Source organism: Calonectris borealis, chromosome 6 (genome assembly GCF_964195595.1).
Source record: "Calonectris borealis chromosome 6, bCalBor7.hap1.2, whole genome shotgun sequence".
Lineage (NCBI taxonomy): Eukaryota > Metazoa > Chordata > Aves > Procellariiformes > Procellariidae > Calonectris > Calonectris borealis.
The window spans coordinates 24,041,617-24,185,413 of NC_134317.1; the positions used below are offsets into that span (position 1 = coordinate 24,041,617).

At 42.8% G+C, this 143,797-nt stretch overlaps 3 protein-coding genes across 4 annotated transcripts in view; all 3 read left to right on the plus strand.

The window, feature by feature from the left end:
- RAPGEF4 (Rap guanine nucleotide exchange factor 4) overlaps positions 1–8,300 on the plus strand; it is a 159,389-nt gene extending 151,089 nt beyond the window's left edge. The window contains exons 29-30 of the mRNA XM_075153951.1: positions 5,231–5,285; positions 7,054–8,300. Coding sequence (XP_075010052.1) covers positions 5,231–5,285; positions 7,054–7,181 — 183 coding nt within the window. The 3' untranslated portion in view covers positions 7,182–8,300. The remainder of the gene's footprint in view (positions 1–5,230; positions 5,286–7,053) is intronic.
- Positions 8,301–19,027: 10,727 nt separating this feature from the next.
- On the plus strand, positions 19,028–113,145 carry MAP3K20 (mitogen-activated protein kinase kinase kinase 20). Of its 2 annotated transcripts, XM_075153257.1 has the most exons (20): positions 19,028–19,202; positions 25,718–25,907; positions 50,826–50,913; positions 55,260–55,361; positions 56,241–56,306; positions 57,294–57,322; positions 57,437–57,574; positions 63,701–63,787; positions 67,391–67,465; positions 72,923–73,029; positions 78,823–78,958; positions 90,388–90,432; positions 91,373–91,403; positions 91,524–91,663; positions 92,851–92,913; positions 93,918–94,010; positions 105,047–105,163; positions 106,639–106,713; positions 107,765–107,915; positions 112,182–113,145. In XM_075153257.1, the coding sequence occupies exons 2-20, from the start codon at positions 25,749–25,751 to the stop codon at positions 112,859–112,861; spliced, it is 2,382 nt and encodes a 793-aa protein (XP_075009358.1). In that variant the 5' UTR covers positions 19,028–19,202; positions 25,718–25,748; the 3' UTR covers positions 112,862–113,145. The 2 variants fall into 2 exon arrangements, with proteins under 2 accessions (XP_075009358.1, XP_075009359.1); XM_075153258.1 differs by lacking the exons at positions 90,388–90,432; positions 91,373–91,403; positions 91,524–91,663; ... (4 more) ...; positions 107,765–107,915; positions 112,182–113,145 and adding an exon at positions 83,279–88,356 and having other exon boundaries at positions 19,034–19,202.
- A 10,160-nt stretch (positions 113,146–123,305) lies between these two features.
- On the plus strand, positions 123,306–132,429 carry CDCA7 (cell division cycle associated 7). Its single transcript, XM_075153259.1, has 10 exons — positions 123,306–123,380; positions 125,118–125,243; positions 125,645–125,755; positions 127,291–127,542; positions 127,990–128,067; positions 128,821–129,009; positions 129,455–129,595; positions 130,036–130,185; positions 130,747–130,883; positions 131,201–132,429. The coding sequence occupies exons 1-10, from the start codon at positions 123,360–123,362 to the stop codon at positions 131,229–131,231; spliced, it is 1,236 nt and encodes a 411-aa protein (XP_075009360.1). The 5' UTR covers positions 123,306–123,359; the 3' UTR covers positions 131,232–132,429.
- Positions 132,430–143,797: the final 11,368 nt, after the last annotated feature.

The following is a 143,797-nucleotide window of genomic DNA, read 5'->3' on the forward strand; positions in this document are numbered from 1 at the left end:
CTTGTACACAGCCATCTATTTTCACAGAAAATTGGTAGGCGCTTTCTTATGTTTGAAAACTCTGGGTTCTTTTTTCAAATTTGACAAAATTATCTAAAGAAGGGAAAAACAGACAGATGGTGTTAAACCACATTAGCCTAGGTTTTTTTAGCAAGTCAAGCTAAAAAGGAAAGGAACTGAGTCAATTTTTTCCTGCTACACTTTCCTATAAACCGGTCTTTTCAGAGGTGTAGTGACAGAACTGTGCTGCTGCCTTTGTAACTGACTGCTGCTTCTTCCCCTTCCGCATCTCCTGATCCCCATGGATGCCTCTTATTTGGAGGAGGCTGTGAGGAGTGGGAGGGCAGGGACAGGTAGCCAAGGAGGAGAATACCATGTGTGTTAGAGCCACAGCTATGTGTAAAGAGGGAAGTTTGTAAGCGGACCCATTTAGTTTGTACAAGATGTGGGCAAACAATATTGAATGTGTCAGAAATAGGTATACTCTTTGTATTTGCACTGTACTTGTGCTCTTTACTATGCCATTTATTGCATGAAGCAAGCGGGGGGATGGAGGAAACAAGCATTTGGCCTTAAAATCCAGCCTGGAACATGTTATTTATACTTTTGTCAGTAAGTAGACAGAATAATTAAATTACTGGTATTAGTAGTATCAGTATTTAGTAAAAGGCTTTGTCTTCAGTACCAAACAAGACATGGTTTTAGAGAAGTATTGAAGGTTTTTTACTTATCTCACTGTAAGAAGCTGATGGAGACAAGGTACAAGCTGTTTCCACCATGGTGTTGCTCAGATGTACCTTCTAGGTTGGCATATACTCCATGACCTTGTGTGGTAAAAGACTATCTGCATCTTTTCTCCAGTAGTGAGTTGACAGTAGATGTTAGTTGTAAGTGTTGCTTTAGAAGACCCATCTATGTAAAAACTGAAGACGTACTTGTCATAGAGGAACAAGGAATGAATAGGCTTGTAAAGTTTTTAAAATGCTGTAGTTGTAGTTTGGCAGGTGGAGGACATTTTGAGAGCTGCAAGTAGGTGAAAGATAAAAAGATGGCAGTAGACAGCAAACACGATTAGTTTGTGATCTAGAATTCACATTTGTCTTTTAGGTCCGTTAAGGACCCTCTTTTCAGGTGAAGGAGAGCCCCCAAAGCTGTCATTAGTATTAGTTCCTATAAACTCTGTATGATTTAGCAGATACAGGCAACCTACAACGTGCAACACAGTACATGGCAATATCTAACATTCAAGTGACACTGCTTTTATAGCTATATACTTAGAAAAAAATTTAAAAGCTCTTTCCTAGAATTATGTCTTGCCAGGGAAAGAAGAGAGAGGAAAGTGAGGAAAGTACTGAGCATGACTCTCCTTAAGGACAGGCAATATTTCATACTCTTGACCACTTACCCATTTCTGCTTTTTTCAAACCCCAGCTGCATAATCCTGCCCTCTGACTGCCAGTACAGAATTTTGTATTCATAGGCAGAGGGAAGATGCAATTATTTGGGAACTTTATCAGTGCCATTTCTCAAATCATCAGACAGCCTGAACAAAGATCACTTTCCATGCACCATCTCCATGTCGCACTACCCAGCATGTCTCAGAAATCGCACCTGTAGAGGGAGCAGAAGCCACAGAAGAGCTCTGAAAATCCTGACCTGCCAAGGCAGCACAAGGCAGTGCCATGATTCTGGCCACTGATGCCTCTTTTTGTCAAGCCTCTTCACCCTTCAGGTGTGAAATGAGGATTAGAGAATCTGCGCATATTGGTTTTCGGGTTTTGTGGAGATGAACAAAAGGGAATTCACACTCTGATCCTTATGGAAAAAAAGGCAAACATTCTTTCATTTTTGGAACATGAAGATTATGCAAAAAGTGTGTGACTAAAGCCTTTAGTAGTTTTCTATGGCATATATGAATATTTATAACATTTAGAAACCTGGGTTTGGAATGGATTAGAAGATAATGTGCTGGCCTGCTGCCACTATTCCAGACTGCATAAAACTTGAAAGGGTATTGTTGTGTATATATAGCATGCTGGTAGTGGTGGTTGCTTGTTATATTATGCAGTTGGTTCTATTTCAGAAAGATCCAAATGTAGGTTTGTATGGCTTTCTTAGCACAGTGAGTAAACAGAGGTTAACTAGAGGTAATCCTCTATTTGAAGAAAAATTCTAAGGAGCTGGCAATTAAACTTCCATCTGAACATTTTCTCTGTACATGTTTCTAGTTTTCTTAAATCAGAAGAAGACAATCCAACTTATCTACAAGATTCAGGAAGGGAAATTCACTTTCGCTTCATATGCTGTCTTTCTGTTCGATTTGCACCTTCCAGAGAGGAGCTCTTTTGAGTTTATATTAGACAATACAACAGCACTTGGAAAAAAGCAATGTGAAAGGAGTGCTTCAAGGATACATAATGCTCCAGAATCTCCCCATTGGGTTGCGATGCTGTCTTCTGGCCACAGTTTCTCCATTTATTCTGCCTTAACCCACTTCCTCATTCCTTTGTGTTTCATCATTGCCAGGATACTTCTGAATGCACAAATTGAATGAGATTATCCTCAGGAATAGGCAAAGTAACTCCTTAAAATGAAGCCTTTTAGCCAATTGAAGGAAGCCAGGCAGTTCAGCCTTTAACCAGAAGTCAGACGAATTCATTGCCACTTTGGTTTTCCTTGCCTGGAATAGCCCAAACAATGAGAAATTAGGAAATAGTGAAAACTTTTTGAAAACCTTCGCTACACACATATTTGTCTTTCAGTACAATACAGCATTACAGTACTTATTCTGAATGCTATGCTTTTTTTCCAGAACAAATTCCCCACAGAAAGAAAAAAAAAAGAGTAAAATGATTCCACAGAACACACTTCTTTTGATAAATCTAAGTTTTCACCTAGAAGCTTAATACTAAACTAATCAAACACTGAGCCTACAGTCTAGCTCCAAAGATCATTATGAAATGAGGCTTCAAAACCTAAACATTTACAGGTACGAAAAATTAGGGTGTGTGTTAACAATCCATCTAGAAAGCACATCAAGCAACACTAGCTATCTTCGTAAAAATGAAGTGTCCTTAGCAAAGCTTCCCTTGAAGTTAGACGCTCTTGAAACTTCATCAGGTTGGCTGGTGCAGTTCAACTTCGTGGTCTCTTTGAAGTAGTTATTTTAGGGGAGGACTTTTTGAAATGGTATAAATCAAAATAGTAACATCATATAACAGAGCCAAATATGAATCCATAGAGTTACGAGACAGTCATGTTTACATGTTCATGTTGTTTTGATTTTCATTTGATTGGGTTAGACTTGAAGAACCAACACTGTAATATGCAGTGCGTTCTGTCTCAATCCAGTATTATAATGGGTGCTTATCTTTGAGTATTTAAGCGGTTCCACTGAAGTCAATGGGGCTTATTCACTGATTAATGCTAAGCACATATGAGAATGTTTGTAAGGTAAGTGCCTTAGAAAATCTGCTTGAAGAGGTATGAAAATTAACATAGGATAAAAATGATTCTTACTTGAAATCTACTTATTTTCCACATGTAAATACATATGACTATAGGAACAATATAAGCAGACCCATATCCAAATTCACTAGATCTTTTGGGAACTTGTATTTTAGAATTAAAATATTTTAGATCACTTTCAGAATAGCTACATTTAATTTGATTATACAATGTGTAATCCACAAAAATGTAGTACATGATATATCTCAATAGTGTTTCTAATGCTGACCACCAGCCATACCGATTTTTAATGTGCATTAAAATGTCTAAGATTATTCAGTATGTGTGTAAGGAATGTTTTACATTGGTGCTTCCCACGTCTGGAATGACAGATTTCACAAAGGTATTTTATTTATAACATCATTTTCATGTAAGAATACAATTGTGTATTAATTTCGAGGCGCGTATGCCCTAGGTTTTACTGTTTACTGGCAAGAAATACATCATTCCATTGTGTGAGGGCTTATGACTAGCTTGTTAATCTCACACAAAATTTCAAGAAGGTATGAAGCAGCCTGGTGAGAGTATGCTGTGTTAAAACTTGTAGCTGTGTTGTAATTGTTGGACCATGTTAAAGTGCTGGAACAAACATTAGACTCTGATTAGGAATAGCCTTTCCCTCCTCTGCTTTTTCTTAATCCAAGCAAAAGAAACTGAAACAAACATTGTCCTTAAAACAGTGATTGAATCAAACTATCTAGCTAAGGAAGTCAGTTTTACTGCTGAAGTTTCAGTTTATTTGATGTTATGCAGAACAACTAACTTTGCCCCCGCACTGGTGGGTGTATTACCTGTGTCGTGCTAATCACACAAGCCAGTTAAAATTTTGCAGTCCAGAACTAAATCTGAAATGTTTTGCTTTATGACTTACCTTCATTTCTGTTCTTAAAAACTATTGTAAAACAGCGTCTGATTTATCAGAGCAAAATGTATTGATTAATATTTTCTTACCTAAGTGAGTGAAGTGATGGCCTATTTACTGACGAGCAAGTGCAGCCAAGAAGGACTGAAGTGACTTCTGCTTTTTTTGTGAATTGCCAGTAGAAGTGTCCAGCAAAAGTGAATCCACTTTTCATGTCGGGTTAGATACACTTGTGCAAGCTAACACTGTCTAACAGGTCTGCTTGATGAAACTTGCCAACAGGGCCACAGTTCTAATGGTGGCCTTCTCACCTGTGAATCGAGCGTACTTCCAGAGGGCATCAGTAAACATACACCCTCACACGCTCATTTGACGCTGTCATTTTCCAGGAGGGCTGCATTTTAAACTCAAACTCATATGAAAGGTGAAAGCTCTTTAATTGCTGAGTATGTTCTAGAAATGACCTTGCTGTTAGGAACTGATGGTCTTGAAATTAACATGTGTACATACTCCAAGGTGTTCTACATGATATTCCTTTTACTTTTTAATGTGGGAAGATGTTATTAAAGACATGCACATTGAAGGGGCTGATTGTCATTCTTAGTTAAGGCCTTTTACAGCATCCAAGCAAGGGAAAGGGTTCTCTGAGCACATATAAATTACACTCATGCTCACTTAAAGCCTGTGTAAATGCAAATCACACCCTACATATGAGGGTATCAGCATTAAAATTATATTTTCATTCATATGACTGCTTTTATTGGCATACGTCTTCACACTCAGGCACAGTTAGGTGCTTTGTTTAAATGATGATGAAATACAGTGCTTGTTCCCTGATTGCATCCCATCTTTTCTTTCCAGCGCATGATTGCCAACACTGTCAGGACGGTGAAATTCTGCCGAAGCCAATCTTTCAGTAAGTGTATTACAGCATCTGCACAGTCAGCATTATCATCAGTAGCTACAGTAATTACAGCTAATTCTGTGTGTACCAGAATTGAAAAGCCTGGTTTCCAGTGCTTCTTCTATGTTTGGATCCTCCGATGTTTCACAGGGTGAAATATCCTTCAGGAAGCTCTAATAAGCCCCTTCTCCTCCATCTCTTTTCCAAGCATGTGAAGGAGCTAAATATCTGTGAGGTCTCTACACATCTGTCAAATTAGAATTGGTTCTTATTAGCCAGTGTGTTCAGAAGTGGTTGAAATAAGGCTAGCAGACAGCAGCACACAGATACATGCAAGATACTTACTTGGATAAACCCTGTTTTTATAGAAAACCAGTCTGGAAACATGACGTTTATAAATGACATAACTGCATAAGGTGATGAACTTAAAACCTGTTTGTCTGTATAATTACCAGAACTTACTTGAGGCCATGTAAGATGACAGAGCTGTGTGGTCAAACAGGCTTGCTCTGTGGGTCTCATCCCATCTAGGTGCACGGTCAGTACCAGTCACGCTGGCATTTCCTCAGCGCTTCATTCGTTTTGCGCCAAGTTGCAACTCAAGATGCACCGGGGAGGTTTAGATTGGACATTAGGAAAAATTTCTCTACTGGAGGAGTGGTTAAACATTGGAACAGGCTGCCCAGGGAAGCGATTGAGTCACCATCCCTGGAGGTATTTAAAAGACGTGTAGATGAGGCGCTTAGGGACACGGTTTAGTGGGCATGGTGGGGTTGGGTTGACGGTTGGACTCGATGATCTTAGAGGTCTTTTCCAACCTTAATGATTCTATGATTCTATGAACAGAATAAATAATATAACACAATACATTTTTATAAAAATAGTTTCTTTCCATCTGGGTCAAAGCTTAACTTGAGAAGATCAAGTTAAGGGAGCTTTTTTTTCCTCTCCCACCATCAAGGTTTTTCTGCCTATGTATCTTTTAATTTTAATGTATTAAGCACTAGTGAAACCTCCACATATTTAGAAATGAAAGTGGATTTTCACTATACATGATATAACAAAATGTCAGTATATAGATGTATCATATCTAAGTCCCATGCTTTTTGTGTGTGTCTATGTGTATTTATATACAGTAGATGCTTCAGTATCTTTCTTTTAGAGAAGTCTAAGTTACCTAACACATATTTCTTTAAATTGCGAGCTGTTCACTGTCAGGCTGAAGATGCTCAGATTTTAACTCAGTGGTATTTCATCATTGTTGTTGGAGTAGGTATAATGCGGTTAAAAGTAAAGTAATGTAAACAGATAGTGAATTTTGAGGCTTGAATGGAGCAGCCACTAAGCACTAGTGTTATAAATATTTAATACTGAGCTAGAAATGGGAATATTTCATGAAAGGAGGCTTAAATCAATTACACTGTTTTAAATCTGTGTGAAAGCTGCTGGTTCAAAAGCAGATGGGCAGCTTTAAATCATACTAGTTAGCTATATAATTTATAGCTATTGACTGGTAAGGTGATGTATAAAACTGTAACCAAGGGCCATCAATTTGAGTAAATGTAGCCAAGGATATCTAAGAGAAAAAGTTAATTTGTGGGGGTAGTAACCAGAAAGACTATCAGATATAGAGGAAAGATTTCAAAGAGAGTGATTTCTAAATATTTTTTAACTCACCAGGATCTGGCATTTGCTGTGACAGCTTGTGAAGAGTTACGCATTCTGTTCAGGCATTTGTTAGTTTAAGGGTATCAATCCTACATCATTTCTCTTTCACCAGATCCCGACGCAGCCCTAACTAATAAGAACCATCAGGATGTTCGGAGCTATGTGCGGCAATTAAATGTGATTGACAACCAGAGAACTTTATCACACATGTCTCACCGACTAGAACCGCGTCGAGCATAAACATTTGAAGCAATGATGAGAAATTATCTTTTATCCTGTCAAGGTCACTTGTTAAGAACTTCACTTTCTCTGCTACCACACTGCCACTACAAAAATAAGCAAAAACATATTCTAAGGTCTTACGCAACGCACAATGTACCGGCCTGTCAGAGAACTTTGGCTGAGGAAGAATTCATGCACTGTAGCTGTACGGGTGGCCATGTTGTGAACTGCTAATTCACCTTAAAGTGCAGTAAATGATTTCTCATATGGATAAAAAAAGGCAAAAGATAGAATAGTTAGCTTCTAACAATTCTAAGGGAGGTAGTGTTTTTCTCCCTAATTAAAAATCTGTATTTTATGATTTATTCTCTAGATCAGGACCAAAACTGATCATCAGTTTAGCTTGCCCAGCTCCTGGTGACCTCAGTAGAAAATGTATGTAAGCACCTGATGAAAGGATGTAGGTTCAAGAGAGGTCCAAGGTATAGTTCCATTCAGAGGAGACTTACAAATATTTCCATTTGAAATACAACAGATACTAAGAAAAACTTCTAATCTTAATCGTACTGCCTACTACAGCAAGCAGTGTAGCCATTTCAGAAAACTGACGTGACTGAAAATATTTTGAATGATAAATAGATTAATCTGTGTTTACATTTTACTTCTTTTTTTAAACTACCGATCAGGTTTTTACAAAATTCCATTGTGACAGTAAGGTTGTCGAAATCAATAGCATAAAGGTAGCAAAGGACTTGTTCAAAAAGAGCACAATATGCACAAACGGATTTCAAGAGAATAATTTCCTGGACATTAAAACCTTAAACTTCAGCTATAATTAATTGTGGCTGGTTAACACATATTTTCTGGTCTTAAGCATTTACAAATATCTTCATTTTCAGCCAATTGTTTTGCACTTTCAATAGACTGTAAATAAATGTTAATTCATTATGTTCTAGAATATTTATTTATGTAATAGCTATTGTGCCAAAATAATCCAGTTTTATTTATTTTGTTTAGCATGTTACGGGAGTGCAGCTTTTCTCTTTATACTTTGTGTACACTTTATGTGTAGGAATTGTGTGATGTGTGTTTTCTGTAAATAACACGCAGTACCTTATTAAATGTAATTGCTGGAAAGGTTTAGTCGCTGGCCTTATTTGCACTTTCAGCTTCATTCCTGCATAAATATCGATGCTATTAATTGGCTGATATAGCAAACTTTGCTTGTCATTTGCTGGGCCTCGAAACCACAGTTAGCCTGCATCCATTGTGATATGGATGACCAACGTAAAGCCAGTCAGATCCATCCCTGCCACAGGGGATGACAGTCTTGCAGTGATGTAACACTGTGCTTTTATTAGCTGGTTTGTTTAGAGTTCCTAAGGAACTGCCCTCCCGTGTAAAGACAGAAAACATTTAAATTGGAAAGGTTTAAATGAAGAAGGGATGTATTCTTAACTTCAGCTGTCTGACTAATTTGCCCTGCTCGGTCACTAATGTGAGCACTGCAAGTTACCTGATCTTGGACAGGATTTTACCTCGGGTTGGCTAACTCAAGTTGAGACCTCGGCTAATGTGGCACTCAGGAGGCCTCTGGCTTCGGTCACCCCAGGGAGGTCCATCAGGTCCTGCAGCCATGAGGGAAGAGGTGATATGGCACGTACCCTTTCCCCTCCAAGATGATTTGTGCTGGCCTGAACACTCCACGGAATGGCTGTACTACTGCTGGGCAAGCACGGATGGTGGCCAAGTGTGTGCCAAGGGAATGATGATGTTCAAAAGGCAAAAGGCCTTCCTATTGCATTCACACTGGCTCTTCTGCAAAGCTGGATGTCATAAAACTGATTAAGCCTGAAATTACAAGTTGCAACTATCATCTCATAATTAGGCTTCAGAGATGACCTCATTGATATAGTCTACATTTCTCCTCAGACGCAGAGTATACTTTTCTTGGCGTTGACCATAACTGTGTGGAGTCATTATACACATAAAGATTATTTTTTTTTATCTATAAAAATAATTACAACCTTTTAGTCAAAACATAAATTCTGCAAAAGCTGAGAGTCACCAGGGAAATGCTGACACATAGAACCACTATCTGCTCAGTACCTGCATTCTGCAAAGGAAAGAATTACACAGTTAAGAAATATTCTGCAGCATGATGAAATAATTTATTTTAACTTTGCTGTCTGACTAGGAAGTTCAAGATGATTCAGAGGAAAACCAGCTAATAACATAGAGACAAATTTGTGTCTTATTATTTCAAGTGAGAAATATTTCTTATTTCCGTTTGTACTGCTCTATGAATATACTTCATATGGCTTTTTCAGATACAGAATCTTCCCAGAAGCAAAGTATGCAGAAGAATAAACTACAGGGACACAATTAGTTCAAAAGACGTTTTTATCTTTACAATCAATTTATAACATTTGTGAGTTCATGATTTTATTTGTTCCAGATTTGTTCCTATTGTTTGGACTTTCATTTATTTCTGTGTTAACTGGTTTATAAAGCTGCCAAGTTTCAGCTTGGCTCTGCACATAGACCGATTCTTCATCCGTTTAGTATGTTTTTATCCCCTGGGTTTATTCTTTTATTCCTTAGAACCTCTAACTGTTTTATTTAATTGTTGCCAAACGGTCTCTATCATGTAGATATATCCCAGTGATACAACTAGAGGTTTTATGGCACCTCCAGATCACCAAACGAATGGAGTTTACCTACTCAATGAAACTGGTATCTGGCATTTTTTAATTTTCCAATAAAGGGTGCTGCATAAATAACAAATATTGCTATCTCTGTATCTAACTCATTCAAGTGGCTCAGATAGTTGCTGTGGTGCTGATCACAGTCTACATACCTAGAGATTAAATGAATAAAACTACCTTCTGGCTCGGGGATCCATACTGGGCTTCTCTCGCTCCCTGTGTTGACTTTCCAGCAGGAAGGCAGCTGTAGATATATTGCTCTTGCTGCGTAAAGTCTAAGTGACTGTTGCAATAGTGTGAAGAATGAATAGGAACTCAGGAAACATTTAAATATCAAAACACCCATACTGTGTCACCCTGTGCCTGCAGCTGCGAGTCACAACTTGATCCTGCTTCAAGGGAGAGACACCCCTTCTCTGCTGGCTCTCGGGGCCGGTCTGTAAGCCCTGGCGCAGATGCTGTGCCAACACAGCCAAGAAAAGGAGGGCCGGGCAATCCCCAGACCTGCGCTGCTGATGGTCCCTACTGCTTGAGTTGTAGCACACTGCTTGGCCTGATTTTGGCCCCTGCCAGCTAGCACCGCATGAGTGTCCAGCCATTATTTGTTGGGGAGCATGCACCAGGGACCACTGCCAGTGGGAAATACGGACAAGCCTGTCCGGCCTGTCTCCGACCCCTCCCCGCAGTCCTCCAGCGGGTCCCAAGAGCCTTCGCACCTCCATCACACCCGCTTGCACGAACCGCATAAGCGCTGCAGCACAGCCCCCTCCTTATTTCAACACTTCAGACTGAAAAAATATAAATCTGTTCAAGATTAATGATGTCTGAGGGTCGCAGGTGGTACAGTGCCGATATGGCTGGTCCATGCTACTTGGCCTCAGGCCCCAGAGCCCCTGACCCTGTTTTATTTACTGGCAGAGTCATAGCTATAGTTTTTAGATGTGAGGTGATGGGAGGCAGCGTCCATGACAAACATCTGCTGCCGGGGACCAGTGAGGCTGCAGACCCCACGGAGCCGGGATGGTGACACCTTGGGCACTTTGGAAAACGTTCAGCATGACAGGGTTCCACCGCGGATGCGGGTTTTTGCTCAAGCAGCGGTACAGAGCACAAACACCTCTATTTAGGGCTGCAGAGCCTAAAGAGTCCCAGGGTACAGCTCCCCCCTCCGCTGGCACATTTGGCTTCTGTTGCTTTGTTAGGACTTGCTGTTTTTCTCAATGGCCAGGCCCAGTGCTGGCCATCGCTAGACAGAGCCAGGGAACAAAGGTTAAATCCAGGGGGGCTGAATCCAACATACCAGGAGGCTCCTACTGTTCGGTAAAGGCAGGATCCAACATACTTTCCCCAGACATCTTGTTCAAACCCGATCAGCCACAAAGACATCTCAGTGGCAGATAAAAGAGTTCAAATGTATTTGCAGGACTCTGCAGATGGAGGGTTTGGGTTTTTTCCTCCTAAGGAAAACGCTGTGAAGGCACACAGCCTCTGCAGACCAGGTACAGAGAGACAGACAAAAAGTCCCTCGTTTCAAAGAGACACTGGCAAAACAACCCTTTAAGTACAAGAAGTTTAAATACAATTTAGAAATCTTACAAAATAAGTTAGAGAGAAATCAAAAGGTTTAACCTGCAGGGGTACCAAAAGAGATAATGAATTTTGCTTAAAAAAAAAAAAAAAAAAAGAAATATTTTAACAAATGTAATAGCAGAAAATTATAAGTCTAAATTGTTAACATAGCTTCTTAGTAAGGTCAACTGCATAATATACAGTACCTTAACCTCTTCCAGCGATTTTTAAACACCATGCAGCTTAAATAGACTACTTCTGAATTCAGCGGTATTTCTTCTGGGAGCTCTGAATGCAAATCAAGAGGTAATAGTGGAAGAAAATTAAAAGATGTGCTATTCTCCTTTCATTTTTTGTACTGATAATAAGGAAAGCAGCATAGAGAGTGATATGGCAAAGTGAACCTCTAACTTGAATAGCTTTTCTTTCACTGTTAATCTGAAATGCATTACACCCTGCCTTTTCAAATAACCATAATGTTCTTTACTGTAGCCTGCATTAAAGTTTAGCAGGCACAAGCAGCAGCTGTCACCAGAGGTCAAGGTATTAGCAATCAAAGAAAATAATGACCAGATTAAAAAGTTATCATTAAAATTACTAAACCAGAAACTTTTACAGCAGCTTATCTTCACCTCAAGCACAAACAGCCAGCGGAGGCCTGCCTCCAGGGCTGTAGCTGTGCCCAGGGAACCCCCGGCCATCCTCCGACGTCTCCCCGCGGCCGTGCCATGGAGCTGGCCAGCCCTCGGCCAGGGTGACGGCATGGCCGGCCTCAGCGGCCGGAGGGGACCCTCACCCCTCTGCCTCTCTTGGGAACAGGCACTGCCGCCCCAAACCAGCTCCCCGACACGGGGATCTCCAGCTTCTCACTGTGGTGAAAGGCTGTGGTCAGTGTGCCATAGGAGCACCCAGGGTACATCCTCCGTGCATTTACCTGCATGGCATCTAATAACGTGTAAGACTGGCTCTTACTTCATCTGCCCCGTGCACTCCTTTAGCAATAAAATACAGGTCTCATACAGCACCTAACTAAGGAAGTAACTTGTAAATTCACAAAGGAAAGTAACCCAATGGTGTTGGTGTTTTATGACTCAGGTGATGGGAGGACTACTGTAAAAAGGAAGATTCTTATCGTTAAAAGGGCAAAAAAGAGAGCATGTACAGCTACAAAATCTACCATTTACATCTAACTGCTGAAGGATATTTCACAAAGGGTTCACTTTTAATAGGTTTGGCACTCAAAGGTGATTTCTGAATTCAAAATAAACTCAGAAAAGAGAATAAAGAATGCATAATTACTGATGCAAATTGGAATATTTTTCTTGGAAACTCCATGTAATAAAAATGTGACACACAGGGGTACTGGTAAGAGACTGACCTTTATTTCCTGGCCCTAATCCATTTGGGTCAGAGTGACAAAAAGCAAAGCCTTTGTCACATGGCAGGGGTCAGCCAGTTGTGTTTAATTTTTTTCCTCTTTTTGCTTTTAAATGCAAATAAAGCACATTACCAATGAAAATAATGATTGTAAATGAATACCTCAATTAAAGGAAATTTACATAAAGATACGTAGGATAGAGGTGACAGTAGATACTCCAACATCCTAACGGACAATAATCCATTTCTTAATCAACTTCTGTCAATAATCATAAGCTTTCTGCTCTCCATGGTTTCCTCATTATAACACCACCTCTTGTGTTTTTAAATAGTTCTTTCTTCAGATGCTGTCCGAGCCAGCAAGTGAATCCGCTAGCTGCATTTGCCGACTCTTTGTGGTTTTTCGCAGGTGTACATTATTTCTGCGCAGAAGTACCGTCGGCAGCATTGTGGATGTTCTCAGATAACAGAGAGCCAGTGTTGCCTTGGGTTTTCTTTAGAAGTCCTCATTCTCAGTAGGACTGACCCTTGAGGGCTGCGGTATTGGCAGGTTGCTGCCTAGTGTCTGTTTGAAATCTAACATTTCCTTCCATTTGTAATTCCTGCCCTAATGTTTCTCCTGTTCCAGTTGTCTGGCATGTAACTCCTTTGTGATGCTCCTGATCAGTTAGTGCTGTTGCCAGAAACTATTTAGAGGTTTGCACAGATTTTTTTTTTCTTCCTGTCACAACTAGCCCTTGTTAATAGTGTGCTAGTGTTTGGGGGGGTTGATCACCTTTTTCTGGAAACACAGGCAAAGGGACCGAGATGATGCAGCTAAACAGACTTATCTAGAATAAGGGCTTTTCTGAGGCAGTCTAATATTATGGACATTTTCTAGTCTTATTTAATCTCTAAATCCAAAGAGAAAAAGATGTGATCTTCAACAGACAGATTTGTTTCTAATTAATGTACTCTGGATTAAACAAGCAGCAAAAAATGTAAGCTACTAATACTACAGTACATCATTAAAAGGAGCTAATATTTTCTTTTTAGTTCAAACTGACTCCCTGTCAACCATGGCCAAAGTTTTCATGATTCCAGTGGCTGCCTTTACTTTCCAAGAAAGCTAAAGGTACTGAATAGTTAGATATTAATTAGTTTTAATAAAGAAAATAGCATACGATGCTTTAAACCAGCTGTTGAATGTTCTGTGTTGTCATCTTCCTTTGGTGGTCCTCAGAGGTGGAATTGTGCTTGCCTCTCCCCAGAATCCCTATGACCGAGCAACCTACTGGAAAAAAATTACAAGGGAAATGAAGGGACTGTTGCTTCAGTGGAGCTCGCAGTAGTGTGGATTAGAAAACACAAATGGGCACAGCAACAATAAATTCAGTACAGCTTTAAAACAAAGAAAACACTGTTAAGCCGTATTACATTTCAGAAAAAAAATACGCCAAAATTAGAACAACAAATTAAGTCTACTGGACCACAAAATTTAATATAAGAGGGAGTATGAGCTATATATATATAATTATAAGTATGTAATGAAATGGTAACTGAGCAGAGTACTACTGAATGGATTACAGCCGAGTATAATGATCGGCTAAAAATTGTGGTGCCAGTAAAAGATAAGAAAACCATTCTTGTAAAACAATCAGGAAATTTATTTCTTGTTAATATTTTGCCATCTCATTGCTATCTCTTTGGTAATTATATTGACATTTTTGTAGAAGTTATATGTGCTTTTATACTGCACACATGCCAGATCAAAAGACAAATACCGTACAAGCTGTAGCCTGCCAGTTCTGAAAACCATTATGCACAAAGCAGGTATTTGATCCACATGTAAAATACCCATCGCACACAGGCCTTCTCTGCCACACGAATGCCTGTATTTTATCATTCTAGTCTGTATTTAATAATCCTGTGCTCAATAATTTTACAATTAATTCATAATAAATATTTATAACAAGGTACAATTTTATGTTATATATACAATATAGGCACTTTCACAAATTCCTTATTTTTCTCTCTAATACAAAAAACAGATGAGAAAACAACAGCAGAAAAAAATACCAGTTGTGTGGGTCTAAGAGACATACGATGGTTAGTGCGGGCTCTATCTTTCTTCATTCCCCAAGAAAGTCGAGAATTAGCTGTTAACCACAGCACACCAAAGACTGAGCTGCTGAAGCAAACAGGAATCGGCCCCGGCTGTGTGGGCATGGGGGCTGCATGTAGCATCAGGTCGGTGTTTGTGGGCGCACACTCACCAAGTCATTTGCAGCAGGAAAGGCAGGATTGCCTCTGAGACAAATCCAAAGGCAATTCCTTAGATTTTCCACTTGCTAGAGCTCGCTGACTCCATCTCTCAGAAAGACTAAATGCAGCTGGTTTTGGCTAGCAGTACCACACAAGTTCTCTTTTAGTCATGAAACAAACTGTGCTAGTTATGTTTTGGGGTGTAACTGCAGAAGTGTGTGGTTGCAGCGTACCTGGACATACCAGCATGAACTTCAGTCTGGACAGCGCAAGCCAAAATAATGATGCAGAGAGGGTTTTCAGGCGAGCCGCTCGTGAACCTCTTCCAGGTCGCAAACCTGATGGTACAAATGGCATAAAATTAATGCTACCATATTGTTACTGCTACTGTTGCTCAAACTACTTAGATTAACACTGGCGTACGCTAGTGCTACATCTTCTACAGCAATGTGTGTACAATCTTTCGTCCCAGTATACCCCAGGCATGACCCCCACCATGTTTTCTGGCCAATTTTTTAAGCTAGAAATGGAGGCAAGCCGTATCAGCCAGAGAAGAAGTGCTTCAAAGAAACCTCCGTACTAAGCCTGAGCTGAACTCTGAGCCAGTCTTGAAGGAGAATTGAAAAATATGGAGCAGGTGTCCATCTCCAAATTATCTGTGTCTAAAGTTTCATGTACAGTTTAAGCTGGCATAAACTTTCGCTACTGCTAAAAAAGCACTTCCACGCTCCGTCCCCTCTCAGCTGCTCGTATCAGCCCTTGCTCTTCTCCTCCCTTTGCACTGGCACGAGTCTTCGTGCAATTGCCCGATGACCTGCATTCAGATCTGGGTGAAAACTGGTTGCTTTTCCCTGCAGTAGCTCTGCCTCGGCAGCCCAGTTCACCCTGCAGCCGTGCAAAAACGGCGCTGGCAGAAGGCGAGGTGGGCAGCGCAGCGGCAGGAACAGGGCTCGCCGGGCAGGGGAGGGGTGTGACTGCTGCTTTTGGCAGGCAGGATGATTTAAACTGCCTGGACGTAATGCATGAAACTATATTTTCCATGTTGAAAGGCGGTGAGACGTCATTGCACACCCAGTGTGGCAATGAGATGTAAAGAGACAATTCATATGAATCCTTTCAACTTAAAAATTGAGTTAAAAGTTGCCAGAGCTGCCTTTATCTCTTGCCAATTGTTGTGGCTTTACAATAACTTTTGTTAGCTTTTAAGTATTTTCTTTTTCTGCCTGTTCCTTCTAAATTAAAGAAGCGTGAGATTAGGATCGAGTTCTCCAGAGCTAACTTGGGAGTTTCTCAGTTTGAATTTGCTGCTCAAAAAGGCAGGGAAAACCATACCGCCATGTGTTGCCCGATTATTTTAGACGGTATTATGACCACCCAAGAAACTCCGATTACTCCGGTTTCTGATCTTTTCTAGCTAATTTTTTAGTTCTCATGATAATGGAAAAAAAACATGAAAACACCTGAAGACTCACTCGCCAGAGGGCAGAAAGAATACAAACCCAAAAGTGCACACTTAAAACCTTGTTGTAATAATTCACGATAGTCTACCACTGGGGTTGGAGAGTCCTCGCACAGGCTCCTTCGCTTTCGCTCTCTTGTCCTCTAATAGAGCAAGTGCAATTACGTGTTTTAAACAGTGGCATGTTAACACAGTGCCTGATGCAGACTCTGCACTCCTACTCTTGGAGTAGGAAATATTAACCACCCCCTCGTTTCTCATGCGCTACTGGAATAGTTTATTTCTTTCTGCAGCCAGGGCCTAAAGTCAGACATGATAAATCCCAGCTCTGCAGATACACAGCCTTAGACAAAATGCCTGGACAAAGCACTCTAGGGAAGAGACCTCTGAATGCAAGTGCTCTGCTCTCTGAAGCAAATGCCAGTGAATAGACTGATTTAACATTTAAATAGATTTAAAAATCATTTGACTAATTGGCAATTGCCTCAGACAGGAAGGATAAACACGTTAGTCACAGCATTTAAGAGACAAAGTATGTGGCACCTCTCCTCCTCCAGAGCATGAGTTTCATGTGATTTGCATTTGATATTTGTGCTCTCTTTTAAAACGTGGCACCTTTGACTTTGTCTGGAGACTTCTCCAGGCTAACCAGCAGACCAGTTCATAATAAAGCACAAGCACTCTCAGATCAGACAAAAAGTGTCTGAAAGTGCCATATCCAGGGGAAGCCAGAGCCTGCCAACCTCCTTCACTGCTTGTCCTGGCGATGCTGAGCCTGCCCCTGGGCGGAAGGGGGTCATCAGCGCCTGCTTTTTGACTTTCTTAGCATCTTTGTGTACTTACTGCACCGAGCGCTTAAGAGCTTGCTGAACTTTACTCCGGTTAGTTATTATGGCACAGTGAAATAATATGTTTTATTTTATGCCCAGAAACATATACTTCTGCTCCACTGTTTGGGTTTTTTTGCCTCTCCCATGCCAAAATATCACACCTTGGGGAAAAACCTCTGATGTTCATGAAACAATTGTATTTGATTCATCAGTAACGCGTTCTTCCATGATTCATCTCGATGCCATACATCTTTGTGATGTACAATTAACGTATATGATTCAGTGTGATGCTGCACACCTCTGTGATTCATTGTGCTACACAGCTGATTTTTATATGGCACATACATATAACAATAGTCAAATATGAGAGATAACGAGGAGCTGAGATTCTCCAGTGAATGCAAAACCACAGTATACAGACACGGGCAGATGTGCTGAGGAGTGCGGTGTAAAGCAGTGATGGGCATTGAATCTTGCACGATACTGATATAAAAAACATACTGTCACAGCCATGTGATGTGTTTGCCTCAGCATAAAAATTGTTTGCCCCTGAGTCTTTTGAGTCACTTCCTTTAAGCGTGACAGCTTATTTTCAATTTGCAAAACATTTTCCGCAACAGCAGAGTACCTCAATACCATTAAAACGCTTGGATAAGGAAGGGTCCATGTGGCTTCAGAGGGTGGAGGTGGGTTGTCTCTCTGTTTTCTTCCTGACCTGGGGTAATCATCCTGAGAGCAGCTGGGGAATATGGACCGGGAACCAGGGGGTTGCACTTGCCAGTCAAGTCCTCTTCTTCCACATTCGTCGCAAGAGGACGGGCTATAGCAGCACAACCTTCTCCCTTCCTCCTCCTGAGGACCTCCAGGCCCTCTCTCTCACCGACCTGCGCCCACACGGCTCGGCAATCCCAGGCGACATCCAGGACTTAAAAGATGCTGCTGCTTGTGGTAACACCATCCCAGCTCCAGTGGCACAAGAACAACGAAGCAGATTTTTTTAAAAATTACCATCCCCTGCTTGTTTTGGTAATAATTTTAGATAAATTTAGCTATATTGCCTGTCACTGAAGCAGCAACCCTGGAAGGAAGGAAGCCAGTTGTGCTTTCCAAAGCTGCGGCCATGGCTGCGCAACACCATGCCAGGACCCCCTCCACCTGCAACGGCAGGCCCGCGCTTGCGACCTGAAAACACCCGAGCTGCTAGGCCCTGCTCGGTCCAGAAGGCTCTTCCTAAATTTGGCGCGGTTAACTGACAAGCAGGCTCCCTGCCTCAGTCGAAGGCCATCCTCCCTGCTCAGCCCAAGCCGTCCACGGAGCCAGCGCTCCATCCAGCCCGCCTCATGCCAGCCCCACTGCGGCAGCCGAGGCGGCGGGCGAGGGGTGCGCAGGCCGTCAGGGGCTGAGCGCCCCATTACTCATCAACGCATCGGGGCCGAGCTCCGTGGGCATGCGGCCCTCCTCGCCCGCCGCCTCGTGCACCCTCGGCCGGGGCGGAGGCGCTGCTGCGGGGCCACAGCCCCGGCGGCACCGGCGGCCGGCAGGCCTGACGCCTCGCCGCCCCACACGCCGCCCGCCCAGCCCCGGTACCTCGCCCCCTATAGGCGGGGCGGCCGCGCTGCCCGCACCCCTGAGGCGGCGGGGGCGGCCTCGCCTCCCCCGCGGGGCTCGGCGCAGAGCGCGGGGTGGCGCCGCTGCGAGGCGGCGCGGGGGCGGCGGCGGCTCCGGCTCCCCGGCACCAACCGGAAGCGCGGGGGACGGAGCGGGAGACGCGGTCGCGCCGGTTCCAGCCTCCCTCGGCGGCTCCGGGATCGGCGCCGCTCGGGTCCCGCCAGCCCGGAGTCCCTCGGGGAAGGTGAGGAGGGCGAGGCGCCCCCCGCCACGCCCGGGCCGGGGGGGCAGCGCTGGGGGCGGCGGGGCGGCCGGTGCCTGCTTCGCGGGGCGGTGGGAGGCGGCGGGCAGCCGGCGGGGCGCAGCGCGGCCGGAGCGCGGGGCCGGGCCGTGGGTGTCCCCGCCGGGTTTGACGTTTCCCACCCGCTGAAGCAACTTTGAAAGTCCTTGGAGGGGAGGCGCTCGGCCGTCCCGGCGCACGGCCTGACCTTGCGTCGCCCCGGGCAGCGGCCGCCGGCCAACCCCCCCCGGCAAGCAGCGGCGCCCACGCGTGGCCGCGCGGTGGGGCGGGGGTCCCGCGGACGCCTATCGGGGCCGGGCGACGGGCCGTGCCTCGACGGGCCGGGCAGGGCAGGGCACGGTGGTGCCCGCCGAGGGGCACCCGGGAGGGCGGGGAGCAGCGGCTGTGCGGGACGGCCCCACGCGGGAAAGGTGCTGCCAGCTGTTGTCTTCCGAGGGGGTTGGGCGCGGGACGTGGGCAGCCGGCGTCTGGCCGGGGGCCGCTACCCTCGCCCAGCCCTCCGCTCCTCAGACGGTGTTTCAGACATGTTCACCTTATGTGCACCTGCTGCACTTTTCTGTTGTTTTGGGCATAAAATCCCTCAGGTTGGGCTTTGAGGTGTGACCTTCCTTCCCCTCCGTTTTTTCCTTTCCCCCCTCATTTTTTAAGTGAACTGGCATTCTTTTTTTTTTTTGCTACGTTCGCTCAAGTTAGTTACTTTGCACCAGCATGCCTTTCTTTTTAGCTCGTGAGTGTGTGAGCCATCCACTACCCCTGGATGCAGCACGCTTTGCTGTGAGTTTTAGCGACAGAGCCATCGGGAAAGCCGTGGATCATTACTTTTTCTAAATTCCAGAAGCAGAAATAATTTGAAAGCACTGGATTAACTGGGTCGCTGCCTGAAAACATCACAGCTTTCCGCTGGAGGCATGCGGATAGATGTTTTCAGGACTTTGCCCTGAAATTGTAAGTCCTCAGAAGCCTACTTGTTTTATCTATCAGTAATGTGCTTTGCATACTGGTGGCGTTGTGCGAATAATGGTGACGCTGGGGAGCCTGGCTCACGGGCAGAGGAGAAGGCAGGAACGCTGACAAAACCAAGGCCCGGATCCTGCAGTTGTGCCTGTGCAAGGACCGAGCAGCTCTACGGCCCGGGGTGCAGGTTTAGCTGCCTTGTCTTTCTTGCGTGTTGTTGCGTGCGTACTCCTGGCAGACATCACTGATGAGGTATAATGTAAGCGAAGTGAGCAGTTCAGGGTTTCTCCGAGAGAAAATGTTTTCTATTTAAAGTGAAGCCTTTAAACTCTTCAGTCTCTGCCATTGACACAGCTCGGGTCAAAAATAGTTCTTTTCCTGAAGTATTCAAACTGTTTAGGCTGAGTTGAACTCCTTTTCCGTAGCACTGATGGTTATATAAATTCAAATAAAATTAGAAATGTTATTAATGGAAGTTATGCAGAATTCTTAGGTTCTGACAAAGGACAGGCTCAACTGTTGTTGCTTCTGTAACTGAGGTCGGCAGAGCCGTTCCTCCAGTCTCACCATCTGCAGGGCTGCTGCTCAGTCTGCTTAAGAAAGTTTAGGAATTGTAGGCATTGTTGACTTTATTTTAACTGGGAGGTTAGAAGATTAGGATATATATAATTTGGAGTTGTGCTTGGAGTTTGCACCTTATCCATCAGCAATTCGTGATATGATTAAAGGATCTTTTATTTATAAAAACTTATTTCTGCAGTATCTCTTGTAGCTTGATATCACTGTAACTCCTTCTTTGTTTTCTGTTTAGACAAGGCAGTGGTTAACCATGTTTTGGCATTTGAGGTTTTTTTTTTGTTGGGCTTTTTTTGTTTGGTTGGTTGGTTGGTTTTTTAAAAGGCTAAATAAATATGCTGCTGCAAAAATCCAGGTTGATATGCTCAAGGACTGTAGGCCATGTTGGATACAAAGGATGATGTGGGTCTAAAAATGGATGGTCAAAGATCCTGAAAGCAAATAGCCTGTTTTGCCAAATAAGGAAACTTGGCACATTCTGCTGTGTATTTTAAGATAGCACAAGTGTAGTGTGCTACTACTTTATTGGCAATATGTTGGCAGCGTGCCTTCCTGAAAGAAGCACTGAATCCTGCTTTGTGGAACCACACAGTGAAGTGAGGGCAGCGAGTTGCGTGGTTGTTCCCTGTAATAAATTACAAAGGGTTTTCCTGAAGTAATCGAATATTTGAGCAGCGTCAGGTGCACGTGCAAGATGAGGGAAGCAATTTTCAGTTCTGCAGCCACGCACTGCAAAATAGGAGTTGCAGTTACTGTGCAATTTGTGCTAAATTCTTTCCAGCCTCCTGTCTCTAACTTGCAAGTCCCTCACTGGAAGCTCTCTATACTCTGGGAGCAGTAGCTGAATGACAAATGGTAGGGTCTTCTGGCTTGTACATGGAATAAAGCAGAGAGTTGGGCTTGGCGGCACCTCCCCTACTGCGCAGGCTGTTTTTGGGGAGCTGGGAGGTACCAGTGAACATGTCGGATTCTTCCAGTGTTGCTGTGCTGGGATGCAGGGCTGGGCAGCCTGCAGTGCTGTCGCTTTGCAACCCGTCTGCCTGGGTGCTTGGGGGTTCTAGGGGGAGCAGCAGGCGTGGGACCCCAGCAGGGTCCTGGGGAGGGACCCTCATGCTGGTTACTCCCCCAAAATGCTGTAGTCACAACAAGCCAGTGATGACAGAGGGTTTCCTACACTGAGCACTTATTACTGTACTGAACAGAGCTTGTTGCAAAGCTTAATAGCTTGTTGCAAAGTGACGCTGCGTCCTGACATGTTAAATACTGATGTTAAATAATGTTAAATAATAACCCGACATGTTAAATACTGTCAGCTGTGGCTCAGATCTGTTTTTTTGGTGTGAAATGAACAGCTTCTAACAGCATGCTTAAATAAGTTATTATGAGAAAAAAAAACACACAGGAGAAGATGGAGATGTTCTTGCATGATTACAAGCTCATGTTAACCATTAGAAATAAAACAGAAGAAGAAGAAAGTTCCAACCCCCCTCCAAGATCCCATAGGAATAATTGAAATAACCAGCAATTGAATTATTTCTTCAAATACCTGTCATTCACCGATTCTGAACTGTCACATTTTCATTTCATCGACAACAAGCAACAAAGTCAGTTGATGTAGCGTTACCCACTCCTACGTGACGATAGTGGTTAAACACTCAGAACCGTGTTAGTGGGGAAGGACGGTGCTGACGCCAAACCTCTGTTACGCTGCGTGCCTGCGTGCGGGGGAGTTGCCGTAATGCCCCTGGCCCCAAGCCTGCAGACCCAGTTGCAGAGGGCTGCTCTCCTGGCTGCGGAGGTGTAAGATGCGAAGAAGTGCCACTGGTTGTTGGAGTGATGCACTTGTTTCGACTGCATGTGTAAGACTATGGAGTTTAATGAAATACCTGATTTTTTTTTTTTCCTTAACCGATGGTGTAAACTCAGATTGTTAAGTATCTTTTAAAACAGGATGACAAGTTAATAACTGTGTGTGGATTTGTCACATGCAGTTGTTACTCTAAACAGTTGTTTTCTCAAATATAACAAAGGGATTGAGCTGTCTAATTGAGGATTAACTACCTTGCATCTGAAAACATGGAGTAATATTTAAACAGGTCTGTTCTTTCATCTAGAAGGAGAAAACTGTATACCTAACTCAGGCTGTCATTAATTACAGATCTCTAAATAAAGAGTGTCCCATGTAAATCTCCTCTACTTTCTCTGGAAAAAGCATCTGCAAGAACCTGGTACAAACCAATGAATCATTCTTTAAATTTTATTACTTTATTGTATGCTGGTGCCTATAGCATCTGCAGCTGATTGACTGCTGTAGATAAATTTGAAATTGGGAAAGTGTTGAAAGAATGAACAGCAGCTTCTGCAAATGCTTGTGTGCCGGGCACTACATTGCGATTGCATAAATGTTCAGGTAAAGTTTTAAGCATCAAGGAGGACACATCAGAAAAGTACTCACTTGTATTTATCAAGTGTTTGGTGTGCAGGTTTTACTTGAGGTCTGTTTTCTGTGAAATCTTGGAATAACATCTTGTTCTATGTTAGCGTAACTTTCAGAAGTCAAATGATTTACTTGTTTATACAGACGATTTGGTTCTTCTGGGTGAGCAATAATTTAAAATAATTTGACAGCTCTTCAGAACTATTGAATTCAGATAGTGAAGGCCAGAAATATTTGTTTCCTGTGATGTATTTTTCTTTTAGCTTGGTTTTCTGTTCCTTCTGCCATCCCAAATGCAACCATCTGTTATCAGCTGTTCACACTTTCCTGTTAAATTTATGGTCCAGTCAGTGCATATGCTTTTGCCTGTGAGTAACATTACTCTTCTGAATAATTCTGTTGTCAGTAAGGAGATTATTCACTGGAGCATAATTACCCATGTGCATAAACGTGTGCAGGGCTGTGGCCTTAATTGTGAGGTCTCTGGGTTGGGAAGCTGACATGTTTTATTTGTCTACGAAGTGTCACATATGCTTGAGACACCAAGTGCACAGCGTTAACTTGGAGCAACTACTGAAGGAAGCGAGGCAAATGAGCTTTTGTTTCTGAAGACCTGCTAATGAAACAGCACTGGCAAAGAAGCAAAAAGTTAAAACTGGCTTCGCTACCCTCCTGATTTGCAGGAGTGACCGATTTCCTTTCCCGTGAGTTTTCTCTAAAGAAAATGCATGCAGGGCAGTGCAAAAGATGACTGAGATGGCGGGAAATCTAACGACAACGGCGACAAGGTTAAAACAAGAACAAAAGGTCAGGAGAAGAGTTCAGGCACTTGTATTGGGGAAGGAGCCAGCAGCATACTAGATGAATGGACTTTATTTCACATCCCACGGGTAACCCCTGCTCCGACTGGCAGAGCTGGGGAAAGAGTGTTCGTGTTCCCTCACCGAGAGCTTTGCAGGTTGGCTGTCAGCGAAAGGCGTGCTTGAAGCCTGCTCCCTCCTAAACGTGATGCCTTCTGTAAACATAGTCAAGTTGTCGCGGTCTGGTCAGCGCTTGCCTTTACCCTTACGAGTGGTGAAGAGATGTAAAACAAAGCAGGCAGTTTCACAAAAGGTTGTGTGTTGTCTGATGCAATATGTAGAAAAAATGTTGGTATCTTCATCTCTCATTTGGAGAATAGCTGCAACCAAATAGTGCCAGAAATTTCTGGTCGAGTGATATCTCAAAATTTTAATCAGAGTAGCTGCACAATCAGGAGAGCCAGGGGGGAAATTATGTCTTCGTGTTTGTTACAGAAGGGACTGGGATGAAGGGGTTTTGGCAGTCGGCAGTGCTAGGTGTATTACACGTGCATTTCCCAGCCACAGACCACACATATTGTGTGGATTCTATCTCAGAAAAACCCTATGGATTGGAGGCTTCCAGAAGACACAGTATGTTTTGGTACCATAGTTAGACCAGTATAATTGGAGGTATAATTTTCACCAGCAACCCAAAATCTCTGTGTCTTTTTTTGGCTTGTTTTATTCAAACCCGTCTCTTTCATTTTATGCTGGTAAGTTTACTGTCATTAATTGCAAGTATAGTAACTTTTGCTGGTAATTAGAACTACTTTGTCTAAACTGGCGCATCTGAAACTATCCTGCAGCAGGCTTGCAGAGGATGCCGTGTCCTGCAGTCCCACTAAGGACCTGAGGCTTCCTGATCTTACATCATTAAAAAAAGAACCTAAAATTAGTCATTGTTCATGCATTTAGGTGATACCGTTTCTTGAAATTCGCTACGGGCATCAGCTTTATTGCCGTGAAATCTCCGAGAAGGACGTTCTGTTCCCCTGGCAGCAGACACATGGGATCATCTCTTGAAACTGCCGACACCAACATTGGCACAGGCTGCAGAATTTCACGTACTGTAACCCAGATGAATTACCATGTACTTGCGCTTTGTTATAACATGTGAACAGAACTGAGTCACTCGGGAAGAGACGTTTACCCTGGCCAGGTCTTTCCACATCCTTGCGCGAAGCACTCCTGCCTCGCCCCGAGCGCCGGCAGCGCGCCTGGTGCGTGCCGGGGCGGCGCGCGCCTGGTGCGCGGCCATCGCGGCGGGAGAGCCGGCGTGCCCGGCGTGCCTGGGCTCCTAGGCAAGCTCGCAGCAGAGCGCGCGCTTCCCTCGCGTCGGGGAAGGCAGCGATGCGCCTGCCTTTCGCAGAGCCGCTTCCAAGGTGTTCGGGGAAACGTCAGCATTGCTCTAAGGAATATTTTTAGTCATTTCTGTCTCCCAGCTGCTCCTAATAGCTCGTGCAAATTACGCAAACGTTTGCACAGCCTGTTGGAGTGCGAGTTCCCAGGCTCTTTTCCTCCTGTGCCCCGCGGATTTTACTGTAGCGTGTTTACGGTGACTGGTTCTGGTTTTGGGGTGTCTGAGCATGGCTAAGAAAGTCCATAAATCCGCAGAGCCTATGTGTTAATGAAAGCTTTTCTCTTCACAGGTTTTGCTGTGGTATATTTTGTCATTATGAGATGTCGTCTACCAGTGCTTCATTTGTGCAAATTAGATTTGATGACTTGCAGTTTTTTGAGAACTGCGGTGGAGGCAGTTTCGGGAGTGTCTACCGAGCCCGATGGATTTCTCAGGACAAGGAGGTGGCTGTAAAGAAGCTGCTCAAAATAGAAAAAGAGGTAAGAGTTTAATTTTTATTCACTTTGTCTGCTGTGGAAACAAGGACAGAAATTCTCTTCCAGTGTCTTCCATCCTCGAGCTAATTGAGGCAAACTACCTTGGGCTTTTTGTTTGTTTAATTACAAAACCCCATAACTGGATGATGTTACAACAAAGACACACTGAGGGGGCCTCAGCCGAGGGTGTCTCTGATTTAAAGCATTATTGTTTTACTGTTTGCTGTCCTCCCCCACTTTTCTTGTTTAGCCGCTCCTCCCTGCCCCGGCCCTGAGGAGGAGAGCTAGCTGCACCCGTGGAGCTAGTAATTTCCCTTCGATACCGCTGGGCGTGTTGCTAGATAGGGAGAGGTAGTGTTCGCTGTCTTTGCCTGCTTCTGTTTTCTCCTCTTTACATCTGGTCTTTTAAGCGCTGTGGTTCGCGTCTGTAGGTTCACTATAGGCTTAGCGTGTGTTGCTCGGCGTTGTCTCTTCCCTGCCTGCTGCAGGTTTTGATCTGGGGCTCCACTAGCTCTGAGTTAGTCATAGCCGCACTTCAGCACGTTCTCATCTTGCAGCGAGGTTTAAGCCCCAGTCCCCTGCCCTCGCGGCGTCCTGTGCACCTGGAAAGGCGGACAGGTCCTTGGCAATCCTCTGGGAAAAGGCAGAATTAACTTACTGCACCTTTACCAACTAAGGTTGGTTTGAGTTTGGTTTGGTTTTTTTTTTTAAAGATAAACTTTTTTTAAAAGTAAACCTAAAAATCCTCTTGAACCTCAGCTTTGTACGGTCCCAGCAGAGAGACAGTGTATGTGGTCGTCACAGCGCTCCAGCCTGCCTGCTGGTCACCACCGCTGGTGCAGCAGTGAGGACGCACGAGCGTAGTGATGGACAGCACGGTTATTGGACCGCTGTTCCAGGGTGACTATATCTAACTTGTATACAATATCCTCAAAGTATTTTAGGAAGACAGTTAAAAGCTGGAGGACGGCAGAGCAGTGCTAGGGATAATATGCTTAGTAAATAATCAGACACCAAAGTTCATCCACTGCTGCAGCAACTGAGTTAGCGTGATTACGTCATGCTTAGTGATGTGATAAGCATGTTGGATCATGATTAAGGAAGTTGCTGTCTAAAATAATGTGGAAGGATCTCATGATTTTTCCAGGATGGTGGGAGATGTACGCCTTCTGTCCAATGTCAGTTTGTACTGTTCTCTTTATTTCTACTATTTGTTAATATCAAAAGATACACAAAGACAAGTAAAATCAGTGCTATGCAGTGTCAGTAATGCACTCCTTAAATATCAATTGGCTGGCAGATCTCAGAAGTGGTCAGTGAAGTATCTTTATTGAATAGGTGTGTTTCTGGTGGGATTACACAGGAGACTGTGCTAGACCTGTTGCTAGGTACTTGAGGCATTTTTGAAAGAAAATTTAAAAACAGTATTACTACATCTTGCGATGGCATAAACCTTAGTGGAATGGGAAATGATGGAGAAAGTAGGACAGTCATATGTATTGTTTGACACAGTTGGACCATTCAACAAAAATATTTTTTTAAAACAACCAAATGTTCAGCTTGTAGTAACAAAGAACACAGGTTGCACACTAGGAAAAGGAAACCGAGTGCTGGAAAGAATTTAGTATAATTTAAGGGTTTGTTTAGGGATTAAGGAAGACTTGCAGCTCATTAAGAGCTCACATCACGGTGCTGTTAGGCAAATTAGGTTAATGCCCTTGCATATCCAAATGAGGATCAAGCCATTTGTAAGAACTAGGTGTGCTTTATCTTGGTATGTGGCACTGGGGAAATGGGTGTTAGGCAGTAGGTGCAGGCCAGGTTCTATTGTGTTTAAAAGAATGTAAATGAACTGGAGGGGCGTCCCAAGGGGGACTGCAAAACACACTCAAAGAGTGGAAAGTAGGGTGGCTGTGGGGGTGTGTGTGTTGGAAGGGGGTGATGGACAGCATCCATCAGGATGAGTTGGCAGAAGAGGAGCAAGTGCCTTCCAGCACAAAATTGTTTATTTTCCTTCAGACTGGTCATCATTTGCAGCTTAAACTAACAAAACAGGTTATAGTTGGGAGCAGCTTGGCATGGGCACCTTCTCTTGAAAGTTTTCTGGGGAGGCAGCAGAGAGGCAAGTGGTGATGCCTTAAATAAGTCTAGCAAGTTTTGCCAGAACTTGTCTGTCAAAAACCCTAGAGAATTAAAAAATAAGAGCTTGTTTACAAAAATTACATTTTCATATGGAGAAAATGCTGGGCTCATTTAATCTAGTGCAGAAAGTTATTACAAGAACTAATGGTTGCCATCTGAAGCCAGACAAATTAGAATGGGAAATAAATTATAAGGAGCGAGGATGAGTAACTCTTGGAGCAGGCTACAAAGGGAAGGAGCGAAGATGGAGAATCCTTTCCATCTCTTCATGTCTCCACATTGAGATGTCTTTTTGGACAATTGTTTTTGTCAAGTTGTTGAGCTCAACACAAGAGCAACTTGCTGAAGTGTCGTGGCCTGTGACGTACCGGAGGGCAACCCCAGTGGCCTAAAGGTCTCTTCTGACCCCAGTGGCTGTCAGTCTGTTTACATACATAGCATGCGGTATGTTTATCTGTAGTGATGACGATAATGAACATCTGTGACTGAACTGTGCTGAAAGTCATGGCGGGTCAATGGCTTTTCTGATAGCAATAGAAAAGTAACTTGCCGTAACTGTAATGTATCTGTGTTTAGTAGATACTTGGATGGTTTGCATTTAGTCCAGAAAATGAATTGTTACCCTTTCTGGTTTATTTGAAAGGAAGTGTCCTTTTAACTTCATGACTGATTGTCTTGTATTTCTGTTAACTGCTGCCAATAATCCATAACAACTGATTAAAGAGAAAACAGAGGAGAGTTGGGAAAAGCTTGCTCAGAGGAATTTCATGCTAGCTGAGTCCAAGGGCACAAGCCAAGTCAATAGAGCTGTGGTATCATTCTGCAAATATGTTGTTTCTGTGTTTCATTTTATTAAACAAGCCAATCAAAACCAGAAAAGATCTTGAAGGCTTTATATTAGCCAAGTGGCTAACAAGTTCTAACATGTGAAACAAAGCAATTTTTGTTCAGTATATAGCAGGATATCATACTAAAATATGTGCTCAGAAAAACATAAATACTTGGAAGGGTGTTGCTCAGGCAGATTTCTTCAAAACTCTTCAAAATTTGAGAAATGGGAAGACCTCTGCAAGGCATTCACTTTTTATAGACAGGCAGTAAAATGTCACTGTATGGGAAGAGGTGTGTGTTTGTGTGAATAAAATACAGCTAAATACAGCTAAATAGGTGTGCTGAGAAAAACATATGCTGCAAGGCCTTGATTAGAGTATCAGATCTGAAACTCTGGGCAAGACTTTTGCTGATTAAGTAATCCATAGGAGTGTGTCTTGAGTGATTAAATAACAGCAAAAACAAAATTAAGTTGCCATTTTACTATCTAGTCCAAGGACTTTAGCAGTTTTAGGGTTTAAGCAAGGAACAGGAGTTCCTTGTGAATTGTTTTATGGAAAATCGAACTATCAGCGTGATGTTTATAATGCACGAGAGGGGAGTAGAAATGCCTCCTGTAGTAGGATGTGCACTTGCTCCCTTTGCCCTAAGTGATAATTATGTGCACTCATTGAAGAAAATTGCACACCTACTACTCAGGAAGTTCCTTGGTATTTTTGTGAACAATTTATACGAATTATTGGATAAGCCCCTAATTTGGCTCCCACTGAAATGGATGGGAGAGATTGGGCCCAAAGGCCTTATTCTGCAAATTGCTAGCAGTTCCTTTGACTCCATTATCTTGAGCAGATAACTGCTGGAGCGAAATGTTACAACCCGTTGTTTTATGCCTCTCACGTTAGCTTTTCACCGAGTAGCACTCGCCTCCTCCGATTGTCTGTACAGCTCTGAAGTTCACCTGTTATTTGTCGCTGCTTTTGAAGGCTGTGCTTTTGGTGGCTGTTTTTTGGCAGCTGGCATCTGATCTGGAGTGTGGTTCTTCACCCCGAGATTTGTTACTGCTGGAATTTTACCTGAAATTTGAATTTAATTTTAATGTCACTGCTCCTTGGAAGTACTCCATGATCCATGAACTGTCTCTGTGCTATCAATGGACAGCAGTATTGCATCTGATTTGCTTGCTTCGGCTGTTACCATGGTACTTAGGTACAAGATCGTTTGGTTTCATGCAGTACAGCTGTTCCTGAATTCCTTCAAAATGCTGGCGGTGGTCTGTGCAAACTGCAGGAGAGTGGCGGAAAAAAAACGGTAAAATGTAACTGTAATCTTACTGGGAAATACTTCTGGTGAACTAACAGAACTAACTTGTGGATAAAAGATGTTAAATTGAGTAGAATTAACTGTGCATACATTGTTCAGTCATGTGTGTGCAATGCATTTGAGTTTTATGAGACTCAAAAATAAAAACATGTTTTTAATAGTTTTGATGCTGTATTGCTGGAATTCTGACTACCATGGAAATCAATTTTATATTGTCAGGTTTTCTTGTATGTAATACATGTGCAATAAGCTTTAGGGGATCTTCTAATGCTTCATAAAACTTTTCATATGGAATATAATGCAGCTTGTTCACTTTTTTGATTTTTATGACGCACTGCTGGAAGGGACTGTCCAGAAAACATGGATTGTGCCTGTACCTTCCGAAGGGGATGAGTTAAGTATAACCACATGCATGTCACTGGACATACCTCACTCACGTTTGTAGTCCTAAAACAGAGCATGTGATAATTTTAATGTGGGTCATGAGAGTAAGGACTGGGAATGACTTGCAAGAGCAACAAGAGAAAAACAACAGAGTAAAATAGAGCAAACCAAACCAAACCCAACTGAAATTGATACTCAGCCCTGACAGGACTAAAAATAGCCGATGTTCTTTTTGCTTGCGGTTTATAGCTGGTATGGGTGCTTGGGTGCCAGCCTTGAATGACTCTCCACGCTGGGACTTGGCTGTGATGAAGGGCAATTTTGATGCTTTTTTATTATTTTATTAGCTCTTTCTAGGAGCTTCTACTCCCTTACCCCTCTCATGTCTGATTCAGCAAGTATTGAGAGTGATTCAAGGTAACATCTGCCAGGAAATGTCTGGATTTACCTGGTTCCACCTCGGAGCTGGGGAACAACAAACCCCGTGTTTCCAACCATGGTCCTTTGGTCCAGGTGCTATTGCTAATGAATGGTGAGAGAGGGCTTAGAGTATGTGCTATATAAAGGTACATAAGGTGTAGGAGTCAAATACATGAACTTTCCAGAGATACATGGACCTATATTGGAAAATTACAAGAGTTCGCAAAAAAAGAACGGTTGTATATCCCTAGGATAAGTGATCTCATGGGAACCCTTCCAGCCCCATATTCATTTAAAGAAATACTGCTGTATCTTGTTAACAGCTAAAAGGAAATAAAACTGTATTTATTATACCAGAGGGGTGTCTTAAAATGTCTTTGTTTCTGTTTTACAGTGTGGTTATTTTGCAGGGTTTTCTGTTTCTTTTTTATATTTTGGTGAAGGAAATGGCTTAGAGCACTCCTCTTGGTGCTGACTAGGGTATTCCCAAAGGATATCAAGAGGATACTCGGTACCTTTTCTGGACTGTGGAGGTTGTCAAATGGGTTCAGATGCTCCAGCTGTTGTATATTCTGTATCTTGCAGAAAAAATCGTGCTGGATAGGACAGACTTCTGCAATAAGTCTCTGACTGCTTTTGAGTTTGTCCTACTCTTGGCTTTCATTCAAGGGATATTTTCTGGAGGACTTTATTTTGTAAATGAATGTCATGTTTTCAGGTGTCAAGAAAGTCACTGCATTAGATTTTCTTGGTGGGTGCTTTGGATAAGACTGTATTTTAACTGTGGAGTGGCATATGTGTTGCAACCAAAATGATACCAAAACCCCATTGGTATTTGGGAGATACCAGTATAATGAAAGATGACGTAGCATTGCCAGAATACAATTATTCTTGGGAATAACAGGTTTTAGTTTCATTTTGTCTGTTTTAAGAAGAAACTTCATTCCTCTGCATCTCTGCTCCCCAAAACAATCCCAGAAACATAGCAATCCAGGTACAGAAACGTATTTGTCTGTATTTTGCTACATTTTATTGTAGTGGATTTTTTTACTTGTGTATTTAAACATTTTTATGCCAGGTTTTTCATTAGATGAGTAACGTCTTTCAGAGTTGCTTCATGTAAATAATGAGTATTTGTAGTACGAGTTGTATGGCTTATTGAGGTTTTTTGACTAGCTGAATTTGAGATTCTTACTTACACGGGCTTGTGTATACACTCTTAATTCTTTTAAATCAAGCCAATTTTGGCTTAATGTGATTTAGACATCGGCTTCAATGAACTGGCATGTCAGGGCCCAGACTGGCAATCTGTGGCTTCAGAAGTTATTTTGGGTCAGTTGAGACGTAGTGACTGTCAGCGTTGTCATCCTAGCTTGCAATAAATGAAAAGCAATTTCACAAGTGCTGGGAATCTCGCTGCAGCCGTAGAAGTTACCCTATCCCTTTTTTTTATCAACTAAACCACCAGATTTTATACTGAAATTGTAAAGGGTTAAGTGCATGTCTTCTGTTGACTGGTGGGCGGCTTTGAACAGTTAGTACATAAACAAACTTGATATACAGATAAATTAATGAGCTAAGATGCACCAGATCTGTCTGCTGCTTCCTTTCGCTTGACTCTCTTGAATTGCCCTAAACTTTGTTGGTGTGAAGCAGAATCACCTTGCATGTGCTGCTGGCCAAGAATACGTGTGCAGTTGCCATAGCTTGCTTGAGGCACAGGAGCTTACCGTGTGCCTGATCCCTGGGTTAGGAATATCTCTGTGAGGTTTGGGCCCTTTTACCTCAATTATCTTTAATTTTGTTTTTCAGAAGGTGCAGCATCTGCAGGTGAGCAAGTTTTTATGCCAGTTTCCTACAAATTATGAGTAAATGTTGTTTAGAATAGGGAGAAAGTCTGTCTCTGTGATTATTTAGAAAACAATCTTTTTTTTATCCTTTTTGCTATCCACAATATGCGGCCTGTTAGGATATTATTAAATATTCTTTAGTTTCATAATTAGTTTAATTCCATTGTATATTGTCTTAAAAATTATTCTGTCAATCTGCTGCAAATTTTTGATTGACAGTGGGTTGCTTGAGTTGCCGCTAGATACTTAGCCGCAATTAAGGGTATTTTTTCTAGGGTTTTTTTTTTGTATTTTGCTCTAGATATGTTTCTCCCTTTTCTGTTTTCTTTTTGCTTGGGATCAGTTATTATTTATAATTTGGAGGAGAGGTTGTGTTGCTTATTTTTCCATGCCAGCAATCCCTGACATCAAATGGCAGCTCTTTTGTTTCCCCTCCCACGACATTCTCTGACCCCGAGCTTCTGTTGAAGTGATCAACTGCAAAATGGTATTTTTGGATGTTTAAGCTTTGCTGTAGAAATCTCATGGATACGGAAGAGGTCCTTTTCTCTCAAGGTGGTGTTTTAGGCTGTTGCAGGCTCAAGCAGTTGAGGGTTGGTTCAGGTTAGTCTTATCTCTACATTTATGTAACTATATAGTTTTCTTAAAACAAGGTTCAGTACAAAATCACATGGCAGGTGAGATCTGGTGGTAACTTCAGAGTGTGGTGATTGCATGTTTGAGTCTGGAGTGCTTTGAGGGAAGCTGACAATTTAAGTGTCTGTGACCCGCATTCAAATCTGTTGGTGTTGCAGTCCCTGGGAACTCTAATTAAATAGTTTACACTGACTGCAGCATACAGAATGACAAATTATTGTTTCTGATAACACCAAAGTTGCTGTTGAGGTGTGTGGCAGTATTGTTTGAATCTAACAGTTTCTGGCTTGTTGCACGCCTGTGTGATGGCTCAAATGAAGTCAGGGATCCGTGCTGGAGTTGCTGTGATCTGAGTCTGGGACCATTGGTCTCCTGGAGGCTGTTTTTCACAGGTGTATTCAAAGCTGAGCACAGGGGCCACAACCTGGTTAGGGACCCCAAACTACCCACCACGCACATGGTAGCAATGGAGTTTTGAACAACATGTTTTGTTCTCGTAAGAGGGCAGTAAAACACTCGATAGGGCTAGACATGGCCTCCTTTACTTGCCTTTTCTTTTTTTTTTTTGTTCCTTAATTTTTGACTGGCTGCACATGAGTTGTATAAGGGTCTGCGGCACAAGATTTCATTTGAAAACAAAGCTGAAGAAAAAAACCATATAAAAATATATATCCTAACTTTAAGGGAAGCATCAAAATCAATCTTTAATTGTAATGATGCAACTGAGACTGTAAAAGTTATTTCACGTTTACCTATTGCCATTTATTAAGGTGCTGATAGAGAAAGTTTCCTTTTTAAGAGGACAATATAAACAGTCACAAGGAAACATTCAAACCTGTTTATGTTAGCTGGAGGCTGCAGAGGAGCCCAGAGAACAGCTTCAGCGTTAACTCTTTCTCTCATACTTAATTAATTGTGCTAACAAACTGGGGAGATGAGGCCAATAAGGGCAAATACGGAGCTGCTCTTCTGATCCAGCTGCCTCCAAACTGCCCTGTTTGTCTTTTTAAATGTGTTTCATCTGTTACAGTTCAGCTACTGGGGAAGAATCCTATTTGCAAATACATGTTCGTTTATTAGATTAATGTTTAGTGAATCTGCATTCTGCATAATTCCTATTTAAGAAAGCCAGCTCCACTGGGAAACTGGGTGACTCGAGTAACAGTGGCCACTTCTGTGCTGCCTGCTGGGTCCCTCTGCAGCTCGGCTGCCTGATGCCTGGAGCGGGGCCCCCCTAAGGCTGCACCTCCTCGGCGAGGTAGTGCCTGGCCCCTGGATGCCGCTGAAAGGGGACAGTGCCACACGTCGTCGTCTTCTTCTGCCTCTGGTTGCTCATTTATTTTACTCCAAAACTTCTGAAAATTGAGGTTCCTTATGGCTAAATGTTGTAAGCAGGGGAGAGAAAAAATCATGTCATGATACACACCTGACCGAATAGCTGTGGGTTTTGTGTACCGGGCACCTGAGTTTCCAGTAGCTGCATCAAAATAAGCATGGTTTGTTAAAACCCTTGAGCTGCTGTCGGAGAAGCGAGGAAGCTATTGGTAGACACAAGAAGACAACATGCAGTTGCTTTGTATGGCGTTCATCTTTGGAAGGTGGAAAAAACCAAAAGGCAGGCGTGCAGGCTGGGCGGGTGTTGGCTTTTCAATGAAAGCTGAGGCTCTCTACAAATTTTTATCTGGCAGAGACAGAATAGGAGAGGTGAGTAGGTTGTTGTTCTGGAAACTTGTTAAAATGATCTAGTTGCTGCACCCTTGAGTGGGTGAGTGACATTTTCCAAGAGGATATCTTTCCCTTTTCCTTGGAAGAATCGCAGAGAGGAGAAAATGTAGTGTGTGCCTGTGTGCGTTTAGAGGGGGGAAAGCACAGAAATCACTTCTTGTCTAATTGTGTAATAACCTTAATTTTAGAAATGTCATATGCATTTGAGGCAATCCTATCAAAGATGATGGTTTACAAGTAGTGATTGGTGGTTTTCCTTTTTGGTGAACTCTCTACTTTTTATCTCCTAAACCAAGGAAAAGGCTTTTTACTTTGACCTCTTTGCGATGTGTCCGTTATGCTGAGGTGCTGCCTGTGATGTAAGTATGTAGCAACAGATAGATAAAATTCGGAGCTATTGAATTGCTCTTCCTTTTGAATGTCGCCCTGCTAGTACCCCCTGTAAGAGTTTCCAGGGGCCCTAAAGGCAAGTACAAGATCCAGAACTCCGCTCCTTAGGACCACACATTTTGGAGTTCTGCTCTTAACTTTTGCTTTCTCGGTTGTTTATGTATTTGTACCGAAGTCTTTATTGTAAAGTCTTCTCTTCAAGCCAGCGTCTCATCTGTCCTGTGCAGAAGCTGGCAGTAATGTGGTTTCTGGCGCTGTGTCCCACGTGTTTTACTCTGTTCCCATTGCAAACCACTTCCCTGTTAGCGCTACAACTCTGGAAGAAGTCCTGTGATTTTTCACTGACTGGGAGTAAAGCTCGGTCCTCCTGGGGTAAACAAGCATACTGTTATTACTTAGTAAATTTGAAACCTCCTGCCTTTTCATTACTGTGTTTCTGTGCTGTGCTGTGAGAAGGGAGAGATTCCTTGCCCGGCTGTTACCGAGATGAACATGGAGTGACAGCACTAACGGGGTGCCTGGCTCAAGAAATTCAGGGCAAGTGACACTTGATTCTGTAACGACACTGGCATCGGCTGTTAGCTCCAGTGACATGGTCGTTGCCTTGAAACTGTGACCCGAGTTCCCTTTTTGGGAAAGAAAAAACCCGCAGACCCATTTCAAAGACCAGGGCAGCTGCTTTGTTTGTCTTTTAAAATCTGTATTTCTGCCTTTTTGCTTGGTCAGTGTTTAGAACCATTAAAAAAGTAAATGTTATGTGGGGACTGAGATCCTGCAGCTAGAGCTTCTTTATAATTACATATTCAGCCACAACCGTACAAAGGAAAATGAGAGTCCCTTTTCCTTTATGTACTGTATTTCAGTTTTCCCTTAGGTTTAAATTGGCATTTTGGACTATGTTCGCTGGAGCCACTGAAGAGCTTATCAGAAAAGGAAGGAAACAGAGGGAGGGAAAGAAAGATAGATTTCCAAATGACAACCTTTTGAATAGTCTGAGTTCAATCCCTAAAACAAAAAGTGGAATCTTTTTTTTTTCTAAATAATGTGCTCTACAGTCTCACCTTTCATCTTGAGAAACATGAAAGAGCAAGTAAAAGAGATGACCCAAATCACAGAGTTCCTTTGAAAGAAGAAATTCAGCTGTTTTGAACACTTACAATCAAAGGAAGTGGTTTCCCTAATTACATGAACTATGTGAAAGCTCTCAGAATAGCTCTTCCACCCCAGGATTCCTTGCACTTTAGAAGTTTGCATAAAAGCTCACATGGAGAATCAGATGCAAAGTGTTTGATTCAAATTTTATTAGGCAGAAGTGAGCATACATTCGTATCTCTGGGTTTGACAGCTGGTTGGGTTTGGACCACAATCCTGGGTTTGATGGATTTCAGTCCTATACTTTAAAATCTTTCACTCTTCAGGTTCTCTGGTGAGACACCCCTTTCAAGAGAAAAGTGGAAATGAAAAAATTGAGAAGGGATAGAGGGGTCCCTTTGTGAGCTTTCAGTTGAGGATTCTTCACCCTGATTAGGCTGTTCATCGTTGTGAAAATCTAGCCCTGTACTTAGCTTTTAAAAGAATGAGGAATTTTACTTCCTCTCATTCTAAAGAAGCTGTGTATCTTAAAATACATATTTGGAAGAATTGGGATCTGAATTCTACAACTTCAGTATTATTCTAGCACTACCATTTACTTCAACCCTTTGAAAGTTGAAGAGAGAGACTTTGAACAAAAAAGCAGTATTTTTAGAAGGCTATTGCACCTTGTGCTTTGGTTTTGTACATACACAATAATAAAGGTATGTTAGTCTAAACTAACACATATGAAAAGATGCAGAACACTTCTAAAGGCTTAAGATCTCTGTTCCTCAAGACATCCTTTTCAAAAAAGGAGTTTTGCTTTTTTGGTGGTTTGGGTGTAATGGGAGCAAGCAATGGAGAAATTGAAGCAGTATCAAGGTCATTTTCGAATGTAGGCACCTAAAGTTAGATGCGTCATTGACCCAATTGAAATGCTCAGTTTTCTCCAAATTTTGGCAAAGTTAGAGTATAATTTTATTTTTGCTCTGTAGGAAATGTCTCTATTTCTCAAACATTTATTAGCTAAAAACATAGTTAGATTTTTAGAAGAGATATGAGCATTCATCACAGAATTGTCTGTCCTGAAAGTGCTAAAGATGGATATCTAATCTTTACCTAGCTAAAACTAAAAATGATTCTTCCTTTCCAAACCATCTCAGAAACTAACAACAAGGTGCTGTGCCGGAGGATACAATATGGAATAATTAATGGTTGAAATATTAATAAATAAGACTTGCAAGGTTTGCAATAATATGCAAGACCATCACACTTGCTCTGCACAACAGTAATCTCCAAATGGTCTTATATTCTCCACTCGGAGCCAACTACACTAATTATATCCAGATTTGATAAAGACAGAGATAATTGGTGAAACTGGCCCTGAGGAGAAATCTCGAAGCTCTCCAAACTGCAGCAATTCAAACTCAAGAAGGGAAAAAGGCAGAAAGGTTATGACTGCCTTGTGGGTATATAGGATCAGCCAAACCCTCTTTATAGTAACACTGAGGACTAACAAGGTATCGCTAACTCTACTTGAAGAGACGAAGAAATACTTCTTTGGGTGCTTTTTTCCTGCCAATACTGGATCTTTCTTATAAGATTTAGCCTTCCTAAGCTCCATTGCTTCTTTTTTTTTTTCCGGGCAGAAGGAAGGCCTTTCCCTGGAATCAGGGAATTGTCTCCTGGAAGTGAACACCCTCAGCAGGCCAGTGGTGTTGCAAGTGAAGTGCACAGCACAGTAGCAGCTCACGTGGAAAGGGAGGGGAGATGTCATATAGCCATACAGCACTCTGACAGGGTGGAAAAGAGTTCTGGCTGTGTCCTTTAGAGAGATGTGTCTCAGGCAGCAGAGCTTTGTGATCAGGATTGCTAGAGGATGATTTTGCTTGGATGAAGGAGGATGCTTAAAGTCATCCCAACCTTGCTTGACCTGAAGGTGGCATGGAAAATTACATTTGCTTGAGTCTGATCCTTGATGGGAGTTGATTTCTTCCTATATGTAAATTAGAATAGTTCTCAGATGAATTTTTGCATACCTCTGGCATTGGAAAATGGGAAGCTGTGTTGTATGTGGTGCTGTTATTTATCCACACCAAAGGAGATGTTGCAGGTTTGAATATGCTCTGTGCCGCCAAAATAGCATGGAGCTCCTCGGTCCTGGATCCAGATCACTGTAGTGAACTTGGCCAATCTAATCCTTGTCTTACTCGGAGCAGAAACCAAACAGTTAGTAATCATGCGAGGACTACGGGCATTGCTAGAATAGGAAGAGAAATGCCAATTCTTTTTGCTGCTCTCAGATTCAGACTGGAATTGTCATTAGCTGCCCATTGCCTCCTCTTTAGCTTTTCGGGTACAGCCCGTGGGAAGGAGTTTCCATTGGTACGACGTGACCCCGGTCCTGAAGTTCCTGTGGGCTCATGTAATGCAGCGTTCCCGCTTCCTCTTTGCCGTTTCATTTATTGCAGGTCCTCGGGAAGCACAGTGCAGGGCGATGGAGGAAGTAGTGCAAGTCAACTGTTTTGTAATCACAAAATGGATGATCTCTGTTTTCTAACTGGCCTTTTAAACGTTCTTAATCCCTCATTGGGGTATGTGTGTGGTATTCCTCTCATATTTATTTCTGATGTGTCTGGAAGTTTTCTAATAAAATGATGAATGAGAAAATTCAAATGAAGTCTGAAGGTGCAGATTACTGGTGTGGAAGTAGAAACTCACAAAGGGAGAAATGCCAAAGCTGAATGTGGTTGCAAGATGTTCTTTCCCTTTACATGTTTACCCTAAAATGTGCTGTGGTTATGTTGTGGAGTATTATTGCAGTACTGTTACTTTTGCATTCAACCATCTTCTCTTTACCACTTTTTCCTACATCTGTATTCCTTTAGAAATTTTGGTCTGTCCGTGTGTGTGAGTTACAGCAGTTCTCAGAAACATTTTGTACATGCTGGAGAATGAGAATTAATGGCATGCGTGACGCTGTGATTTTTCCACATTTCCAGCTCTCCTTAGAGGAGATGCTCCTGGCTTGCACGTGCTCTGTTCCACCAAACCATCGCAAAGGAGTTGGAGCAGGTCTCAGGTTCGCGTTCTCAGTTTGGCTCATTATTCAGTTTTGCACTTTCTGGTGGGTTCGAACCGCAGAGCCAAGGTTGCAGCACAGACGTGGGTAAAGGTTACGGTACCTCTGGTTGTTCTGTCGTAACTTTGGGGAAGGAACTGGCTCGGGATATTGCTGTTTGGTTGGAGAAGAGCAATGAGAAAGTCAGACTTTTGGCTTAATTTGGTATCCTACTGTGGTATAAAAACTGTGTGAGTTCTCTGCTCCTTGTAAGCCTGCTGTTCATGAAATTCAAAGCCACTGCCTTCATAGGATATCGGGTCACTCTGTAATTAGTCTCTATCACTCTTCTAGATAGGTTGTTCTAAATTTTGCACTTTCTACAGAGTTCAGAGATACTGGTATTCAAGTTATTGCCTTTTTAAACAATTTATTTTGAGGCTGATCACTTGTATTCTTATGTAGTTATGATGTCAACATAATTTAAAAAAAAAAGGTTTTCTTTTCTGAAAACAATTTTTTTATAACAAGAATTAGAAATTAAATAGTTGTTATTGACATATCTATGTAAGCAGATAGCTATAAAGAAGTCTAGATAAGATAAGAAGTTCTGTGTACAAGAAATTCATCAAAGAGAAGTAGGGGACAAGCTGAAGTTACGTGTCAGAAATATATAGTACAGTAATACTAATAAATGTGTTTTTATGATACTAAAACAAATTTTTAAATACTGCTAGTTTTCCTCTAAGGTTTTTATCTTGGACATTGTTTTATTTGAAATTTTTTAATGGAAAAAGATTGAGCTATCATGAAGGTAGCCTGAAGAATCCCAAGAAAAAATAAACAGTGGATCTACTTTGCATAAAGGTAAAAGCTTGAAATTTCAGGAATTTTGTCTAGTTTCATTTTTTGACCATCCTACCCAGTAGGGGTAGCATTTGAGCCTAGTTTCTAAGTAAAATACGATTTTCAATCTTAGACGAAGAAGAGTAACTTTTCTGAAAAGCAAGTAAAGAATTTGTGTCCTGAACCTTTAGTTTTGTTGGGAACGGAGACCCTGATCCATGGTGGTCTAGGTGGTAGTGTGGGCAGAGCCAGCGGGCTGCTATGAAGTCTGTTGTTCTGGCCGTTGCTTGATGGCATGGTCCTGGCTGAAGGGCAGTCGTACTTAGTTGTAGAAGGTACACATCAGATTTTGGTGGAGTTGGGATCCCGTCATGTGTTCCCAGAGACTGTTCTTGCTTGTGTTCTTGCCAATCTCAGATCTGGCTGTAATCGGAGGAAGGACGCTTACTGCTTAAGTCGTGGTGAAGAGAAAGAAGACTTGGTAGGTCACAGAGACAGCTTTCTGCTCTGGGTTCAGGAAGGAAGGGGATCTGTCGTTAATACATGGTAAAAGCAAAACTGGAAGCAGATTCATGGTGAAGACTTCACCATGATTCATGGTGGATTATTTGGACAGTTGCACATAAAACCATGACATGCATCATTCAGATAATGCGTTCAGATAATGCACAGCAGTCAGAGATTGAGATTATGGTGACAACTCATTTTCTTGAAAACTCCAGATTTTGTGAGCTTGTGCTATGGCATAGGTAAATGTGACATTAAAAATGCTTCTCATCCATGGAGGACTCTCAGACACTTCAGCAGAAGAATGTCTTCAGTTGGCAACTACTTTCTCTCCTGTCCTTTATGCCAGCTGGTTACAGTCGGAATTTCTGTGCTGAAAGATTTGTGTCGTCTTAAAGTAGGTGGTCTCTGGGTAGGGAGTGATTCTTTGCTTTTCTGCAGGGGCAGGTCATTTTGGAGTGATAACTGGGGAGAGCCTTTTACAGAGCTCCGACAGCCCATGTGGAAAGCAAAATCCCGCGTGGTTTCCCAGCAGTTGCTGTGAACATGTAACAGGGAGGTAACGCATCTCGTGCTGTGCTGTTTCATGAGGGTGAGCTCAGCCTGTCTGGTTGAGGAACATTTTCTGGAATTGTAACAGTCTCTGGGATTGCAATAAGAGGGATCCCCATCAAGTACTGTCCCTATCATTAGCTACAGTAGGTTGGGTTTATCTACTCTAAGACAGGCTTAAAGCGAGTGCTCATCAAGAACATGACGATTTTTTTCCTTCGTTAAATTACAGTTTTCATTATCAAGTTTGAGAAAACGCTTTAGTGGAAAGATCATAGCTGCTTTGGAGGTGTGGATTAGGATCCATGAGTATAGCTGCTGCTGTCTCTGTTGGAGTCTGTGCTAATAGTTCAGCAAAAGCCACTATATAATGAGATTAGACTTGTTCTTCTAAGTTTTCTTATCCAGATTCCGTACTAATACTCTGCAGACCTCAGAAAAATTGCTGCTCTAGCTGGATATGTATGGACATGGCGTTTCTCCAGGTAGCATTTCTTTGACATTATTTTCTCTTCTGTTGCTCCTGAGCAGTGCCAGAGACTCTGTGAGAGGGTATTGGTTTTGCCCATCACTGTGGTGATGTCCTTCCAACAAGGCGCTCATGAGACTTACAATGACTTTGATCTCAGAAATAATTTCCTTGGATATTTTTCCATTTGTTGTTCACCTGTGTTGCATATTAGCCGTGATACCAGCTCACCTGTGGAGTGAGCAGGGAGTCAGAAAGTTTCACGTTTTGTTATTCCCTTGTATTTTACAGATGTCGTGGGTTTTGTTGCTGTACTCTATAGTCAGAGCAGGTTTGTGTTCAAAATGATTGCGAGTAAATGGGAAAATTTCCCAACCTTGAGAAGAGAAATGATGATTGCTGAAAATAAACTGCTCTATGGGAGCTCAGGTATTTCAAACCTGCTGTTTAGTCCACTCATCTATTGTTTCTATTCAATTGCTGGTATTGTTTTGCAGCTGGAGGCAGCTTCTTACTCTAAATCTGCCTGAATGAAATGTTTATAATACTGCAGGACATCGCTCATTTCTAAACTCTTACACTCTTACAAATACATGGTGTATGCATGTGTTGAAGGGTTTTACTAACTGTGAATAACACTAGTGAAATCCAAACTACTCTTCCTGTTCTTGGCAGATCTCCCTTTATCAGGTACGTTCATATTAAATGCTGATGCAATCTCAAGCTGTATGTTGCAAAATGTAACACTCCTGTGGGATATGTTTGGACGTTGTGGATTTCCAGTTGAAATCTGTGTGAAAATGAGTTATTTGTCCATGATCTTTGTGCCTTTTTTTTTTCCCCCTTGGTAAATGGCAGTGTAGTTGTAACTCAAAATGTCATTTTCAAGCTTATTAAACCTTCCGTAAAGATTTTCTGCAGAAAGTGCCCTTGCTTAGTTTTATCATAAATGCTGCAGCTTCTGTTGACAGCCTCTTCTCTCATTGGGAGGAAGTTTTTAACCCCCATCATGAGGAAGACCAACACCACGATCCTGCAATTGCTCGGTTGTTGCTGGCTGGGCTCCGTGCGGTTATTGTACTCGGCTGATGTACGTCAGTGGCAGGATTGAGCCGGTTCTCTTGATCTAACTCCCTCTTTCTGCTAAGGCAGGAGGTTTGCTGCTGCATCACAAGGACAGATCTCCCTGTGATTTTTGGAGGGACCAACCTGCTTTCCATGAGCTGTGCAAGCCTTTGCAGTGTTTTGACGGGGATGTTCTGAATTCACTAGATAGTACTCCTATAATTCCATAGCCTTCAAATTATCCTTAAAACTGCCAAGTTATGTGCAAAGGTTGCTGTTAAAAGTGATAGGAGATTATAAAACTCAGTTTTCTTTTCAAATGGTCAATATCCAATATATTTTACTGCTAACATGTTCTACGGTGTTCCTTACCTCCAAAAATGCTCATACACATTTGCTACTGCAAATGAAATATTTTAAAGTAAATTACGTAAGATGGGGTGAACCTGTAACAGCACATAATAAATTTATGTCCGTATTCCTTCGGCGTGGTACGTTATGACAGTTTAACAGAATTGAGGTATCTTGGTAATGTGCTTTTTTTTTTTTCCTCCTTTCTTCAAGATTGCAACCTAAAAGTCAATACAAGGTATTTAAAGTGTGTTTTTTCTACCACAGTGTTTCCAACAGTGAGAATTGTGTGGTGATATAAAACAATGGATTTAAAATAATGATAAGATGATTATATAGCAATGAGAATTTATTAGTTTCCTTTATACTTCCACTTTTAATCTCTGGGACTTGTAACAGTGTAGGACATAATTTTGGATGCAAGTTTGATGCTTTGAAACATTAGCTCAATCAAAATGCTTTTAAATACATGTTTTGTACGTCATTGTAGATGTACTTACGAGAATTTAATTCTGTTGCTTACAGAAGTGCTGGTGGCGTCAATCTGAGCATGTAATTTAACCCTTCTTTTCTGTGTGGTTTGTGAAATAGTATCCCGATAGTACCGAATATATGGCTGTCTTCTAAGACATACCAAATGCTGACAGAGTTTTAACGTGTTAATGGGCTATAGAAAATAGCTTTTATTTCGGGTAAGTCATCCTCTAAATGAATACTAAAAAAGAACCCCAACCTCACACAGCTTTAAGTGATATGCAGCCGTAGTTGTAAGAACTATGAGTGCCTTTTGAAAGGGGTGGTAACGCATTTGTGCTGGGAGGGTGCCCACAGCACTCATCAAAGCATGTGGTATAACTGCTTATTTGCAGTTAAAAAATCTCACTGTGGATTCTTTGGCTTTCCCATGATCATGTGGTTTTCCTCTTGCTTTATTAATATCAAAGACAGTTTAATAGGTTTAACAAACATTCTCTGAACTGGATAATCAGTGTACTTTGCTTACTAATAGCTTTCTTTTTGGGGACCCCAAAGCACAAAACCTTTTTTTTTTGTTCCCTTACAAAAATTTATAAGAACAGACAAAACAGTAGTCCTAAATTTTTATTTTGTGTCTGCTTGATTTTCTTTTTAATGTTAAAAACTGTAATAATTGCATAACATCCCTGCTGTACAATTCTTCTTAGTAGTTTTGTATTTCTAAAATTCTTTACGTATCCATTTATTTCTTGCCTATTGAGAGGAACATTTGTTAGCAATGATAGAACATTAGTTGTCTAAGACCATGGCATGATAATAATCCAGAAAGAGCTAAATTACATAAACTGTTTCTGTATCCTGCTCATTAAGAATTGTATTCAGCTTAACTTTCGAAAGGACAGAAACAATGAAGTAGTAAAAATTATCTGCTGTGGGTAATTTCTGGCTTCTATCAAAACCTTAACGTGATTTAAAAAGAATCATCATTTATGTTAAAGCAAGTAAAACATATAAATATCTTGTGAAAAAGTATGCAGGTTTTTTTGGCTTAATGATTTGTCAGCATTACATTAAAAAAACCCGTAAGCCTGTAGGATTCTAAGATGCATATTTTACTAGTGTTTTGTAGCTGAACTGTAGCTTTAGATGCTGGTTGTCTTAGTATTGCGTCTGTCAAATGATGTTTTGGGCTCATTTACCTAGAGAAACTAGTGTATTATGAGAGACATCATCCCTTATTAGACATCAGTGAATTCACAGGAGAGCATTCCTGAGACACTGGAAATAGACACAGCCTGAATATATTTTTGAGCAGGAATCTGGAAATAAAGGCTTGGGATTGATTTGTGTTAGCATTTTGTATCTTTTTTGTATGTGGTGTCAGTAAACAGAACGATTTTAATAAAACATCAGCTGGCCTCTTCCAGCTGCCTTTTTATTAGACTGTAAAGCCCCCTGAGAGTAGCTAAGTTGCAACTCTCCCAAGAACACGACAAAGGTCAAAGCCTTTAAAATGCTACAAGACAGGAAAAAATATCTTTTCAAAGCTGCCTTAAGTGTGTCTAAATATCTCCTTAATAAACAAGGCAAACATTTCTTTGGAAAAGTAGATAACCAAACTATTGCACAATGTAATAATAGATATTAGAAGGCAGTTAAGGAAGTTGTATTAATTAGATTCCTTAAGTAGCTAACCATGTCTAACCCTGTAATTTTGCATGGAGCGAAGGTGCCTCTTGCTGTGCAATTAACTGATTTATTAACAGGCGAGTTGGTTGGCTGCTGGCTGACCCGATGGTCTCACAAGGGGCTGCAGCTATTTCCCGTGTTAATCCTAAACCAGCATGCTCAGAGCAGGGTGGAAGAATGGCCGTACTTTGTCCTCTCCAGCCAGCGGCTCCAAAGGGACATGGAAGAAAAGGTGATTAAGTTGCCGTGGGCCCAGTTTGCCCAGACCCACGCAAAAAAGTCTTTTGATACTGAAAAAACTCTGTGGACAGATGTTCTTTTGCAGATCCAGCTGTGCTGCTGGAATAGGCTGCTAGCCCAAACCCTTGATCACTTCGCTTGACTGCAAGTTGTGAGTGTAACAACTTTCTAACGTATTTCCAAGGAGGATCAGAGTAACTAAAATATGCTGAATCGTTTGGTCTTTGCTAACTTTAGCTGCCTTGGGATAGGGAGCTCTAACAAGAGCAGCTGCGGCTGGCATGAGTAGCTGACAGGCAACAACACAGCTGTATGCAAAGTGCCTCCGTCCACATCCTTACTGCCTTTGCGGCTGCAATTAAAGATCTGACGATAGGGCCTTGTCTGCATTCCCGAGTAATGCCAGCTCAGCATCAGGTGGCCGTTGCCCACATCTGCAGTCAGTGCCGACCTTGAAGATCTCGTCAGAGCTAAGCTGTGTTTGCTGCTCTTGCTGCACTGGCACTGGACAGAGCAAAAGCAAGCCAGGACTGGTATCATCCCAGTGAGCTGGGGCTTGGGCTGCTTGTAACGAGACCACGCTGCCCAGGTAGCTTGCTTTGTCCTCTCATCTGCTGCTGGCCACGCTCAAAATCGATGTTTGTGGTTTCTGTTCAGCAATTGCTGAACAGAGACAAGGCCTAGAGGAGGACCCTGTTTTTACCTGCTGGAAATACTGAGGATATGAGTATCCATGCATCGTTGTTTGTACTGGAAGGTTAAGGGCAGTAGTAGCAGGTCTAGAGGCAGCTGTAGGGTGATGTCAGTCATAGATGATGTAATTGACATTTTCACATATGTCAATAAGCAGAGATTAAAGAGGCATAAAAATAAATTAGCCGTTAAGCACTGTGATCTAGACCATGGTTCACAAGACACAATTAGTTTGTACACTGAGGGATTACCTGACTTCCTAAGTCTTATACTGTAGTTGTCTTATGACTTGGGTTTGATTTACAGTAATGCTACAGGAGCCAGTAAGTGAGAATTAAATTAAAATGGTTTTAGTGTAATTTGCTCTGACCTTTCGTAATAGTGGTTGAATTATGTAAACAGTGGATTAGGTTTGTTCAGACTTCTGAATCCCTTTGCCTTCAAGAAATGGCATCTAGTCTGTATTCCCTTTAGCAGGACTCTAGAGGGACATGATTTCACCCATACCTGTGGTGTAAGGGTGAATGGCTTTAGCGTGGTTTGATGATCAGTACCCGGCTGTGACTAAGCTTATCATGGGACTAAGCGTAATATTCAACTCCACTGCAGTCACCTTGTGGTCTGACTGTGTCTCTATGTTATGTCCAAGGAGTTTGTATTTACGTGTTTGGGTTGTGCCTTTCCTTCAGCTGAGCTCCTTCTAGTTCTGCTTTGATCCAACATTAAAAAAAAAAAAAATCTGTCTTTCACAGAAAAAGGTAATGTAATGAAATAACTGAAGACTTGTTACTTGTCATCACCATGGCTTTAGGAAGGAAATTGATGCTCATTTAAGTTGCAGAAGATAGATAGCAGCTTGACCGAGGGAAGTGAGCGTGTCATGCCCAAGCCAGTGACGGCTGGCTTCTTCAGTGGCCTTTAGGCAGATAGGTGCATGGCAGGATTTTCTTCCACGCATTTAGGCATTTTGGATTTAAGTATGAGTTTGATGCTTAAAGGTGATTCTAAATATTCTTGTAAGGCCTAAGAGAGCTTTGAAATACCGGTCTTTAACCACCACTTTGTAATTTGCTATCTGAAAGTCAGTCTTTCATTGGAATATGGCACCTTCTTGTCAAAAAAAGTACAAAAGCTTCAAAGATGTGGATTGACTTGCATCTGGTTCTCACTGTAAGGAATAAGTGTCTTTAAATTGGCTAATAGAGTTCACAGCTGATCTACAGCAACTGAAAAGAGCAAAACATGAAAGGAATAGTCTAGAATCGCTAGCGCTAACAACAGCAGTGATTAAAAGTGTTTAGAAAGGATTTCTTTCAGAAGTAATGGTCCTTAGAAAGAGTTGGCAATTTTTTCCCCCCAGTTCTTAATTTGGGATATCTGTGGGCAATTAGTAGGTGCCTTTCGTTATTCTTAGATGGAAGCTTGCTTTGGTGACTGTTAGATCCCAGTTTAGAGTATGAACCTCAATGTGAAGATAATGGTATTAGCCACGGTCAACACAGCATTTCTTCATACTACTGGAATGTGATCTTAGTGTGTCATATACTGTAAATAAGAAAATCTTAGAAAATAATTCTTTTTGAATCTCCAAATAATAAAAGCACTGTGTGTCTATATGCCTGCAGCAGAGAAGGACTGGTCCTCTTGGCCCGGTGCTCCTATCTTGCTTGTGGTCCGTTTCATGGTAGCACTGGGTGATGGGTAGACCTGGGTTTTGCTGGTGGTGTGGCTGCAGTGCAGCCCCTCCTGTTGTCCAGTGACTCTGGTGGGCTTTTACTGGATCCAGCAGCATCTTGTGTGAGACGGAGGACAGTCACTGGGTTCTGCACATTGCTGCGGTGGAATAGGGAGCTATGGCACTTGGATGTGTTCATCGTGGCATTTTTAATCATTCTCTAAAAGGATTCAACCAGTACTACTTCTGTAGCCAGGACCTAAATACATTGTGCCGTGGGAAAGTTAAATGTGAGACAAGTCAATTTAATTCTAATGACCTGTTGAGGTACTTGTGTTGCAAACACCAGCAGGTACTGTGCTATGAAGACATGGATTTCTAAGTACTGTACAAGAAGATAGTTTTATTCTGCTCCTCTTGACCAAGGTGTTCAAGAAAAGATGATCTAGATAGTTTGTCTAATGTTGTTTGTGGCCTGGTATTCTTGTCTCATTTCTAACAATATTCAGGTAGGCAGTCAAGGAGTGTCAGGTCTCCTGGTTATCCGGCAGTAATGCTGGTAGGAATTAGAGGACATTCCCCAAGTTAATATTTCCTAAGGAAGATAAAAACGTAATACAAAGGTTTTTGGAGTATAGGGGTCTTGTGTTTGCTAGCCCACGGAGATGGAGTTTTGAATGTCTAGGCTGTCATCTGCATCCTCCAGGCTACTGAAGGAGGTTGGTGGTACAGCTCGTGAAATGGACAGTGCTGCTGCTGCTGGAGTCCTGCTCCGGGAGGCTGGTGGGGTGCTGCTGGAGGGCAGAGCTCCTTCTTCCGACAGATCCCTTGCTGATCTGACAGATCCCTTCTCAGATCCCTTGACTGGCTGTAGGAGTGTTGCTGTTTACCTGCAGGTGGGTCTTCCCACATTTGCTTAGATAGCTGCCAATTAAATTATTTTGTGGACTTGTAAGTGAGTCAGTCTGCAGTATGATTTGCTGAAAACGGCATACATTTAAAAAATTGCTTTTCTGGTATTGTGAAAAAAGATGACTCACTTCACAGTAACACTGTTTCCCTTGCTGAGCAGGCTAAGCAGCATGAAGAACTAGTGCAACGCAAGTTAGGTTCAAAGCTACAGTTAAAGATTTAATTGAATGTCGGTGCATTAGCTAAAGATAAAGGTCTTAATTCAAAACACTGTTGAAGTTACTCAGAAAAGGCTTTAAACAACAACAGCAAAAAATTGAGCCATCTGACGCCTTTATGTGTAATCATGCAGTTACGCACATGTATCATGGTACCAGCTATAAAACATAAGCCAAAAAAAATACTGTTTTGCTATGTCTATACATTTATTACAGTAGCATTAGCTGATGTACCACGGTTTTCTGCATCAAAGCTGCTATAGTCTTCCTGTTTTCAGTGAATCTACAAGACCACAAAATAATTTAATTGGCAACTATCTGAGCAAATGTGGGAATCAAATCAATGTGTTGCAGGTAAACAGCAACACTCCTACAGCCAGTCAACGGATCCAAGAAGGGATCTGTCGGATCAGATATTTTTGGTAAGTTCGGAGGAATTAATTGTGATTTTTGTTCTTGTTAGATGCTCTTGACTGGTATAGAGTTAACATAATCTCAAAGTCTTAAAGTAATGCATTGCTGTGGAGAAAAAGATATAGTAGTATATATCCGTATTTGCATAATACATATATTTGTGTAAAAACATGTGTCTAAAATCTCTTGAGTATTTATTTTACTATATTATAGAGGTGAAACTGTTGCGAGACCTTGAAGGGGACATCTGATCTTTTCTCTCAAAAACCACAGGGACTATATGTGTTAATTCCTGTGGATACATTCTCATTCTTGCGCAGTCTCTTTCTCAAACCTAGAAGCATTGTTCAAGTGGAATTTGAAGGTTTTGTATTTTTATCCAGAATTTCCAAACATCTGCAGCCTGCTCTGAGGAGCAGTTTCAACTGCACTGCTGGCTATTTGGCAATCTCAAGCATGCTTGCTGTGCGCATTCAATCAGACTCTACAGCGCATGCCTGGAAACCCCACGTTTCCAGTAAACATTGGATGGAGCTGTGTGTGCATGGTATGCTCTAACAGCCTGGAGAGCTGGACTCGCTGAACCCATAGTACTTTGTGCATAAACACAAATTCTGGATAGGACTGCCGCAACTCTGCCAAAAATCCAAGATCTTTCTTTGAACAAAGTTTTCCAAGGCCTTCAGTTTTTCCAAAGACTTAGCTTCTACATCTGTGCCTTGGCCATGAAAGAATAGTCTGAATCTTTTTTTTTTCCCCCAAACATACGAAGCATTCATCTGCCAAACTCTCTCACGGGGTTTTCAAATGCCAAGCATTTGTCTACAGTCTTTGCTAGATACGTGTGTGTGTGTGTGTTTATATATATATATATATATATACACGTTATATATATGTGTATATGCGCTTGGGTATAAAATAAACTGTCATAGTAAATGTCCCATTCTTAATTGTCTAACTTGTTTGTTTGTTTTCAACAGGCAGAAATACTCAGTGTGCTCAGTCACAAAAACATCATTCAGTTCTATGGAGCTGTCATTGAACCTCCAAATTATGGCATAGTTACAGGTAAGGATTTTTGTCTGACCTTTGTCTTGATTCTGTAAAACTCCAATGTTACAAGGGATTAGCTTTACCCAGTTTCAGTGTTTTTCTAATTGTTCTGGCCATCTTTGAACGTTAGAGTGCTCGGCACCATCTGTCTCAATGTACATGGGAGTGCTGGAGGTGGGAGCCAGGCTGGCAGCACGGCTGGTAGCAGCGCAGAGGCAGTTGGAGCCTGGAGCGTTCTTAATACACAAACTCAGCACTCCTTTAAATAGAAGCTTTCACTGTGTTCTCTTACCCTGCGCTGTGAATTGCTTTTCAATTTAACTGACATGTGACGGAAGTAGAGGTTTTCATGATACGAAGTTCTGGCAAGTTCTGTGAAAAGGGAAGGCTGAGAGGCTGCTCAGAGCAAAGCTGCACTGTGAATTCTGCCTGTATTGAAAATAGGAGAATCTGCTTTGGGAACTTCCCAGCCATGGGAAGAGCTTGAAATAGAGTCAAGGGTTTATTAGACACCATAAGACAACTACCTTTATTCACTGTAACCTAGGTTTCATTCATTCTGGCATTCCTAGAATTATGTGGCGGTTGGGTTTTGTGGTTTTGTTGTGGGTGGTTTTTGTTTTTTTTTTTTTTTTTTTTCCTATCACCACTTTAAGCTTCCTTCCCTTATCTTGGGAGTTGGTGCAGATATAAAATTACATTACAGATAATGTAATTTCTCCCATTCCTGTATGGGAGAAACTAGGTAAGATAGTAGTAGAAAATAAACCCAAAGCAAAGAAATCTCCAATCTGCTGAAATAAATGTTTGGAGAGGTAAAAACCGTGAAAGCGTGGATTAGGAGACATGTTTTGGAATGTCTGTAACAGTTCAAAGAGCTTGATGCAAAGAGTAGTTTTTGCATGTGGCACAGTCTACCACCAGTTTGAAACACTGCTGTTCAGGTTTCTGTTGGTTCTCAGATGGTGGACAGAACCTGTGAAAGTTCCGTTATTTCTACCTGTCTGTTGGACGTCCGATTATCACAGTAGATGGCAGTGTAATCCGGTGGGAGCGCATCTGAGATGCAGCACTGTTCAGAGCATGGGGAGCTTTACTTGCAGGAGTATCAGCCTGCGGGAGTCACGGTGCTGCTACCAGTACTCCAGAGGTGCATGGGTGTCGTGGTTTAACCCGGCAAGCAGCCAAACACCACACAGCCGCTCGCTCACTCCGAAACCAGGACAATGGGGGTGGCCACAGTGTACACCACTCAGAGGAGGCACTGGGGATAGCATATAGACAGGAACTTGAATACCTTCTTGAAGCAATAAAAATAATAGAAAGCTAATAAATCGAGTATTATAACATAAGTGTAGTAAGTGTAAATCAGGAAGCAGAGTGACAAAGGAAATGTGTAATAGACAACTCAGGATGACGTCTGGATCAGAAAGTCCTCGGTTTGATCTCACAAAAGGTCAGTGTTCGGAAAAGGACATTTGACCTGCTTGCCAGTCACAGGACAGACAGCAGCTAAAGTAGTTCATTATGTCATTGGGAACGGGAACTCTTTAACCATTTGTGAGAAAGAGAGGACTCTGCGTAGTCCAACCATTTTGTTACTCTGGGAGCTCTGATTCCACCCTGGCTAAAGATAAAAACTTTTTTTAAGAAACTGTTTTGGTTCTCCCTGCAACTTCCAAGGAGACTGGAGTCCCTTGGGTTGGGAGGGAAGCAAGCCTCTATTTCCCCACACCATTTTCAAATGGGAGAATGGCTACTGAGAAAAGAAATGTTAATTGTGCTTGAAATATCTTTCAGAGAGATTTTCACTCTGTGATCTTCTGGATGGCCTTCAGTGTTGCGGACTTAATCCTGTGTTTAGTCAGAGACCCATTTCTTGTGAGGGAAAAACCCAAACAAGAAGAAATCCTGAGAACCTAATGATTCTGCAGAGTGGTGGAGAAGAGGGCATTCAGCCAAGCATTGGCATGTACCGAGCACTGGCTGCATGTGACGTCTTATGTGGGGTTGTCAGAGAGTTCTCTGAGAAAGGCTACTTCTGCAGTCAAAACACGTTTTCCTGCTGGGGTGCATGTCAGTGTTACAACTGATCATCCTGCCTGGCGAGCTGCTAACACGGATCACATCATTCTAGATGTCACTCTCTGTCTCTTGTCTCGATGCCTAGCTTTCAGATCTGGTTTTTGACCACAGCTGCCTCCCCCCCAAAAGGTTCTCGGAGCTTGTGCCCCCCATCTGCACAGAAGCATACGGTGTATCCCACAGCCCATCACAGGGTGGGTCCAATCAGGCATTCAGAGCTTTTCTTTCTAAAGCAAATACCTCTTTTCCATTGTTGACAGAAAATTATCCTCACGATATGATTTCCAAATCCATAAGCTCCTAGTAAAAACACGTGGCACAATAAATACATAGAAGAAATACTAAAGGATCGAGCTTTGTTGATTGAAGCTTGCTTGCCTCTGTTCACACAGAGTGGCAAAGGGCTCGGGGAGCTGCGTTGTCCCTCACCCTGGTGGATCAAATTATGCATTGTAAAGGCATGGAAAGCATGCAGCCAACCTATTCCTGAAGAATCCGTTTATAGACAGATGATGACATCATGGGTAAAAAAAGCTTATGTTTTAATTGAGAAAATGTGCAGGTCAGCAGCTTACTCCTCTTTCGGTGACATCAGAGGCAACACTTCTGACTCCTGCAGAGGCTCCTTTCAGCAGGAGGTCCTGCAGTAATGATCCAAAACTAACTTGCCACTTGAGTGTTTACTTTCAAGGGACTTCCTATTTTCTCCCTCTTGCCTTTCATTTAGTGCTGGAATCTTCTCACATGGCCTACCGCGTTCTAGGCTGCAGTTTCCTTCCCCACGCAGCAATCTCCCAGAGGTTTTGATTTCCCTGATGAGGAGCAATGTTCACTTTTTGGGCATCATCGTTATCATTCATTGATTTAATATTATTAACAGCAATTCAGATACATTTCATGTAGTCTTAGGGGGAATGATTTTGTGACTGCTTTGAAATGGCTGAAATTAAGCATTTTAATTGTATACCAGCTGGTTTGCCACCTTAGGTATGCAGATTTGGGGAGTTCTGTAAGTAGGCTCCAGACTGCCTGAGGAGCACACTGAATAGCCTTGGGAGAGAGAGATGAAAGGCTTGAAGCTGCTCCTTGCATCCCTCTGGTCTTTGTGCTACACCGGGTGGCATGTGCCCACTCTGTCTTGGCAACCAGATAGAAGAAAATGTATCAGCTGCTTCAACTCACAAACCTCCTGTTGTGTTTTCGGTGAAACACGAATGAATACTAAATAAGCATAAAGCTTATTTAATAAATACTAAGCAGAGGAGCCTTTAGTCTGCTGAATGTGACCTGCAGCACGTGGAAATCTGGCCCGCTTACCTCAGGGTTAGACCTCTAGTTTCTTCCTTCTATTTTTTCATGAACAAATGATTTGATCTGCTACTGTGTTCCTCCATGGGGAAATAGGAAAAAAAAAATTAATTTCCCTTTCTACTTGCAAACCCTTTCTTCCTAACAGAACATTATATATTTAACATTTGGTTTTACTTTTAAAAAAAGAAATAAAATAATTATCCTTTGTTTATGGGGCATCATTTACACACAGTACTGCTCACCAGTGGGGAATATCCTCTGTCTTCGGAAACAATAAGAAGGATCTGATACCACCAAACTCATCTGTTAACTGCTCTTCCGATCAGGAGCGGCAAATTCACTGTGTAAATATGTAAGAATTTCAAGTTATGTAGAAGTGGCGCTGTGGAGGTTTCAGTTGTCTCCAGTTCCACACCTAAACGTGTGTAGGTGTAACTAGCTTGTTATTCCAGCTTTCAGCCCCGCGAGCTCTGACACAGATGGATTCCATCTGCCACACTTGGAAACACCAACGGGCCAAAAAAGCCCTTGTTTATACCCTTATAATCCTGCTGTGGGTTTCTGTAGGTGTAGTTGAAAGAATTTAAGAGGAAGGTCTGTTGGTCCTGAACAAGGAGCATCCAGAACCTTTTACTCTGGAATTTGAACTGCTTTGCCTGAGCTTTCTTGACGCCAGACCTTTCTAATGTCTTTTCATTTTAATGCCTGTTGTTATAGATAATTTTACTTTTTTTTTTTTAAAAAAACCCTTAGCAGTAGATTATCTCTGTGTTGGGATAATCAGAACAAACTACCACTCTCCTATTACACTACTAATAGTATTAGCTGCTGAACCCAAATTCTTTGTCATTAAGCCAGAGGTTGACTGCTTTCTGGAACTGGCGGCGTTTCCATTAGGTCTTTCAGTTTAGGTGCAATGTTTTAAAATGTCATGTGAGTTTCTTTGTTGTTGTTTTTTTTAACAGAGTATGCTTCTGCTGGCTCACTGTTTGATTACATTAATAGTAACAAAAGTGAAGAGATGGATATGGATCATATCATGACCTGGGCAACTGACATAGCTAAAGGTAAGCAAGACAAGCGGTGCATCACTATCCTACACAGCCAGCAAGTGTACAGCTGGAGATGCTTTCCCTATGAAGTCAGGAAAGCCTTCCTATACTTCCTTATTCAAATTGTTAAAAAAAAAAAAAAAAAAACCACAACAAAAAACCCAAACAAAACAAACAGACAAACAAAAAAACCAAACCAAAACCCCAAACCAACCAAAACCAAAAAACAGCCCACCCACAAACCCAAAATAACTCCAAACATAAAAAAAGCAAACCCCATTCACTGTGCTTTTTAATATGTTCCTTGGTTGTTATGAATCCAAAATAATTTCTGGAGTGAAAATGGCTTCTATGAGCCAGTTTTACTTCTGGTTTGCCCCTAAGTGCCAAGAGGATAATTTTGCTGATGTAGAGTAATTATGAGGTAAAGTGCATAATTATCCTTACATTTGATTTGAATTGGGACATTTAAGGAAGCTAAGGGTTTATTCTCGGCAAACATACTGAAATTCTTCATATAATAATGCAGAACAAGCTGTTTTGTCCTTTGTTCTCTATGACCACACAAGAATTAGTGTAAACTAATGAATGAACAGTAAATTCATATCTTGGCTTCCCTGTGTAGACAACACCTTAGAGAAAATAACTAAATATGACGTTAAAAAGCATTAATGTACCCATATAGATGCTCTGAGAGATATATGAGCTTTGCTTAGTGCTTTTTACTCAAAGTAGATTATGGGAAGCTTTGCTTCTCCTGCAGCATATCAGTATGGCATACAGGTATGCCAACTGGTAATGAAGGACAATTAATGGGAACCAGAAAACATGACTGCTGATAGGTGATGATCATGCTCAGCCTGCCTAACTAGATTGTTCCCTTGTTTTATGTAGGAATGCACTACTTACACATGGAAGCTCCAGTCAAAGTAATCCACAGGGATCTGAAGTCCAGGAATGGTAAAGTAGCAAAACACTGAAATGCTCTGCATTTACTGTTACCTGTTAATGTAGCATTTAAATCTGTACCTAAGCTTTGTGAACGTGCAGAACTAACTAACGCCTTGGCTGTCACCAAGCTGCACTAGGAGTTGTTGAGGCACAGAAGAGCCTGTTCCCTCCTCCCCATCCCGAGGCTGTCTGAGCTCCGTTGCAGTCCCTGGCATCCTTCAGGGCACTGTGGAGGGCTCTTTCAAGTTGTGTCTTGCTGACCACGATTGTACCCATCTTACCAGCTGTCAGACGTTGCCTGGGCACTCCTCGCTTCCTTTTTCTATTTGGAAAGGTTGGGTACCAGGAAAGGCTGGCAGACACCAGACACAATAGACTGGATAAGGCCTATTATTTCTTATCTGAAAATCTTGTCTTTACTGTGGCCTGTTTTGAGGTTTGAGAGATATTCATGCTTTTGAGTAATATGCACTCAGTGTGGAGCTGCACTGGTTAGTCTGTACTTGGCAGTGGATGACCGTTTATGAAATTTGCTGAACATTGCCTTTTAACTGAAACTTTCACTACTAGTAGTGGGATAGGGGGGACACAGGTTTTAATAATGCACACGGGGAGATAATAGTCAAGAAAAGTCTAGATCTCACCTCAGTTGTAAGTTTTCTGCTTTTATTAATGAATCTTTCAGAGCGCTTCTTGTTAAGCCTAACTACATTGGGGAGAATGGAGTTTATCTGTATTTTAGCTATAGTTGTGTTGCTATCTTTGAACTCAGTAAGGCCTGAAAGGTTTTGCATTTGTTCAGAGGCTTGCAGGTATTCAGCAGATGCTCTCTAAAGCTTCTCAAAGAAAGCAGGACAATCGTGCATATGCGCATGTTCAGGTGCTGGCTCACCATAGGATCATTTTTCTTGATAAAAAGCAAAGTCTTTTGCTGTGAAAATGTATTGTGTTTATTTTTAATAGCATTCTTGTAACCTATTGTTTCTTCATTTTCAGTTGTTATAGCTGCTGATGGCGTGTTAAAGGTATGAACACTTTAATTATTTGTAGAGAGATGCTGCTGCTTGAATCAATGTTTTGATGCCTCATGAATGAGGTTGATGCTCTGTATCTGTTTATTTTTCATTTATTTTTGCCAGATTTGTGATTTTGGTGCCTCAAGGTTCCACTCCCATACAACACACATGTCATTAGTGGGCACTTTTCCATGGATGGCCCCAGAAGTTATTCAAAGTCTCCCGGTGTCTGAAACATGCGACACATACTCGTATGGAGTGGTGAGTGCCTCTCATTTCCCTATGCGTAGTAGCAGATCTCTAGTGTGATAGAATTCGTGTGATGCAAGAACAACAATTCTAAATAAGGACAAGAAAAAATACCGCATTTTCTTTCAAGACTGACCCATAATTTATAATTACATGCTGGAAAACGGTAGGAAGAACAGTTTGCATGTTTAGTAAGATCCTTATCTGATTAGATTAGCAGCATGCCAGTGTGGGAAGTGCATGCTTTACCACAAGTATTCAGCATATGTCTGAAGGCTTGCAGGAGCCACTGAACAATCTGCATCATGAATCTCCGCTTGTGTTTTTTAGTGGAACAGAAGAGAAAAAGGTTGTCTTGCAATGGGTATATAACAGGATGAAATGATTAGGATTCCACTTTCCATAAAATGGAGTGTCACTGATTTTATATTAAAAAGTAAGCCACTTCTCTATGCTTAATTGTTTAAAAGACCCTGCTATCATTAGCTGTGAGAATAGAGACAGTAACTGTTGTAGAGGTAGAGGCCCTCTATGCCTAAAAATATAGGAAAGGCCAGCATTGCTTTGCCATTTTTCTGAAGAGGGAACAATCAGTTATAGTTCACCAGAATGTCAGGTTTGCAGGTCACTAATGTGAATTATTTCACTCTGTCCACAGTTAAACTCTAATTTGGTTTTGCTCTGCAGTACAAAATAGGCTAGAAATAGCCCTACTGGTCAGACCAATTGTGTGCCTTGCCCCATAGTGTTTCTCTGACAGAGAACAGTAATGAATGCTTTGGGGGGAAAAAGGAAAGGAAGTGGGGTTGTCGTTTCCATGCATATCTGTGTATTAACCACTTTTGGTTTTGGATTCAACGGGGTGTGGCAGAATGAGGAATTCTTTCAGTATTTGTCAAGTATTGCACCTTTCTCTTTGAGATAGATGTGAGGGAGGCACTATGCTTTTAAGCTAGCACCTATGGCTGTACATAGCTAAACTGATGTCCCAATGGAAGATGACTTAAACTTTTTGCCAAAGAGTTGTTTATAGTGGAAAAAAAAAAAAGAGAGATGATGTGGCGTCGCTTACAAATGAAAAGTTGAAGGTTTGCAAGGAGGGAGAAAAAGCCTATGTTGGCAGATTCAAAATCCTTGCTTGCTTAACTGAACTAGGTCACAAACAGTAAGAGAACATAAGCTAACAAATGTAAATGCTAATGTAAACTGTTACTGGAAGCAATCACATATTATCCACAGCAGGGAAACATTCCCGTTTCAAAACAAAGCAAAAATGTTAGAGGAGAAATTCCAAACATGGTCTTATAGCTCAAACTGCTCACATAGTTATCTTGGTGTGAATTGACTTTAAGTAACATGCTAGATGTGGGAGAAGGTGAGAAATTGTTTAGTATCTTATCATGTCAAGTATTACCAGAGCCTTGGGAACAGTATGTCGCAGGTAGTTTATTTTTCCTCATCCAAAAAGTAAAGCTCCTTTGACAGTTCTGTGCTTGGAGGTAAAACTCAACTAGCCTCCATAGTTCAGTTGAAAACACTGAAAACAGTTCAGTGTTACTAGAATATTTTAATGTGGTTATGGGTGTATAGTGCTACTTTAGTACACCTAATAATATTTGACCCACATTTTTTAATGTTTTAATTGTTTTTGAGCTAATGTGTTCTACTGTGGGTAGAAGCTTATGAATTCATAAGCACTTGGGAATTAATTTGGCTTTTTATAACTCCACTCTTGGAACATCATCATTTTCAGAGGAGATACAGGGGTAGAAGTGAAGAATGGCAGTGGCCCAAGTTCTCTGTTGATGAAATTACTGACATAATGGGGTTATACCAGCAAGAAATTGTCCGAATATATCATTGAAAGTTGGAATCTCCCTATAATGAGTGTTAGACTGTCAGAGAATTAGCTAGGAGACTGCAAACAAAAAATCTTAGAAAGCGTATTTTTGTCTCTTCAAATGATTATCATCTATAAAAACAAAATTTAAAGAATCCCTTTTCAAAGTGTAACACTTGCCAGCAGCTTTTGTGCTAGAGAGACAAATCTGCTTTTCTTCAGTTAAAGTCCTGTTAACAAAGAACAGAATCCTTTCAAATGTAAACTAGTAAGATGCTAGGAATAGATACTCTGTTTGCAGTATTTGTCGCCTTCCCCATGGTTTTCTTTAATTTCTTTTCTGCTATTTTTTTTTTCCTGACTGGCTTTTCTTTCTACAAACCAGGACATGATTTTAAATATTCTGCTTAAGGTGTGCAAGAGCTTTTTTCCATGAAGTGTCAAAGTGTTTCTGCAACCTTATAGGTCTGAGTTGCTCCTCAACTGAAATGAATTTTCCTCTTTGTGGACAGTTGCATACATGTTTATAGCTAACGTTCAGATTAGTTTTTCCTGCTTTTCATGGATTATGGTTAAACAGGATATATATTCTTTATGAGATATGTAGTAAATAATTTATAATACTGCTGTGAAATGCTAAAGCTAAATGTTCCAAGAGATTTATTACAACTGAAAGACAGGTCTTGCACTTTCCTTCAGCCATGCTGTGATTCTCTTTTCTAATCCATTTCCAAATCCATACGCTAAACAACAGATACCAACTATTACAAGTGATCAACCCAGAAACTGACTTGCATGTCATTGTGTGTGTTGCTCAAAAATGATTCCTTGCTTCTTTTCCAGATACAAAAGTGTACGTGGAATGACAATGTTCACTCTAAAAGCTGTTTTGAAATCATGAAGATACATGCTCAGAATACATTATCCTGGCAAAATTGTTCATAATGCACTGCAGTGTGTGTTTGTGTATCAGTATGAATGTGTTTAATCATAGAAAGCTTACGCGATGTAGCTGAATTATTTTAATGCTTAAAGAACAAAAAAGTAAAACCATTAATTGGCTATTGGTAGCATAGAGACTGCTGTTAAATGTAGCAGCTGTTATGCTCCTAGCAATAGTTCATACATTGCTTTAGCTATGAGAACATACGTTATTTATAGAGGGAATGTTGGCCAGCTTGAGGGGTTATCCCTTACTCTTTTTGAAAAGAATTATGAGATCTTTAACTTCCACTTGGATCAATGCAGAGAAGACTGACCTAATTTTCATGCCTAAGGGCAGTACCTCCAAGAGTGCAACGCTTTCTGCTCATGCTGTACTTCTGCTAATTGTGGCTCCTGACCCTCATCTGGGAACACTTTTCTACCAAGAGAAAACGTTTCTTTTTTTCAGTTAAGATGTTCAGAGTGTTTGCTGTTTCTCAAATTACTCATTTAGATGTTCCCTGTCCTATATGGCACTTTGAATCTCTTTGGCTTTGCAATGGGGTGGGGATGTGGGGGTTTTGTTGTTTTGTTTCTTTTCGTTTTGGTTGTTGTGACATAGTTGAGAGGGTAAGAATTGAAACGCGCAGCTGAGCTGACAGAAGTAAGTGTGTGAGCTTTTTCTGAAGACCATATAGTTCTTATTCTCAGCTTCCTGTATAGGATGAACATTCATACATTTGTCTCTCCTTTCTGTTCCTCTGTATACAAAGAAGAGCCCAACATCTTCAGAGGCCACAGCTTACAAACCACTACATTACGTGATCTTGCTTTGTTTTCCATCATTGTGTCTAGCTTGGCTGTTTCTCTGTGAGCACCTGCTGTCCATCATCACAGAGATGTGATGTGATCGGGAAAGCAGGTGATCCTCACCATCAGAGATGGGAAGTGAACCATGGCAGTCTCAATGAAATTACACCAGAAATGCAGGATAGATTGATTTCCATATGAGGTGAGCTGGGGAGCCAGTTCTGAAAACGAACAGAGTGTCTCTCTCAATAAAGAGGCCGGGGTAGGTCAGGTTGAGGTGCTTTTTCTGCTGCTGAATGACCCTGGGCACAGGAAGAGACAAATGGGAATGCAGAAGATACCCATTTGCTGCTTTTAGAAAGCCTTATAATGCAATCATTCACCTTAGCTGATGATCCAGGGTAGCGAATCCATGAGATGAGGTTGAAGCTCCTATAAAATTGAACGTGTCACCATTGGAAGGAAAGGCTTTATCTACACCATTGGCCTGAATATGAAATTTGCATTGTTATTAGAACGTTTTCTAAACCTGTGTAAATAAATACAAGGATTTCTGACATCGCACTTTTGTATCTTTTACTTTCTTCTACTATTAGTAAAAAATAAGGCATTAAGAAAAATTCTTCATATTGTGTCAGATTGCTGCTTTTCTCTTGAACTATGTGCAGTCTTGAAGTGTTTTAAGCTAGCACTGTTGGTTTAGGAAGGCAGTGATCCGTACAGGCAGTGGAAATAAACACTAAAGGTGTTGTGATAAAGGAATTCAGTGCAAAATGTTCTTCACAAACTTATGTGCATGAATGAAACGAGACAACCCTTACAATTTACAGCCTTCTAAAAGAAGGGTAGCAGAGCAGTGGAGTTTTCCAGCTCAAGGCTCTTGGAGACATTTAACGTGTATCTCATTATGTTGTTTACTTAGAGCAGTATCTAAATACATCTTCCATCTGATGTGCAAACTTGAGTTTCTTCTCTGTGGTTTCATGGTACAGCCGTACAGATGAGGTGGTTCTGCAAGGCTGCTCAATTGTGTGTTTGATTTGGTCCAGGGGCTTTTGTTTTAAACTGGCTGTTTTGTATGCTGTTTTTTTGTCTGAAGTACATGGGACTGCTAAATTATTTCCTTCTCTGACAGTTAAATTTCCTTGTCTACCAGTAGAGAGGTGGTAATTAAAATTACAAATTGAGGTGCCTTCCCCCCCCCCCCCCCTTCTAAAAGGAATTAATTGAGGCAAACAGGAGAGTTGAATACCTCTATGATAGCTTTCCCCATATATTTCCTATTCTCAGGAACTGTCCTTTCAGTTATTTTTCCAAGATACCCTTACCTTTACTAATCAGTCTTCTAACTCAAGCAGAATTATTCAAATAGGTTTCTTGGAGTACCCTGTTCACTTGATTAAAGGCCCAACTCTGCTTCAGTGCATTTTTTCTGCTTGAGCGGCATTTGCCAATATTCTCACATTTTCTTTCTAATTACCTTCATGGCTGGCCAGAATCCATTCAAAAGGATGTAGCTGGAATAAGCCTGGGTACTAACTCAAGTAGTAAGGATATAGAGACTTGGATATAGAGACTTGCATAAGGATCTTAATGCATTTGGTCAGATCCTACATAAATGATGTCTTTTTTGTTGTTATGCTTGGTATATGAGCAGAAGAAGAAGTTTGTATGTAGATATTTGTAACAAGACACATATATGAAGGTTCTGATTTAAAAAGAAAAAGAAAGAAAGAAAAAAAAAAGACACGTATACAAGTGAAGGTACAAAGTGCCTGTTATTTTGGTTGAACTCCAATATGTAGTCCCAATGGCAGAAAAACAAGTTGGATTCATTGACTTGAAGCCTTTTTGGTGATGCCAAACTCTTTTCTACCGAGTAGCTTAGATTCTCAGGTGCTGTGTTACCAAAATGCTAAAAGCATGCGAAATTAGGAGATCTTTCTATATCTAAGGACAGTGCGTCTGTAAGCTATCGAGGAGAACAGAGTAATTTTCTATATGCTGTATATTGTTTAGTTTAACATAATCACATACTTGGAGATAAACAATTACAGTTTTGCTTGCAAAATTATATTTAATATTTTCATAGGCATATCATAGGAGCAAAATACCTTTTGGATCATATTCTGACTACTGAGAAGCACTACTTGCAATCATATAGAAATATTTTTAAATGCAAAATGACTACAAAGCAAAGATGTGTCTAGTTGGGGCTGAGAAGGAGAGGAGGAGTTCATTGTCTTCCCAAGTCTCAACTGCCAAATGTGAACTTCATAGTGTACAAAGAAAGTAAAAAGCATTTTCCATGGCTCTTACAAAATTGCAGGCATTAGCCCCCACACAACCCAGTTTTTCATCTTGGCTTTTCTGTAGAGGAAAAAGCAGAAACATTCAAATTAATTTAGTGAGAGGATCTTGCACACAAACACTGGTCCAAGGTCCTGCAAATGGAAACTGGTTGCCTGATAATTGGATACCGAATAGTGCTGTATCAAGGTTTAATAATGTATTTAAAATACAAAGTACAGAAATAAAAATTCTTTTCTTTTTTTCTGTTCCAGGTTCTCTGGGAGATGCTAACAAGGGAGGTCCCCTTTAAAGGCTTGGAAGGATTACAAGTAGCTTGGCTTGTAGTGGAAAAAAACGAGGTAAGACTACGTTTCTACATTCAGGTACATAGATCAGAAAACAGTATTGGGGTTTTGCAAAAGACTTTTTCATCTTCTTCAAATTGAAAGTAAGTTCACGCGTATGGAAAGATTAGCAGTAGGAGCTAACACAAAGGGTCAAAGTGATGTTATTCCTCATGAATGGACCCTTTACATCTAATTGTTGCAGCTTCACGTCGTGATGCTGTAGATCAAAAATTGTACAAGTACTGTACTAGTTTCTCAGTCTCAATTGTAAAACCTAGGGGTTTGTTCTTAGTGATGAAAGAAGCCATTGCGTCCAAGGTAGGGGAACAGTTTAACTCCATCTCCTGCGTTTAGGACATCTTTTTACTGGCCGGGAGTTGATATATCTGTAAGAGACCTTCAGCTACTTCAACTTAACTCTCCCAGCAGGAGTCACTATAGTACAAGAAACTGCCGCTTAGATGAAAATTTCAAAAATAAAAGAAGAAAAAATAGTTTTAAAAAAAGAGAGAAATTACAGTTTTGCCACCTACGTTCAACACTACATTGAAGATGAGCTCCTCACTGGTATCGGCAAGGCTGTGGCATAGCTGCAAGCCTCCTCATGCAGAGTCTTTCCATTTCAAAAGCACTTCAGTGGTGTAAACACCGTTTGTACAGTGTCCCCAGCCTCGCTTTTCTTCTTCTCACAAATTGAGGCTTTCAGTTAGTTGGACATGTGAGCGTATTTCTGAACACATAGTCCCTTGATATCAAAGACAGTAACTACATTTAAAAAACATTTAAAGTTGTGACTGTACCACACACAGACAAGCATGGAAATCCTCCACAAAGATGAAACCTCCTCTATCTAGACACAGCGGAAGCTTGGGAAACGTTACAATGGCGAGGCAGTGGCTGTACAATACAGATTCCTATTATTCTACATAAACTGTTTCTCAAAATGCTTCAGAGTTAAACAGAGGAGTTAGGTTTCCTCCTCTTAGTTTAATATTTTTTTGTTGGTGTTTTTTTTCCCCTCTCTTTTTTTCTTCTATTTGAGGACGGGATTAATTCCAGTGAGTGATACTGTGATATACCGATTAGTTGGAAATGCTACACTAATAGCATGAAGATTATGAATGTGGTCTTCTACAGCGTTTATCAGAGCAGGCGGCACAAAGAGACACTTTCTCCTAGTTTAGGAAAAGCCTCATACATAGTTTTGAAGGAGGAACTATAAAGCCTTCCATCAACAATGTTTGTTTCCTATGCCTACCACGTGCAGTTTTATGTAAGGGGCACAGAGTGGCATTGGGAATGTTGTAAAGAGATGTAGTCATACGCTGAAGGATGTCAGAGGGTACAACACACATTTCTCTACAGTTTTCCAGAGCAAGGAACTGTGTAAAATACAATATGAACAAAATGTGGACATGATGACTATTTTGCTCATGGCTGAAGAAACCTAAGGGGAGACATTTTCAGAGCCAGCTGTTTGTCTGCCAGGTACCACTAGCCTGTTGCTACCATCTTCTTTGGAAGGGTGCCACGGAGCTTAGAGGGCATTAACACTTGCTTACATAGGTTTTTTTTTTTTCTGGCCATGGCTTAGGGAACATGCCCAGTATAAGCCTTGTAAAAGTCAGCTGGTGCTACTTTTCTTCATAGTTTCTGTGTCCCAAAGCAAGTGTGAGGGCCAGATTCTGCTCTCAGTTCAATCTGTTGACATCAGTGGGGTTGCATGGTTCCAGTTCACAAAGGAATTGAATCACTGTTGAGCCAGTCCTTCATTTTTTGCACTGCAAGTCTCTTGTTAAAATCAGTGTGTGCCTAAGACCAAAACGTAATTGCATAGGGTGAAAAATCCCCCTTTGCAAAGCCTGAGCCCAACAAATGAAGTGGATTTTAATGATTCTGTATGGGTCTGTTTCGACTCTCTGCATAATTTCACAGTGTTATTTTTATTCTGGTAGGGTTTCTATATAATTTTTTTTTTTTTTTTAATCCAGAGAAGAAAAACATGAGAGTTCAGATTATGCTAGGTGTGATCTCATAATAAATTACCACTGAGAAACGTCATCTTTATTATAATACGACACTTTTGGAACATGCTACCTCTATATTACATGACAGATAACATTCTGAACAAGTGAGACACATATAAACGGTGATAGCAACTGATTTTCCACCTCCTGGAATAGTGAGGGTTACAGACAAATACTGGAGCAAGACTAGCCAGTGTATTTTTAGGCTAATGACTCAGCCAGAGATCAAGCACCAGTACAATTTGTTTATGCATTGTACAAATTTCTGTGTATTTCTTGCACAGAAAGCTTTGCACCTTAAGGTATTACATTATTTTAATAATCATACTCCTGCAGTGCGCGGGCTCTATATGTCATGTTTCCAGTTTTCATGGTGTTCAAATGCTTGTGGAGCAGAATTTGTTAACTCTTACTTTGGCTGCTGTGGCTTGTAAGGCTTTGCAGGTCACGTTGCAGTAATATAATGGTACAGTTTGACACAACTTGCTCTGCTTTGCTTCTGAAATGGCAATAGTAGGACAGATCAAAGGGTCTTCCTGGCAGGTTGGTCTGAACAGGGATGTAATACCTGGTTCTCACCTGTTACAGGACAGGGAACCCTTTTTCCAGCTTGGCCCCTCTTATATTTGGACTCATTTTCACTGAGGAACTGTGTTTTATCAACATACTTTTTAAATTTAGAATGAAACATCTGAAGTCAGTTAACTGCCTTAGCGAGAGCAGAGGGATCTCCTTATATGTGTAATGTTGTTGGGATGCATGTTTAATCAACTGGAGAGTCTTCAGTATCTGTGTGTGTATATGAAAAAGGATTTGCTTTTAGGCTTTCCAGTCTGGAGGCAGAGTCTTTAAACTAAAAGTCCTGTAAGACTGGCTGAGAGAATCTTTTCATGGTTTAAAACTCTCAGGAAGGGAAACCAAACAAGCTTCTAACTAATTCTCTGTAGTCAGTGGTCCTGGCTATAACCAGCAACTCCTTGTCTTCAGTCATCAGGAAATATTTATATGAGTTCACTGTGCTCTGTGAGTGCTTTCTGAGATCTGCATGTTCTCATTAATCCTTCTGACCACAGGCTCATGAAACGTCTCGTGTCATGTAGACACATTAACTCTTTTTAACTCACTTACTGTAATCTGTATTTCAGCCATTTGTTATATCAAAAGCGATTATAGTATTGTACAGCTGGATCACCTGTGTGGGAGAAAGGAATTAAGGCAGGCTGTATGTTATATGTATCTTGACAAGCATCTTAGAATACCATGCAGTGACCTCCACAAACTACTATGTTTTAGTATTAAAAGCTGTTTGCCTTGGTTTTACTTCCTTGTCTCTGAGCTTTCTTAAGGAACTCCATTTGTGCATTTGTTCCATTCGTTCCTTATAGGTCTATTAATTAGTTGTACGTCTTGCTAGTGTTAATAATTTTGATTTTTCTTTTTAATATGTCAATCCTCATTTTTTATATTGTGTTTAAAAGAAAGAAGAGTGTGTTTTACTACTTTTAATTGCGTTGCTCTTATAGGAAATCTACTAGTAGCAGCTTAAACGGAAATGCTTCCAATAACTGGTACATTCTCTCTCCATTAGAGATTAACCATTCCAAGCAGTTGTCCCAGAAGTTTTGCAGAACTGATGCATCAATGTTGGGATGCTGATTCAAAGGTAATTTAATTTGTGTTTGATTTCCACACCACCACCCACTGCCTTGTTTTGCTAAGTGTGTTAGCGTTTCTTTGGGGGACAAGTCTGAGCTAACACCATTGATGCATGCTAATAGACACATTTCTTCAAAAAGATAGTTGGGGCTGTCTTTTTTTAATGGGTTTACATATTTATGTTTAAATGTCTCTCCTTCCCTTTTAATCAAGAGTTATTACTCTACTAACTTACCTGACTACTAAACACAATGACAGTAAGTAGAGTGAGATGGCAAGAATGTAGCCTTTTTGGAGCAAGTGAAAAATTGTTCTTTTCTATTTTCTTTCAATAGTTAATGTTTAATCTTACTTGGACGTATGTGAGCATCATGTATGAAATATCTATTTCAAGGTCCAATTTTGATGCCTTTCTTGTGTTGGAAACATGTTAATCCATAAAATGCGGGTAGGATCAGCAGCAATGCATTCTAAATTAACATTAAACCTTTCCTAATCTTTTCCCTTAGGACTTTGAATGATGAGCTTTATAATGATTATACTGTAATAATATAATAGCAGAAGTCCTGTAATATACTGTTTAACCATGAAAACAGAGTAAAAATACAAATTAAAGAGCCAACCATTGTCACTATTAATCTGCCCCTACAAGAATAAACTAAAAGAGAAATTAAAGAGTATTTAGTCAGTAAAAGCTTTTGTAGATGATGGGAGTTACCTTCTTTAAATGGATTCTGCTACCATCCTGTTGTACATAAAACTGGCTGGAAGGAACCTGTGGGCATACTAGCTTTATTACCAAGGATTAGCATCCATTTCCTTTGCTATGAAGGTATTTGAGAGAGGGAAGGATAGTTAAGGAAAGGAAATTACGCTCCTTTTCTCAAGTCAAGGCACCAGGAAGAGCTTTGTTCATTTAAACTCAGCAGAAAGTTAGCCACTACTTCAGAGAGACCAAAATTAATCCCAAGATGAATTACAGCGCTTAGGTGCTCTAAAGCTAGAACTTGCTCTCTCTACTACCAGAGGGTAGCCATAGAAGAATAACACGAGAAAGGAGATTTTCCTTCTTAGTCTCTTTTTTTTAAGCAAGGAGCTGCTTTCCTACAGAATGGATCTGGAAGGCTGAGATTCATCATCAATATGTGGTTTCCACGTGAATGCCCATTTAAATGCCATTTCCTTAATATCACCCTCTTTATCCTCTCCACAGAAGGGAGGGGAGAAAAATGCTTTGAGTCTTTGAGTCTACAAGTAGACTGTTTAAGTCAGAGCACTTTCAAGTGGCAACTACATCTTTAATAACTACTCCCAAGCATCAGCATCACTACCAAATGCCACAGAATAAAAATTATTGGAGCTTCTTTTCTGTAATTGCAGATCAGCTCACTCTTTGCCTTGCTCTAGCCACATATATAAGTGTCCAGAAGGCTGTTGCTGTTTTTCAAGGAGAGGGAGGGATCTGGATGTTGTAAAAGAGGGATGCCCAACCATCAGGCTGAGTTCTGTCTGCACGAGCAATTCACCTGGGTTTGGGCTGGTTCCTGGGAGCGTTGTTCCCAGAAGTGTCTCTGATGCATGCAAAGAGTGAATCTCATGTTAGATGGGTTTTTCTGACAGTCTGCTCTTTGCTACTTTTTTCATGCAGCTTCTCTTCTGTTAGGCAATTACAAATGACTGAAATGGAGCAACCTCTGGCCACAGTTTGGGCATGTGACTGACTTACTCAGTCACGTGTTGGGAAAGGATCGCTACTTACAGCTCTCTTACAGCCTTGACAAAAGGCTGTGTGGCCTGCATGAGCCAAAAGATGGAGCACACTCCTCTAAAATACTGCTCTGTGTAACGTTCCCTTTTCGCCAGGATTAGCTTTAGAAAATCAGATAGTCGACGCATGAGCAAGTTACTGAGGGTCAAGCGGGGGTGAGCTTGAGGATGCCAGCTGCTCAAAAGCAATTGCTAATGTGCATACTTTTAGCCTGCAGAAAGCATGAGGTATCTTTAGGTGGCTTACCCCTGCGAAAAGAGGGATGAGCATTTACTGTGGGGCTAAGGAATACACTTGGAGAGCTGCTGCAGAGCAGCTGGAGTGTCAGACACTGCTCACACCATAACTTCCTCATGGGAATGGACGGAGTTATTAACTTGGCTTTGAATTCTTAAGAATTTTTTCATACATGGAGGAAAACATCCATAGTGCATTGCTCCACATAGTATTTGTAATGATAGTCTTTATACAGTTTAAACTGTGCAGTTGAAAGAGTCCCTAGTAGGTTCAAAGCATTTTACTAAAATGTTAATTACTAATTATTTTAAGTCACTAATTATTAAAGAACAATCTCTGTGGTAACTAAGTATCTTAAATAATTACTTCCACATGTTAAAATCCCTACCAAACAAGCTGCTTTTGCTTGGGTACTAAATAATTGTACAAACAAGGTTGCTCATCACAGATGCCTTTGTTTACTGGGGATACTTGCTTTTGAAACACAGGTGAGTGGTTCTTTCTCATTTCATCTGTTCCTTCAGTTTAATCCCCATTTTAACATAAAAGTTGTTTATAAATTACTGACTATTTTAATGGAAATCAGAAATCTGGGAACAGAGAAGCAGCAAGAAAGGAAAGCCATATGGATTAAATATCCTGGTTTTGTGCAGACCTGTTTAGTAAGAAATACTGAGTGGAAGAAAACAGTGAAAACATTAGCCAGAATTATTTCTAGAGGGGCATATATTTTAAAGATTTTTGTATGAGACATCACAGATATAAAGGGAAACAATTTTCAAAGGCGACTCATGCCTTGATATTTTAAGAATCTCCTATAAGGACTGTCTTGAGATGCCTGACTTTCTAGAAAGTGCTAAGCAGTCATCCACCAAAAATAAGACTTTTTTTTAAAAAGCTTCTCAGCTTGGGCTCCTAATTTCAGCAATCACTTCTTGCCAGTTTTAACCAGGGTATCAGTCTGCACTTGGAGTGCATCTATTAAATCTGAAATTATTCTTGCCTAGGGGGAAGAAACCAACAAAACCCACATGACAGCGTAGGCTTGTGTCTCCCTGTCAGCTTTGCCTCCAGGGAAAGCTGGTACCTGTAAATCTGGTGGCTACAAAGCTGGCAGGGTAGCTGGTGGCTGTTCAGAAATTGCACAGCCAGAGATGTACGAGCTTTGTCAGTACTGTGTGGCTGTGCATTTGTTCCAGCTCTAGCGGCGCGACTCAACAGCTCCTTTGCCTGTAGTGTAGGACCCAAAGAGTGTGTGTTGCTGCTCCTCCCAAATCAGTCAGTCGGCGCTTTCACCCGCCCTTAGTAAAAGCCCTGTTCTCTGTCATTATCTCCACTCCAGTTACTCCAGGCAGGCCTGATAGTAGTGTTGGCTGTGCTCTCTTAGTGTCAGCCCTGCCCCCTACTTCCCAGTATACCCCGGGAAAAAAGGAGCAAGCAAAACTCGTGGAAGTGTTTTGTAAAAGAATCCTAAATAAGCCATAAAATATTGTAATTAATGCAGCATGGGGATGTTTGCCCTTCATCTCATCCTGAAAATAGAATTAGTTTAATATAAGCGCGTTACGTACCTGCCAGTCGTGTGGACAGCACGTAGCAGCAGCAGCAGTACCCTGGTGTATTGGTGGGGAGCCACGGTCTCCTGCCTGGCAGCTGCCTCACCATTTGGGAGGCTCTTGAATCCCCTCAACAGCTCACACCCACTGGGGTGGTTACAAGAGATGCAGCTGTAGCAACGAGAAGGGTGTGAGGGCTGTTGGAAGGTTCTCCTGCCCCAAAATTGCACCGGAGTTGTCTGTCCTGGTTGGTGCCAGGGATGAATTTTGTGCTCTGTACCCCCGGCGTGGCATGCTCCCTGACCGGGTAGGTTCGTGCTCTTCCAGGACGTGTTCAGAGGGTCTGCTCAGCCGTGGCCAGGTCCAGCAGCATCATGCATGTAGGGGGAGGACTGCTGCCTCCCCCAGCCCCCCCGGTAAATGCAGGGGGACCCTGCTGGGTTCCCACACTGGGACTAGATCAACAAGTGCGAGCAACGTGCTGCTGAATAGGCACCTGCTGCCACGCTGCTTGGCGTGCCCGGGTGGCCGCTCCGTGGACGCTGGGCTGGGGGCCAAACTGCATAAGCACGTGGTGGCTGGGGCAAGCACTGTCTGTTGCAAAGAAAATCTGCACAGCTCATCCAACTGCCCGTTGCCTGAAATCATGGAGATGGACCAAAAAATGACAGACAAAGCCTCCAGTTACAGCCGAATAGTGCAGCATTGCAGTATAAGAGAGCTTGTCTTTTTTTTTTTGTTATGCATTTGACACTTTTTCATGCTGTTTGACATTTAAAATAAAGAAATTGTCTTTCTTTTATAATGTGGAAATCACTTGGATCTTCCTGGGAGAGACACCTCAGCATTGTTCCTAATTGTTTTTGTGCTCCCAAATTAAAATGCACGTTTTAATTGCAGCATCTGTAATTTTAGCAGAAATGGTATAATTACAGGCGCGATAGAGAGAGAATGCGCATCATCCCCTTATTATGTATCTACATTTTGTTTCAACCTTTTGTCTCAACCTTGTCTGGGGTCTGTCAAACAGACTAACAGAGTCAGCGCTCTTTCAAGAAACACATTTAACTGTGGCTTTTTCAGTTTCCAGTTATTATCCTACTTCATAGCTTCCTTTTGGGACTGAGGGGAAAGTAGAAAATACAGAGAAGTTCTAACTGCTCTCCGTGACTAGTGAGCACAGTGGGTGCTGGATGGAAAGCCCTGTAAAAGTTCAGTAAATGAGCCCAGGACAGAAGAGCACAGACACTGCTGACATGAGCTCGGCTACCAGGCGAGACATCCTTGTCTGGCCTCAATCTTCACTTCTTCCCCAGCTGCTCCTGAGGTAGCTAAGTGAGAGGTTTTTCTGGAAAGTCTGTCCTTCTCTGCAAGAGGGGAACTGCAGCCAGAAACCCATTTTTGATGCGCAGCTAAATAGCTTGGTCACACATTGAAGAGTTTGGGTTACTACCTGTAAAAAGCTATCTGTCTAATTACCAGTTGCTGATGGGTCTAGCCTTCTCTTTTTGGCAGTATTTTCCTTCTTAGCTTGAGGAAAACTTTATTCTTTAGAATTAAGATTCTTGATGGTTATTGATGCTATAATGTTGTTTAATGCTCTTACTGAGTACCAGAAGGTTTCACTGGTAGATATGGAAGACTAAGCTAAGGCTTGAGTCCTACTAGCTTATGTGACTCTTCCCAAACTGACCTTTTCTTCAGTGGGAAGAACACAAAAAAGAAACCCACCATTTACAAATTTACAGTCCTCTTGTAGGATGCTGTGTTCAGAAAGCAGCAGCCCAATTTCTGTTGCTTGCAGTCTTTCAATTGAAAAATTCCTGCAACTAATTTTACACAGTAGTAGTTGTATATGAATGCAAATGCTGTGTTGTGTTTTTGCTTTGTTTTTTGTCTTCAGAAAAGGCCATCTTTCAAGCAGATCATTTCAATCCTGGAATCTATGTCAAATGACAGCAGCCTTCCAGACCAGTGTAACTCATTCCTGCATAACAAGGCGGAGTGGAGGTAAGTTTCCTTCCTCCCAAGATGAAATGATGTGGTTTTTCTTTGAAATGGTGTGAGTCCATATTTTTCAGAAAGACATCAGACTCCGATGATGTATTGGTAGAAAATATCTATGCTTGAAGTATTTTTAGAACGTAACTTACCTTGTTGTTTTTCAGGAATGCCCAGAATGTTGTGAAACTTGTATTAGGAGCCAATACACTTAGCTGTACCCTATATTTATTATTACACTGGTTTAGGTATCATGATATTTATGGTTTTGTGATTCACATCTTAAAACCAATTATGCGTTTTCAGTCAATTGTGTGGGGGCAAAACAACTCAGGTATACGTATGTTTGATGCAATTTTCATAGAAAGTGTATAGGCATGTTTACATTAAAAAAAAAAAAATAAAGGGCATAAAAGAGTACATTTTCAAATCATGCCTCCATTTGTCTTCACTTGTGTGTGTTCTGCCATTTTTCGTGCATTCTCTCCTTTATATTGACTTTGTGTCCCTGCATTCAGCATGTGCCCAGGCCAGCCCTATTTTTGCATAGTGCACCAAGCATTGCTTAGGCATATGATTTTACCTATTGCTGATTGTAATTTTTATTCTTAAATGATTATAAATGGAGATGAGATTTGATAAAACTTTATTCTATTACACAGTGTACAGTAAAAGTTTCAGCCTATTTTCTGTATGTGCCAAAACTTTAAAAAAAAAAATCCCCAAGGCTTATTTGTGAGTTAGAAAGCTTGCTGCTTCACAGCACATCCTTCTGTTTGGAAAAGAAAATTGAAAACAGATCTGCATAGGCAGAGGATTTTTACCAGACGATCGTGCCTCAGTCTATATTAAGAAGCGTTGGCCCCGCTCCAGGTAAGCTGGGAGCAGAAATACGAAAAGATTCCCTGCCTGCAGTCAGTGCAGGCGTCGAAGAAGCCTGGAGCGGGGGCGGTGGAGGATGGGGAAGAGCACATGGAAATGAGGCTTGTATCAAAACCAGCATCCCAAATTTCCTCCGCGGACTCACAAGGAAAATCAAGACGTATAGTTTTAATCGGGCGAGTGGAAAAAGTGAGCTGGCGATGGGACGCGCCCCCGGTCACATGGCGGGAGTATAAATAGCCTGTTCCGGGGCCGGCACCGCTCCTGCCCTGAGTCCGCGGCGCGCCGGCGGCAGCCCCGCGGCCTCGGGGACCGGCGGCGGCGGCGCGCCACCTCCTGGCGGCAGCGCCGACCTGCGCCTCGCCGGGGCCGGGGCCGGGGCCGGGGCCGGGGCCGGGGCCGGGGCCGGGGCCGCGGGGGCCGCCGGGGCCGGGGTGGCGGGGTGCCCCGGCTCTGCCTCGCCGCCTCGCTCCCCGGCGGACGGCGCTGCGAGGTTCCCTCCGGAGCGGCCCGTTGCACTGCGTTCAGTGTTCCTGCTTGCCAATACCCGGCTCTCAAATACTTGTCAATGCTTTTATCCGTGGCGTTGCTTTTACAGAATATTGGCCCTCTCACCCCCCAAATCTATATTCTAAGGCTTGGGACGAATGTCGGGTATTTAAAGTACAAAAACGTATTTTTTGGCCCCCATTATTTATGCAGACTCTGGGCATCATATTGTGGTTTTGATAGCAGAATACAAGGAGGGTTGGAAGAAAAATGTCCCCTAGTGAGGGATTTCTTATACACTCCTGTATAGTAAAAATATTTATTTGAAAGATGAGCAAGTACTCAAATTCCTTTAGGAAAAACATGTAACTACTTAAATCTGGCCAATATAGCAGAATAAAAGCTGTGCTAGTTGACATTTGGTAACATTAAGCTTCTGTACTTTCACTAAATTGATTCATTTCTTGGAGTGTGACTCGGGTAGCCCAAGTATTTCTTGCAAATTTTATTTTGATGCACCTGAAATTGCTCAGATGAGGAATGGCTAACAAGGTGTTAATGAAAAGCCACGTAGAAACAAAAAGTTCTTTGGCACTATCAAGTCATGGAAAAACTTCTTGCCATGGAGACTTGTGTTAAAGGTAAATTTGGCTTTTTTTTTTTTTTTTTTGAAGAATAGATAACTTGGAGACAAGGAGATATGAGAGAGAAAATACAAATTCATGATGGGGCATGATTTGCCTGAAAGCAAAGATGATTTCTGAATTAAGCCGAAATGAAAACACGAGGTGCAGAAAGAGCGCAAGTCGTGCGGGGACTTGCTCAGAAGCTGGGAAAGAGGGGCGCTCCCTCACCTGAATTCTGGTAACGGCTGCCTTCCCTGATGCAACAGCCATCTCTGTATGGAGACACTCATCAAGGTTAAGCCAAATTAACAGGAAATATGCAGAAAACATGCAAGTTAAAGTAGATGAAAGACTTGTACGCATAAGGGATAGACTAAACCAGATGAAGATATTTCTGAGAACAGTTGCACAGAAGTTTAATGTCTTAACTTCTGCATTGAAAAATCTTTGCTTTTACTCACTGGTTTATTTTTTTTATGTTTTTTATCCCATAGTGATTTGCAAAGAGACAGTTGAACCAGCAGTAGGGAAAGCATGAGATGTGTTACCAAGAAATAGGAAATTTTAATGAAGCCTGGCTATCAGAGCTGTGGAGAAGGGTGGGCTTGGGAAAAGTGAAGGTTACGCTTGTTCCTTTGAGGGACCTCCAAATTAGTGATCCAGGTACTGCACTTTCACAGGGATACTGCACTTATCAAAGCAAATCAAAGCTCAGGCAAGCTGGATTACATTTTTTCCCATCCTTAAAAAAAAAAAGGCAAGGTGAGGTTCTTTTTGTATAGAGACGAGCAAAAAGCGCATCTGTAACGGTGAGTAACCAGAGTCTTCAATGTCTCTGGCTGGTGTGAAGACTGAGAGTGGGCTGAGTCTATGCATGGCTGACAGAGGTGATAAGATAAATGACACTTTGACCTACCTTTAATGTGGTCTTATTTGCAACATCTACTGGTCTTGATGTTTATATTAATAATACATTTTAATCTGCCTGTTCTATCATTTCCTTAAAATAATTCAGTATCTTATTTCCTAACTGTTCTACCCTTCACATTTTTATTATTTAATGGAATAGGGTCACTGTCTTACGACTAAGTTGCACAGGTCTGCCTTATGTTTAAGTTCATATTTCGTGATCTTTTTGCAGCTCTTTCTCAAGTCACTTTTATTACAGTAGGAAAAAATTACTATTGAAGTAATGATGTTCCAATTCAGTGAGAGATCACATTTGTCTGCATTTAGTCATATATACTAACTGCATTTCTCCTTCCATCCTCTCCCCTCGAGCGGCTGTTCTAATGATTAAAATAGTCTATTAGTGATACTTATATTAGTGTATCAGTAGAAATTCAAGACATATAAACAAATGCCAGTCATTGTTTTTAATCTGTGACTGTTGATCATTATAGTTTCTAATAATACAGTATACGTTCTTCAATGTCACAGAATGAGATTATTCTAGAAAAGCCAGTAAGCTCAGACTGCAGAACTACAGAAGCAAACAAATCCACATGCCCTACCATGTATAATGTTTCAAGCTGCTTCATTTATGAAGTAAGACTCATTAACTGGGCAATGTACAGTAGCTTTCTCTTTAATTACACCGTTTTATTATACAATGGAATTATTTTTCAGAATGCAACTGTTTTCACAGACTGACCTTTTATTATAAGAGAAGTTTCTGTCTAATGAAGAGAGGTAATTACAACACAAAATAGACTTTTGACATATAGAAAGCTATTGTTACCAGGACTTTCCTAGTGCAGAATGTTGTTTAAAAGGGAACTTAATTTACATATTTTAAAAATTATAGAGTTGCATATAAGTAGCAGTGATGTTGAGAGACAAGCTAAGAAAAGCAGCTCTTGCAACTATCCTCAAATTGCTCTGTAGTTCCCACAGTAGATTGCATAGTGTGTGTTGCGCCTGAGAGAAAGGGTTTATGATAGGGAGATGAATGTTTGGAGAGGAGTCGCTTTCTGACCTTCTGTCCAGTGCTTTTTAGTTTTGTTCCTTTATTGTCTCTTTATTAGGACGTGTGACCACTTTCCACCCAGCACAGAGATCAGCCTTGACCTTTGCATGCCTAAATACGAGAGAGAATTTTGCTTGAAATCTGAAGCATAATAATTGTGAGGGGCATTTGTTCTGACCACCACATCGAACAGCTCACTCAGCAGGATTTAAGTGTGATAAATGCCCTTGCCCCAGGTGGCTGATTTTTGCAGTAGAATTAAGCGTGGTGGTAGAGGTTGCAGTAGAGTTTGCTAGTTATTCCAGCTCTGAATCCTTTCACTGTACTTTGTAAGCATTAGTCTCTGACAGAGATGTCGTATTAAAATAAGAAATCTATAAGATTTACAGTATTTAAATGATTTCATTTACTTAAATAGGCTATTTGGGTATGCATTTTCCCACATTGAGAGCCTGAACTCCTTTAGGTTGATACTGGAGAAGAGCTTAATCATTCCATGCTAGGACAGGAGATTTACAGGAAGAAATAATTCTCTTTCTTTCTCTCCCCCCTCCCCCCCAATAGAGATGACAGCTAACTCTGTTAGTCCTTTTATTTTCTTTCTGAAAACATCAGAAGGAGCAGACTTTGTTTGCAGTGTGTTTATGAAGGGAAAATGTTGTGAAAGTTTGAGCAGAAGATTTGGCATTAGAGAGTCGCAAAAACTATCTTCAGAGCTCTGTTTAGGATCTCTGTCTCCTTAGGCGCTCTCCCTCTCTAGGAGGAAAACGAAATGCTGAGATTGACTATTCCCACAATGTGAATAGGAAGCAGTTGAAGTAATAGTCAGGACACAGGTGGCAGGCAGTGCACAGTCTCCCAAGCAGTCACAGAAACGGTTTGTTAAATGCAAGTACAACCTCTGATACAAATTGGAGGTTTTTCTTTGGTTATCCCACAAGCAAAAAATGTGGCTGAATTTAGTGACAGAATTATTTTTCTGTACCTTCTAGAATACACCCATGCATTTGGAGCGCAAAACTTGTTGAATTCTTTTCTGAGAGCAGTTCAGTTCATGTGTTTAAAGGATAGTGTCCATCAGAAAGCACGTCAAAGGAAACCTCTTTATTAAGAGATGAGGTACATGCAATGCAACCCAATAAAGACGCTATCTGAAGCTTTTTAGAGTACCGCCTTCACTTCCTGCCTTTCTTATTTTTCACACCTTTGCATGTATGGTGAGAAGCAGAGAAAAGTAAACCAAATCCTTTTATTAACTGTTCCTAAGTTGAGAAGCTTCTATTTGTAACCATTTGCAGGGCTGGGTCATATCATGGTTTATATTCTTACTCTTATGTCTTCACCTAGAGAAACAGGAAGGTAAGTGGGAAAAACACCCCAGTGCTGCTTCTGTGTATTTTGAGTATAAGTCCAAATAATATTTGTAGCCAAGTTATAAACCCAGGCAAATGGGCTTCTTAGACTGTCCGTATTGTGTTGCTAATGGCTGTCCCGTTACCAGTTCTTAATGCAGTTTCTTTATGGATAAGATCATGTTTCATCATGTTGAGGGAAAAGACGGCATTTTAGTTTTTAAAATGTTGTTATTATATGGCATTTTACTCTTTTAAATGTTATTTTTCTTCAACTGAAGGTATTCCAGTTATTCTCAAGTATAAACATTGCCAGTTGTTCTTAAAGCTTTGAAAGGCTTTTTTGCATTTGGTAATTAAATGAACTGCTTGAGTTAGTATTGTACTTTTCAGCCTTTCACATTTAATTAACATTCAAGTGGGAATTATGAACAATTTATATCTGTCAGGAAAAGACAAGACGTAACAAATTGTCTCTGTGCAGATGCGAAATTGAGGCAACCTTAGAGAGACTAAAGAAACTGGAGCGTGATCTGAGCTTTAAAGAGCAGGAACTAAAGGAACGGGAGCGACGTTTGAGGATGTGGGAGCAGAAGTTAACCGAACAGTCCAATACTCCTGTAAGTAGACAATGATTCAATCTTTCATCTTACTTCAGAAAGTATTTGGAGATTTACATCTATGTAAATCTAAAGACACACCAAGGAAATAGTGCCCCTGTTTTCTTTAGTTGTTTCTTTGGGCCAATTAACATCTATTTTATTACATCACTGCACATAACTATACTGTTTTTTAAAATTTCATCTAATACGTTAGATATCAGATATTGCTGATGGTTGATATTGTGCCATGGGCAGTTAAGTAGTTTCCCATTGGTTTAATTATAGTTCTCAGCTTTAAAAGTTGATTGCATTCAATAAATTCATTTTTCAACATTTTTTGAAGTTGTTGACTTTAGTGGATGTAGGATTTGGTCTTAAATGCAAGAATCATTTGTTTCTTGAAGAAGAAGGCTTGAGAAACCTATGTAGATTTTTTTTTTTATTCTTCTTTGAGAAGAAGCAAATTTCCATTTGTGAAAAAGGGGGTCAAAATTTGGAGTATTAATTTATGGCTTTGTTCATAGTTATAGTTAACATACTTGTACTGGCCAGTTATTAGCTGTTAGGATTGCCACATTTCTATTAACAAATTGAACAAGAAAGCTTCCTTAGATTATCTTGGATTTCTTAACGAAATACGATGCTCTTGACTACTGATTGGCAGAGGGAGGACCACAGGGTTAATGCATGGCTAGACATAGTACAACAGAATTGTTGTTAAGAAAAATACTGCATTACCTACTTGTTTTTAAAGCACTAGCCAAAACAAATACCAAATTGAGATTGTAGTAGAATATGATTTTTCTTATGCACAATTTTATCCTACTTACAACCTTGATTCCAGCCAGATCCATTTACATACAACTTGTTTTTAAGGCATAGCTTATTGCTATTGTTTGAATGAAGTCGCATTCATGTTCCAGCTGTGAACATGCAGTCATGAATCATGAAGAATGAATGTTTTCCTATGTGCAGATACTGTATGTTCTCAGTAGATATCTGTATGCCTGCTTTAATGCTTGCAAACTTCCAGTAACTGAGCTGTGGGCCATCATCTATCCTGAGCACAGCATGCGACAAAACCTTAATGAGCAAATCTTTTCACGAGCAAGGCCCTAGGGTTTTTTATGCTGTACTTGCTTATGACTTCTACTTTTCACTTAGAGCTGGCATTGCTGAAAGAAAAAGCATTGTGCTAAGGCCTATTGTGCTAAGCATGAACTATCTTTCTGCATAACATTAACCCAACTCTCCTATTGTATTTAAATGCAATTTCTTCTAATAGAGAAATATAGGCTTGTTTTTTCTATAGATCTTTAGTGAACTGTTAACACTGAATGGCTTTAAAAAAAGCCCTTTTGTTGGAAAAAAATTGACATACTGGCAAAAATTGCCTTATTCAAGCAGGATTGTTTTTCTCATAGCAAATGAAGTTCTACAAGGCACTGGTTACAATTACAATTATATTTTAAATTCATAGCTGTAAACCATTTGCAAAATATCCCTGGGCATTCTGTTTGCAAGCTGTAGTTCTTGGAGTCAAATGTCTCCCTCCCTCCTTCCCTCCCTCAGTTCAGGCTACGTCTGCTCAGCAGTATCAAACTGGAGGATTGCGTCAGGGGTCTGCTCGATTTTAAGCTACCTTGGCTGTAAAAACAGTAGTAAAGATATGGCAACCAAATCTAATAACACAGCTTAGGGTGCCCACTAGGCTTATGCCTGGTTCTTAACACAACTAGGCCTTGTTGTGTCTTTGCTGGTACCGTCATCCCTGCTCTACGCTCTGCAGTCGCTTCTTCATTTTGCTCTGCAGCGAAGACCAGAGGCCAGCAGATACTACTGAAGTGGTGTGCAGGAGGAGAAACTCAAACCAAGTGAAAAGAGAACGGGGAAGCTGTCTCTGCCACTTGATTCTCCAGTGTTTTAGGGTTGGTAGAAGCTTCATCCTGCATGGGAGGTAGCTATGAGTGGCAGGCTCCTCCCACTCCAAAGAATAAAGTATAGCTTTACACACATCAGCACGAGAGAAAGATGAGGCCAATCTTTAGAAACACTTCTGTGAAAGTAGTGTTTCTCCCTGCTCTTGTTTTGACCCTGTTTCTGCTGTGTCTGATACAACAGACACGTTTGAGTCTGATCTCTGCATATTCCCTTTGTGCAGATCTCCAAGAGCCTCTTGCACAAGGGAATCTGGAGCCTTTTGGAGGAGTAAAATATATCCACAGCTGTAGTGAAATGGGAGACTTCCTTTGAAAGAAGACCTGACTTTAAGAAGGGAGTGTATGTAGCTAAGCTGAAGCTCATATTTAGAGGAAGAGAGTGAGCAAGACATGAAATCCAGATATTCACGTGTGGTGCCATGCAGGTGGTCATTTAAGGAGGACCATGGCTTGTACAGAGACTGGGGATCCCAGCCATCTGTAAAAGTCTCTTCATGATAGTTATCATATGCAATGCGACACCAAAGCAGGTCCTGTTGCAAAGAGCTCCGAAGTTCTCCAGATAACGAGATGGCAAAATATGGAGGAAGTAAGGTGATTATAACTCGCAAAATGAACCACAGTTATAGCCCATTCACAGCTTACCCACTGCCGGGTATTGCACAAACACTGACCCAGAAGCGTGTTTTAAAGGAAAGCTTTTTTACAGCTTTGTTGATTTTTATAGGGAATTCTTCCCATATGTCAGGGGATGCTTTTCCATGGATCTAAAGTGACTAAAACTCCAATAGCTGATGGAAAACTACCTAGCACTGAAACGTGTGCGCTGGGCATCTCGTTTCTGTGGCTAGATCTTGTTTTTAAAATATTCCTTCTCTTCATCAGTAGGAGCTTTTGGTGTCCTTGATCCGAGTAGCGCTCTGGTGATGGTGTAATTGTTTTTTCCTGTACAGCCAAGTGTACAGAAGCTTAGCTGCAGGTTCTTCCGTCACTTAGCCATAGGACACCTGAAGAGTATTTAGGGCACCCTGTCTCACCAACTTCTTAATTTTATTTTCATTTCTTAAACCATGATCACTAACTTCTGTTAACCACAACGCAAATAGAAAGCCTGTGTAAGTAGGGAAAACTTTTTAACGATAGACAATTTGTCAATATAAGTCAATATAAGTGGTTTTGCCAAGAAATGGGCACTCTCTGAGCAGCCTGGCCATGAAGCCTCCTGTGTTATAGACCAGGACATCACCGTAATCACCCCTGTAACCCATTGTGACCAACTGCTGTTGACTCTTCAGTCACTTTTCTGGTTAGGTTAAGAAAGATGTGAAAAACCGTGAATTTTGGGCAGGTAGTTTTGCAAACGGCTTTGGAAAGAGAGGCCAGTTCAGGTGTTCACACACAGCTCCTTTGCTGTTGCTTTAGTAGGTAATTTAATTTGGGATGAAACTCATGAATTTTTACTCCCTGCGGAGAACAGGCAAGCACGTCACAGAGGTTGCTAGCCCGACCCCTCTGAAGAGGCATTAATCATTAGTTAGCTGGAGAGGGCATGTTTCATTTGTTACTACAAACAGACTGGGTCAGGAAAACGCCGTTATCTGTAGGTGAAGGTTAAATCAGTACAGATTTAATATGATGTACAACCAAATGGCAGGTATCTATTGATATCACTAAAAAAAGAAAAAAAAAAAAAAAAAGAAAAGGCAACCAAGCTGAAGAAGCTGACCAGCCGACCAAACAGCCCCTCTTTCCCTGCCTGCTCCTCCCGGGGACACCTCCCAGAAGCAAGGTGCTGGTGCAGGCTGGAGGCTGGTTCCCGTGTCCTTTGCATTGGCGAGGGGCTCGTTTCTGACTGCGGCCATCGCAGGGTGACCCCTTCCTCTCCTTTTGAGCGTACGCTCAAAACCGGTCTCTGCACAAATAATGCTGCTGCTGTTATTTCTGGTATTTAGAGGGCTGCTACTTCTGCACCAAACTTTGGGAGATGGGTTCTCTGATCTTAACGTGATTTATTCTTCAATCCTGAAAGGTTCAATTAAGCAACTCACTCAGACTTCTGTTGTACCCGCATTGCCTTGGGAGCCAGTGCACCTGGCTGGGAAATGTCACATTCTGTGTTACGCTGTACAAATGAAGGATTGAAGAGTTCTTTTGTTATGAAAGCTCTGCTACCTGTGGTTCTTGCCATGCAACTCAGTGATTTTGCACTTTCATTTAAGAACAATGACCGTGGAATGAAGCTGTCTGGTTTAATGAATTCTTACTTGATCTCCGTGTTTAGATTCACTAATCGTTGTGCTTTCTGTTGATTGCCAACTAATCTGGTGGTGTCTTTTTCCTCAATTTTTAAATTGGTTCTAACTTTCACTTTTGCTCTGTCCTTTCCTCCTTTAAATAGTTTTTCTTACCTCTTGCTGCAAGAATGTCTGAGGAGTCTTACTTTGAATCTAAAACAGAGGAGTCAAACAGTGCAGAGATGTCATGTCAGATCACAGCAACAAGTAACGGGGAGGTAGCTGGCATGAACCAAAGTCTGAAGGCCTTGATGATGACGGGCTTTGGGGATATCTTCTCTCTGAACCAAGCAGGATCTGTCCTGCATTCTGGAATGCAGATAAACATGCAAGCCAAAAAGAATTCTTCTAAAACCACCTCTATGAGAAAAGGAAAGAAAATCAACATGGCTTTGGGTTTCAGTGAATTCGACTGGTCAGATGACGATGATGATGATGATGATGATGATTATTTTGATGACACAGATGATAGCAGCGAATGAAATCAGTTATAGAATTAACCCTGAAATCGGTTTTAGCAAAGCAAAACAATAAAGTTTTAGAACAAGAATCCTGTCAGTTTGGTCTGTTTAAATCCTGTAAAAGAAAAAAAAAAAAGTGAGACGTTTTCCAGGCTGAGCATGTTTGTGTGTAGAAAGACATGTTGTTTTTGTTTAGATTTTGCTGACTTATTTCTGCTTTGATGAAATTTGGAACTAAACTTTCCAAACTAATTGAGATTATTATTATTTTAAGAACCATGATTATATCTATAATTCTTGATGCCTGATTACAGAAACTATGGCTTGATAAACTTAAGATCTGAAAACATTGGGGGAAACTTCAATGCCTTTGATGCCATTAATGTACTTCAAATTTTTCTTTTGTGTTTTTTGTCATTTCCCTTACCCCTTTAATTGTCAACCATATGACTATACTTGTATTTCCAGATTTGCTATTCTCTACAATCCATTCTTTCTTACTGTTGCAGTGAAGGGGTTTGCTGTGTTTCTAATTTAAAGGCTTTTTCAAGGCAGCATTGTGGGAAGTCACAAATATGTTTCTAGGAAGAGAGCAGCTTGGTTGAGGGCAAGTGAGGGGTTAGTTAAATACGCAGTTTAAAAACTGAATAGCAGCAGAATCCAGATAATCCCTATTAGTAGATGATTTGTATAAATGTTTTTTTTCCCTCACGTGTGTGTGCTTGTGTATATAATTCACTCTAGTAAAGCGAACTGCAATCAGACCTCTGCATCTATTATCAGATACTGTGATCTAGAAGCTAATTTTCAGTTATGTTGATGTAAATCGGGAAGCCTCATTAACTTTGATGCACTTATTCTTGTACCTGAGAGTAAAAATCAGTGTTAGTAAATTTTGATTCTGTTGCATCTCCTAAACCGTGTCTGCTACCCTTACGAAAGGACAAAGCCACAATGACATTTCAGCTTGGGCCCTATTACTGTGGCTTATGTGAAATTCTCCATGATGGCAGTAATGTGAGGAATATTTACTAGTCTCTGCATACCTGTTTTTTGCAGCTAAATCACTTTTAAAGTATAGCCACTGCTGTTATGACTTACTGTAAAACTCAGTGTGTAACAATCTGCTGCAATAATTGCCTGCCAGGCACTTATGTTGAGAGCAGCGAGTACGTTTCTCCTGATGACCCCTTTAGTGGTGATGCAGAAGGAGGGAGGGAAACCAGTGCGAACACAAATGCAGGTTAGAAAGGAAGATGTAAAATATTTGCCCGAGGAAGAAGAGCAGCATTTCAAAAGAAAAATGCTACTGTCTAGTTCAGCTGTAGTGGGAATAAGCCATCACAATTCCATTCTCAATTACTGGAGGGGTTTCTTTTATGAAAACTTCTGTTTTTGAGTGGCTTCTTTAATTATAGGCTTGCCTGTTACACAGCTCTAACCTACATATTATGGTGAGTGTTTTTGTAGACAGCTTAGAGAAAAATGGATACATTAGATAACAGCGGGCCTGAAATCATTACATGTTCGCTCAACAAAAGAGAAAGTTCTTTGAAGGAGTTTTTCTAGAGTGACGAGTGGGCACCTCTTCGGGTTGTGAGAGAGAATTGTTTTATCCTTAAGCATCAGCAGTGGTCTGGTAACCTGCAAGGCAGCCAGTGCTGCGCTTCGAGCTAGCCTACTCCACTCAGTTTGCACAGGATTAGACCGTCCAAGATGCTTAATTCCTGTAGGATGTCATGCCACATTCCATCTTCTTCCTAACAGTTGCAAATCATTTGGCTTGAAGTTAACCCTCTTGTACTGGGAAGCTTTTTTCATGATAGAATTGTAATTTAAATGATGTAATAAGTTTACAGAATATCCCAAGGAGAAACCTGCTCCTTTGGCACAGGTAGGGATGGCTTCTTAGGTCCATCAAAGCAACCTGGTTTTAGGGAGAAAAAGGGACATTGAAGGGCAAATAATTAAATGGCAATAAGAGCAAATAAGCTGTTTTCAGTGCAGATTTGCACTATTTTTATAACTCTGCATCTGCTAACACCCACAGCAATGATACTATTTTTGTAACTGCCACTTTGCACCCAGGAAAACTTGATGGATTTGTGTAATCTAATATGTGCACTTTAGATCTTAAGATGTGTGTCATTGTGCATAAATTACTGTACCACATAAGCAGTGTAGGGCTGTACAGCTTTAACTGAAAATGAAATTTGGTTCACTACATATAGTATTCAAAAAAACCAAAAAAAATCTGTCCCTAGCATCGATGTTTTACATTTTTTTAGCATCTGACAATCTTAGAGCACTTCATGCACATTTATATTTGCATGGTTTTTAACTGAATTTGTAAATCCACTCCTTAATCTTTACAGAAGAAAAAGTAGTCCTTAAGTAGTATGACACAGGGTTTCATAGTTGCAAAATCACAAGATTCAAGTCTGTCTTCAAGGTTTTGTGCTTAGCCAGGTGTGTAACTTATTTCAGCAAAATATCATCAGCATTTGGTAGCATGCTCATAGGACTTTCCGCCATGTACTTAGTTCCAGAATTTTTTAATGAAACAAAGATGGATTTTTTTCCCCCTTCCCCTTTCTTTCCCCATACATTATTTGTCAAAGCAAATTAAGCTATATTAAGGAAAAGTTTAAACTCTTGTAAAACTTACCTGTGTGTTCAAAGTAGCAAAGGTGGTCTCTGAATTGTAGAGAAGGTGATAACATACGACAAACTCTTCTGATGCAGTTCCCTTGAGATAGTGTTATACTTAGGATATTGGCTATGCTTATTAAAAAAATAATGGTACTGACTGCATTTTTACTTTCCTGTGATGACTTTTAATACCAGATGTCTCCAGTTTACAAGCCAAAAATCATATGTGAGAATCAAGCTGTGTTGTTTCTGCCTCTGATATGCTTCTCACTTGATAAAGGTTTTGAAAGTGGCTCTGGTGGGCAGGTATGTTGGTTGGAGGAGGTCAGAGTATTTCATCTTCCACACCTGATTTTGCTCTGCAGTGCAACCCAGTCTGTCTTCTACCTGTATCATCACCGGGGAGTACAGATCTCCACAGCAGTCCACAGCCACATAGAGTGTCAGCTTGTGAAAGCATTAACCAAACCCAGAAGGTGTTTCTCTGGCTGCTCTGGGCTGTGAGCAAAGCCACCAAAAGCCTTCCCATGCCTCGTACACCTCTCAGCTCACTGGTCCCCACCAGGCCTTTTGGGATCCCAGTTTCTCTGCCTTCCATAAGCCCTGGAGGTATCTGCAGTAAAATAATATTTGACGGAGGGGAAGGGTAAAAACCAGGCCTGAACTTCTTGTTTTTACCAGGCTGTGTTGTATTGCCAACATTGACTTAGATGGGTAAATGGCCCGAGAGAAGAATGGTGAGGATCGGCTTTTGGCTTGCTCAAAGATCCAGGGTGAGCTGGGACCAAGACAGGATGTCCGACTCCCAACTCCCTTTCTTTTCCTTCAGCAGAGGGGAAAAATGGAAGGGGGAATTAATGGAGGAAAACTTTTGATCTAGTCATTTTTGTGATGATCACACCACTAATTCCTTGGAGTAGCAAGTGTCCTAAGGTACGGTGTGTAGGTGTGCTGCATCCCCAGCTGGTTGTGGGCTGCCTGATGTGGAGCTTGTCCCCTCTAGATGGGAAGGGCTTCCAGGAGGTGAGGTCTGGCGCAGCTCCTTGTCACACAGTCATGCTCTTGACTTGTCATTTGTTTATCGTTCCAGCGGTTTCGTTAGATGTTGATTCCCATTCCTTCTGGGTTTTAAAGTGGTTATTCTGAGTTAAATATTTGATGCAATAATGATTTATATTGCTATTGCAGTAGCAGTAAATCTATAGTGGGCATATAGCTGTTAAGTATTCAGCAGCGTTACGGTGTGTCTTTAGTACTGTAGTTCCTTTTTCTGTAATCAGGCAGCTTTTACAGGCTTTTAATAAGACCTCTAACTTGACAGAGGTTTTAACTACAGTCCAAGGTAGAACATTCAGGTAGAAAAATAAGTTCATTTAGTAATTTTCACAGCCCTTAAAATGCACTGGTAGGAATCTGGAGGAGAGATCTTTCCCTTTTCCCCCAGACTTCGACTTAGTGTACACTGTAAAATCTGCACAGAGATTTCTGATGTGTGAAGATTTAATTTTAAAACTGTAGAACCAACAACTTTCTTTAAACATTTTATATTGTGTGCTAAATATTCATATGCCTTTTAAAGTCAGATATAGTCCACTGCATTTCTTGCTTTTGCACTACTGAAGAAGTTTTGTACTGAATACTAGGAGGCAATGCTACTTACACTTCAAGTGTGAACTGATGAAATTTGAATAGAAAATCTTTTCACGGTGTTAGGAAACTTCATTTTCCCTTCTGAAAAAAACAAAGCTGAGCGCAACGCCTGTGGCAAAACTCTTGTGCTGTAAACTGAATATATCATTTGTGTGGAACATGCGATGTTACACTTCTGTGTGGTAAAACCTTGCAGCGTCAGTTACTCTCTTTATTGCACTTGACATATGATGTCTTGTTTTATTCACACTGTGGATTTGATTTTTCCAGTGTAAAACCAAAGCAAACAAACAAAAAGAAATCATGCAATGTATTCAATTTCCTCAATTGGTGTCATAAACTTTCTTTTGATGTGAACTTTTTCCTTTGCTTCTCTTTGTTCCAAACTTCTATTTTGCAATAAACATTTTGACAGTAAATTTTATGCATCTGTGTCCCTGTGTAAAATGCTGGTGTTTCAAGAGGTTCCTTATTGTCTGCTGGTTTAAGTCACTTCTTGTATTACTCACTGTGTGACATTTCTTCTTTATTCTCCCATCTTTTTTAAAAAAAAAAATTGAAATAATACAGAACATATTCTGCTACTGGTTATATTTAAACATGGGAAAAGCTGAAAAAATCCATTGTGCAACTAAAAGTGCAATATTGGACTTCTGCAGTAAATGATTCAGTTGTACAAATTACTGTACCAGGCTCCTCCCGCAGCACCAGCCCGTTTGACTATAAGTACCTACAAAAGGCATGACCCAGTGCCTTCCTAAGGATGTTTACGATGGCCACTTGCCCTCCCTTGTGCTCAGGCGTTGCCCCAGCACTACTTTTGCCCCACAGCATCCTGCCCAGGCTGCGGGCGGCTGTTAGCGTAGGGAACGCCTGACTGACTGCAGGTAGGTTGAGAAGATTGGCTGGAAGTACGGTGTAGTGGAGAGAAGAAGTCAGGAAGGTCTCTTTTTCTCTGGCAGACACATCTTCCCTTCTGCCACTTCACCTTGATGCCTTTGGCTCTGTCCCCTGTGGGGGAGCAGTGGGCAAAGGGATGGGTTTGAGGGTCCGCTAGGACCTCCTCACAGAGGTGGCTTCAGCTGGTCTCATGGATGGTTTGTGCCCAGCAAGGTTTGGCTGAGACATTGGTGGAGGAGGAGGAAGAGGATCTGAAGAGTCCTCAAAGTGGGATGGGCAGCAAAAAGTCATAGAGGCAGAAATCAGGGGGTGTCCGGCAGTCACAAGTCCTTCAAGGGGAGTTTCACGTGGATGCTGCAAAGGGTGTTTCACAGCGACGGCTGAAAGTTGTGGGCGGATTACACTAGACCCTGGTCTTGTGCCGGGAGAGCCAGGGAAGGGCTCAGGCACAAAACGGGCAACTCTGCCCTGGGGCTCAGTGTTCAGCTGGAGGCAGGCAGGGCTGAGTGCCTGCTGGGGGGGCTGTGGGTGGGGGCTGGAGAGCTGGTGGGTGGCAGGGCTCTCTGGAGGAGGTAACAAAGCCTTGGGCGCTGGTGGGTAACCGAGCAGAGTCTCTCATAAGTCAGTTATGTACATCAAATAAGTTTGCAACTACATCATGGTATTGAGCCTTTGGGAGACACTGACCGTCCAAATACATACATACCATTCAATGTTAACCCTTTAGCCAGGTAAAAATGCCAAGAAGGTGAAGCTTGGGATACCATATGCTTGAATGAGTAAAATGGCAATCAGTATTACAGTGACATCTTCTCCTGTGTCAGTTTTCAAATCATCCCAGAATTTCACTTAACGCAGCCATTCTCCTGTGCATCCTCCGTGGTTTCCTTGTGCTTCAAGAGCTAACACCATCTTGCGTACCACGAAGTGTGCCCCGCGTGGGCTGCAGCGCTGGAGGAGGCTGGGAAGTGCTGCACTCCCCCAGCCTCAGGGCAGCAGTTACGAAGCATTGGCAGAAACCAAAAGAGACTTGTCTGTACAGGAAGACTAGTCACAGCGGCCCGACTCCAAATTCCGCTTTCACTGCTGTCTAGTGAGAGTTTTCCTTCCTTTTGCAGAAAATACCCATCATTCGGGAGAGAGTCATAATCACAGCATTATTTTCATTGCAGAAATGAGGTGGTACTAAAGCCATAGCAAAAGCAAAAGCCTTCCCATAGTGTCAGAGCCGAAAGGAAAGGCAGCTAGAGAGTCCCTCGCCATCGGATGGTTTACTTTTGCTTCCTGAAGTGTTTCTGTCGGAGATCTGCTGATAATTTTATCTACATAAAGTGATGGGATCGATTTAGCACTGCCACCGTGCTGTTGGAACCAGCCCATGGTCAGTGTGAATCCAAGGCTTTAGTATGTCAGTATGAGAGTCGCAGCCTAAAGTCCTGCCCTTTGCAGGGGAAAAGGAACCGAATAAAATCGGCCACCAGAGTAAAATTTGGGTGGAGGGGAGAAAAATGGTCAGATGGTTTTCTTTTCAATTCGTATCTCTCACACAGTTGCTGCCCTCCTTTGATATTTGTGCATGGACCGAAGAAGATGTGGTGAGTATTTTGTGTTAATGTGGCCAGCGTTGCGCTGCTGGAGCTCTAACAAATCATAGTGGGTATGGAGGGAGGGAAAGCCGGATCAGAACATCTCGGTGAGATTTTACTGCTATTTGTTTGATGAAACTTGTGTCCCAGAAGGGCTTTAAAATGACCATGAGTAAATTAAGGACTCGAGCGACCTTCATAAAGCACCCACGTTCTCCAATGTCCAGAAAATAATTTGTGCTGGGAGCTGTCAGCAGCCAGGAGGGCATTCCTGAGCGATCGTTTAAGGAACGTGGAAGTGCCCCAAGACCTGTCTAAGCAAGACCTGTCCTGGACAGGACAAAACAGGTTCGAAGGTTTTATCCCACTGTGTGCCACCAGGATGGCAATTAACTGAAAGAAAGTTCAGGGGTTTTTAAGGGGTGTGGAATCTCTCTTTCATATAAAATAAGTTGGCATTGAGTCCCTTTTACTTTTCTATTCAGTTAAGAGGCTAAACAAGAAACATCAATGATTTATCTCTAGCATAGTGACATGTCATAGTGATTTTAATGTCCCATCTAGCACCCTCCTTGTGTGTTGTGCATCATGAGGTTGTTTAGCTAATGCCTACTGAAAGACTGTCTGGAAAGCCAGTGCAAAAGCCATGCTAGCCCTGGCTCCTTAACTTCAGCCCTTTTAGCATGTGACAGATCGCTAAGCTTCTGCTTTGGTCGTTTCTGTTGTTCTTCATAACGATAAACTGAGGAAGGTGGCTGCAAAACAGAAGGCAGTTTTAAAAAGCTAAATAAAAGTAATCACTTGCATTGGTGAATCTTGAGTCCTTTAACCCAAAGTTAGAAATATTTTTAGATTTTGTTTTAAAAAAGAATGATTACTTGTGAACTCCAAATAACTAATGTAAAATTTTGATAATGTGAACTTCAAGAGTCGTTCCTCTCTTTTGCAGTTTTTCTGGATGCAACAACTTACTAGAAAAGGTAAAAGCTATTCATATGTACCTTCATATTCACATTTATGAATATATATACATTTGCTCGTCTTTTTCTCCTTCCAATAAAGCACCCTATGGATTTCTGAATAACCTCTCTTATCTTAAGGTGATGCTTCTGGTGAAATGAGTGTATATGCTAGCTTGTTTAAGGAACATCATATCACTGGGAAACGATTGCTTCTTCTAGAAGAAGAGGATTTAAAGGACATGGGAATTGTTTCCAGAGGACACATCATCCATTTAAAGGTATTTAACAGCGTATGTTGAATGTTGCAATACGTTATAGTGTGAATCTTAAGAAGGAGTCTATGGGTTTTCGGTAGTATTAACAACAAAAAAAGTTACAAAGCTAAATAAAGAACACATTTGGTGTAAAGAAAACCAGAGTTACAGATTCTTACGGATCTAGAACCCAAAGCAACCTGAGCATTTTATGAGGCATGAAAATGTGCTGTGGTCCTTATACTCCTCTGCAGTTCTTGGTTTTCTGTGGGCTGGACTGTCGGTACTGCTAAAGATTCGCCTAGGAGGGCCATTCTCCTGGCAGAAAGCTTTGGAGATCTTCAGAGAGAGTTCTCCCCGAAGATTTCTCTTTAGCTGAGGGGGGAGCAGATATGAAAACAGTTATTTGAACTGAAATCTCCGAACTTCTCAACTTTCACATCTCATCTATAGCTTAAAAGATACTTTGACAAACAAAAGTCCGTTAGACGACTTTAAAGCTGGTTGACGCCCAGGCTGCTTTGCTCTTAAAGCTTTGTTTCACAGTATTTTAAATATCTAATGTGTGTAATGAGTTGAGAAAATCATGGTCTGGAAAACGTGATCACGACAGCAGTAATAGTATTAATACTGCAGCCACAGGAGAGAGCTCAGTTTCCTGGCAGTCAGCTTTGGAAAAGGATTTCTCTAAAAGCAGCATCTATAATTCTGTTGAGTCTCAATGATTTTATACCGCAATTTACTAGTAAAGAGATACTTGTATTCTAATTACTAGTCCTGCAAATTTAGCTTCATAAGTCACACAGATTTATTCCCCTTTTGCTCATCAGTCATTTTTTCCATGCCACACACCATTACTGATATATTTAATTTACGTTTCCTACAGGGAAAATTATTGAAACTTAATAAAGTCAATAATGCCCAAAATGAAAGATTTCAGCTTCCTGGGTTGATTGAGCGTAAATAAAAACAACCAAAACAACCCCCCAAACATCTCTTTCTCTGATTATGCAGATCTGATTCTGAATGCGAAATGGGACCGATCTACCACGACAGTTTCCAGGGCTGCATTTTAAACTCTTCTCACGTGCCCTAATGTATCCACAATGGAAAACACGGTGCACAGACTTGTGCTGTTTTTCATGCTGGTATTTGCGGTATGAGATACCAAATAACTCTCATCTGATTTTGTTGATTTTTTTTTTTCCTAGACTGCTATTGAGAAGCTAACCCATGACTACCTAAATCTGTTTCATTTTCCACCATTAATTAAGGCAAGTCTCATAGTTTATATAAGAAGTGCTTCTCGTGTCGGTATGAATATTTTACTGTTCTCGTGTCTCAACTTCCCTACCGTTGGCGGGAAGGCGAAGCAGCAGTTCCTGCAGAGGGTCGTGACAAATACGGAGGGTCAACAGCAGCGACGGGTCACATCAGAACAAGTAACAGGATAATAAAAGTTCTTTTCAAGGAGGCTTTAAGATTTTAACGTGGAACCGGTAGTATTAAATGCAAAGACTACTGGTTGCGATTCCTTTGCTGTCATTAATCAGAATTTACTCTTAAGAGCCCTTCCTCTGAACTGGTGCCACCGACTGCTCACCACCGAAGAACGGCAGACCCTGGCCCAGAATGAGCCCATCATTCCTCAGTTTGTTAATGTTATAGGAGAGAAGGATGATTTATAATGCCTGGTCACCCTTGTGTTAACCTCTTGGCCTTCTGATATCAGTAACAAGAGCCATGCAAAAGGGAGAGAGGGTTTGGGAACCTCGGAGTTGCCAGAGCAGATATTTGCCTGATTTAATTCGGTGAGCTAATCAAGCAATTCTAGACCCCAAAGCCTGAAGTAGCTTTTTTAGTCATAATTTATTGTACAGCTATAGAGTGAAATCCACTTAAAGTGAATTTACATACAGCGAAACTCTGTTCCCTGAAGGGGAAAATGAAAGTCAGGGCTTCGCTGCCGTGCTGTGCCGGCTGCAATTCCAACGGCAGTGGCTGCCACGACGCTCGCAGCGGCACCGTGCCGCGCCGGAGCGGCTCGGCCAGGAGCAGAAATCGCGCAGCGTCTCCCAGGTGCCATCCACTGAAAACCCCTGCAGAAGCCCTGGCCCCTCTTGGAGCGGCGTGATGGGGGCAGGGTGATGGCTCCGTCGTGCTGCCTGCCAGGCTTGTAGCATCTGAAAGGCAAATCCTTTCTGCCACCAAAGGCCTTGCTCCTGTCTCCCAGGGGGTTGTGGTAGATGTGAAGTCTCACCTTGCCTTTTTTTGGCAGGATTCTGCAGGTGGAGCTGAAGAAAACATAGAGAAAGTAGTGAATCTTGAACTCGTTTTTGGTTATCACTTGAAGCCAGGAAATGGTCCAAAGGTAAGCTGGGAGCGCTAGATCGCTTGGCTTGGTTAACAGTCACTACCCAGGGGGTCCAGCATCTTCTGGACACAAAAAGATAATTTGCTGTGAGAATCCTCTTGTTTTACAAAGTGCTGACCAAATGTCAGGGTGGCAAGGGGGGCTGCATCGGTGATGGGGAACCGCACCCCAGAGCAGGCGAGGAAGAAGAGTGGCACAGAAAGCTTTGACTGAAAGCTTTTGCTTCCTCGTGAACCATTTTTTCAACATTGTAATGTTGTAATTTGGGCTTGTGCTTTGTTCCTTTTATCCCAATGGGTGTGAAATAACAATCTACTTGCGCAAAAAACCACATTCACAGTTGAGCAGTGCCGTACGCCTGATGTTAGTGGACAGACTATTACTTTTGTCTCAGCAGAAAGGTGATGTCTTCTTATGCAACCAAGAGGAGTTTGGAAAATACGTGGTATGCATGGCTGCTGGCTGGGGAGGGCGGGACTGGTCCTCCTGGTGGCTGCGCTCACTCATGGTACTGGGGAAGGAGGGAGGAGTAGGTGCAGCACATTGCAGATGGCAAAACTACTGTGCAGCGGCTGGCAAAAGGCAATTACCAGCATGCCACATCCTAATCAAACCTCAGCTCCAAGCCGAGCTGGTTCAAGGATCTCTCGTTATGCCCTGTGTAACGAGAGCGTTGACGACTCCAGATGTTCCAGCAAAGCATTTCTACCACGTCGTCTTTTCTCGAGAGTGAGGTTTGTCCCATGCTTTTTGTTTTCTTTATCCAGCGTGCCATGGACTCTGAGTTCAAGGGTTTTCGAATTAATCATCTATGTGGAAATGGTGTGCAAAGCATTTCTGAGTTAGAGTCAGGGGTTGTGACAGCAGGATTTGTTTCCTTTTGTATTTGACAAATCTGCATTGTGTGTCCACCCTAAACTTGTGGGTGGCTGACTTTTATCTTGTGTTATCTGGCTGCTTTGCTTTCAGGGCATATTGTTTGCAGAAGTCTCTTGATTTCTGTACTTGGTGGTGCTTGCAGAGAAAGCATTTAGGTTTGTACTTAGTAGGAACTTGGACTCGTACTGAAATCATTTCATCAATTTGAAAAAGCTTTTTGCTTTTTGTCTGGAGATTTCCTTTTTTTGTTTGTTTCTTTTATCCTAAGCACTTTTTTCCTACAAAAATCTTCTTTATCACTATGTGAATTACTTAGACTGTCTCAGTGTTCTTGAATGCATGTAGCTTATGATGCTGTACAGCTGCTTTTTTGTAGGTGTGCATCTTTCTCTCCCATGTGCAACTCTACAAGGAACTGAAAGTCCATGAAATAGCTCGTATCTCCCTTCCATTTCCTATATGGGTTGTGAGCCGTAGTGCAGGGAGGTGGGCCACCTCCCCCAGGAAGGAGCAAGAGCAGGAGTGAATAGACCTCAGAGTGTTGGAGAGAAATTCAGGTTGCACTAACACCTACTAAATTTGAGGACAATTAGGTATTTTGGCCGTGACGGCAAAATTTGCGAATGAGACAGTGTGCCAGTCTATGGGACAGAAGCTGAATTATTATGAGAGGACGGGGCTAGTTCAACGGGCCTGTGTAGTGCTGGCATAACCTTTGCAGGTTTCTGACATGCCAGCTGAGAACCCTTTTTTTTTTTTGGGCCTGCCTTCCCCGTGACCTCCTAATTGGTCCTCCCTGCTCTGTGCGCTGTCGGGCCCCTTCCTAAGGAAGCCGTTCCCTCCGCAGCCGTGGGTGCGTGCCAGGCATGCCTGCCCTGGCGTCCGCCCCGCCGCAGCGCCCGTGTCCCTCATGCCGTTCCAGGAAATGCGCAATTTGTCACCTGAGTTTGTCTGGGCTGGAAACCTCTGTCCGAGTTCCGCTTGTTAACTCATACCTGCCTTTAAAGATGTCGCCAGTTTTGAAAAGAGGACTGGAAGGAGTAGATCGGCTGAGCTGTCGGGCAGGATGCTAGGGCCAACGTGAGCAAGGTAATTTGCATTAAACATAACGCTAACAGAGACTGGTGTGGTACATACAATATAGAAAATTTGGCTAGCTTGCTGCTCTGAAAATCCCTGGATACAATCTTCTAGCTCCCCTAGAGGCTGCTTTAAGCCAACTACTGCTGCCGTCCAGATTTGTTCCAAAACGAACTGGAGGTACTGCGTAAACCAGGATTGAAGGGTTTAAACTTCTTTTACTGTCCCATTTTTGTAAAAGAGTGGTGCCTGTTCCTGTAAAACTGGGTCAGCAGAAGCACTTGGGATCGTACCTTCCACCATCTTTATAGCTAAAAAGCTGGCCTACATCAGTTTAAAAATAAATTTCTCAAAGGAGCTTTACCCTAATCAGTCCCTATAACCGGCTGCCTAGCTAAGAAGCATTTCTCCTGTTTTAGCCATGAGGAAAAAGAGGCAATAAGCTCAAATCTGGGTTAGGAGTTGAGCACGCGTGTTCCCCAGGTGATGTGTAGGCTGCTGGACCTGTGTACGTCGAGGGAGGTTATTAGGCTCGGCTGGGAGCTGGTGCCGCGCAGCAGGGAGGGCCCTGTACAGAGGAACAGGTCACGCTGGCAGGTTTTACCTCAGGCTGGCTCCGCGCTGGTCTCCTGGGCTGAGTTCCCGGTAGTTATTGCAGTGCATCTGCTGGTGTAGTCGCACCTGGAAGCAAGCCCGTCCGTGCGCTCGGAGGGACAGGACGGTCACGTGGGACAAAAGCACGCTCCTGATCCGAACTAAAGCTCAGGAGTGGGCACGGCCTCGGCACGCAGCGTGACATACTGCAATGCCACAGGGCATAAAAGTGCTGGATGAGCTGGTCCAGGACCCAGAAACCATTTGAGGGGTGCAGGTTAATTCAGATGCGTTTGGCTGGTCAGAGCACCACACCATCTCGGGTGTGAGGATGGTTCCTCGGGGCAGAGGTGTCCTTTCCCTGGCACTGCACCGAGCCCCGTCGGCACAGCCAGTGCACCTTCTCCGTAGGCAGAAAGAAACTTAAGGGCCTTAGGAATGGCAGCGCCGTTTAGCAAGGATCCGGATGAATATACTTCCGGATGGCATTTGAATGTTCAGCCTTGTCTGTACACTGAATGAACCATTGACTTCCTAGTACACAACTTTACCAGCCTCAGATTTGTTATCTAATTTAAACTGCATCTTCTAGTGGGATTATGTCGGTTTCCACCAGCTGACAGATGCAGTCGTTTCATTACCGTTTCCTTCCCTTTTTAGCTGCATCTTTGGAGGTGATGAAAGCTCAGTTGACCTTTGTGCTCTCCGAATGCATCAGGAGTGAGCGCTGCAAAGCTAACCGGCTTTTTAGAGGTTTCTTTTCCAACTCTTGTAGTTCGAGTTATGTGGTTACTTCCATTCACTTCCTTTTAATGACCTTTCTGTACACAATTCCCAGTGAGCTGAAAGGTGACAGATTTAGACATTTTATATGAATTTTTTCCACAAATTAAAAAAAAGGGGGGGGACACACCAATTAACTCCAAAATACCAAAGAGAGTAAAAAAACAAACCCTGGCAATTGTGGCTTGAGCTGATTCGCAGAACTGCAGAGGGAATTTTCACTGACTTTCTCATCCTAGGTGGCTCATTAAAATTTCCCAATCAGGGAAAGGTGTCTGAGCTGTGTCGGCTCCGCTCTGATGAATCACCCAACCCCTTAAGAAGGATGGTTCACAGTCTTTTTGTCTCCTGTTGATGCATTCTTTAGTTTTGGTCCTCAAAAGGGCAGATTCCACCATGCCTTTGAATGTTTTCATTTTTTACCGAGTGTGGCACAATCTGACCTATATCCAAGCACAAAGCCTTGAAGCTGGCTCACCGTTTTGCCTTATTTTTCCCCTGTTACCTCTCCCTCCATTTGACAAGGTAAGGAGCAGAGCCTCTTCAAAACCATCTGCTAACTGTGTGAGCTATTTTCTAGCCTTGAATATCCAAACTGGGATGTATTTTAATGCTATTATTTAAATGTGCAGTGCAAAAGTGAGTATAATATTAAGGCTACTTTAGAGAGACATTGTGACCAACTCTTCATGTAGAGAAGCCTGGGCTGGCAAAATGCAGGCAGTACCAGACAAAACAGTACTGAAATAGTGGTTGTACCTGGAATGCAGTTTCACAAGTGCTTGAGACCGTTTCTGTTGCTTCTTCCTCTCCACCCTCCCACTACATCAACACTCATAAAACCTTTCTTTACTTTCTTAAAAATAATTCCTAGTTCAGACAGACGTGGTGTAACATCACCAGTTTAATTTGCCATGTAAGGTACTCCTCACGTTACGAATGTGGCAAAAAAATAAAGCAAGGACCGACGTCTACAAATTCCAGTTTTTTAGTTTTTCAGTTGTACATATTCCCCATGCTCTGTAGGTATTTTAACCCACTTTGGTAAGTAAAGCTGGCAGAGGAATTGGTTTTATCCGACTCTTTCTTTGCAAGATACTTGCAAGTACGTTTACTTTCTAACGTGGGCTTAAAACCTTATCTCAAAACCTCATCTTCTAAAGCCTCTCTCTTTAATTAAATCTCAAAGCATAATGCTTTCACTACTGAAGGTTAATGCAGAATCAGAGTAGCTGTGTTTGTGTGCTATTTTCATAGATTTGCTCCAATTCTAATAAGTAGTCAGTAAACGGGTAAATACTTTGTGAAGGAACAAAAAATCACCTAAGCTGAAAAATAAAACCACAGTCACATTTAAATATAGCCGGCACCATTAAGAACTGGTTGATGTAGTCCACCGAGGAGATGGATCAGTGGTGGTGTGTTAGAACTTTAGTGCAGGTGATCTGAGCTCCTTGTATTTTCTTTCAAAGAGGCTTTTCTGGACCACGTATTTTTTTTACACGAGGTGGAGCTGGTATAACTCCATCAGCTCCACTGGGATTGCTCCAGCTGTAGCATCCATGTGTAACTGAGGTCAAACTCAAGCCAACACCTTTTAAAATCCTTGTGTAGGCAGCGCTGAGCCAGGGATTCCCATCAGAGATCATTCCATAATCCTGAAGTGGCATAAAGACTTTTCAGCTAGGTAATTTGCTCACTTGACTTTCTAGACTTTTTAATCTCAAGCTTTATTTTTATACCTTGGCCGCTTTGAATTAACTTGCTGCCTTCCACACGTTGTCTCTCACGCATACCGCCTCAGTCACGGATACGTCTGCAGAAGCACAGACAGGTTCCCGGTGGTCTGTAGGCTCGGCACGTCCTCTCCAGACAAAAGCCTGGAAGAGGAGCCTCTGTCCCCGGCATGCACAGGACATGTCCAGCGGCCCTGCCATGCCTTTCCCAAGCTCCTGTGCACCCTTGTCCCCACGGCCGACATCCCGGGGGGTGTGAGCTGTAGCCTCCGTGTGTGAGCTGTAGCCTCCGCGTGCTGCCGCACCGTCGGTGGGGACGTGGTGCCGGCACAGCTCCAGCGCGTTGTTCCCACGGGCGGTCCGTGGGAAGTGCTGCTGGAGGACAGGGCTGGCTCAGGTGGCACGGGAGGGCACCCGCACAGCCCTCAGGGCAGGGACTCGTGTTTTTCATGCTTCCACCTTTACAATCCCGCTGTCGCAAGCAGGCTGCTCGTGTGGATGACGATGCCTGTGACCACAGCAATCCCCGTTTGCTTCCGATCACATGGCAAGGGCAGCTTTTGGTAAACGCTACGGCACGGCTCAGGACCGCCGTTATTGCACAGCTCCCGTCTCGGCTGCTGCAACGCGCTCTCGCGCTCTTCTCGGGGCACCAGCCCCCAGCACGTAGCGGCGCCCGGTATTTACCATTATGTTCCCCTCTGTGGCGGCACAGAGCTTCACACGCTGGATGTTAAAGAAAGGCGCTGTCAGGGGACAGATATTTTTGGTACCGCCGGGTGGTCTGCGTAGGTGTTAAAAAGGCCTCGTGCTTCTCCAGGCGAAGCTCCAGCCAGTCAGTGCCTGTTGCCTCGCGGAGGAGTAAGGGCTCCGGCTTTCGGAGGAGGCACCCAGGCAACTGATAACATAAATATATCTTTCGCTTGCTTTGTTTCTGTGCGTTTTAAGACCATCTCTCTCGGAAGGCCCCCCCTCCGCCCCTGGTTTTTTCTGCCTGCACAGCTGAAACAAAACCGGCGGTGGAGCCACCTTCTCTCGCTGGAGCCTGGCTGGCAACAGCCTGCCCTGACCTGAGACACCAGCCATTGTTAAGGGTATAACACATTTACATATTTTGCAATAAAACATCAGTTATTTGCATTACTGTGTCAAGTTTTATTTGATTCTTTCACCTAAAAATGACTCATTTTCCTTTCTTGTATTTTAAAAACCAACTACTCTAAGCTTGTTTGAGAATAATCAAAAATTGCCCATTTAGCTAGAAGTCATTTTCTTTTCAAAAGGCAAATGTTATTTAATCTTTCAGCTGTTCATTGTGCCATCATAAATACTTTCTTTTCAGCACAGTTGTGGGGACTGAAATGAGCCCACTAATTGCCTCCCATTTCGACTGACATGTGGTGGTTTAGTGGAAAGAGAACACAGCGGGGAGAAGGAAATAGGAGGCTGAGAAAATGAGAGCTAATTATTTTCACTGCCTCATGTCAGGCTCTGTGTCAGCCTTGTTTTTACAAACTGGAAGGTTTAGCACTAAATAAAACAAACTGGCGTCATGTTTTTATATACTGGCAGTGTCATGGAAGCAGCTGCACATCTCAAAGACAATATAATGCCTGCATTCGCATGGACACCATCTGACAGCCACTGTGAGCCACTGCTAATGAGGATATCACAGTGGTGCCAAGTGAAAGGTGCTGAATTATGTATGATTCTTCATCAGTGCAGCAATAGTCCTGTACATCATTATGAGACATTGTTTTGCTGAAGAGATTAAAACATTCTTAGTTCCAGACCCTGCAACCTATACACGCTACAAGAGGTTATTAATGGAATTTTTAGGGAGAGTTTCTTGTGGATTTCTTTTTGGTTAAAAATATCTCATGGGACAAAGCCGTGGTGGGTCATGACACTATATATATAAAGAAGAGAAGCAAATTAACCATAATTGTGTTATCTTCCTTTAAATCCAGAATAATAAAATATAGTGTAGCAGGGTGATACATAATGATAAATAACCCAAGTGCTGTCACTAGATGTTCAACTCTAATGCCTTTAAAACAGCAGGTTTCAGCAGCTGAGATAGATAATAGCTAAGAATGTAAAGGAGCTTCTGGGGACCTAAATCATCAACATGCTACTACTTTTAGTACCAGCATGACCAATATTTTTTTCATATTTGTTTCATCTTGCGTTACATCTTACTTTTCTTCTAATATCCAGTTGCCTGCTACAATGCCGTTTCCATTTTTTCTTCAATCTTAAAAAAAAAAGTTTATTGCAACCACTGATTTTAAAACGAATCCTGGATTTGGGCCTCCTTGAAAAATGAGGTGTCTCCCCAGCAAGAGTTTTAAGCTGTTGTTGCAGGAGACGTGTTTGTTGTTTAAAGCCTGTGCCTGATCTTTTTCATTTCCCTTTCGGTTTTTGTTGCAGACGTTAGCGCATATGGGGTTAAAGGAGTATTGTCACCACAGTAAGCTAGAGACTTAATTTTTAAAGCGTTCTTATTTTCTGTTTCGAAGCTGAGAAGTGGCTCAAAATACATGTGTGATTTGCTTTTCTTTTCTACAATAATTTGCAGAGGCTGCTGATTTATTGGCTTTGTCAAAGTGTTATTTGGAAGTATTTTTCACACAAAGTTTTGCTGGTTGTGCCTCTCAGTTCTGAAACTAGATTTTTTTTTTACAACAAAAAGCTGAAATTCGTTATTTAAATCAAAATCGAGCAGGTAAATATTGGGAGGTATTTTAATGTTTGAATTACAAGATACCCAGGGAAATCTCTCTGAAGGACTTGTGTAAGTATATTTATCAACCAGACATTTTGAACAAGGCATTTCCAAATTATTTTTCCACATACGTCTGGCACTAAATGTAGTCTCGATCCAAGAAATATTACGGCTCCAATTCATCAAAGAATTGAAATACGTATACTTGGTTATTCTAGCCAAATTTTTGCTCAAGTGGCTGAGCATCTCTCTCCTATTCATTGCTATGTAAGAACCTAGAACCCGATTGGAAAACAGGGAAATATGTTCCTTTCTGCAGCACAAGAATCTCGCATTATTTACTTTGTAGTTGAACAAAATGATTACCAAGTTTGTAAGGCAAGTAGCCACCTACTTATCTTAGATATTTCCGAAGTGCCTTGATTGAAAAGTCACCTACCTGCTGTCTTTTCTCCTTCCTTTTCCTTCCTTCTCTCTTTCTTTCGTTTTTTTCTATCTTTTCTCTTTTTCTCCCAGCCTCTGCTTCTCTTCTCTCTTCTCTTTATTTTCCTGTCTTTCTCCCTTTCTTTTTCTCTCTTTCCCCTTTCCACTAATGATTTTACAATAACATAAAATGAAAACCTTTCCAAATAAAACGAGACACATATTTTTGATTGACCAGAGAGGGTAATCTGCCCTTTTGGTATCTGCGTGGTGTGGCTGGAGAGGACTCCAAGGAGGACCGAAGGTTTGGGGGCTGGATTTGAAAAACAAGAGAGTGTATTTGTTTCTCTGGAGCTGCAGTTCGGAGCCGGGGAAGGCGGTGTTTGTGCAGGGCTCGTGCATCTACAGCTGCGCGGGGCAGCCTGATTTGTTACTGCACGGAGAGGGCTCCTGCATGTGCAGCGGATCCGGCGAGGGGCCGGGCGCCAGCAGGTGCCCACCGCCTGCTAGACCCTGGATTTATACAGCTTGTCAGCCTTTTCTTTAGACATGGTCGTTTGATTTATATTTTTTTATTAAAACGAGCTCATGTTTGTCAGATCTGGTCTGTAGGGAGATGTGAGTGAACAGCACAAAGTCCTGCGTTGTGAAGGCACAGGAGCCCTGGCACAAGGTGCAGCTCTTGGGTGTTTGGCACTGGTCTCACAGCAGGAGATGTGCTGAATTAACTGGAGGATAGTATTTTATGTCAATGTTTTGTTCTTTCCTTGGCTCAGGTGTTTTTGTAAAACTTATAATCATCAAGCATCTTGTCTCTAACCTTGGGTTCGATCTGCAATAGGGAATCCAGGTAGCATGAATTTAGGAAGTCCTGCAAAAAAGCCTGGCAACAAGGATGGTGTGGGCAGGGAGAGGAGCACAGTTTGAGATGGAAGGAGGAGCCAAAGACAACTCGCTTCGCTGTTGCTGTTCAGTTACATAGCACGTACAGTCCTCAGCCGGTGTCAGGGTTGGTGTGTTGCGCTGTACCTATGTGGGAAGAGACAGGCATAACCCTGCGTTAGTTCACAACCCAAAAAAGCAGGACAGAAAAAGGACGTCCAAAGAGATACAGTCCATGATTAGGAAAGGGCAACTTCGGCCCCTTCTCAGGTTGCGCAGGAAACCGGTGGAGAACTGGAAACTGAACTTGGTGCCTCCGCTTCTCGGTCCAGTGCCCTGACCGCTGGACCGCAGTTCCCATTGCTCAGACTCGTGCCAGGGCGATGCAAAAACCAACTCACATGTCCACTCTGCTCGTAAAATGTCGAAGCTTTCAATGGGGACAGATGGACACACAGGGCCAAATGCTTTCGTAAGCGTAATTTCTTGTTGCGGTTCGGAAATGATTATACTCCAGTTTTCTTTTATCTTGGAATTGCCAATTCAATGCCTGATTGAAAGCTTTGAGACTTCTGAGGGCTGAGCTCCTTCGTTACATTTATAAGAGATGCACGTGCAAACACTAGCAGATAATCGCATGTGCGAACGGATACTTTTTAGGCTGCTGTACGTTTGTGTGTGCAAATAACTGCTTACGCAAGCCCTTGGCCCTAAGCGGCCATCTGTGTCCCCATTGAAAGTTTTTGCATTTTCTGAGCGGAGTTGAGGAGAAGACTGCCTCCTGCAAACGCTGAGACCGCACCTGCCCGGCCGGCGGCGTGCGGCAGGCACAGACCCTCCTGAACCCCTGGCCTGTCTGGAGGAGCTCCTGTCTCTGTGAAGGCCAGGCAGATCCCCTCCTGCCTGCACGAGATGGAGACACTGCTTCACTGCAGCCCTGTTGTCCTGCAGGGCACCGATTTTTGGAGGAGCTCGGTGCACCGGGCAGTATCTAATCCCCAAAGCACCTGCCGGGCACACCACCGAATGTTGGCTGGTTTGCACCATGAACAGGCAATCTCTGGTCCCCAGTGAGAGCCTCCATGGCCACAGGCACAAATCCCGGTCCCAGCACAAATCAGCCCGCACGGGATGTCCTGCAGGATGCTGCCAGAGCCGTCAGCTTCTGCAGGCTCACACCTGTGCAAAGTGTTGGATGTTGGCCCCATGTTCAGCTCCTGGGATTATTTAAGGATACCTTTCATTGCTTTGGTTTATTAGACTCACTATGATTATTTTCTAAGCTGAGCTTTCTTATAATTAATAGCGCAATTGAAGCTGAGCGGAAGTTGAGGATGCTCAGCGCCTCGCTGGGCTCTCAGTATCTGAAATAATTGAGCTGTAATAACCAGCTCATCCTCTTGCCCATTATTGTCGTAACGGTGTTTCGCAGACCCTCTGGACATTTGTTCCCGAGTTCACCGGGAAGATGTCCTTGGGGCTGGCTGCCAGCACTGGCTGTGACCCCGAGTGACGGCTCCCGCCGCTGCCCCGTGCCTCCACCGCCACGCGGGCGTGCAGAGCTCCCGCGCCGCCCGCTCCAACGGGCTGTCCAAAGAGGTGGGTGCAGCCACCGTCCTCCTGGGGCCCTTCAGGGGATCCACACCTCTGAAGACATCCAGACCTGTCAACACGGCGACTGTCTCTCAGGGTGAGCTCAGAGGAGAGCGAACAAGAGAACCCGAGGGCTTTCCATTATCAACAATTTTACTGGAAAATGTGCATGTCCTAAAATATGTATACGTTCCTTATCTTTCTCGTTGGGTTATTTTTTTTCCCTATATATTGAGGATGAGGTTTGGGGTTGTTTTGGCTTTCAGCTTTGTTTCATTTTGTTTTTTTTTTATTTGTATTCTAACAATCCAGCATTCTTTTTTTATTATTCATAGGATTGTAAATGGAAAATGTACATGGAGATGGACGGGGATGAAATTGCAATAACCTACATAAAAGATGTGACATTCAACACTAACCTACCTGATGTAGAGATTTTAAAGATGACAAAGGTATTTACAGCCTTAAAGCTTTCACGAATTCACAGATCTCAAACAAAGACATTAAAATACCACAGCAGTCGACTTTTGTGCTTGCGGAAGCTCAATCTCTTGACAGCTTTTAAATAAAATGCACATTTTAAACAGGTTTGTATCATAATAGGAGTTAGGTATTTTGGTTCTCTTTTAAGCTGACAATAATGTTAACAATAGAAAAATAAGAGAAGGAACTAATTTATATTTTCTTGTTTTAATTCCATGTTATATCCTCTGAATTTATTACCCCTTTTAAAGAAAAGAATGTTCAAAAAATTACTTTCCTTTTCAAGAGAAGAAAGTGATTTAAATGTTCCAGTTGAAACTTCATGTGATTTGTCTGGCTTTTTTTTTTTTTGTTCTCTCTTTCTTTTTTTTTTGACATGGTTTTAGAACTTTTACATGGTTCTAAAACTCCCTCTTTCACGCAATGATGGGTTGCAAAGACTGAAACCCATCAACAGACAGTACAGCACTGAACATCTGCAATTCAGTGTCACTGGGCATTTTACCTTATTTCAGAACCTGCCTGTAAATATTTGCCAGCCAGCATTCAGACTGCTTTTACCGTAAGCAACAGAAGCTTTGTTAATGCAGAGGGCATTCTGTTTGCTGTTATTTTAATTGTTTGTTTTTATTAATATGCTCCACTTGATAATAGCTACCAAAATAAATTTCTAAATGAAAAAATATAAAGCTTGATTACCAATTAGAATGGTGCTCTAATGTGCACTGATAAAAAACCCCAAGGTCCTGAATGCTTTTAACTGTGAATTTTTTGGGCAAAATTTTGGGGGAACCTTTGGTTATTTTTTCTAAAGGAAAAACTGAAAATTTATAGTTAGTGATTTCTGGAACAACACTTGTGATTTTATTATTATTATTATTATTGTTGTTGTTGTTGTTGTTATTATTATTATTATTATTATTTTGTTGCAAAATAGTTTTCTGTTTACTTTTCATCTTGGACATTTTAATTTTTTTCCTTAAAAAAAAAGGCTTAAAGTTAAATAAACTAATAATTAGATACAATTACATTAACTTTTCACATACTTCAACATTTTTGTATCTGTCAAGGAGTATCTCCAAGAATCTCTAGATATTTGTTCTTGCTGGCTTCTGTAAGTCTAGAAGAAAAAAACCTGTACATGCACAAAAATGAAAAAGGTTTATGCCCCCATGAAAACATTTCATATTGTCTTACCTACTGTCTGTTATTTATAGAAATCTCTTCTCAGTTTCCTTTTGTAAACAAGTAAGTAAATCATTCCAAAATATATTGCTTTGACTCATAAGATTTTAAGAAAATTATTGATGTTAACAATATGTGGAGACATATTGTTATGGAAACATATGAAAAAAGGCAAATGTTGAAAATACCTTTGGGGTGTTTCAGAAACAAGTCAGGAGATGAAGAGCACCTTATAAAACTCCCACCATGTTTTTTTCAGCCACCATTTGTAATGGAGAAATGGATTGTGGGCATAGAAGAACACCAGTCTGTAGAATATGTTGTTACATATGAGGTAAGTTCTAAGAAACAAATAAAAAAATTGTTTATCCAAGATAAAACCTACATGGGAGGTGTGGAAATAGCATCCTCTGGCTTTGTTATGTCCTATAATCAAGTCTCAGCAGCCTGTAATTAATGGTAAAATCTGAAGTTCGGCGCAAAAGCTGAATGAGGTTTACAGAGACGATGTCCTCAGACTGCTGCCTGGGACGCTCTTTTTCTCAAGAATGAAAACTCCTTTTGCTTGAAGTGTAATGGTCAGTGTTGTTTGCATTACTTGAAGAGACTGGTTTTTACCTTCTCAATGAAGTGCTAATTAGGAGAACAGAGGAGCAACAGGAGAAGAAAGAAAATCAGAAGTCAAGAGTAAAATAAGATAAAATAAAACCCGGAAGACAATTTAATGTGATGGAAATTAGCTTTTGTAAAAAGAGTTTGCAGTTACTTACAAAAGTGTTTTTATAAAGACCAATGCTGTGCGTCACAAGGAGGCTAATAATTGAGATTCCAGCTCTGTCCTGAGCAAGGATTCAAGCAGCAATGGAGAGACAGGGAAATCCTGGACCTTGCTTGCCTGTCTCAGAAGTGAAGAACAGTGGTTTTCTTTCAGCCTGAAGTTTCTCACAGGAGTCATAGGCCCTTAACAGCAATTGAAGGGCTTGATAATCCAGGAAAGTTTTGTGGAGGGTCCCCCTGCAAAAACCTGCTTAGTCCTACCTCTTTTAGCAGAAAGCACTGCCACTCACATTGATATAACCAGTAAAATATATTTTTGTATTTGTAGAGGAAGGCCTTCAGATCTTTCCTCCACATGGTACATGAGTTGAAACAGTTACTCACTACCACATTTTTAGCATAATCACAAAATACCAGCCAAAATTATCTAGAGTCTAAAAATACTTGAGAACTGGCTAAGTGGTTTTGCAAAACAGACTCTATATTGAAAACGCTGCTGCCGCCCAGGCACTAGTGGAAGTTCCCTCGTAGAAGAGCTTAGTGGGTTGTGTGCTGTTATGTCCTCATGTGCGTTATGTCCTCATGTGTGTCGTGTTCTTCCTGAGCAGAGTGATGTTAGAGCTCCCAAAACCACCAGGCACATCCAAGCTATCTGCTGGAGCAAGGTGAAAGCGCAGGACGAGGTCGAGACAGTACAGCTCATAATACAGACCTCGCTCCCCAACTCGGAGGGGAATTCACGGAGCAGATCCAACTCAAGTAAGTCAGTACATACGAACTTTATTGCTGACATGGGCAAGGCGTATACGGGGAGAACAGCAAAAAGTCAATGCCATTATTCTGTTCCAACAACGGCGCACATCGTGCAGCGTCAGCTGGCATTGTGGTCCCTGTGATGTCTTTCTAGATGTATGTAGGAGCACCCTGGCATGTCTGACTTAGCTTAAAGGCTAAACTTTGTGTAGTCACATGTTCTATATCACAATGTGATTTAAGGGGGATGACCTGTATGCTACTATAGGAAGCATGCTGGAAGCAGTCCATGGCGATTAGTTACAAATCTTTTGTCTACTGTAGTCACTTGCAGTTGCTCTTCAACAGCAGACATAGAGCTCTGATCCTTCTGCTCCAAAACCCCGAATGCTTCACATCTTCCAGTAGTAAGCAGCCTTAAATCCTGACACTTTTTCAACCCGTTCCTTGAACTGGCTTTGGGTCAACCTTTCAATCCCCTCCAGTGTAGAAGGTGATTGGGAGAGGTGTTTCTGCCTATGGTCCAGGCTTCTTCCCCTTGCTGTTGGCACGTGTGTACACAACCATGGTAGCCTTTCCACGATGGCAGGCCTGCTGTTCTCCAAAGTCTGCTTGTGGATGCTGGGTCGGGGGATCAGCTGACAAATCTGCCCTTCTCCTCCAAATCCGCCCCTTTTCACCAAGACAAGAGAGTGCTCAGCTTTGTGGAGCCAACTGTATTGGCACAGCAAAAGGATTTGGACTGAATTATAGTGCCCACACAAAGTGTGCAGGGCCAGGGGTGAAGATGTGTTTCTCAACCAGGATGTCAGGAAGGCATCTGCTGGGAAAGGAGACAATCTCACACATCTCTACCCTCTATCTCTTGGGAATAATGGAGTTTTCCACAGCTGTTTTGAGGATTTTGGGAGCCAGTGCTTTCAGCAGCTTTTCTCCTGGCTTCCTCTCCCTGCAACCCAAACTCAGCAGGAGCGCTTCGGCCAGCTCTTTCTTCCTGCTCTTGGCCACCCAGCACACAGGCAGCTTTGCACGCAGGCAGTTGTGCTTGGATACAGGGCACCTCCTGGAAGAGATGTGTGGGTGCAGATTGCTCTTGCTCTGGCCAGCACTCCTGCAGGGGACACACACATACCCAGGCTGTAGCCTCAGAAGCTGCACATGGGGTGGCAAACAGTCCCCTGTGGGCGAAACGCTGTTTTGACAGGTACATGCTGCCAGCCTGGCAGACCTCATAGGAGCTCCTGACGTCCCGCTCTGCTGTGAGGAAGAATGGAAATCTTCCCACGGCACTCTTCTTCCACAGCTCAGCCTGCCCGTTTGAGCCAGCCCTGGCTGATCGTTATCTGACTTCTGGAATAGTGTTTGTTATGGCCTCTGGGGCTTGACTTGTTCAGTGAGATACATTTAATAGTACAGTGGGCTCTACAGTGCAGTCTTCATTTCCTAACTAAAGTATGCCGCTGACATAGTCAAACTCAACTCGGTTGACTCTAGCACAGCTCTGCCTTTAAGATCTGCTGTTCTTTTTGGAAAGGTGTTTGTTAGCGAAAGCTGTTTTTCTGATTGAGTTCACAGTAGGGCTGCAGAAATGTTTGGGTTGGGACAGTTGAGGGGCAGCACAGGAGCTGGAACAAGATACCAGTCAGCGGAGGGTGAAATTCTCCAATTTTGTACACTACTGCCAAATGTAGAAGAAGCCTCATCAACTGAGAGGTGCTGGGTTTAGACTACAGACACATCTAAAACGGGTGCTCTTATTCCTAAGCAATTGTGATCCATTTGCAACACAACTGTTTTTGTAATGCAGATGGGACCTAGAGCTGTCCTGAAAGATACATCTTCACTGCAGATTAGCTCTGCTGATGGCAGTTACCCTGGTTTCCGGGTGATGAGCCATACAGCCATACCACAGTGTGGAGGTGTATCTTCACAGGTTGGCTCTGCTGCAGTAAGCTGAGCTGCTTTCATTTTTTTGCGGCGAGAGAGCTTGTCTGTCCCTTTGGCACACGGAGGCGTTACACAAACGCACTACCGTATTGTCAGCACCCAAGTGAACAGGCACAGTTCAGGGGAGTGGGTTACCAGCCAGAGTGAAAGCTGTGCCTCAGCTCTAGCAAACCTTCTGGCCCGTCTTCTTTACCAGACCAGCTACCCCAGGTTTAAAACACCACCAAATCCAAGCACAAAGGTAAGGGTAATACCTGTATAAGAGGCAGTGAAGGTGCTGCCTCTGTGGCCTGCCACGTAGAGCATTTAATTCAGTGTACAGAGTTGGTGGCTCAGAGACCATATGAGGGAGAAGCTCCCCAGCCCACGAGAGGTGAGAGGCAGCCCCACAGGGCACCCTGGGAGGTCCCTGCTGGGCAGCTGGTCCCTGGGCTGGCGACCGCGGCTGGCCGTAAGAAGCAGGGACTGAACAGCCTGAAGGCGCTGAAGGGAGCCCCTCATTCAGGACAGCATCGGCACTGGTCCCACAGGGCATGTGGTGGCTGCCTGAGAGCTGATAACAAATGAAGACCCAAACTCAAGCCTGCCGCTTCCAGGTTTATGAGGTCTGTGTTTTACACCCAGCCTTGGTAGGAGGGCATGGGGGGAATGGCAGAGGAGATGGTGTCTAGCAAGTACATTTCAGCATGCATGTTTCTTTTGAAACTGTGACTTTCAAGGAGGTTAAGAAGCAGAGAAGGCAATTCCCATCTGTCTTTCCGTGAAAGGAGGTTCATCTCTCACTGCAGCCGGAGCTATCTGCTGTGGCGGTGTCACACTCGCACTTTGACAGGAAAGACAGTTTCCTTTTGAGATATTTGACATTAAGTTGAAGTGATTTAAATCTCTTGGGATTCAAGCAAAGTCTGGGGAAAGGAGGAATGGAAGAGACCATCCATTACATCTTAATAGGAGCAATCTTAACAAGGACAGAGCTGCTACCCAGCTCCCACAAAACTCCCTACGGCCGATGCAGCGTTGCGGTGAGAGCCAGAGGGCCCACGGCATAGGGAGTCTTTCCCTGGGAAACCAGCAAACAGCGAGAGAGAAGCTGTGGTCCTCTGTTGAAGATAATAACATTTTGGTTGCATTTATGCTGCTTCAAGCTGGTGGGGTTATGCTTTCCTGTATTAGCAATCTTCAAGGACAAATCATTCAAATCTCTCTAAAGCAAAATTATTTAAGCTGCTCCCTATAATTTTTGGCCAGAGCTGTGGCCTCGGATAATAGGAATTCCTAGTCTCTGCTCTACTACCCATAAAGTAGCAAACCAGGCAGCCCTCGCAGTTCAAACGGAAAATTTACAACTATTGTATTTGCTATAGGCTTTCATGCAAACCACAGGACTGACTTTCAAAAGCGCTTCAGTCTGATCTCTGGGAGCTACAACTTTTGTACGACCCCAGGGCTGTGACAGTAGGTGTGAGGGAACTGTAATACCCTGAGTCGCTCACAGTTAAGCACTGTCTGAGCTATCCTGGCTGAAGCCTGCCGCCTCACCGGCTTTTCTACATACAGAATTGATTTTTTGCCTGAAGCCGGAGAGAGTGGTGTAGCTGGGGCTTAGACTCAGTATCTGGAGCATGCAAAGTGGATCGACTTCTGAATTTGTAGCAATAATAACAACTGAAGTGGCTCTGGTTGTTATGGTGTGTAGCAGTTTGAAGAGAAAATGGAGCGAGAGGAGGTGAGTCTGGCTGCCGCAGCAGGGATTTGCACTGGGGTCTGCACTGCCTCCATCTCTGCGCTTGGCTGCGAACGGCGTGACCATGCCGGCTGGGAGACACGCAGGTGGAGGGCGATGCTGCAGCAGTGCCGGCACCTTGGGGTGCCCGCTCCAGACCCAGCCTGCTCTGGAGGTCTCCAGGCTCTTTTGCAATGAAAGCTGTGGAGAAATCTGCCAAGGCTGCCAAGAGCATCACAGGAAATGTTTAAAACCAGGTTGGGTTAAAACACCGGGAGGCACTTGGGAGTGGGAACCCACCTGAACAGCCAAATGGGTGGTTCAGTAAGTGTCTTCTAGTCTAAGCTCCATAATCTGCCCTGGCATCAGAAACATTTGCATCACTTGCTATTTTAAAAGTCCAACATTATGTTCAACCATAACATTGAACGTACCCAAACCTAGGACTATTTGCTGCAAGGCTGGGAGGGAAAGGGTGTTTTGAGATATGTTGAGGTTCTTCTGAGAGAAACCCTGGTACCTAACCTCACACCTTCGGTAAATCAGAGAGCGGTTTTCCATCAATTCACAGAAAGCTGACTCCATTTCCATTTCCCTGCTAGGCATCGACAGCCAGTGGATGCAGACGCTGCGGATGCACCAAATAGCGAAAGCCATTTCTCTCCAGCACGGCCACCCCCACAGCCCGACCACCGTCACCCACTACCTGCCCTACCTTCGCAGCCAGGACTCCTACGCCGCTGCCGTGAGGAGGACGCGCGGTCCCGTCAGTTACCAGTTCACGTCCATCAGCCACTCCAGAAACTCCTCTCCCCTCTCGCACGGTTTGATAAGAAACCTCTCGAATCTGCACCTGAACTCGAAAGGCAGCAGCACCTCCAGCACGGCCTCCGACACCCCTTCGGAGAGGGACAGGTCTGCCGGCAAAGGCAGGAACGCCTCGCACAGCGGTAACTCCTGCAGCTCCTCGGACGGGCGGCGCAGCGGGACCAGCTCCCCGGTGCCCCCTCGCCACTCGGGAAGAGCCTGCAGGACTTCCTCGCCAGCGGCCCCCCCCGCCTCCCAGCACCGCAGGTACCCCCGCAGCCCCCCCCAGCCCAAGGCCATCCCGGGCATGCCCCCGCAGGGCGAGAGCGAGCCCAGGAGGGGCGAAGGGGAGAGCAGAGTCAGCGACGGGGGGTGGATAAAGGTGCAGCATGCGAAGAAGCCCCACAGGCAGACAGCCGGCAAGCCGGGGAAGGAGAGGCCCAGGGGGAGCTGGCGGGGCCGGAGGACGTTCTGAGGGAGGAATTTGCCCCCTTATTTAACTGAACGTTCAACCTAGAGAAGATACGCCTGCTCCTATTTAATTCGCTGCACCGAAGCCGGGACGCCACCTCCCTCGCTGGCCGGCGCGGCCCGGGGCCTGCCCGCGGAAGGGGAGAGCTGCCCGCCTCTCCTCCTGTCGCGGTCAGCGCCGAGGGATTTCGTTTGATTTTCTCCCCTCCCTTTGGCTGCTCCTGTTCTCGGCTGACTGGATATCCACTGATTTGCTTACTATTTCAATAATAAAATCAGTAAGGCACAGCTGGGTGCCGTAACAAAAGGCTCTCCGTTTCATCCTTAGGGAAGGAGTTGTGCTGCTACATCTCCCCTCGCCTCGCTTATGTCGCCGGACGCCGAGCCTGGCTCTGAGCAGGGTCCCCTCACCCCTTGTTCACTCTGCTTCTGCCAGGGCTATAGGAAGAGGTAGTATTTTTATCAGACCAGCACAGTCTGAAAAAACAGGAACGCAGGGAGATTCTTCCTCAGGTCCGCTCCAGTAGCTTCACTTCCCCGCTTCCAGCTTGCCATCCCCTCTCAGGAATTTCTCACCTCGCTCTTTACCAAAAGCCCCGGCACCAGCTACCCGACACCACTGTCACATACACAGTTGTCAGAAGGAGAAACAAAAACTAGGCTATATTCTTTTGGGGAAAAAAATAGAGGGAGAAAGAGGCATTGCCCTTACCATAGTTACATCTAACCCCACTGAGGTCTATGATAATGTTTATCCCTGGGCAGCAGGCATTTTTTAATTGAATTTTTAAATGTGGCCAGACTGTGTCGCTTTTGTCTTTCAGTCTTCAGGTAATAAAGAAAAGGTCAGCAAAGTTTCTGATTAATGTGGTCTTTAGCTCCACCGAGAACAAAGACACAGCTGTAGACTCACTTGTCGTCAGAAAGTTTCTTCTTGGCCTTTTCACTCCAATTTGATTTCACACAATTAAAAAAGGGGGGGGAAAAAAAAAGTTAGGGTTTCCCAAGATGCAAGAGGGGAAAAAAAAAGGAAGAAACACATAAAGGAAGCTGAACATAAAGCAACGCATAGTACCCTCTGAAAGCCAAGAAACTGTGAATTAGAGATGCCTTTGAACAAAGATGCTACATACCACCCATGCCAAGCAGTGCTCGCTGGCACGCAGTTGTGAGCCATGCTGGAGGAGCTGCTGGCGTGTCAGCCCCTTGATACCCCCATCACCATAGCCCCATCACTGGACATTAAAAAGGACGTATAAATTCCCTGCTCCACACAAAGGCCGCTCCTGGGGGTACATGTAGCTCTCCTCCCTCTGATTCCCACCAGCCCCAATGAGGGCTGAGTCCCGTAGTGGGTTTCCCAATACCTACCAGAGTGAACTGGGACTCGCATTTCATGAATTCAGGACAGGGTCCACCAAAAGCAATGGAGCAGGACACGACTGATACCAGGTATCAGGAATTGGATCTCTGTCATTTAAGCACCTTTTCCTCTGACAACAGTTAAGAGCAGAAAAAATAGCAAGAAGCTTTACCTAGAAGTGAATGGGGCTGCACATGAAGCTCTGTGATAACAAAGCTTGCCGCTTTCTTGTGGCTTCAAACTGGTTGAAAGCCAGTTAGTTACCCAGCTCCTGGCCCTGGTTTACTGAACCTGACAACTAATTTGGGGGACATGGACAATCCACCACTGGATGTCTCTCTGTCACAACTTAGCAGGAGACTGGCATGTCGTTTAGGTTGGGGGTTCTTCCCTAACATTTCTTGCCATGACCAAAATGGGCTGGAGGATACCAGCTGATAGTAACCACACCTGAGAGCACTTGCTAGAAATGTGCTTGTGTTCTTAAAATTTGGATATATGTCTCAGGAAGCAAGATCTTGTTTCACACTTGGGCCTGCACAAATCCTAGAAAGAAATTGCAAGACTTTGGAAGGGTACATTTCTCTTCCAGGGTGATGAAGATGGCAGTGTAGTTGTACAAGCCTGAAAACAAGGCCCTACCCAGCAGACACTGTGGGCTGGTGGTGGCAATTCAAGATTTATCAGCTGCCTGTGGTTGATTGTCAAGATGTCCAGCAGGATTCCTCTGCTGTTTGTAAGCAATTTAATGCTGTGCCTAATTTTAATCTGCAATGTACTGTCTGTCCACATCTGTTGTATTAAAGTGTTCATTAGCATTTAAAGGAGGAGCGGACGGTATTGATCATGCCTATTAAAATTGAACAATCATGCAATGGTGACTGATTAGAAATCCTCTTGCTGCACCAGCATCACTGGTTAAAGCAACAGTGAGTAAACTTGTCAAAAAAAAAAGAAGTCTCAGCAAGATCTAGTTTTCCATCTCATTTTTATCAGTCTTAATGTGGCTACTCCCTATCTTGGTAATAATTCATTATAAGTCAAAATGTGCTTACATTTTCACCCCCCAGTACTTTACGAAGCCGAGCCATTTATTTCCATGTTTTACCAACACACAGCTAGAAGACTGTGCACAGCAATGTGGAAAATCAGACTGTCTTGGGCAACTACACCTCACCAAATGTCTGCTCTTTGGAAAGGAGCCATGCTGTGTTTTCTTAGGGTTTTCGTGCAAGTCTGTTAAAGCCAATCACATTTAAGTACCAGTATGTCTAGATTTGCACACTAGGAGCTGGACGCACTGCCCTCCACCCATACACATATCCTCGGCAGTGCTACGCCCTCCCTCCATGGCTGACTCTGCAAGTGGCATAAAATACCACTGCTGTAGAGCCGCCCCTTGTTTTTCTGGCTCTCCTTCCTCTTGGTCTTCCTATCTCCAGGGACTGATGTTGCTGTTTTCTTAATCCCCAAAGGGTACCTTTTCTACAGTTTAAAATGCTCTGAATTATAAGAAGCCAGCTCTAGGATGGCTGCTGGAATGGGTGATGAAAAATAGCAGAGAACTCATAAAGGCAAATTCAGAACTGGATGTCCTAAGTGAGTATTTGCATCCAATGGGGAGAATGTCTACAAAATCAGATGCAAATTTTCTTTCTTCTTTTTTTTTTTTTTTAATTAAAGTGCGAGACTGACTGTCAGAGCTTACACAGAATCTGTTGTCCGTTCGGCAACATTTTACTCCGGATCTTGTGGGAATCACAAGAGTTGCCCAGCTCCCTCTGGATGCCAGACATCGGCAGAAAGGTTTCAGGGTGAACAGCAGCGTCTCTCTCCAGCCGTTAGTTCTTAACCCAGCCGGTGGGCTGGGAGGGAGGAAGCGGTGCTCAGCTCAGACAGGAAGAGCAGGTTAACCTCAGCATTACGGTCCTGGGTCTTCTAAAACCTTACAGGCTTCCCCCCGCAGCTGATGTCCTCATGGCATGAGCAAAAATGATGCTGAGACTTCTTTCTTTTTCTGCCAACAAACGTGGTTCAATTTTTTTAAACTTTTTTTTTGTCTTTCCCATATACCTAAGGATGTCTTTAAAAAAAAAGAAAAGAAAAAGAGGAGGATGGAGAGCAGGCACTTAACACTGAGGTTAGCAATCATTCTTCTTGATCTCAGCAAGGTGTCCCAGAGCTGGGTCTGACCCTGGTGGGTATCGGCTTCCTAAGTACACAAATTTCCCCAGCAGCGCTGGGGTACCTGCCGCTACCATCGGAGGTAAGTGTCCTGGGGACCCGCTCCGCAGAGGGACCAACAGCCAGCCCAGCAGCCTGGTCCTGCACAGGGAAGGGGCCAAACAACTCTGCTCTCAAGGCACATGTTCCCCATGTCTTGCAGGTCGGAGGCACGTGTGCTGCTGTGCTGCAAACCAGCTGGCGGTTCCAGCACCTGTGAAACTCTGCTCCTAAGCATAGCTGGCAGCACGTGAATGTGAGACTCCCTGGAGCAAAAACATTGCCCAGTCCTGCAAACACAGACCACTTTTGTTCACATGCAGCCAGGGCTCAAGGGGGCTGCCCACGTGCAGCTTGCTTGACAGAGCCAAAGGCATTTCTGAAAGGGGGAGAGCTGCTCAGAGGGCTTTTGTGGCTGCTCATCTGCCTGGGTGCAGAGAGGATGAAACGGCAGAACAACCCGTCTCCCAGCTCAACCCCTCACACAAGCCCTTCCTTTTCCCATGGAGCCTTTGCAAATTCACAGAAGGATGATTGTCACAGAGGTGACAGCCCACTGAACAGTCCAAGGGGCCCCAAAATCATAAACAACCCCAGGCTGTTCTTCACCTTAACCCTTTGTGACACGAGTAGACCATCAATCCATCCCGGGGCAGCGGAGCTGCAGAGGTCACTTTTTATGGCCTGGGCTGGAATTTCACCCAGCTCAATGACTAATTTGGGCAGCACTGTAATCTCTCTCTTGCAACATTTCTAGTTGTTGCTTTGGCTCATGTTGATTTCAAAGCACACACCAAAATGTTATGCCTGCACTGTGCTTGTCAGGAAGATAAGCAGAAGTAATGGTCAGAGAGGGGAGATGGGGCGGCCATCCAACCCCATTTCGCTGGGGAACGCAGCTGCCGGGGATTCAGCCTGTCCGACTGCCACCACGGTGCGTTGTACGTCTGTGCTGGGGGGGATCTGGTCATACTGACGGGGTGGGATGGGATGGGATGGGATGGGTTGACCGTGGGACCTGGTCATCCTGCACTGATGCTGCTGAGACCTCCTGTAGCAGGGGGGATGCCAGCGGCCCCTCTGTCTCCCCATCTCCACTCGGATCTCAGTGAGGCCATGCCAGCGGACAAAACACTGCCATGCTCCCAGGAACAGTGGTTTTCAGGGTGGGTGTTCACAGGTGTCGTTGCTGCTGGTTGATTATTTCAGTGAAATGCTAGAGAAAGCAAACCCAGTTCCTGTTCAGCTGGGATGGGAGAGCACCCGTTCGCGCCTCCCCCCAGCGCTGCTGCGGCTGAGCTAACGCCCCATGAGAACCTGCTTTCTTGCTGGCATCGGTGTGAAACGGGGACAGGTGGTTTTGGACATTGTTTACTTTTTAAAGAAAATATTTGCTACTGCAGTTTTGCTCTTTCTAACCTGCTCCCACTGATTATTTTCTAGCAATTGGCCATGTCTGGCAGTAACACCACCCTCCCTGGGCACACACCAAAACCCCATACGCTGATCATGATCTGGCAACTTGCTGAGCTGATTTAAGGAGCTGAAGTTGCCCAAACCCTCTGCGTCCCCCCTCCCTCCTCACTCGGAGCAACAGCCCCTGGCAGGGGCACCCCTTACCACTGTCCTCCTCTCCAGCTCAGCTGATGCTGCTGAGGATCAAACCCCAAGTCTTAAAATACTTGGGGTTTAAATATAAGTTATTAAAATACAAGTCTTAAAATACTTGGGGTTTGATCCTCAGCAGCATCAGCTGAGCTGGAGAGGAGGACAGGGCATTTGAGATGAACATCTCAGAGGACAGGGACGGCGCTGGGAGGCAGCAGCAGCCTGGGGCGGCTGAGAGCTGGGGGTAAAGCGTGCGGCCCCTCTCTGCAGCTCCCACCCCAGCACCACCTATGGTTTTGCAGGTGCTGACGGACCACAGACACAAACACTGTGCTATGCAGAACGAAGTGGCTTAATATACCTGGGGCTCAACATATATATTTATTTTCCTGCCTTAGCCAGAAAGGTGAGGGCTCCCTGCAGCACAGAGAGGGCATTTCCCTCATGCTGTGAAAAAACACGAGAAGGGCCTGAAACCTTGAGGTTCAGGCAGGTTCCCCTGGCAGGCAGTAGCAAGCCCCAGGGAAGGTTTTCTACCTGCCCCCCTGCCTTCCTCCCTCCTGAGGGAGCTGCTAGGAGAGAGGTCCCTGGGGAAAAGGTTAAGCCACTGCCTGTCCCCCCACTCCCATCCTCTCCCAGCAACCGCATCTCACTGAAGCCTGGTGAAGGCGATGCAAATCAACATTCACAAAGAGGCAGTGGCAAAGCTTATATAAAAAGGCAAAAAAGCAGACTGTAGTAAGCATTTTTTATTATTTTCTGATAGCCTCCTGTTTCCCACAGCTATGCATTTGCAGAACATTTTGTAAGCAATTTCTTTATGATGTGACTTAATCTATTTTGTGTTTTCAAAGGGAAATATAAATCAAAGTCCAAGAGTGAAAGGGCTGGAATCCTGAGCTTTTAAAAGTGGCTACTGCATATCAACAACAGCTACTTTTGATCAACATTTTTTGCTATGCATTTTGTGGAATGGCTACAGGATACTCAAATGAGCATTATAATTACATTGCCATAATGTGCATCACAATATTCTGGGCTCCAAATGATCTACGACATACACTTGGAATAATCATTAAGTTTTCTATCAAAATTGACCACATTTCAGCCATTCTCTTAGTGTGCTGATGAATACGGGTTCCTAGAGGCATTTATCAACTGCACTTTTTCTCTCCCTGGGCTGTATTTATTCCTTTGGTTTTCCTTCTCTCATTCTTTCCATTTTATGGTCTCACCAGTTTGCGTCAAAGAAACATGGTATCGAATAGGATCTGACATGACCACCTTCAATTAAACATGCAGGATGCATTTGCACCCAGCCTTTACTAGTGAGGAACTTACAGCAAAGCACAAGGAGATACAAAACTGTTAAATTAAAAGGGGAAAATGTATTTTTCCTTGGAGAGAGAAAAAAGGAAAAAGATACTAATTGCATTGTGGAGGTATTTTGTGGACCTGGTACAGTTGGTCTTGGCTATAAATGCATTATACATGCTAAATATTTAAATTTACATTTATTGTACAAATTCTGGTTCTACCTATCAGAGCACAATGTTGAAGTATTTACAGTAAAAAAGTACGTCGTAAAAATGAATGTCCAGCAAACACATAGAGATCTAACTATAATTAAATGTCTAAAAGTGGCCACCCTCCGGCTTCTATATAAGAACAAGCGTCCTTTCTGGGTTGCAGTCAGTAGCAGGTTACCTGATTATACACCTTATTATGTCTTGTATAGTAGTGTTAGCCACTGGAGGGTGACATGTGAACAAATACATATGCTTGATCAGATCTTTTACAGAAACACACCTTTCAAGAGAGAGAAAAACAATTAGTGTGTGTTATAGGTTACCGATTTACAATTTACATCATAAATCAATGTCTGATTATTTTAATGCAAAATGTTTTTAGCTTCATTTTATTGCACTAACGGTTTCAATAACACACTATAATTTGCTCAGATGAAGAGGTGATTGGACAGCCCTTACAGAAATTTTTAATTACTGTCATTAGTGGCTGCAATCTTATTCTTTTCTATGGAGCTAAGATACGTGCTGTTGCATTGTGCTACAGGTACTCTGCGGCCATGAGAATCCAAACTCCCTTTCCACTGAAATACTTGCATCTATAAATCTGTGTCAGTGTGCATGTCCCATCACAGTAATTACTAGCACCACACAAACATTAATGAATGTCTCCACATGCTATTTTAGGCAGGTGGAAATGTATTGCCCCAATTTAAAAAAAAAAAAGTGAAACTAGAGCAGAAAGTGTGTAGTCCATAGTTAGGATAGGAAGTGTGTAGGAGAGCCAGGGACGGGGCAGCAGGAGTCCTCCCTCCAGAGAGAAAAGCTGTGTTGCAATGCTGAGAGCTGAAATCTGCGGGGTGACGTCCAGGACAGCGCTTGTCCTTCATCCCCGGGGGGAACAAAGGTCACATTTACCGTTTCTGACAATGGAGCTATTGTTGTTGGAGGTCCATGTCCTTGCTACTGCTTGAAGCTCTGAATATGTAAACGACTTTGATTCCCCTAGATGGATGCAGAAAGCATTGCACGCTCAATCTACTGCACGTCCCTCTGTAATTTCAACCGATTCCCTTAGCAGGTCTTCCAAGGGCCACTACCATGTACTGACAACTCATTTCAAGGAAAGATTAGAATTTAAGAGACTATTTTCTTGGAAACACCTGATAAAATACTCCGGATAATCTTTGCTGACATGGGAGCCCTGAGGGGTGAGCTCGCCCCGCAGCTGGGCAGCAGGGGAGACAGAGAGGCTGGTAGCACTGGACAGGCCATGCAGGACCTGGACTGGGGGACCAAACGGGCAGGGATGTTTTCTTCCACTCACATTAGCCTAATTTGAGTTAAATGTGGCTGAAAATACAATGCTCAGCTGGGTTCAGCTTTGCATTTCCTCAGCTACTGTAAATAGCTGGATGTAGGCCAGCGGTGCTGCCTACATCTCGACAAACATTAAGAAACTTTTTCTGTCATGGTGAAAAGTTTGTTCTGCCCACCCACCGAGGGCATCTGGGCCCTGCAGGGTAGAACAGGGGTGCAAAGGGCAGGAAGATGAAAACAGGAGAAATGACAGCGGCGCAGGTCACAACAGCCATCTCCTGAGTTACAGACCTTCCTTCTCTGGTACCTGCACTGTGCCGTAGGACGGGAAGCCCCTGCCCTTCACATACTTCCCGTTACTTTCTCCCTTTCCTGCCCCCTCCTCCCCAGTCCTCTATAAAATATGTGAGCTGACATACACAATTTTCAATAAATTAATTCTTTTTCTCATATTAAAAAAAAAAAAAAGCTGAAAATACAGTTCACAAAATGTCCTGTCTGGTTTCCCCACAAAGTCCCTGCTCTGGCCTATTAATTTTAAAGCCATTTGACTACATATGTTGTTTGAAGAATGCTGTTTCCATTAAGCATTAAATGGAAAATTAACTACAGTCTGAAGTATGGATTCAGCTAGCCCCCTCAGTACTCCACAACATTTCATGTGATGCTCCTAAAAGCTGTGAAGGTTGGCTACTTTTCTAGTAAAATCCGGATAATCATGATTCAAGATGTTAAGGGCTGTTACTGTTGAGAAACTGGATCTCTTCTTCCGTGTAAGTAAACTAGCATTTGCAGATTTTTTTTCTGAAAGAAGTAAAACTACATCAAAATTCAAGAAACATCCCCCCTTCCGAACTGAGCTGTCCTGGTTGGAAACCACCCGGGTGGCAATCCTCTACTAATGCGGATTTAGAGGAATGGAGTGTGGTCTAGTCTCTGGAGAACCGGGTTTAGTTCATTTGCTTTTGTGTGTGCGCTGAGAAGCCAGCGGTGCAGGTAAGTATGTAATTACGGGCTTATTTAAAATGGAGATTCTTTTACACGACAGATTGCAGCACGTGCAAGAAGAATAATGCCCACAGAAAATAGAAAACCTCCACGAGGGCTCTTGTAGTTTATTGTGCTGTATCCTATTTACAGGCTTTGGCTTAGAGATGATTCGTGGTTTGCTTTACACAGGCGCAGGTTTGCGTGCGGGCTGCACGTGCACGGGGCCTCCTTCCCTCGCGCCGATTGCAACAGGGTCTCGCCTGCTGTCGGGAAGGCACCTGGAAATGCTGAGCAGCTACAGTTGCACTGGTATTGAGCCCTGCTCACACCACAGGATAAGCGGAGGATTATAGCAAACACTGAGGCCACAAATCCCATACAGCTTCTTCATGGCTTCTCCTGTTACGATTGCTGCCAAATACTGGTTGCGCAGCAGTTATTTTCCTGTGTTTAACGGCTGTATTTCATTTAATGTGATATTACAAAACATTACATAAAATGGTTTACAATGACTGGTGATGTATTTTCTTCTGGCCTGCATTCAAGCAATACTTTGGGAAGAGCAATGCAGCCAACTTCTTTCTGAACTCTTGTTGCACTGCAGTATTCCCAAAGGAGCAGAACCAACCGGCGTCACCCACGACCTCCTGATGCTGAGGTGCACTGGCCAGTAACACCACTACACCACTTCAGTCACTGTGGCAGCACAGGGAAGCGTGCGCATTGCTGCGTGGGTTTTTTAATAAAGCGCACTTTGACTATCCTGCTGGGCAGGCACTGCTGAAGGCAGGGCCGCTGCAGCCTCCTGCTCTGCAGGGCCCCGAGGGCTGCAGGGTGCCCAGGGGGTACGCGGAGGCTGCCCCAGCCCTGGGGGCAGCCGGGGCGCAGGCCCCCGCCTTTCCTTCGTGGAGAAACCCTCTCTGCCTCTGACAACTGGCAGGTTTTGGGGTTTTCCTTCAGAGGGGTGGAAACAAACCCAGGTGTGACATATAAAATTAAAAAATTTTAAAAAGAGAGAAACAGAGAGTTGGCGACTATGTGGGCTCCCCCGCTCGGGGGGTCCTGGCCCCTCACCCCGCCAGGGCGGCTCAGCACGGGGCCGCCCTGCCTCCCGCGCGCGCCCCGCCCCGCTGGCACGCGAGTCCCGCGGCGTTCCGACCGGGAGCTTTTCGCGCCACAGGGCCAGGCCCTTGCAGCTCCACAAATCCCGCACCGCGAATAGAGAAAAAAAATAGGGTCCCCGCACTAGCCCCTCCGGGGGCGTCCCCGAGAGCTAACGAGCTCCTCAGCAGCCGTGGGCGGGCGAGCGCGGGGCGGCCACGCCGGGTGCCCGATCCCGAGGGGGTGTCAGCTGCATCTGCCAGGACGCGGGCGCCAACGCGGGAAAGGCGCCGCCGGGCCCCGCCCCCCGCGGTCCCAGCCGCTTTGGCGCGAACCTTCAGTTCTCCGGTGTTTGCCCCGCCGCCGACAGCATGGGTCCGCCGCGCCCGCAGGTGAGCGCTGCCCGCGGCGGGGGGCTGCCCGTCGGGCTCGCCGCCCGGCTGCGGATCGCTGCTGCTGCTGCTGCTGCTGCTGCTGCTGCTGCTGCTGGCGGCGGGGGGGGGGGGGGGGGGCTGTGGCGCTTGCGGCCGCGCTCTCCCGGGGCCCCGCGGGGTCTCACGGCCGGGGCAAGCCGGGCTGCGGGGAGGCTGGTGGGGTGGGGCGGGGTCAGTCGGGTTGGGGCTCGCCGGGCACCCCAGGGGGAGCGACGTGGGGGCAGCCCCGCCACGCAGACCGGCAGCTCCGGACCTCCTGCCCCGCCGTGGTGCTGGAGCGCCCCGTGCCGCGCCACGGCGATGCCCTCGCCCGCCTGGCTGGGATAGGGGGCCCGGCTTCGCAGCCGCGCTCGGCGGGGCGCAGGCGGCTGTGGCGGGGGGCAGCGGGCTGGGCACCAGCCTCCCAGCGCCCCCGCCTTCTACCTCCCGCCTCGCCGCTGCCCCGGCCGCCGCTACGGCTGGGGACGCGAGGGCGGCCGTTGGGCGGTGGCGCGCGGGGGGCTGCTGCGGGGGGAAGGTACCTCACGGCGGGGGGAGGCGGCCCCGATGTGCGGGCGTGGAGCCCGCGGTCTCGGGGGAGCGGGGCGGAGGGGTCGGCCCCGCGGTGTGCGTGTGGGGGCGGCACCATCTGAGCGGGAGCGGGAGGCGGGGGGAGCTGCCCGCGCCCCTGGCCGGCGTGCGGGGCCGTGGCGGCGGCCGCGCCCGAGCGGGGAAGGCGCATTTGTGTGCCGGTGGCGATCCCGGGTCTCCTGGCCTGGGCTTGACACTGCTGGCCGGCCCCGTGCTGGAGGGCCTCCGCTGCAGCCCGAGTTTCGCCGGCCGGGCGCTCCCTCAGCCGCGGCCGGCGGCGCCAGAAACGGCCCCTCTTGTGTCTGGGGCCGCGGCCGGGCCGGGCCGGGAGGTTGTTCTGTTCCTGGCCAGCACCAGCTGAACTGTGAGGCGTGGGGAAGCCTCCGGGGTGCTGCCCTGCCGCTCCAGCCGCGAGCGGTGTGCTGGACGGTGCTGGGGAGGGGACGGAGGTCTTCAAATTTCTGGTTACTCTTTAACCCGTGGTCGGCTGGGCCTGTGAACGCGGTTAGAGTGCTCGCCTTGGGCAGCATCTGAGTGTGGGTGCAGCAGGCTTGGCCTGGGGAGCTAAAATGGGTCATTCACTGGGAAATGAAAACCTGAAGCCCATCAAAAAAGGTATTTCAGCCTGGTAATAAAATTAACAAAACAGCAAGCTGTTGTGTCTGCAACAGTTGTTTCAAAGCGCCTCTTGACTGTGGATGTGATCCTTAGTCCCTTCTTAACAGCTGCAGTGTATTTAGTGTTTGCCTCAAACTAAAAGTAATTAATAAATCAAAGCAGATTTCTAGATACTATTTGTGTACTTGCACTTTTTTCCAGCATTATCTATAATGAGTGGGGAAGGATATGATTTTTGTGTATATTTCCACTTGGCTGTTTGCATAAAACAAGTATTTGTAAGTACTGAACAAAACTCATCTATGACAATGATCAGAAATGTATCAGAGCAGAAACTATTCCCATTTCTAACTTTGGGAATTATTTCAAAGCTGATGATAATTCTGCTGACTGTTGAACATCCTAGAATGTTCAAACCTCCTAAACTTCAATTTAAGGATGTTCTTAAAAGCTAGTATGCTACAGTAGGTCTCTTCTATTAACGGTGTTGCTGTTGTCCTTTTGCAGCGCCGAGGTTGTTCAGAAAGGAAAAACTTAACAGCATTCCGAAATACAAAACTGATTCCCATGGAAACATCGTCATCCTCTGATGACAGTTGTGACAGTTTTGGTTCTGATAATTTTGCAAACACGGTAAGTACAGTACAAGAACAAATAAAACACAATGTGCAGTGCTAGTAAAGCTTGCAAAAAGGTAAAGCTAGTAAATGTTTTGTGCACGATTAAGACTGCTTGCTCTGCTTATGTTTTTGTACAGTAGTTACAAATCTACGCTATATGCTGTAATTTCATTTCACTCTTCACTTGTGCTTCTAGGTGGTAATTGTTGGAAACAGATTAGCTATTTATTTTAGCCTTTGAAATGTCACCTAACCTAACATGCCTGATAATTTGCAACTGTGGTTCTGAAACCCCTTGTTAAATGCCTTAACTATTTTTTTTCTTTATTAAAAAGGCTATTTGCTTATACTGCACTTGTAAATGTGAATAATTTTCTGTACAACTTCAGTTAAAGGATATTTTATTTTTCGTAGAAATGCAAGTTTAGATCGGGTATTAGAGAAGAACTGGCAAAAATTTTTCACGAAGCCTCTGATGATGAATCCTTCTGTGGCTTTTCAGAAAATGAGATTCAAGATGCATTGGTAAGACAGTTGATTTTAGTTTGCAATTTTAAATTTAAATTCTTTCTTACACATTCTTAATTGAAAAATAATGCCAGCTTCAGCTTGAAAGTCAAATGTTGTCAGAAAGAAGCATCATTTTATTTAATTTAATGTACAGTCTAAGTTGCCATAGTTTCATTTTCCTTTTGTCTCTGTAAAAAGCGCCCAAGCTCCTGAGCTTTGCAAGTTCAGAATAAAATCTGCCATATGGATTTTGAAATATAATACCTCTTAAAACTGTCCTTGCTGGATGTTACTCTGTTAGCCTCTTAACGTTTCTGGTTTCCTCAATATGAAATGTTATGCTAGCCCATGGACTCCAGCAAACCTGAGAAAAATTTCTGGGTGTATTGACAGGCAGTCAGACTTGCGCTCTGACAGTGTAACAGGAAATGCTGTATACTTCTTTAGCAGTAGAGAAATAGTGATAGCTGTTGAAATCCGCCTTCCTGCTTTTCCTTGACATCAGTGCAAGAGCAGTTTTATTGCTTAAAAAGACCAACAGTTGGTATTTAGTAGAGAAGACAGAAGTAGTACCATGTTTGGCATAGAATAGGTTTGTCATAACTTCAGAACATGCTGCGGAATGACTAGAAAAGAATAACGTCTGATTGGAAGAGGACATGTCCGAGTTAAATAATACACAACAGTAAAGAGAGTAAGTAGGAGAGAAAGCTGGAATAGATGTGTAAGAAAAAGAAATCAATAACTGCACATAATGGGCAACCAGAACCACATACCTGGTTTAATAAAAACCCTGTGCAAATAAGGATTGCCATTTGAGACTGATGGTCTATGCATATGAAGCAGAAAGCCTGTTGTTACCTATGACCAAAATAAAACTTGTCTTACTGAGTCTAAACCTAAAAGTCAAAACCTGTTGCAAAATGGGTTTTTAACTAAAGAAATTAATTTCTGTCTTCACTGAACCCTTGGTTCTTGCAAAAGTTGTAAGCAAGGCATCAGAATTCAAAGATAAGAAAATATTGGTATTTTATTCATAATTATTTCATTGACTGGCTCTAGAAGGAAGTTTTCACTTGATACCGTTGATACTGTGAGACGACTCTTCTTCACAGCTTACAAACTCGGGTTTGACCCTGTGCCGAGAACTGCGCAGAGGCTTTTTTTACAGCCAAATACAATATGTTGTGAAATTGAGCCCTTTTAAAGGCAATTCTCTTTCTCACACTCACACACAAAGTATCTTTGCTATTAGACCTGCAAGTGACAGCTAAGACTGCTGCAACTGAAAGCAAACTCCTTTTTCTGATGTGTTGTGGCAGTACAGTGTGGCTCTCCCCGAGAGTTTTTTATCCCCGCACCCTCCTCTCCTCCTGCCCCCTTCCCCCTACCCCCTTAAAATATACTAGAGCACTAGGACTGGAGACTTAAACGTCTAGATTTCAGCCAGATAGCCTCTTTAACCACCCCAGGCAACATATTGTCAAACTGTATTTAACTGCAGAGCAACTCACTTGGATTTATGTGCTTCTGTTCTGGTTTGTTAACAGAAGTTGGAATCGGATTCAGAGGAGAATGATACAAGTGCTGTAAGTGAGGTAGCTCAAAGAAGGCAGAAATGCCCCATCCCTCTAAAAGTAGCCATGAAGTTTCCACCTCGAAGATCGGAGAGGAGGAAGGGTGAGATGGAACCTCTTCCTGAAAAGCTGATGCCTGCTCCAGATTCAGACTCTGACTCTGAAGAAAAGGGTGCCATGTTTTTAGAAAAAAGAGCTTTAAACATAAAGGAAAACAAAGCAATGGTAAGTACTGAGTGTCTCCCTGGGGCCCCCCTTCTTCTGTGCCCCCCATTCCCCCCCATCCCACCCTTGACTCTTAGGGGACCTCTTTGGTTGTTCAAATTTAACTCTAATGGGAATTACGTGAATGCATTAAGAGGAGTTTACATTCCTGATATTTAAATATGATACTTTATGTCCACTGGCATGTGAAAATCCATAGGCTAAGTACTTCAGTAAAAATCCATAGGCTGCAAGCCTAAAGAACAGGTTTTCAACATAATAAGTTTGCGCATTTTCAAATTACTTCCAGTCACTAGAACATAAATAAGACATAAAAGTAAAAAGTTGAAGGGTGACTGCATTTCCTATAAGTAATTGTACTTCTAGCCAATTGCCCTAATCTAATAGTCTGTAATAGCATGTAAACACCCTTGTAAGGCTCTGCTTTCTTTTTCTTTCCCTTGTTAGCTTGCAAAACTAATGGCTGAATTGCAAAATGTTTCTGGTATCTTTGGTGGGAGAAAATCATTGCCAACTGTCAGTCACGTAAGTATAAACTTATTATATTTGCCTTCAGATTTCTGAGAGTCAAATTCTGACATTGTGAAACAGGACTCTCAATTAAAAAACTTAATAAACCATGTAAATCAAAGTCCAGTTCAGAATTTTATTGCCCCCTAAAATAGGCATCCTCATTGTGCAATTCTCTTTTGATTTGCCACTGTATAAAGCAGAACAGATTAATTCATAAAGGTTAGGTGTCTCCACAGGCCCATAAAACTAAACAAGGTGCTGTGTAAATATGTATTTATACAAAGGCTGGAGATAAGGGGGGCAGCTCAGACTTTGAAGCTTAAGCCTGAATATTCTGTGAGTTTGGAGCCTTGGAAAAAACCTGATGTTTGGCTTAACTAGGTCCATAAAGAAGGTTGGGTTGTGAATCGGCAGTGTAATGAATTTCACTGCTGATCTAACTGTAAGCTGTGTGAAGATGGGAACAACGCTAAAAGTTGCAACTCCTCATAGACACGGGTTCTGCTGCTGCATGGGGGAATTATTGTATCTTATACCTGCATGGACACATACGTGCTTTTGACTGTTTCTCTGCAGCTGGCAGAATGCCCAAGATGAATTTGCCTAGGATGTTTTTACCTTGTGTTTTCTGATTTGGGATGGAGGGAGACTTCATCTTTGGGAAAGACAGAAGGAAGGCATGTCTTTTGGGGGAGGAATTCATAGTAGACAGGAGCTGTGTCTGGGTTTTTGCCTGTTTCATTATGGGCTTTTAAACTTTACAAGGGACCAAAGCGACTTCCAAGACGTTCATTGCCCAGAAGTGCTTTGAGGAGGAACCCAGACCGAAGTTCTCGGCCTCACACAAGATCCAGGTCCCTGATTGAAGGTCCTCCTACTCCTTTACCAGAAGAGGAAGATGATGACCGGTACATCTTAGTGAGAAGAAGAAAGATGTCTGATGAATACCTGGAGGTATGTTGAGGTTCTAGTTCTCCTGTTGCAGGTTGATCCTGAAAGTGGTTTTGTATCCCTTCAAGAAAACAGCAATTCATACAGAGCAATTCATACAGAGTTGATCAAGATTATGAGTATGCCACGGCCTGGGAAGAAGTACAGAAAATAGCATGTTGTATGTGTTCTCCATTTCCCCCCGCCTTATCCTTGAAAAATCACTTCCTCTTGCACTCCAGCAGGAATTAAGCAAGATCCAGTAGCATTTCTGCACCCTGAAGGTGACACATCAAGTGAAGGTGCTAAAGCTGCATCCATATCATATGTCTTTGCAAAGATCTGTTCTCTCTTGTTTAAATATATGATGGATATTTGAGACTTTGGCATTGCTTTGAAGATCCCCACCTTGTTTATGTAGAGTTTTTGCTGAAACTAATACTAAAAGTACTGTGTCTTCACTATTCAGCATGAAGCCCGAACTCCCAGGAGGGGTCACCGTGGTGCCATGGCTTTTCCACACATTGTGCGCCCAGTTGAGGAGATAACAGTGGAAGAGCTGAATAATATTTGTGGATCTGCAAGAGAGAAAGTATATAACAGGGCTATGGTAAGTGTATTCCAACTTTGTGAAATGCGTACTTTGTGAAGTTATTTTCTTGTTATTCCCTGCTTGTGGTTTAGCATCAAACAGAGCAGACTCCCTCTCATTGAGAGGAAGGATGTGATTTTTGGGAGAAGTATGCCTGAGATCTTGAAACGTCATCGCTTATCTTTCCCTGAATTTATAAAATGGCCTTTACCAAGCCAGTTAGCTTGCTTTCACTCTGGAACAACTGCAGTACCTAGGTGATACCAGCCAAGGAAAGTGATTAACAGACATTGAAGATGCAATGTTAAAACAGTCTTGGTTCAAACTTCAAGGTGGCTTTCTGTTTCAGGATAAGCACTGCTAGCTGCCAGAGAGATTGCTTGTTAGGTGCTCTATTCCCCTAACTAAAGAGCCATCTTTAATATCTTGTTTCCTGAACTACTTTCCCTGTGTTCCAGGGATCCACCTGTCACCAGTGTCGCCAGAAAACCATAGACACCAAGACAAACTGTCGTAACCCTGATTGCGTAGGAGTACGGGGCCAATTCTGTGGACCATGCCTCCGCAATAGGTATGGGGAAGATGTCAGAACGGCGTTGCTGGATCCGGTAAGACAATTTTGAATATGGCTTTACTGTGCTTAACTTGAGCAGAGAGTGCCATTGGTTACTCATAGCGAAAGAGTTTTAGCAGGGGAACTGCTTACAGTGCTATAGTGCATATATGCAGTCCTGGTTTGATCCAAAGTGAATCCCAGAACCTTGTGTTGTGTAGAACTTGTTGTAGTTACTACTTCTGCAGCTTTATTGGCAGGAGTAGACTACAAGAGCAGAGCAGCTGCCAAAATATTCTTGTATTTGAGCATCAGAATGTGTGTTCTCTTTTGCCTTGCATTAGTGCTTAATGCCCTATGGAAAGGAACTGTGTTTTGGGCTGTGGAAGTGGTGCAGGAGTTGAGCAGAGTGGTTATGTGCAAGGCAGGCAAAGGAGAGTTTAATCCCTTACAGACTGAAGAATTTGTACTTTCGCACTGGTTTAGACAACTTCTGCAGCGCTGGTATTAACTGTAGAACTTGGTGCGGAGCAGGGCCGCCTTCTAAGTTGCGGGTGTGAATCATGTCTGGCATTCCAATTCAGTTAAAAAGGCGTGTTGTCTGTCTTTTGTCTAGACCTGGAGGTGCCCACCATGTCGTGGAATCTGCAACTGTAGCTTCTGCAGACAGCGAGATGGCCGATGTGCTACAGGTGTCCTGGTCTATCTGGCCAAGTACCATGGCTATGACAATGTCCATGCCTACTTGAAAAGGTAAGTATGCCATTGTGTCAGTGGCATGGCTCTGCTTTAAGTGAGATAAGCAGCTCAAAACTGGGAGAGAAGAGCTCTCCACATCCCAGTTTGTCAGGTAAATCTCAAGATTAGTCCGTGTTGTCTTTAGAATCTGAGATTTTGCCATATGGTTTTTCTGACATGTTGGTTCTTACCCAAAACAAGTGGTATATCCACTCTGTCTTTTGGCTCTCAACTTCAGCTGTGTTTATTGTCACGGCTTCCACTAATTTGTCTAAAGAGTTTTCAAACACTCTTTTGCTACAAGCTAACTCATGTTTCTACTTGTCTTTCAGTCTGAAACAAGAACTTGGAATGGAAGACTGAAGCTCCGACTGCCTTTAAATTACGTACTCCTTCACCAATGTCATATTATTGCCTACAGTGAATTGTTTGATCAAATAAGATTATAAAGCCAGTGCCTGCCTTCCCTGCCCTTTTGGGTGAAAGAGGATAAAGAACTTTCACTTATCTCGGTGCCAATCATACTTGGGAAAACTTTAATGAAGGTCTTTGCCCACAGGCCATTGTTTTCTTTTTAAACAACTTAGCAAATCAGATAGCATCAGTCCTTGCTTTCATGCCAATACCTTTTTTTTTTCCTGAAAGGAGATGGGGCTTTAAGCCATTAGAATTTTATTCATGCAGTGATCTGTGCTGCGGGTTTATTTATGCATTGAAGTTGATCACAAAAAGATAAACATGTTCTGAAAATTCAGGGCACTGTTCCCCACAGAACCAAGTGGGGAAAGGTATGTGCTTAGCTCCAGGCCAACTTCTGCTGCAATACAGACTTACTGAACATAAATGATCAAACAGAGGCTAAGATTTCTCTCAAACAACAATGCATTCTTAAGTTCAAAAAGGAAGCCCTGGAAGTTGCAGCTGAGCAGTCTCCAAGCACTAATATTTGGTTTTATAGAGTACTCAAAGTGCACATTGGCCATTTTAAGGGATATTCTCCGAGTGACTTACATGCAGCAGAAGCAGTTGGGGGTGGCACTTTATATTTTTGCTCAGATGAGGATGCCACTGCTGAAAGCTTCCACAGCACCAGCACTAGCATTGCCTAATGATGACAGTGATGTGAACGTACTGGTGTACATCGTGGAGTGACCACTCTCTCTAAACCAGAATGTAGCCTTTGTTAAATTACTGGTTTTGTGGGTTCTCTTCTTCCTGCTCTTGCTGCAACTGCAGAACTGCTTCTTTGCAGAATCAGCACTGGTCCTGGGGAAGAGGGTAGTGGTTCATGTGGCTGTTGGCCAACTACAAGTGGATGAAAGATGGTAGCTTCTTGAATTTGGTTATCAGGAAAAGGGGCAATGATAAACAATCACTGGAATCAGAAGCCTCAATTTTTTTACCTCTGAAAAAAATTAAAAAGCAACGACTTTCTAAGCTACAGTCTGGCTTAAAGTGAGTTATTCTTCCAGTTGCATAGAGCAGCATAAATGTAAATAGATAATGTTCTCAAGAGACACCCTGGTTGTAGTAACAGATGAGAAAGAACAATTGCGTCATCAAAAAGGTTTTTAAAAATAAATAAAAAGGGAGATGTAATGGGTTGCATACAGTTTGTGAGCACTTAAAAATGTGGTCAGTGCTGTGGTCTCCTCCTTAACAGTCCAGCCACATTTCTGTATCTGGCTCTGCATGATTGTAGAAGGATATTTCATGTGACGTTAATGAAGTGTGAGTACAGCAAAAACAGAGCTGAAGAATTCTAACATGCTGTGTGGATGGGGTCTTGTGTACTCAGTGCTGTAGAGAAGAAGGTGCCATGAAAATTGCATCCGGAGAACCACAAAGTGTATAAATGCGCTTAGTTTGGGTATGTAAACTACTGTATAAGCTTTGTATAAGGTTTAGAATGCAGTGTTATAAATAATGTACAGTTGAATAGTAGAAGAATCAACTTGCTTTTATGGAGCACTAGAACAAAACGTGGCTTTAGACTTCTCTGCTTGCACAGTGTTTGCACTGTGTGTATACATAATGATCCACAGTTTATACCTTTCTGGGAATTACATCAGTGTGTGTGGGAGGGAAGAAGAGAGAAATTTAGAAACAAAAGATATTTATGTCTCAGACTTGCAGTTCTGTTTCATAAATCATCTGTGCTATTGAAAATCTCCTGTCCTCTCTTTGTCTGTTTTTATAGTGTGAATAGCTGTGCAATCTGAGGTGGAGAGTGCTCTACCCTCTAGGTACGTTTTGTGAAGAAGGAACTCTAGTAAACTCTAGAAATGACAGATAAAAGCATTTTTTTTTTTCCTCCCCCCCCCCCCCCCCCAATTGCTGGGCTTGCCTTCTGATTGCTAGAGTGAGAAAGGACTGTGCTAAAAGCAAACCCTTGCGTCATATCACAGAGACTGCTGTATTTAGATTTACTCAGATCTGCAATGTTCTGTACAAAGGTTTTTATTTTGAAAATAAAAATTTTCTGGGTTAGAATTTTTGCCTCTTAACTGTTTTTAAAAAGCCCATTAGAGCTGTACTTAGATTTTACCACCTTTCAGGTAAATGTTTGTTGCGAAGTAAAGGAGTCGGTTGCTCCCATCATACCTGGGGGAGCAGTAGGACTAGGGCATCTTTCTCTCCCTGTGTCCCTGAACCAGGCTTGCTTTGATATTCATGCTGCTTGGATTGAATTGTTTGATACCTGATGACTAACTGGTGATGGTAGAAGTATATAGGTGCTGAGTTCAGGCCAGATACAGACTTTAAGCACGTGTTATGTGCTTACCCTTCTGCTTTTTTTCAACACTTTTTTTAAACTAGATGCCTACATCCTGAGCTGAGAAGGATATTATCATTTCGGTCACAAGTCAAAGTCAGGTGCTGCCACTATTTTTTTTCCCCTCCCTTCCCCCCCTTTTTTTTTCCCTTCCCCCCCTTTTTTTTTCCCTTCCCCCCCTTTTTTTTTCCCTTCCCCCCCTTTTTTTTTCCCTTCCCCCCCTTTTTTTTTTCCCTCCCTCCTTTTTTTTTCCCCTCCCCCAAACAAACTCATAAGTAACTTCTCTGGGGAGTAACTGCTCTGTGCTGGAGCAGAGCATTACCTGGGGGGCCTTGATTGAAAGCCAACAGTGCTGAAGACTGTTTTTGATACTTGCGCTGCTTGCTTTTGCATCAGCGTAGCTGGGTCTAGAGAGAGGAGTTAGATGCGGCTGTGGCAGAAGACTACACACAGCCAACCTCTAGTGAGGGAGGAAACGGGAACGAGCGGTCAGGCAGAATGACTGAGCTGAACCCGGATACTCTCTACTGGTAAAATCCTCATGTCGTTACTCTCACCTAAAAGCTTTGTTTAGTTGCATTACCTTTCATCACACTGCTGGTGATGTGAGAATAAATTTGTATGTAATTGTGTAGTATGTTAGTTTACGGTTTACGTGATGATTTTGAGGTGTCTCAATACACCTTTTTCCCCCAAGCCTCTGTACCACAGCTACTGAAGTACTGTTGATATTAACTTGACAAATAGTTAAAGAGCTCATGGTTTATATCTGCAGCAAATGGGCAGCAATTTAAGAAACTGCATTAGGAAAAGATCCTAACTCTGTCAGCTTTAAAAAAAAAAATGCATGGAAATTGAGTATTGCTGTTCAAGGAAGAACAGAAGAACGAAGCTCATGGGTGAGGTAGAATGACTTAATTTATTATTGAAAAAGGCTGTATGAGCTGATATTCCCTCACTAGCTCTCAGCTTTAGGGCCAGGTGATCTTGTGCCTAGGTCTGATATAACTTCCAATTTTTTTTTAGCCTGGTGTAATAATTTATAATTGCTAGAAATAGAATACTGAAAAGACTAATAGGCAAATTACACTCTGAAATTCCTTGGACCTTTGTTCCCTGTAATGGGAGGTGGATGGAAGGGCATTTGTGGCTATGTAATAGTCTGAGAGAAGTGACTATGCTGAAGGGTGAGTGATAGCTTTTTTTTTTAAAGTTAAATATGTAAATAAAACCCCAGCTTGCTTACGAGTAAACCTTTCATTACAGTGATATAGTATCTACTGATGGAATTGGCCAAAATCTCCTTATTATCAGAAGATTCTCTTAGACTAATATATATTAATATGTATGTTGCTTGCTCCTTCCCTGTCTCACTTGCCTTTTAATTAAGCCAAATGTTGAAACATTATGTCTGTTCAAATTTTGAGAGAAGGATTTTTGTCTTCCTTACTTAAGCAAACTATTTTTTTCATTATATGTAAGTTACAAAAATAGCATTGAAGGGTTGCTTCACAGGCTGATGAAGTAGCATACACTGTACGTTCCACAGCAACACACTCGGCCGCCTAACCTGTTACGCTAGTGTAGGGAGCCGCAATGGAAATTTTAAAAATGGGCATTAGCTTTGGAAGCTACCCCCTCTCCCTTCCTAGCCTCATGGGCTAATATACCTTTATTTTCTCTGCCAGAAACCTAAAAACGTATTTTGAAGAGAAAAGCAAGGAGATGGTAACATAACAAAAGAGCAGCATCGTTTGTTTGGTACGCTAACGGGATCAAAAAGGGCAAAATGGTTGCATCTAGTCAAAGAACGGCTTTCAGTGTTCCAGGGTGAGGGACCATAGCTGGCTGTGAACCCTGTTCTGTAATACACAATGTGCATCTGAAACGTTTGGCAAGAGGGTCACCCACTGACCTCTGCTGGCATAACCCAGTTGGTTCTCTTACGGCTTTTTGCTGGTGCGGCTCTTGCATGGCTAATGGCATAAGCTAGTGTGGAGGTTTTGGAAACAGTGCCTGCTGCTCTTTCGTGTTCTCGGCCTCACAACTAAAAGAGAGTAAAAAGATAGGGCTTTCTCTGTCAAGTATGGGCTGGCCGGTCTATGGGGTCCTCAGTGCCAGCGCCCAGGTAGTGCTGGGCTGTGTCCTAGAGATGTGTGAGTGTATGGGCTCCAAACGTGAAGAGAGGACAGCATCACACTTTCATGTGTGGGTCTCGCCTGGGGCTCCTAGGTGGGTGTCAAAAAAACCCACAAGCCCTTTGGGGTGGGGATGGCAAACGGGCGGGGAATTGTGTGTTTGAACCCAAAAATGTAATGATCAGTGCTAGTGGTAGGAGTCCTGAAACTGGGAGGTGAGGGCAGAATTGGGAATCCTATTGTGACTGATATTTATAAGAAGTTGTGGATATTGAATTTGTGTGAAAACATGTCTAGAGCATAGAGCTACAGTCATATGAAAGAAGATCTGCTTGCTGCTGTTTGGTACAGGCTTTCTTCCAGCTAGAACTGATCAAGCTCTGGTTGCAAGGATGGCAGACACTTCTGTTACGTGAAAGAAATAAACCAGAAGTCGTGGTATGGTCAGGATGGGGTAAGAAGGCATTGCGTCTGTCTCTTCTATTAGTAGTACTTAGTAGTATTTGTGCTGATCACTTGAACTGGAAATGCAGATCCTGCTGCATTAAGCCCTACTCATACAGTCTTTCCCCCAGACTACGTCTGCAGGTAAAACTTACATCTACTCCTGAAAATGGAAAGAAAACATTACTGAAATTATAGATTTGTGTTTGGGCTCAAGTTAGCTTTATATCCTTACCTGTCTGTTAATACCATTGCAGGCAGGGAGAATGAAATTTTGTGCTAGGTAGTGTAAGTAACAGAAGCCTATGGCAAGCACCCTCATTTTCTTTTAGTCATGTACACAGTAACAAAGCAATCCTACCAGCACTCCTTCTTTTGGCCTTGCGTTGCCTCCTTTTAGCTTGAATGCCCATATAAAAGTGGTATGTTTATGAATTGCTACGTAAATGGGGCATTCACAACTGACTGCCACCAGGGCTGAGGGTGAGAGGACTCCCACAAATACAAAAATTTTTATTCGTGTTTTCAGAGAATGAGCAGTTATATCTCCTCCCTGAATATCCAGACTCCTGTTTGAAGATAAAACTACTGGAAAGACTATACTGAAAATTTAAACGTTTTAGACTTCAGAGATATTTAGATGTTTTCTGTTTTATTATATAGCTGAAGTAAAACAAGGAGTTCAATCAGCGTCAACCATTTTGTTTAATACTTTGGAGATTCACCATCGTCAGATGTGCTCTGAAGTTCCAGATCTAGAGGCTGTGTTACTACTCTTATCTTACGTGATTCTCTTCTTATATAGCTTATTAGCAGAATTTAGCAGTAGGAAAGATCCTATTTCTTAGGCTTTTTGTGGCATGGGTTTTTTGTTGTTGGGTGTAGGGGGGGGGTTGGTTTTGGTTTTGGGTATTTCTTTTTGAGGCTGGTTGTAATGTGAATACAAGTGATAACAGTGAATCATCAGGAAAAAAAACCTTTGGAAATAAGCCAGAGTCAAATTCTTTTCTCGTGCTCTGTTCAATCTGCTTCCTCTTTAAAAGAAAACTTTCACATTAGCAGAAAAATAAATGCTTAGCCAGAGTTCTTTTTGTGTCCCTTTCAGCAGGGAGAAGGGGATGAGTGTGCCGAGCTCAATGCCCATGCTGGCTTCCTCCTGCCGGGGAGAGTTAACACTCTAAAAGCTTTTTCTTCCCCCTTTATTTCTGTTTCCATTTAATTCTTATGAAAAAGTTGCGATGTTACAATTTTGGTATTGGAAACCAAGCACAGAGTTTTGTTCTGAGGAACTGAACTGTTTTGATATAATCCCAGTTTTCTCTGGGAGAAAGAACTTCTAGTTTTTAAATGGTTGCTGTGGCTAGAAAACAGCATCTGCACCACAAAGCTCTGAAGAGTACCTCCAGTAAATATATATATACCATATAGTAGTGTATTTTTATACTACTAATGGTGCCCATTACAGCATACAGATACAGCGTTCTGTCAAAGCCTTCTGGTGTGACCTTAAACAAGTCACGTTTTCTGCAGCTGTAAGACCAAAACCCCATTCACCCACATAGCTAAAGCCTACTTTAGAAAAAATTAACAATTGAATGTTCTTAACATGATTACAATTAGTTCTCATCAAGACATGCAGACTTACCCACAGCAAGGAATAATGCTTTTTTTTTTCCCTGTATGCCTTCTAAGCACAGACTGAAAATATACACCCTTTCTCCTTGCAAGCAGTTCATCTATTTCTTAGACATACTCGCTATTAAGTATATTATACATTATAGCTGAAACAAGGGAGTTGAGAGTAAAGCAATCTATTAGGTACCGTTTTCTTTCTTCCTACGTGTTTTCATTTCCAAAAGCTCATGTCTAGCATCTGATTTTTTTTTTTCAGTTCTGAGGATGAGATGAACAGTTTGGTTGATACCAGGCTTAGCTAACTTGCTAATTAAGCCTGACTGCTGAAATCTGTCTTCTGTTTTTCCCTGTTTAGATATCACATTATACTTTTAACATACTGGGATCCACAAGGAGATGTGGTTCCTGCCAGATCTTAGGGTTCCCTGCTATCTAGTGGAACAGCCAGCCTCACTGGAGCACCCTTGCTCCTCCCGGTACGCCACGGCTTGCTGTACAATATGTAAGAAGACACAGATTTTGTAAAAGGGATTCTCAGAAGTCCCTGTGGTAAATGGCTTAGTTCGTACAAAACACTCAACTCCTCCCCATGGTTAAAAACACCTAAACACCTCTTTCTGCCTCCATTTCTGAGCAATGTTTCCTTGGTGTTTGCCTGGCACCTAAGCCATGTTGACCTTATCTCTCAGAAAATAACATCATGGGAGTAGAAGAGAGGTACTGGAGGTGTGAGACCACAATAGCGCGGGGCACTTACTATTACTTTTACCTGTAGTTGTACTAAGCTCTGCAGTGCTGTGGTTAGCATGTTTCTGGGACGTGGAGCACCAAAAATGCAAAAGGAGGAAGAGAAGCTGTCTTGTAGTTGCTCTTTGTTCAAGGATCATTCAGCAAGGAAGTGCCACCAAATCCCACCACTAGTGAGATGAGGGAGGTTATGTTTTGTTCGACAACCTATCTGGAAGCACAGATATTCATCAGCCGGCGTTGGTGAGACTGAGGTTCCTCCATATCTGTCACAACAGAAACCCAGGTACTAAAAGGACTTTGAGAGCAAATGTTAAGTGTCATGAAATGCAGAACTATGGAGTGAAACAGCAATTAAGGTGGATCTAGTCCTAGGGTCCTATGTAGACTTAATTGCCTACAGTTTGCTTAGAGGTAATGTATAAGGGGGAAAAGTTGCATGTTGGTGAAAGTCAGAGAGGCTGACATACCGTTAGAAATCAGTAACTGCATTGTACTTATTCCAGGGAAATTTGAGGGAGACCAGATCACAGTTTGGCCACAGCAAGGAGACCGAGTGGGAGATATTGAGCTAAGAGTCTCAAGACTCCCCAGGTTTCCCTGAACTAAACAACCAAGGGAGAAAATGCAGCTCATTCAAAAATGTCCATTAAGTAGGAAAAAATCCTTTCAGGTATATAACTGCCCTCAGTGACCCTGGGTTTACCCACACACCTTTTCTCTTGCCCTAAATGAAAGACTTGCTTAAACAAAAGATCTGATGGCACAGGCCAGCAGTGCTATTTGTTGATGTAGATAAATTTACTTAATTATTTAAGTAGTGCTCAAGCTATGGAATTGGATCTGTCTAATGTGGTACCATATAGCTGGAGGAGCAGAAAACATTCTTAGATGACAGAAATTTCAAGGGTTTTCTCCTGATGCTGAGCTCCTCTGATGTATATCCTAAGACATTGCCAATGCCTGCCTTTTGTTACAGTTCAGAGAGGTTCGTATGCTAAATTCTGCAATTGTTGAAAAAGGGGTAAATAATGCTGGAAAGTAAATATAATTTGCAGCTTTGGTTTGAACTATAGGTTCACATTCAGCATATTACATATTTCTGTATTTTTCTTAAACCTGTTAGAAGAATGTTTCATCTGATCAATTGATCTAAAAGCAAATGAAACATAAGGCATCGTTGTTCACGTGTTAGTTCTCTGAAATAAAATGCTTTGTGGTATCCTGCTAGTACATCCTAAATTTTTTGGTATCACTGACTTACAAATCAGAGACACCAGACTAAAGCAGGCTGCTTTCTTGAGGACTAGGAGGGAGACTCACATCGGAGCACTCCTCCTTGACCTCCAGACAAACCCTTCATCTTCACTAATGTGCATTATTTTACTTTTTGCAACAGATACCCCAATTTCTGTTTTGCCATCTGCTCCATGGCAATTGACACTTCAGAGGGCTGGCTATTTATTACTTACTAGCCATGGATAGGAATACAGTGAATTCTTTACAAAATAAAAATCAATACTCACTGACATACTGCGTATTGAAGAAAATAATTGTTTATGGCACTCAGCTTAAGCTGTTCTGGTAATCACGTTGAAAAATACAATATTTATTCATTAGATCAAATTTAATGAGGCCTCCTGGCAGTAATTATAAAAATTACTGTAGCAGTAAATTACTAATGAGTTGTGATGTGCTTCCTACCTGTGAGGAAGGACTGGGGGGTTGAAAAACCTGATATCCAGACAACACTAGGGAGGGTGAGATCTTCAGGCTAGGAGTCAAGCTCACAGCAGCGCGGAAGTTGTTCACTGCACCTGAATGGTGGGGAGAAGGAAAAAAAAAAGAAAAGAAAAAGAAAAAAAAAGCGTAGAAACTCATAATCAGGAGTTTCACTTTAAATAGACAGTAACTTCAGGTTCGTTTCCAAATCAACACTATAGGCAAGGGAACAATGTTATCAATGGGAGGAAGGGACTTCTTTGCCGTATGTACATCATCTTGTCTACAAAAGCAGCTGAGGTGACCTAATTTACTGTAGTAGATCTTAGGCTAGGAACAACTTTTTGCTTTCTAGTTGTTATAAAGTTTCATGCAAAACACAGCAAAGAGGACAATGTTTTCTTAGTGCCCTTAAATCTTCAGAACAGTCACCTAAGACGTGGAGCTAAGAAATCCCCCACCAACTTGCTTCGATGCAGGGAGTTTGGCCCGGATTTCTTTCTCGTTTGAGACAAAGCTTTGGGGAGTGCAGAGGCTTTTGGTAGCAAATGGTACACGGTATGAATAACACCAAGGCATAAAGGTGTAAAAATGGTGCCACTTCTATCAAAAGTCCAGGTTTCTGCTGAGTACAGAGTGGTGCTGCAGTAGCAGAGGCTGACTAGAGAAAGGGGTTCTGCTGCATGCTAAAATTAATGCACAAGTGAACTGGCATATAATTATGTTTCTTTCTGTAGCTTGCAAAGGTGCCATAGATTTGACAGGTGGCCTTTGGTATTGTAAAACAGTGACCAGGCTAGCTTTTAGCAAATATTTGCTGCAAAAGATTGATTCTGTGTTCAAACATCTACCCAAAATCAAATAGAAAAAGGCTGTGAATTTTAATCTCTCACAGCACAGAGCTGCTCTTAAATATACTGTTGAGGCTTGAAAAGGAGTGGGGAAGTCTAGCACAATGTATCTCCTCCTTATGCTGGTATGTTGCACAAAAAGGGACCACTGGGCATGGATACTTCCACATACTCATACACATTGTGAAGTCAAAGGGGAGAGAGATGTGTCCGTCCACCCTTGAGCCACCTTCCAAACCCCTGAAAGAAGCAGAAATATAGGTCCCTTGCACACAGCCTACTCCTGTGCAGAGATGCTGTGCAGAGATGCTGGCTTTTGTGAAGCTATGGGTTTCTTAAGCTGAAAGAACCCCTAAGAGTCAAGCATTGCAGTACTGAGCCCAAGTCCCTTCGTGGCTTTAGCCTCGCACCTAAATAAATGTATACACTGAAAAATATATACAATTGGGTCTTACAAAACCTTGGGCGAGATAGTAAATGAACAGCAACAGGTCAGCATGCAGCAGGACTATTTTGGAGTTTCCATAGTTTCAAGAAAAAGGGTACACCTTTGTTACCCGCTCTAAAAAGCAGTGGTTTGCAGTGATTTAGCTAATTCACATTATCTAGCTTCTTGTTATTCAAATAAGGCAAGAAGAGCTTTTGCCATGATGCAATTACAAAAAGACAACATCTCTCTGCCAACCAGAAATTAACCTTATCTAACTTCATTGCCACAAAATCCACAAAGCCTGCTCTGTCTGTACCGTTATGTCACCACGACAGAGCTAATGCAGTCACGCTGCAGAGAAAAACCATCCTTTTTTGGCTGCGAAGATGGTATCTCGGCTGCTCGAGTGCTGGGTTCTTTTCCTAGCTCTGCCACACGTTTCCTCAGTGACCTTAGGAAATTCAGTCTCTCCGAGTTTCCCTTTTTAAAGCATGGAAATCCTCTCCAGGCTTTCCCTTGCAGTCTGGTCCTGTCTGGAAGAGAAAATAAAAGTGTGGTTTTTTATTATTAGCTAAACTGAATTTGGCAATGGACAGATGTTCACTTTGCATACAGCTGTGCTGGCTGAAGATGCATTTTTCTGTTTTTCTGGAGCTGTTGTGAGGCTAAATTAACACCGATAGAAAATTCTGTGGTCTTCAGATAGAAAACACTTTAGAAATACGAGTTATTGTGGGTTGGATTTTCAGAACTGCTGTCAGCTACAGCTGAAATCAGTGGAAGCTGTGGGCTGAAAAAGCTGGAGCCCTGAACTACATGAATGTAGTAGTTGTTCATGGCTGGCAGAGGAATTCGGATCAATCTGCATTAAAAGCTCTCAGGTAAACACAAAAGGTAGACTTGGTGGAATGATCCTTTTTTTTTTTAAACTGCAGCATGCAGGTCTGAGGACTTATGCCCAGGAGGCTGCAAGCTTTCACCACAGGCTGGCTGACTATTGTCTCATGATGCAAAATCGGTTTTCAGTCAGTATTGTGAATTCTTACAGTGGCAAAACGGGAGCAGTTTACCTAACATTTCTTCTCCTTCACCTATGAAATTAATTTAATGTGTGTGGAGGGGGGGAATACTGTGGAACTAAACCTAAAAACTAAATAATAATGATGACGCTTTTAAGAGAGAATGTCTCACAATCTGACATAAGTAGTAAGGTTGTTGCTGTGCACTACTACTATAATTAAATTACATTATGCTATTGCATTAAACGAATCTGTCAGCAATACTGTATTTAGCAGTGAGATTTTGTCACGTAAACATTATGTGCCTTTAAACTTCTGCATTTTGTCTTGCAAAATGCAGGGAAAATACAGAAATTGCAGCAGCGGAATATAACATGAAAAGCAGTGGAAAAAGGCCAGCTGGTTCAACATGCCAGTCCTTTTAAAGCAGGTAAGTTAAGAGTGTTAGAATACATTTACCAAAAGGGTGGAACATGAGATGTACGCGTGAGGTGCCTGCTATTACTTTGAAAATATTAGGTACTGATCTTAGTATTTTCCTGAACTTCAGAATACGTAAGGTTAAATCAGAAGCTGCTGAGAGTAAACTGTTAAGAAAAGCATGCAAATAATAACTGAAATGAAGCTGCAAGCTTTCCTCTGAACAGAGGCAGAAAAAGAAGGAGGCTACAGATCACTTAGCCTATGAGCAGTGACAGAGGGCAGCTGATCAGAGGGATGCAGCCTTTAGAACAATGTTAGCTCTTGCAGACCCAGGAAGCAGAATAATATTTTTCAAACTGAAGACTTCACTCCCATCGTAACAGATCAAACCATCATTCAGACCAGCAGATCCCATTCTCTCTCAGCCTGGTAAGCTGTTGTACATTTATTCTAGATCTTTTCCTAATGGAAGCTTTCATCCACATCCCGTTGACAGCTATCCCTTTCTCACCTTTGCAAAATACAGACCATCTTAATTGTTCCTTTTTGTTATCGTGCACAAACAATTACTTGAATTTTAGCAAAAATTATCACGGAAAACGACAAGCAGATTTCTGTCCCTTTGCTTACCTCTTCCATAGATACCATACAAACACACACTATAAACTTACTGTATGCCACACTGCTGTGACTGAACTACAGCATTTGCTGTACTTCCTATATTTGCCTCTGCCTTTAAGTGTT

Coding starts and splice junctions, on each gene's coding strand:
- MAP3K20 (XM_075153257.1), top strand. CDS start 25,749: ATGTCGTCTACCAGTGCTTCATTTGTGCAAATTAGATTTGATGACTTG. Junction 105,164..106,638: donor AGATTTTAAAGATGACAAAG/GTATTTACAGCC, acceptor TGTTTTTTTCAG/CCACCATTTGTAATGGAGAA. Junction 107,916..112,181: donor ACGGAGCAGATCCAACTCAA/GTAAGTCAGTAC, acceptor TTTCCCTGCTAG/GCATCGACAGCCAGTGGATG.
- CDCA7 (XM_075153259.1), top strand. CDS start 123,360: ATGGGTCCGCCGCGCCCGCAG. Junction 127,543..127,989: donor TAAAGGAAAACAAAGCAATG/GTAAGTACTGAG, acceptor TTCCCTTGTTAG/CTTGCAAAACTAATGGCTGA. Junction 129,010..129,454: donor TGTCTGATGAATACCTGGAG/GTATGTTGAGGT, acceptor TTCACTATTCAG/CATGAAGCCCGAACTCCCAG.